Here is a 121,041-nt window from a genome sequence, read left to right on the forward strand (position 1 = left end):
TAACAGGTGGATTAATAAAATACCCAGCCGCTAAAAAAGCCAAACTGCAGCTGATTGCAGTTAATTTAAGGCGAAGAAAAGAGCCACGCCCCATAATCTTCTTTGAAAAAACCCTGACACCCCCTCCACACACACACACACACACACACACACACACACACACACACACACTTTGATGTGGACCAGGTACCGTAGGGCAGACTTCAGTTGGACTGATTGGAGCTGGCCAGGACTACAATAATCATTTTCCATTTCCTCTCCCTTTTTCATGAGTCAGTCAGAATTAATTCAGCTGCCCTTTACAAGATTAGAATTCCACAAGGCGATGACGTACCCACTTATCTCCATATAATATGCATGCCATCAGAGTTACACAGCCACCCCGAAATCTCGGTTCATGTTCTTGGAGCGTTAAAGGACAGGTTCACTTTTTTTTGTGTCTTCAGGCAACACTCACATTATGTACATTGGAATAATTATTGGCCGCTGCAATTGTTCATATACAGGCCATGTCTCCCAATCAGCCGAAAGCCAATTTCAGTATCCGGATTCAGCAGTTTGAGTCCGAATCAAACGTGGATCTATAAAGTTAGTCTTTTCAGACGTACGTTTGTGACTCGGGGGTGGATTGCGATGAAATTTGCAACAGATATTCAAGGATGACTTCTATTGACAAAATACTTCATTAAATCAAATACATAATAAATAACATTTCCCAGCAGCCTCGGTTGTACTTTGTGTTTCATGCTAATTAGCAAAATGTTAGAATGCTGACACGCTGAGATGGTGAAGCAAGTCGTTAACACCTGCTGAACAGCAGCATGTCTCTGTGTTAGCATGCTGATGTGAGCACCGCAGGGCCGAAGCACAGACTCGTACATCGCTGCTTTGGCTGTAGAGGACAAAACTCCCTCGTCACTGTCACACTGCAGCTCAGCGAGGAAGCGTTGTCGGGGGCAACAAAAAGAAGGAGTACCCCCCGAAAGGAATGGATGGGACAGGTTCCCTTTCAACACACACACACACACACACACACGTCTTCACGTGGAAAGCCTGCAAACGGCCTCACTCTGCTCTCAGCGAGCTCCACAACAATTAAGACCACAAAGGCACAGAAAAGAAACCTGAAAGCTCTCTATCAGGAGCGGTGTCCAATTAACAGAATAATTAACTGAACTAACGTCTCTCTTAAACGACTGTTGCAGGCCACTGTGACAGCGACGAGTGCATTTTAATTAAAGTGCCCTCCAGTTAGCGTGTGCGTTCATAAAGCCCACCAGGGACTCTTTCCCAGCAAAGAGAGACATTCAATGAGCTGCTGTACGCATTGTGATGGCTTTGTCGACGTGGGCTAACAAACCACAAATAAAACCCAATAAAACTATTATTCTCCCTCGCACACACCAAAAAGCTAATCTCCGCTACCAGCGATGTGGCTTTCCTTATGGGCGCCCAATGAAGCGTGCAGATCAGTGTCGAAATTAAAGAGGGATCTGTAATGAAACTCCCAGAGCCCCGTCAGTGAGAAAGTAACAAGACAGCCCGTAAATAAGACACAACAGATCATAAATGATTCAGACGTGCAGGAAGTGGGACACTAGACGAGAACAGGAAGTCTACGGTTGCGTTTCTGGCTCCAAGGGGAGAAATGTTTGGTATTTGGGGCATAAATGTCATGTAGCTGTCACAAGGAATATTTAAATGACGGACGGTAACGTCTCCGTTGAAGGTACTGATCACGGTCTTCAGTTTGAAATGTTCATCAAAGGCAGATTAAAGAGTGTTTTTTGCTCTGTAACGATTCGGAAATGGATTCGCACTCTCGCTGAATGATTTATAAAACAAACTAGCGAAAGGTAGGAACGTAGCTCTAATCCGAGGATGCCAGAAATGATTTCAGAGACGGGGTCCTCCTTTTTCATGGAGATATCAAAAGAAGAACTTCAGGTAATGACTTTTTACACTTCAAAAAAAATAGTTGGATACCCTTCAGGAAATGAACTCTTTAAATATATATTAAAAAAGAGAGAGCCTTGATTCCCAGTTTAGAATGTGTGTAAAGTGGCTGACGCGTGTTCAGCCTGATTGAACGAGCAGGTGTCGCCGGTTTAAGAGATGGAGGAGCAGATGGTGAACAGAATCAGACGAAAAGGGAGGAGGAGGGGGGAGGAGGAGAAAAAAATGCAGTGCTGGTTTCTCAAGTTTATTCGATCTGTGGTTATCAAAGACAATGCCCAAGAACATAAGTTATGAAAAACAAAAATAGCCTTCATGATGGGGACTCTGAGTTTGATATGACATAGCATTATCATTTTTGAGCATATTTTTCTCATTTATTTTAAAACAGCAATGTTAAAAGTAAAAAACAAAACAAAAAAACAACAACAAAACAAAACAAGATGGACAGAAGAGACAGCAGAGATGCCGAAAAAAAGGACATTATCTCAGTGGAGTGCTTCTTTTGGTGAGCCTCGGGACGGCTCCTGTGTCTGTGTGTGTGTGTGCACCATGAGTTCACCATACTCCACATAATCTTACCATTGTTCACTAGAGGTCACCAGCGGATTGACTGGAGTTCACCATTGTTCCAAGTGCTGGGGGGGGGGGGGGAGGATTGCTGAGGACAGTCCCCCAGCGTCACTGCCAGTCTCCTGCCGGCCGCACAAACACTATTCAGTCGGGAGGAAAAAGCCAGAAATAAAACACACACTGCTCACCATTAACCAGGCACCAGGTCGCGAGTTGGCCCCGGAGACTTAAACAGCACACACAGGCACGCTTGATCACGCACACCGCCATCCACACACCCACACACACACACACACTGTACAGTATACAATGCACAAGCCCCATACGCTCCAAATTAAGACCGTTAAAAACACTTGATAAAAGCACAATATGGTATTTTTTAAAATTAATTGCACATGTAGAGACAAGATGGAGGAAGCAGAGTGAGTGGAGAAGGAAGGAGGAGGGGGGGGATTCAGTGGCAAGAAGAGGATACAGTACATTCAGTAAACAAACAAAAGAAAACAGGAGAAAAAGGAAGAAAAGGCAAGAATAGAACCAAAACCACTGAAAAAGATTTAAATAAAAATCAAAACACTTTTTTTTCCAGTTTGTCATCTTTTTTTTTTCTCTTTTTCTTCTTCAGTCATTGATTCGAAGCTCACTCGGGGGGTGTGCGAGTCTTACAGTAGTCCCAGTCTTGTCTCGGGAGAGCGAGCTCGGTCAGTTGTGTAGATTTTAATTGTTTTCTTGCTTTAGTTAAAATCAATGTTCATGTCTACATCTCTACAGACCCGACGTCGGAGCGTCGGGCAGGGGGAGTAGTGGTAGGGTGCAAGTCTTCCTGACATATGCACAGGCATTTACACAAGTGCACACACACGTTCGCTCACACACACACACACACACACACACACACACACACACACACACACACACACACTTGCACGCAAGCACGCGCGCTCTCATAAACACGCAAGAGTGCATTCTCATTCCTATCACCCCTGGGTACAGGCTTTTTCTTTTCTTCCCAGCTTAGCGCACTAAGTACGCCCCTCTCTTCTGTACAAAAGCAGCCTCCTTCCCTGGAATCGGAGTCGGCGTGTTCCTCCTCACTCCTTCTCCTCTTTTATTTTTTTTTTCATTTCTTCTTCTACTTCTTTTGAGAGTTGAGCAGTTTGTCTGCCTCGGGGTACGTCGGGTACTTCACAGTCTCGATTTTCTCTTTGACCTTGTAGGAAGGGTAGAGGCCAGTGCGGCCCAGTTTGCGGTTGATGCCTTTGGAGTATCCGTCCCAGTGGTTGCCGGCCACGCCGATCACGTCCCCGGGCTCCAGGGGAATGTCCTCGCTGTTGCGCGGCTGGTGGGGGTAGATGGCGATCTGGTTGTGGGCGTTCTGACCTCCAAAGTAGTAGATGTCATCCAGGGAATAGAAGAAGGAGGAAGCGTCCGGATGCAGCGTCTGCATAATCTCGTAGGCCACACGGCAGACCTGGGACCGAAAAAGAAGCGGGGATTATTTTCTTACATCTATAAATGTGCATGTACTCGGCTTCATAACAAAGCTGTAGAGGCAAGGGAACATGCTGGTATGGGAACAAAAGGACCTCTCACTCGAAGACATACAGTTTTTTTTATTTCTGCCGTGGTAAAAGAGGGATAAAATGTAACAAGTGACTCATTTCAGTCAGATCCTTGCTATGGACTATTAAACAAGTGTGAATGGGGAAGATGAGGCTCACGCTTTATTTTTAGGTCTGGAAGGAAGCCCGTCCACTCTCTATAAAACAACACTTTAGCAGCCGAGATGATCAGAATAATGGATGAGAAATGCGATTGTAATGTCAAAGTCATACTAAATGGGCTTTGAATGGCACGAGTGGAAATGGGAAGATGAGGCTGTTGACAATCACATGAATGTGAACATCGGAGAGGTTCTGGTTCCTCGTGACAAACTGGACATGTCATGTGAGACGACTGCATTTCCTGCAGCTCTAACTGGTCATTTTAACACAAAACCGTGTAGTTTGACATAATTCTGTTTGTCCAAAGCCCCGTTCATAATCAATAATGTAATCAAGATATTTTTGTTTTTAAGTGAGCTATTAATTAAGGATTATCTCTGTTACTTGGTTCTTCTTCTTCTTCATGAACGGCTTTGATTTATTCTGATTCTTCATGTTTAATGCAACAACAAAAACATTAGGAGCTTGAAAGTAAATTATTTATCTTAACAGCAGTTTGACTAACACAATTTATGAATAAGGTCCACTCACGAGAAAAATTCTAGAGATTTCATGTACATCTTGTGGCTTTCATCAGCTCTGTTTTCATGGCAACGCTTGAATTGCTATCACCTGACCAAGCAGGGAGGTTCGAATATGTGACAACAGATTGTCGCACTTCGGTCATGTGATAACCAATAAACCATCTCCATGACAATTGATCTCTATCCACTGATGACAAAGGTCATGAGATGTGTGTGAAAGATCCATCTACAGTAAACTGGACCTTGTGTTTTATTTATTTTTACATGTAATTTACATCCACACAGAAACATGTTATGGATGTCTTTGGGGAATCATTCTTCTATGTATCCAAACATTAATTTATTCCACTTCCATGCTTCCGTGTCTACTAGCAAGCGCTCTCTTACCTGTCTAGTCCTGAACCTTATACTCCAATCAGGACTCTCTGCTCTCTCAATACAGGGCCTTTTCCTATCCCACCCCCATCCTCTGGACAGTCTGATTCTGTGGACGCCTTTAAATCCCAATTCAAAACTCATCTTTTTGCCATTCACTTTCACTTAATTGCTTATTCTTTCAATATATGGCTGGGGGGGAGTCTGGTCTCAGACTCAATGAATTATTTAAGCCTAGCAGTCCTGCTGACAAGGATAATGACATTAAGCTTCTCAATAACCCGGTTGTTTGTGTCCCACAAGCACCGCTTTCTGTCTCTCTCCGTCTCTGTCTGTTTGTTTGTTCGCATGTCGGTGTGATGGATGCGTTTGAGATTGCTCCTCGTGTGTTTGGGTAGCTTTCTAGGTTACATGGCGGAGAGGGCGCCATGTGGTTTTTGTGGGTGTTGCATGCTGTGCAGATGTGATTTGGGGCTATATACAAATCAAATTGACTAAAAAAAAAAGTGGACTGACCTGCGAAGAGAAGGTGCAGACCAGGAAGTCGGTCTGGGACAGGAAGTGGATGTCCAGGATGACTCCTCTGAGCGAGTTCTCCGTGTAGCGGTTGTGAAGGCCTGCAGACCACGAGATGGAGTTATCACTGATGAACTCGTACTCTGGATACCTGGAAGGGACAAAAAAGTCAGACGGAGACAAGGGAAGGTACAATAAATATGATGAGACACAGAGAAAAAACATACTCTCACATTCCCGTTGGTCACCATGGGCACCAACACACACACACACACACACACACACACACACACACACACACACACACACACACACACACACACACACACACACACACACACACACACACACACACACACACACACACACACACACACACACACACACACACACACTAACTTGGTCTTGGCTTCCTGCAGCAGGGAGGGGTCATCAGTGGCCAGGTAAACTCGTTTCTTGTCGATGTGGACACGTCTGGCCAGATGTTGGAACTGCTCCTCCACATGCAGCATGTACTCCTCTATGGGGTGGAAAGCCGCCTCCGTCCCCACTTTATCTGTCCTCCTCACATGGACACTACAGACAGACAGGCACACAGACAGGCTTACAGACAACTGCTGCCAATGATACACTCCCTTTCTTTTTCACTGCTTTTTTTGCTCGGTTTTATATCATTTTTGTGGTTTTGAGTTTTGTCCATCCGAGCTCTTAAGCTGGCAGAGTGTATGAATACAGTTATCGTGGAGACTATGTGTGTAATGGAATGCAGCTGTGCACTTAGTCTTACAAACTGAGACACAATTGGTAATGAAAGGTAATGAAAATTCATGAGGTGCAAGACTTTGCAGCGCATCAAACTTCAAGAATCTTTCAACAATTTCTTCCAGGAGAACAGCAGGGCGAGAGGGGAGAGGAGTTAAAAGAGCGGGATATATTTAGCATCATTTATCAGAATGATACATTTCATTTATAATTTGCATGCACGTAGAGAAAAAGAGACTGAAACTATCACTGAAGATCACCAGCTGGCTGTGAACCTGCACTCCACGTCCTGTGGGAACAGTCCAACTGGTTTGCATGGGCCCTGAACCCGGCATTAGATCCATCCATGTACCTTTAAGTATAATCAGGTTTAATGCTGAGCCATGCAAATTAAACGCACCCATCTAAACCCATCTTACAAAGTGAGATATCGAGAAAAAGTTGCATCTTATCTGCATTCAAACAAATTTTTCGTAACAGTATCTTTGACTCCTCTGTTAAATCTTCAATTATTGCCACTCGTCCATAGTTTGTCCAACGGAAGCATAGATAGGAAAATAGCAGGGGACCAAACGGCTTCCTTGTGCAACACCAAAACGCAAAATGCTTGCTTGGAACTTCTCTAAAATACACTTCTTCTTTCTTGAGAGTTTTAAAAGAGTTGGTTGAAGACCGCTTTCTCAAGAACTTTGCTCTTAAAGAAGTCTGTTGCCTTTTGGATATAGACCTTTAATTACTAAGGATGTTTTCATCTTCATTTTAATAGAGGCTTCACTACCGCAGTCTTAAAGGCAACAGGCAAGATATAATAAGTGATTTCTAGTGAAGTGTTAATTATTTTTTAGGATAGAGGGAGACAAGCTCTCATATACATTCTTGAGGAAATTGCTATGGATTGGATCAAGAGCTGCAATCTCACAGAGGTCGGTATGTAAAATACTGGTGAAACATTTAAAAGTTGGGCCGCGTCACCAAGCTTATTAGCTGTTCTACTAACGCCTTCTACTCAAGGCCTTTTTTAAAAAAGGCAGCAAACACCTCACAAAAGAGAAAGACAACCTGATTCAACTATTCTCAATTGTGATCTTAGAATAATGGATCGCTCAGTATGATCATCAATATTTGCGGGAATTCCTTTTTTCAGAATACTCACGAACTTAGTTTGACCCACATGTTCTATCAGCTTTCCTACAAGGCCGATCTATTTGCATGAATATATTTGTTGCATCCAAGGCCTTGCTTCAAAGCCAGACCTCTTTTTTTGGTTATAATTGGAGCTACTTAATCGAGAAGCACGTCAGCACCTACTGGAAAGATATTTTCATATAAGGAATTTGTGAGCTCAGCAAATTTTCTTTATCCTTATTGAGAGTCCTAGTTTTAACCCAGTCAGTTTTTCTTGTGTTGTAAAAATTAACTTGAATGACATACCTCGGAAATCTTTCCATTGTCGGTATAAACGCACACAACAAATGATGGGGCAAAAAAGTGACAGAGAGAAAGGAAGTTTCAAGAACAGAGTGAGACAGAAAACTTGACAGATGAGAAATACCCAACATAACTGTATTTTTTGGGCGTCATCGCTCGCAGTATGCGAGGACAGCGACAGACTGCTGTCACTGACATGTGAGGAAAAGGAGCACAGCTGGTAAACGGAACAAAAGATGGGCAGCAATGGAAACATCTCCTCCCCCGACACAGGAGCATCCCTCAAACTGATGGATGCCGAAACACTATTTTATTCAGTCCACAACTATTCAATTACAAAACCACCCAGCCACATGTGCATTGTGTGACTTCTGGCCTTGAGGAGCAAATTCCATTTTAAAAATCTAAGAGAGAGAGAAAAAAAAGCAGACATTTCTTTCACAAATTGAGTGAACATTTTTCCTGCACATTCACGTTGTTCCACCTGGGAGCTGCTCGCTCAGCTGTGTACTGCTGACCACGGAGCATCTGGGGTCAAGAGCCTTTTTAAGAATATTACTCTTTTACTTCCAACATTCAGGGTTTTCCCAGTTGCTTTAGGGAGCCAGACAGCTTCTCTAACCACAAGCCTCTAACTCTTTCTTGACACAGAGGAAGGAGAAGAGAAAGTAAGAGATGTTCAGAGAAAGAGAACAAACCGGCTGTACCTAATTTCTACCATCAGCCAGTGATCAATCAGATCGTTGGGGATGGTCGCCACAGAAATAGATCCTTTATTCACGTGTCGAATAAAACCCAGAAAGAGGTACTGCAGGGGTGTTAGAGCCTTTTATTCTGTGTCTCACTGATGGGACAGAGGTCTTGACTCCGAGCTTCCTTTGTCAGGGTCCATCTCTCCCTCACGTCTTTCATGTTGAGTGTTTTTTGTTCCTGTGAACTTTCTTTTCATCTTGCCCTTTTCTCTCCCCATCAGAGCAGCAGAGGCCACGCTGAGGCATTGCCTGGCTCTTACGCATCTCCTCCCTCCCTTCCCCAGAACGTTCCCACACTGCCGCCACAATACTCCTATTTATTTCTCTCTTTATAAAGTACTGGCACAGCAGGGCAACAATGCCTCATGGTGGGCGAAGAAGCATTAAAGTCCCCAGAACATCTGCAGCAAAAAGCATATATTGTACATTTGGATTATAAATATCTGGAGTTTTTCCTTCAAACATAACCGTTTTGGTTCACTCTGACAACCCGCGAAAGGAAGCTTATTTCAACAAAGATGCTAAAAAAGTAAATAAATAAAACTGTAGTTTACTTTATTTACAGCTTGTTTCCACAGTTGATTAATTTTCATATCAACAGAAGCATAACTATAGTAATCAAACCCATATTTGTTCTGAAACTGTAAAAAAGTTGAGCTTATTGACGCTCTCTTGCAAAGAGCGACAACTCAGAAATGGTTATAACATTGATTGTATTCTCTATTGTTATTATTTTCTTATTATTGTTTTTTAAAGGTATTTTATCTGTCTTATCTTAGAGAGATGCTGTGATAAAATATATATATATATATATATATATATATATATATATAACTACACACACACACACACACACAATATATTATGATAGAACCGAACCAAGATATGACAAAAGATATATGGAGTAAATCCATCTCTTGGTGGCCACATTGCCATGGCGATAAGCCTACTCTGGTATCTGCAATAGAAGTGGTAACTCTACTTTACTCCCTCTCTCTCTGACGGGCTCTACTACCATTAGGAAGCATTAAATGGTGTCAGGATTGAGCTCTGTTGATAGCTGCTGTTAGTCGGAGGCTTCCAGCCTTCCTGCAGCTCACGTCCTAAGGGAGCGGCGGGGAGAGAGAGTGGGGTTGGTGACAGAGCTGGTGGGGGTCGACTGGCGGTTGTTGGGTGCTCTGGGGACAAGCTGCCTTTCCTCTTGGTACTCCCTCCATCAACCCCTGCATCTCCCACTGCTGCCTCCCATCTTGCCTTTTTCTCGCATTGACACTACGGATCTCTTTCCGCCCCACTTTTACATCTCACATTCAATTCCTCGCACTTTTCCCACACCCACACACACACACACACACACACACACACACACATCCCCCACAGTGCTGATAGAAGTGCACAGGCACTTTGTTGCAACATCAGTGCAGAGTGGAGTGGATGTATCAAGAGCTGAGAAGGGACGGGGGAAAAATAAGGATGAAAACTTTGTTCTACCCAGCACATCATTTCAATAAGCCTATCCCCAGTGATACGGAGGGAGAAAGGGGTGGGGTATATACGACTCTATGGAGGAGTGGGAAACTCAAAGAACAGTGATAGAGATGTGTGTAAAACCATGAGAGCAAGAGAATTGTGGGTAGGGATGGGCGCCCAGGGAAAGTGAGGGAGAGGTGAGTGTGCAATATAAAAATGTGAAAAATCTCGAAGCACGATGAACAAACGAAGACGAAGCAACGATCACAAATCAGAGGATGAGAGAGAACGTGGAGATTGAAAAAGTTGGGATGAGCCACAGAATTCTTTTTCTATATATATAAAATGGAGGGAAAAACAGGGAGGAGAGTCAAAGAGCGGGGAGAAAGAGACGGAAGTTGCCTGGGTGATGAAAGGCGGAGAGGTAAAAACCAAAGACATGAGCATCTGACAAGGGAGAGGGAGAGAGAGAGAGAGAGAGAGAATATGAGTGTTACAAGAGGGAGTGAGAACGAAGCAGAGCAGGACAGAAAGAGTGAAGAACAGCGACGATCGCTTGCAGCAAGACGTAAAGAAGAAGGTGGAAACAAGAAGAGTTATGAAGGGCGGGAAGCTAGCACAGAGTGTATGAAAATATGGATGTGAGAGTGATGTTGTTAGATGACAGCACTAAACCAGGCTGACTTCACAAACCATTACGATATAACTCGTTTGTTTCAAACTACTTCCATTACCAGACAGGTGGAATCAGTCTCGCGGGATGGTGCAGAAACTTTAAACAATCTCAGCAAAGTATCTTAAAGTCATTTCATACACTTTCCCACGACTGACAGCTCCCCAGTCATTACGTGCATTGTCCTAATATGGTCATTCCCAATCATGCTGGGCCAAGTAGGTTGAAACATAGGGCATAGGGATATTTCTGTCTGATTTGATCCAGGTGTGAAGTGCTGCTCAAAGACTGGTGGAGTTATTTAAGAGGCTGGCAGATATAAAAAAATATAAATAAACGAGTAAATAAATAGCTCAACACATCCGACCCATTTCTTAGAAGCAATCAAAAGTGGCATAAAGTGTTGTGACTGCATACATTCCCACAAGGAGCGGCCCTCGTGGGAACTGAGCACTTCACACTGATAAATACTTTACAATAATGGATATATCGGATCATAACAAGTCCCAAGTCAGCCTCAAGCTGTGAGAGCAGAATCCCTGGAGGCAGAATACTAAGTAGACACAATCAAAGGCAAGGCGATATCAAAGACTGAAATCAACCGTGATAATGGCACATTTGGAATGGGTTGGCACTTATGCCAAGTTTTCATGAAAAGTAATATCTAGACGTGGTGTACTGAGATACCAGAGCACTGAGGTGCATTGTGTTGGAATGTGGAGACCGTCCTCTCCTACTGATTTTGGTGTTACCGTAACCTTAAATGTCGAACTGCCAAAAGGTCAAATTGTGTTATTGTTCAGTACTTTCGTTAATACCTGCAAAACAAATGACATTTCATCTGCAGCTGTGTTTTGTTTTGAGTGCTAACTGGCAAATGTTAGTATGCTAACACACCAGACTAAGATGGTGAACATAGCAAACATTACACCTGCTAACGATCAGCATGTGGGCATTGTCATTGTGACCATGTTAGCATGCTGATGTTAGCATGTAGCTCAAAGCAACGCTGTGTCCAAGTACAGCCTCGTAGCTCTGCTAGCATGGCTGCTAGCATGGCTGCTAGCATGGCTGTAGTCTTGTTCTTATTGACTGAAACCAGCAATGTGTCAGTACAGCCATAGTGCTTTTTCACTTTCCCTGTCGGTGGGACTCCAGCCTGTCTCAAATATATAGTTTAATTTTGAAATAAAGGCTAAATTATGTCCTAAAATAGCTAGGCATTGTAGTTTTTAGAAAACATTATTCAAACAGGAGTAAACATAGCATTTGGGACTATTTTCGTCTGAAGATTAATGCTAATGAGTATTTATGGCACCAGCAGGTGTTTGTGGGGTCAACTCAAAATAAACTACAGTGCCCACGTTCCTTGTAATAAAGGAACATGTTATCCAGTGTAACAGTTTGGCTCCTTGATGTGTTTTAATAGTTTTGGACGCCAATAGAGCTCTATGGAAAAGAAGAATAAGATATATCAGTCAACACTTGTTAGTGGGTTATATAGATTTGTTTGTTTTTTGGCCCTTTCATGGGATTTGTTGACAATAAGAAAAATGTAGAATATAGCTAGTCTTATCCTTTGATCAACAAATACTACTGAGCATAAAAGAAGAGTTGCCAGGCTTTTAATTTTTAATGCAGGCGTTAACTGTGGTATGTGCTTCTCTTTCCTTGTTTTAATTGGTATGACTGATTCTAAAATCCGTCAGAGATGCGTTTACCTTTCAACTATTTAATTGCTTCAGCAATAATATCCGATCAGGAGGTCTTCAGTATTAAATTACTTGGATGGCACTAGACACCAGAAACCCTTATGGGGATATTAATACATGAAACAAAGCAGAATCAGACACAGCATACAGCCACTATTAGAAAGAACAGACTGAGGAAATGACTTTGATCAAGTTGATTTGCATGAAAGTATATAATACATCTGCATTAGTGTAAATCCGAAACCATACAATTGAGTTACATTTAATACTATTGTATTCACCTCATGTTAACCTCACCCGAAGCATTGTTTGTATTCCAACACGGCCCTTATGGCTATGTCTTTGTTTTCTTTCTATGCCTTCTGTTTGCTTTGATTGTGAAGCCCTTTGTAAACATTAGTGTAGAGATGTTATAGAAAAAGTCATTATTATTGAAGTGTTTGTGAGGGAAGACAACACACACACACACACACACACACACACACACACACACACACACTCAGAAGAGATAGCGGCGTTTCCTTACCCGATGATGGGGTGTTTGAAGCCCAGCTTGGCGGTGGTCTGCTGGATCTCCTTCTCCAGCCACGTCTGTGGTCGCACCAGGTACTTGACGAACTGGGACACCCACCAGACGGAGGGGTCACCGTGGAGACGATGAAGGCGCGGGGCCAGATCCTCGGGGATGGCCAGTGGCAGGTAAGGGGGCCGAGGGTGAAGACTGTCCACTATTGGCAACTCTACGACCTGGACGTCCTTGTCATGGGCCTCTCCTGGATGGTCCAACGAGAAGCATGTTTCGTATTTGACACTTGATATTAAAACACACACTCAACATTTTTAACAGCACAGTTCAGGGCTGTTACAAATGGTTTTGTTCATCATTTTGGTCAATGAATCAATTGTTTAATCTGTAATAAACACAAGCAAAATGCTCCTTTTTTGTCAGTCCAACAGTCTTAAACCCAAAGATGTTCCATTCACAATAATACAATAGAGAGAAAAGCAGCAAATGCTCACACTTGAGAGCTGAAACCATTTTTGGTTGATAAACAATGACTTATTCATTATTGAAATTATTGGTGCTTTATTTTCTTTAGATGTACTTCATGTTTCCGAGGTTCTAACGATATAGGGTGCCACAGATTTGACTTGACTGACTGATGGGGCTTCAAAGCTTGTATCAGCAACAGGTTGTCTGTAGGCTTAAGAAAGCCACAGACTGATTTGACTCGTTTTCAGTTCTGATATGACACCTGTTTCCATGAGACAACTTGCACCTTTTATCCGTTTCCGTTTTTAAGTATATGGAGTTTGGAGACATCAGTAGGTTGTCAGCGTAGCTTTCTATCAAATAACTGACAAAACTGACTAACTTCTGAGGGTTCACTGAGCCTTTCAGTGTCTTTTTTTATTGAACTAAATACTACACAATATGTTACTCTGTCAAAATAAATTATTACGTTGGGATGCATTGAGATATTTCAGCATTATTCTTTTGCCCTATTATATTCATTCCTGTTCTGTTAGCGGCATGAATACAAATCCCCACACTGTGAGTCCAGCGTTTGTGATTGACAGCTGCTCTTTGCCTGTCCTTGCTTAAAGGCCAAGGTAAGCTCCTTTCTATCAAGGCTGTGTATGGCCAGAGGCTGGTGCAAGACCTCAGATTGGAGGGGTTGCAGGTGGACTGGCATTGGCCCCTCCAGGCCCAGTCCTGCTTGGCAGAAGCTCTGGGCAGAGGGTTGAGCAGAGCTGATCACGAAGGTCACCTCTCTGGACAGATCAAAGTCTCGCACTGCTAGACCTCCATGCACATCAAGGCCAAATGTCCATACGCAAAGACACGTGGATGTGCGTGAACCGAGGTGCATGCAAACACGCATGTAGATGCCAACAGAAATGTACATGACAATACACACACCTGAACATGAGTCTTGTGATCTGAAGGAAAAAAAGGTCATCCAACACCAAACAACGATAAAAAGAAATATGCATTCACACACTCTCTCTCACACACACACACACACACACACACACACACACACACACACACACACACACACACACACACACACACACACACACACACACACACACACACACACACACACACACACACACACACAAAGAGCCCCAGCTAATCTCATTGCGCCAGAAGGGATATGCCTGGCAGACAAAACCTTCACTCTCTTTCAGTCTTAAAACCCGAGGAGGGTTTTATTTTGTCCGTGCGTGTGTGTGTGTGTGTGTGTGTGTGTGTGTGTGTAAACCCCCGATTTACACAAAAACAAGTTTGGGGCCCGTGTTCTGTCAGACTAAAGTAGCTTCTCTAACTGTCACAGAAAGGCCCCTAATACAGCTGCAAACACACATCCAAATAGATGGCATAATGAGTCATTAAAAATGGCCTTTCACAGAGAGGGTACATAAAAAAAACAAACAAAAAAACGTGAAAAACAAGGACAGAAACAGAGGCTTCAATTTATGTGTGTGTGTATGCCTGAGCATGAACTGAATATAAATTGGTAGAAGCATTAAATATTGAACAGGAAAAATATTCCCAGGCTTGTCTTTGCTTATATAACAGCATTGGCATGATTCACATAAGGGGGAACGGGCATATTTTGAGGCCTGCACTTCCTGGCACAAATGTACAGAGATGCAGCAAGTCTGCCTCCCACGGCTACTTAATTAGATCACAAAGCTCTTTTAAATTTCATCTCGACTCCAAAGCATCCGCGTATATATGCGGCTTAAAAGCATATATAGGGCTACACTGACACAGAATCCCGACACTGTATTTTAAGCCTATGATGCATACTGAGCCTAATAAATATTGCACAAGGTTAACATAGCCATGGAACTGGAGAACTAAAAATGACACCATCCAGACACGTAATATGCAGCCCTTCCATTCATAATAGATTTGAGACAGAGTTTATGAACTTAGACAACTCTTGTTCCAGTCTTTACATGGCAGGGAACATTATGTTTCCCCCGCTGCTCTCAGACTCACTCATAAGGCAGTAATATCTCTACAGAGAAGCTCAAAGGAATACACTCTCTTTGGCAAATTAGCTCTTTGATCAACGGACCATTGTTCCAAAAGAAGACTAGTTCCCCCTTTATGTGCTCAGAATTTAGTCTCCTATACCCGGCCTGTGAGATGGAGCTTCAAGTCCTCTCATGCTGTCCACTGGAAGTAAAAGTTGTAGTAAAACAGCCGCATGCACCAGTGGGTTAATAGACAGAAGGGCTGGGTTTGGAACTAATCACCCTCTTTTGGTAACGACAGAAATCTGTAGCACCAAGAATATAAAATTGTCAAGTACAAAACACTGCTATTGCATGTCTGTTCAGATTTGTAGTAGTAGTTTCATACTAAAACACAGTATTAAAAGGAAAAGTATTGTAAAATAGGTGTACACTATCGGCACTGGTATCCAGTATCCATTGCCAAGAGACAAGGTGGTTGATCCACCTTGTCTCTTTATCAATATTCCATTAGATCATAATAATACAATAAAATAGATATTTTAAGTTCCAAATTAAAACCAAAATGCTAATAATCATTTTCTAATAAAACAGAACTTTGAGAACTTTGGCTTCTTTGGTTGAATTAGGAAAATGTTTTGTAGAAAACCTTTTTGGGGGACACAAAGCAAATCATAGATGGGTAACCTGTATGTTATTACTACTGTATTTATATAATGAATTCCTTGCATTGTTTTTGTTTTTCCCACTTTCCCTTTGAGGGAAGAAAATCAGCAGGTCCCATAATGACTTCATGACTATCGTTGAATTTCGTATACTATGCATTCTCTCGCCTTCTATAAATGACTCGCGTCCTGGGGGAAACACTTAAAAGAAACTGGGCTAACCATGTAAAGATAAATGAGGAAAGGTGGAAACTGGTAGAGCTGCTTCATTACATAATAATAAAAGGTAAGGCAAACAAAAGACAAACAGAGTTAAGCATAGAACACCTGCGGCAGTATCCTCATACAGATACACAGACCGGATGTGGAACAAAATTATTTTAGTCCTGAAGGTGCAACCCTCCCTGCCATCCAGGCACTATGCAAAAACCCCTTATCATCCCAAGTCATTTGCAAAGTAGGTAACAAAGACTGTTTGACCACAGACTGAAAGGCAAATGATAACCAACACTTGCAAATTCAGGGGCCATTGTTAGTTGTCAAGAGATCAGAATTCTGTGGAATTCAAACGCTGTAATCGTACTGGCATCACTTAATTAGTGAGATATTCAATGCATATCTACGTATCAATCCAAGGATTTAGCATCCCGTTGTGGGCCAGAGCCCAAAGGAATCTTCTTACCTGCACTGTTAACAAAACAGGGATGACCACAGAACACATACATTCGCTATTCCTAGCTTGTTAGCTGGCTTGGTCAACAGGAAATATTGCCTCTACAATTTACAAGACTTATCAGGATGAGGATTCAGAAAGCTAACAGGCCTGGGGAGTGGTGCTTGCAGCGAGCTGATTGTTGGCTGTGAGCAGCAAGATGGCATGTATGGACCTATAGGAGGCTGTTTGTGAGACAGACACCAGAGAAAGACATTAGATAGTGCAAAAGGACACATGAAAGGCAGGAGAATAAGAAAGGGGAAGGCGCCAAGAGAGCAGGAGATAAGAAGGGAGAGCCCAGGAGAGCACAAGTCAAATGAAGCGATACGAGAAAAAATATAGAGCTGAAAGGATGCAGTGATGAGAACAAAAAAGCACTGACAAAGAGAGGGAGAGAGAGAGAGGCGGGCATAGTCTTGTAATAAAACCACCAAATCATCACTGATCTTCATTTACAAATGCTTTGGTTTTGGCAGCTTAACAGAGGCGAACACATCGATACTGAATGATTATCCACTAATCATATCAAAATCACGCCCACCCATGTGCAATCTCATTCATGAAGGATTCTGCTGCCCGGGCGTTAGTTAGGAGAGGCATTTCCCCCCTAAACAAGCACACCGATCGTCGGCCGTCGTATGTAGTTAGCTTCCATAAATGCACATCATGTGTTGAAGAAGACTTGAAACATAGTGATTGAGAGCATAAACTCACGTTTACTTGTTCTTACTGAGATAATAAAAGTGAGAAGAACTGGGGTAATTTTCTCATAGACTTCCATGAAATTAGACTTCTTTTTGCAACCAGATGAGTCGCCCCCCGATGGCCACGGGTGAGAATGCATTAAAAAAAAATCACCTACAGCCATATCAGTGAATCCAGTCATTCCACAGCTAACATATTGGTTGAAAATAGACTGAGAACAAACAAGTGACCAATAATGCAAATATCTTTGCGAGAGAGTAATGGCTGACCATGTTTGACATGTCTCTTTTATAATCACACATCCATGGTAGGAATATATTGCTTTACTGTACGATCATCACTCTCACGTCAATTACAGAAGCAGAGAACGGAAGATGAAATTTGGGAATAATCACCGAAACCAAGACGTGTTAATATTGTGGTCTGGTTAATTGGTGAGGGAGGACGTCCTCTGTTGGAGAACCATTTTTGTAGAAGAACAAATGGGCATGAATTGTAATGAAATGCATTGAATTGATATTAGATCCGACCCTTAGTGTCAGCAGGGGCCCGTCCTCCTCTGCCCCCCATCACCACTTCACACGGACTGCCCTTCCCCCTCTTGCCTGCCCTGCAGGGGTCACCATTGAAGCATTAAAATCAGAATTTCAATAAAATAATGGAGAGAGAGGAGAGAGAAATTATTTCATAAATTATACCGAGATTTGGTCATTGATTGTTTCATGAATCTCTGAAACACTTTGATCTCCCTCTTGCCTCTCAAACACAGAGGAGGAGTGACCTCCTCTGCCTGACCATGACCAGCCGGAAACCGGATTTCTTGGCACTGAAACCTTTGAACATTAACCTGCTGCTGCTACGCTGAGCTGCCAAAGTGCTCTAACAGGAATTGCACAGTCTTGCTTAGCCAGGGAATTCGCACTTTGTTTTCGCTGTGGCAGCACAAAAAAAGCGCTCAGGCACACTCTATCTTTTAGCAGATATAGACCAAAAGAAGAAGCGTGGGTTATTTGATCATTAAGCAACTAATCACAGCGGTTTGACGAGCAGCACTGAGGCTATGGGCTTGTGTGGCCCGTGATGGTGCGTGTGCTTACCCGACCAGTGTCCAGTGGTGGCCCCGGAGCGGTCGGTGCAGGTGTTACTGACGGGCAGGAAGACGGTCTCCCAGCCGCCGGGGGCGTAGCGCCAGTTGTGGGACTCCAGGATGAGCGTGCGCTGGGTGCCATAAGCGATCATGAAGCAGTAGACGACGTGGTGGAGCTGGCAGCCGTACCCGCAGCCCTTATTGATGTTGCACACCAGCTTTCTCGCCTTACTGCAGTCTGGGGGGTTCTGGAGAGGAGAGAAAGGCATTTTATTTTTCAACTTTTTTTTTTTTTTATTGCTTGACCTTATTCTTGTATCTCTCAAAGCCCTGCTCTCTGACTTGTAATAACACATGGCTGATATTGTTTTCTTTGTTCCCTTTGCCTGTCCAACTCCTCTTCGCTCTAATTTTACACCCGTTCACTCCTTTTCTCCGTTTGCCTCTCTCTTTAACAGCCAGTTTGCTTTCCTCTCCCCCTCTGTGACAGCCACTCCTTACCATCTTTTTTCCAACTCGTTCTTCTCCTGTCCTGATGATGTTCTATATATTTTTTTATATGTTATGATAACATCAGTATTGTCTGTGTAGTCAAAGACTGATTTCCCCATTGTTGTTTAAACACTTTAAAAACATAAAAATGAGCCACACCGTTGTGCTGGTTAGTTTCTCCAACGTAATGTAGTTCATGCAGTGTATCTATTTCACTTCACGTTGTTTACAATAGTCTAAAAATAAAAATAAAAAAACATGAAAAAACTGAGAACACTCAGAAATACACAACCTTTCATAAATAATCAACAATATTCATGAAAAAAAGGATAAAATATGCTAGAAATTAAAACCATATCATAAATGCAATATCAACACGCCTTGCGATGTTATGGATCATTTGTAATAACATTGCTATAGATCACATCACGCTGTGTGCCTGTGTGTAGCTCAGTCCCTCAGGTTGTGGCTTGTTGATACATATTGAGCCGCAAGTTATGTCTGGTCTCCTTCGTGTAAATAAAAGTGGGAAAATAAATAATCAACGCAGACTGGAACAACTCCATTATTGTGTTCTTTATTATTTTTTAGTGAATGGTTTATCTGAGACTGTTTGCTCGGGTTTTTTTGTTTTTTTTCCCTGAGAAGCCGTGAGGTCGTGGACGTGGATGTCTCAGGTCTAAATGTCTCAGGTCTGGATGTCTCGGGTCTGGATGTCTCGGGTCTGGATGTCTCGGGTCTAAATGTCTCAGGTCTGGATGGAGCGTCGGAGGTCCCCTGCAGAATACCGACCATGCCTGCAGCGATGGTCGTTCGTCTCTTGCTGGTGGACATCATTTTTTTCCGATTCTATTGATTACACAAACCTGTTATTTAATCTGCCCACTATTTATCCTCACCTGTGCCCTGTTGTACGCTACCCTTTCCTTGGTTCGCCACTTTGTGCTTTTTATCTTTTTTGTCGCTTCAAGATCCGTGTTAGATACATGCGGTCCCATTCATTGCTCTTTTAGAGGTGTGCTAATTAACTCTGGAGGGCGGAGTATGTCCTGTTTGCCCGGTGGCTGTCAGGTTTGATAAATATGCCGAGAAAATAAGGAAATGCTGTTTGCGAACTCGCAATAACAAACGCAGCGTAAACTGCGCCAGTCTTAGTAAATCTACCCCTGAGTGTGTAGTTGGTAACGATCTGTCTGTGCTTTCCATCTGTGGCAGTAGAAAGACATACTGCCAAATCATAATCTGTTCTTTGGACTGGATACCGCTCTAATCTACTCTGGCTTTTAGTTTCTCCTCTCCAATGTTCCCCATAGTGTCTTCAGCATAATCATTTGGTATCCTCTGATTGGGGACCAGAGTTGTGTCCCTAAGAGGGGTCAGTGAGTCGGTCTCTCTCCCCTCCCATGTTCTACCACTCTATTCTCTCGGATTCTCCTTTCCCCACTCTCACCAATTCCGTCTCACTCTCATTCCTCACCTCATAAATAGCTTCAATATCATACATAGTCTGAAGGGAAGAATACTAAATGAGATGCGCTGGAAAAGAGCATTTTTTTGGTTTGGCGTATTAAAATAAAGAAGAAAAAAGGTGGAAACCAACAGAGTGACACATGCTGTGTTGTCGACGGGTCGCGGGGCGGTTTGCGATTCGCTCAGCAGCCGGTCTGAGCGAATCCGCGACGCTCGTGCCAACCGGCTTTCTAAACAGCAATTACTGGCTGATGGGAGTGTTTTCCTCATTAGGCTGCTGCAGCTGTGGATGGTTCACAGTAATCAGGCCGTGCAGCACCCACCGGCTAGCACTGCCTATCACACACTAGCAGGCGAGGAAGAGGGAGACGGGGAGGAGGAGAGGGGAAGAGATGAGAAAGATCAAAATAAACCGTGGAGAAGAAATGAGAAAGAGGAGAGAGGGAAAAGTAGGGGAGGAGCTGAAAACCGATTACCACCGCTGCTGTTCAATAACATCGTGAACAGAGTGCAGCAGCCGCTGCGCTGACAGAACACGGCGCACAGGTATTTCCCTCGAGTTACAGGCTGCTGGTACTCTACAAGCCCCATAGGCGGAAGCTAACTGGCTAATAATCTACAGTCGCGTCCTGACAAAACAACTCACCTAAAGCGTCTCGTGACAGAGCTTGGCATCTGAGCCCCAATGTCTGCACGTGACCAACGTGGACGCCGCCATTGGATCCCTGGTTGATAATGATGAGGCTGGAATGACTCCGCAGCGCCGAGAGACTCGGTTCAAGGATAATGACAGCAGATGCATGCACAAAGGCGGCCTCTGAGTACCGCTCTGCGCCGTAGGTTAAGTGCCCTTATAAATGGTGTGCTTTTTTTTTTTGAGTGCGAAACACAGAGGCAGTCGCGGAGTGGTTCAGTTCAGAGAGACCACGGCGACATTATTTCTGCGGGGAATATGGCTGAGGACGGCTGGATGAGAGAAATGGTATGTCAAGCTCAGGTAATTACCCACTGTGATGCCCGCGTTCACAAACAGAGTGGACGGGGAAAGGAGGCTGCGCCACACTTTAAGGTGTCTGAAGTGAAAGTCCACTACATTGTGATAAATGTGTCTGCAGATTTACATCATATCCAGCTCATAAAAGCCTTTGCATTTTTCTCCTTTGGAGGAAAACCACCTGTAGAGCACCAGGTTGTTAGACCTGTCCTTCCCAAAGAAGAAACACTGCGTCATTAAGAACGACTGCGTACATCCACAAGACTGAACTGTCAAACAGCTCCACAGAGAGACTCAAATATTATTAGCAGAAAAATCCAAGCAAGAAGAGGTTATTGTTTTTATTATTTCATCAAGATCTTTATTATATCAACCCCCTCCCCCCCCCCTCATTTGGTACTATTTACTGCTGGCAATATTTTCACAGCAAGAGCAATTTAACGTTTTTGCATTCTGTAATTGCCTCTTTGTATCGTATATTTCATTGTTATTAATTCTTGCTGAGCTCGCCTTTCCCCCACTACTGGATTGCAGATTGTGCACCTACACATAAGGGATTTACAGAAATGGATTCATGTGTTCAAGATGTGGAAAATAAAAGCCAGTGCAGCGCACACATTTCACATAATGCAGAGGACAACAATTGACTATAGCTTTACTATTATTGTGTCACGATGTTGCCTGTTTAAGTTTTCAGTATCACAACAACGTGATGTGCTGATTGCTCTCTCTCTCTCTCTCTCTCTCTCTCTCTCTCCACATATCTCTGGCTCTTCTGTAAACAGATGCACCACTTCCTCTCCTTACTTTTGACAGACTGTCAGCTTTGAACGCTACTATGTATTAGTCGCCACGGGGGTCCTCACATCTGTCATGTCAACCAGGACTAACATCTTAAACCTGCAATAACTGATGTTTTTCAATAAGCTGAAGCAACATCAGCAGTAATTTGATTTTCATTGCGGTGGGCTGATCGCTGCTGGAGGACCCGCTGAGCTAAAGGAGTTTTGCCGGTGAACCTGCGTGTCCTAAATCATTTTATCTGATGATCGTGGGGGAATCTGACCCAGAGGGAAGCAGCGAGGATAACTATATACAAATAACAAATAATACAGGCAAGAATAGCAAAAGGTCAGTTCTAGTAGAAAAATGGTTGTATAGAAGTCTGAGTCATTTGACACCTTACTCACAGCATGAGGCTCATTTAGTATATTATGGACCCATTTAGACTCAAATAGACAATTAAGCAGGGTATGCTTTTGGGCGTGGCTACCTTGTGAGTGACAGATTGCTACCATGGCGTTGTCCAGTCTGAGTGTTTTCATTTTAACCCTTTCACAGTGTGTTTTCAGTTCATCAAACTTAAATCGAACCTTTTAGGATGCCTCGTCTTAATCAGCGTCCGATTGTACTGTGACGAGGTTCATATGTAGGCATCAGAAATCATTTCAAACTATTTGATAACCAGTTAAAACTTCTTCATAATAACTTCATCATGTAAAGAAACTGATTATAGCTACTTTGAGGATTATAACTTCCAAGGTACTGAACTCGTGGGAAATGCAGTGCAAAAATGCCAAAGATCAAAAACACAATCTTTTTTTCACTACCAATTAATACCTCCACGTAAAAAAAATAAAATAAAAAAAAATAGATGAAAAGTGTGTCCAACAGGAATCCATCTGTAGAAGCCGGAACGTTGCGAGTGGACAGATGGAGCAGACGCAGAGATGGAGTTAGTCAAACCAGGAATGAAGGGAGAGGCTGGTGCGGGTGGCAGAGGCAGCAGGAGAGGAGGGTGGAGTCTGTCAGTGTGTGTGTGTCTGTGTATATGTACATAAAGATGTGTGTGTGAGAGTGACAGCACACACACACACACATGCAGGGCATCTCTTTGCATACAAACACGGTGCGTCAGTCTCGTGGCTGCGGCTGGCTCTATGTGTGAGCGCGCGCAATTGCTTTCGTAGGTGTGGGTGAATCCATCTGTGCACAACTCGATGTGTGTGTGTGTGTGTGTGTGTGATGAATTAGTGACGGCAGCTGGTGGAGCGGCGTGATCCCTCAGCGGTGGTGACAGCAGCTGTTAGTGGTGCTGTCTCCGCCCAGCCAGACTGACTGGGTCCTCTTCATCAAACACACCGGCTCATTAATGCTGCAGGGCCCGATGTCGCGGCGCACCGCCCCACCCGGGGAACCCGGCAGCACCGCGGCGGGGGGGGAGAGGAGCGGGGCGAACCGGGGGTGAACGGATGTGTCACGGGTCTCAGGTTCAGTGTGGTGCTGGAAGCATATGTGCATTCATCGAAGCCTGAGTAAATACGTGCTCCTTTCTGTACTCAGCCTAGACAGTTCTGAATGTCTGCCGGTCTGGCTTCTTTTTTTTTTTTTTGCAAGTCTGCTATGTGTTTTGCTGCTGCATGTGTATTTATGTGTGTGTGTGTCACTAAACCGCTGACAAGCAACACGGATGCAGCTTGTCAGATCCAACTGCTGAGACAGTCTGCGATCACACTCCTCACCTGCTATCCGTGGAAACCGGTGCTGACAGTTACGGATGGTGCAAATGAGACAAGCAGGCGCGAAAGACGTCCTCAAAAGCGCATATGCACAGTTGTAAACATACGACATATGAATGCTTACCATGTGTTTTGTCTTCCGTGTGTGTGTGTGTGAGTGTGTGAGAGAGAGCGTACGAGGACGGGTGGCTGAGCAGCAGGTGCGTCTGTAGATACCTGTAGGTAGGTGATTCGGTTCTGGACCAGATCCGACAGGTCTTTAGCCTCCTTCGTTCTCCATTCGCCCACGCCGTCCGCCTGGCTGAGGTAGTACAAATCTGTCATGATGGATCTGTAGAAACACATTTCACAACTTGAATTATTTATATATTCTAACAAGCTGAATAGAGATTGATTGCTACAAACTGGGTTTTTTGTTTGTTTTGGATTTGTCTAACACAATGGGCATCATTGTTATCTTGTTAATCCACTCCTCATCCAATCTATGATCATTGACCGTACAGCAAAATCTCTGAGAGCGTGCTACTTAACATCCCCGCTGTTTTTTTCTCTCTATCTCATCAACAATGACAATATCTGGCCATGTCACATCAAAATTGAACCAAACAGCAGAGGTTAACAGAGGTTGCATTAACTGTATAGTTTTTTTTCCGTCGTTGACTGATGATTTTTTTTTTGAACAATGACAGAAACATCTGAAGAACCATCCGTCATTTTGACAGATTACAACCTTGAGGGTGATCTACCGTGACTTTAAGTAATTCACAGTCTCGCGTTGAAGAGCTACGGACCGGAGGCCTCGGAGCACGTCTGTGACCACCGTGGGTCACAGCAACACATTCTCTGGGCGTCCAATAATGACACAGTGGGTTAGGACATTAGAGTTAGATGAAAGCATGGTGTGTCTCATACAGACAGAAAGATTGTCTGTCGGCTTCAGGCGCTGATGGGCCCTGACTGAGTGTTGGTATTTGACGAAGTTGGCATGGGAACGGGTTAGTCAGAGAGGGATGCAGCTGCAACACCGTGGCATTTCCTTCCTGGCGTGTTAAATTGAACATACGGCTGGGAGATAGAAATATAGATATGTGATATGACAGACATTTTTCAACCATTAGAGTTATTCTTTATACAATTTGAGCAGGTCTTCACAAATCCAGTTGGTTTCCTGGTAACCAGAACCTGACCAGGGACCTGAATCAGGCATAATCATCATTGTAGAAGAATACAATGATGTTTGATGGACTCACTAGACTGAAGATGTTCACGGCTGGATCCCACTGCTCCCTGCTCTCTTTCAGACAGGGTCTATTTTTTGTTGGGATCAGGTAGGTTTTTCATGTCAGATTACACAATCTTTCAAATTGCAAATCCATCCGCGGGACTCTTTTATGGTAATTTTTGGATTTATAGGATTTTTTTGCATCAATGCGATCATGCTCAGTACTTTAATTTCACAGTCGGCTAATTGACTGGATCAGCCAAAAACAGCATTCTCACCTGTTCCTACGCAGTCTCTAAATTATTTCTAGGAATTAAATGTACAATATTATGATATATCAATGGCAAAATACATAAGGACTCATCCACATCAATATTTTCCTACCATACTTGAATATGCAAATGAGTTATGTCAACATGATCTTCTCTAAGTGAACTTTCATATTTTATTCATCTCGCATTACATGCATGTCTCTGACCTTATTTTTCAAATCAGGGTGGAAGTGCAGACGTTTCTCACATAGAATAAGAGTCTACCTCTATGATTTCTTGCACAGCCACATGACAGTTGTGATCTGTGCACCACAGCAACCTCGTCAGCATATGTCAACAGAATACAGTCGGTTTAACATTACCAAGGCTCATCAATGCTTTTGGGGTGTTTCTAGCAAAAAAAAGTGTCGTTTTCGTCAAGCGGACTGCTCACAACGGCATCTTTCTGGTTGTTTAGCTCTGTTTAGGATTAAGTCTGCCATCGGCACGCCTCTGACAGCGAATTTGAGTCATGTCACACCCTGCCAAATATCGTGACCATCCACTTACAAGAGCCCAAGAGCTCTAATACTAGCAGCTAAGGGCAGATGCAAACACATCTCTCTCTCTCACACACACACACACACATGTCGCACACACACACACACACACACTTATGCAAGCTTAATTTATTACTCACTTCTTTGACCCAAATCAGTCACATCCTGTGTGACTGAGAGTTCTTATGCAGATATTCAGTAGTGCATGCACAGACACATACACATAAAAAGCAGAGAAATTAAACATGTCCCAGTGCAGGAGGGTGAATGGAGCCTTTCCCTACAAATGAGACGGTATCATTACTCATTGTCCAACTTTGAAGCTGGAGCCACAATTTGTGTGCGGATGTCAAATTCTCCCCAGAAGCATGCGTCCCTCTGTGGGATGGAAACGCTTACCTGGCTGGCCACGAAACAAAAAAGAATCAAACTACAAGGTGCTCAGGATTTGGCATCCAGACAGGATATATAGCCGCGGTGTCCAATATGTATGAGGCGTGTGTGAGCTCATGTGTGAATTTAAAGGTGTGGGGTCCTGGGCATACAGTTTGTGAAGCTCGGGGGCTTCCCCGGTGCTTCTCATTGGCTCAGACTGCAGACGCTGAGGCTGCAGCCGCCGGGCTTGGCAGCAGAGCACAGCTTTTCTGAGTACTGATGCTGCACCAATGGGAGAGCATGTACAAGGTGAGAGAATGTACAAGATTTCAGGCCCACAGCTTAAATATCACCACGCCAGGTAAGGCAAACGAGAGAAAGAGAGCTAGGTTTTCATTTGCCAATAGGCTTATAGTGTGGCTTCTGTGACATGATGTGAGCTATTTTCAGAAAAATAATAATAATTTATCCTAATCTTAATCTCTTTACTGTCTATGACACACCATCAGCCATACTGCCCTGTGCATCCTGTTGCAGGAGTGCACAGTGTTATACAGCATCCTGTACACTAAGACTATTGTTACACAGTGAAGAATCCCTTGCAACATTTTAGGGATAATTCTTCTTAATATTAGTTTTCTTCATCTTCTTTGTATTAAGTATAACAATTACTACAAATATGATTTATTTCTTTTGTTAGTTTATTTATTTCAGTTATATTAATTTGTGTTTGAGGATTCTAGCTTTACTTTGTTTCATAAGTAGATAAGAGCAGTAATAATTGTGGATCTAATTGACAAACGGATTAGTCTTTTAACTCATTTAGAAGTAAAAATGGTAAAAATCCTCTGTATGCATACATACTTTTGCACTGTTAGATCAAACTATATATTAAGATATTGAAAACTGTCAATGTCACCATGAGCTCTGGGGACGTGATTTTCACAATTCACTGACATTTCATGGACTTAATGATTATTCCCCCAAAAATTATTAGCATACTAATCAATAACAAAAAATGTATATTTGCAGATCTAAAGTAGATAAAGATCAATACATTTATTTTAGTTGAAATAATAATTATGACTTTTTGAAATACTTTCTAGCAGATCTTTCACACTGTTTGACTTCAGCCGTCTCCACAACGCAGTGATCTAGACCTGGGCCCAAAGAAAGCTGGGGGGCTTAGATGAGAGCGAATGGTGGTGGTGTATGTGTGTGTGTACATGTGTGTACATGTGTGCCTGTGTGTACGGGTTGAGGTATCAGTCTTTGGAAAGCTGCTTAGGCAGCAAAGACTAAGACAATGGGCCATGTAAGCCACTTCAGCAGGATTACAGAGAACCACTTGGCTAAGTGACATCAGGCCTGTCTTCATTCAGCAGCGTGGAAGCCATCCAGGTGACAGAAAGTGTATCTATGACCTTTGCCCTTTGTTTCTCAGCAACCGCCACCCAGTGCCGCCCTTCAACTTCTCCTGTCAAATGTGTCAACGTTTGCCATCATCAGTAGGCAGATTTGGTAAACAGCCGCCAGTCACTTTAACGCTATTTCTTATACAGAAGACCATTCGCACTATCAACAACTATCCACCACCAAGTGTGTCAGCTAATGACTTCATCAGCAATGATTCTGTTGATTATTTTGTTTAAAAACTGATACATTCTTTAGTCTTTCAGATGACACAACAAATCTAAATTTGAGAAGGTACAAACAGAATCTCAAGTTCTTAAATTTGCTAAATGCAAGAACTCGAGTTTTGGTAGTTGACACTTCAACAATCTGTGCTAGGATTACTTTGAGGTCAACAGTATTGAGATTAAATGCCTGCATATACCAGGTGGGCCAGCAGATTGCTTGGTAGAAACAGTTACAACAATAACAGAACTAGATATTAGTGATTTGTGAAATCATCATTATCAATGCAGTCTTGTGATAAAAAGAGTCGCCCAGAAGCTTTCCAACTACTACACCAGAAGGGTTTCTATTAACTGATAGAAGATGCATCCTTAAATAATGACTTGCTGGTGTGTTCAATAGAAGAAACAACACGCAGGGATGAAAAACACACAATCACGCTCACAACGTTGGGACATCTGGAGGTGTCTGCCATGGATTTAATGATTTTTCTTCAAATCCTGACATTACCTCTTCAAAGCATCTCCGTGCTCACCTCTCCTGGTGTCCCATGTCCTGCAAGAGCGCGTCAACGTACTTCTGCCTTTCGCTGAGCTCGGCGGTGGCCAATTTCTTCACCTCGCTGCGAACAAAGTACCAGAACTCCTTCACGCCGTTCTCCACCCTCCTCCGCAGCTCCTCCTGAGTGGGTCCAGGGCCTGCAGGTGGGTTAGAGGGGAACGGTTCACAACAACACATAACAGAAGACAGCTGGCATGACATGCGAACCACGGGAATGATCTAACACAACGAACTGGCGAATTCAAAGCAGCTCCGCGGGAATCCGGCGGGGAGGAACAAGGTAGAAAGGATGCCGCGAGGTCTTCAGGGAAGGTTGAGCATTCGATTATGTGAGTCTAAATAGGCTAATGGCGCCAAACAAGGTTTTGGAATGTAACCATTAAAAATATTCCTCTTTTATTCTTTGTCTCTGGGTGTTGCTTTGACCTCAAAAGGGAGCATTTGATCACTGCTTTTTGTGCTTCGTGTCTCTCTCATGTCTTTTCTCACACGGTTCAAACAACAGAAAGGAACTCGATACCCCACCGAGGCAAACGATGTGGAGTAACCCACATGGATAACACAGCTGACTGCTCTGGTTTCTGTGGAGAGAAACAAACAAACAAAACAAAACAAAAAATCGAGGGACCGCCTCAAGCAGGGGAAGGAGGAGGTGGTGGTGGTGGTGGTGGAGACGGAAAATCTCTTTTTTTTTTTTTAACCTTCCCATCTTGCACTCTCTCTTCTCTCCTCACTCCCTCCCTAGGTGGAAAAAAAAGCTTGAGGGTATTTTTAGCCTTTTCTTCCCCTGCGGCAAGATGGAAAGGCTGACCCGGTGCTGCCCTCCACACTCACATGTTCTTCTTTATTTTCTCTCCGTCAGTCTCTTTCCTCTCCTCCATTCTGCCGCCGGGGCGTTCGCGCTGCTTCTCCTTCATTCACACATTTCCCCCCCACTCACCTGACAGCTTTTCTGCTCCTCTGACCAACTGCTTAGTGTGGCAAATGCACACATAACCCTGCCCATCCGACATCATCGCTGCTGAGCTACGGCAGGTTTAACCGGACTAGAGCGAGATTCTCGCTGCAGGCAAAAAAAAGCTCACGAGAGCCGTTGACTGGTTTACACCGTCTGTAGTCGAACCCCGCAATTCCAAAATCAATCCCTTCATATTTCCAAGCTCTGTGTCAAATCCGTCCCCTGCCACCTCTCACACGGCCCTGCCCCGCTTACCATCTCCAGTGAGTTTCTGGAAGCTGTGGATCTTCTGTTTGGCTCGGGTTAGCTGGTCCTCCAGGGAGCGCAGTCTCCCTGCAGCGAGGGACCCGGCTTCTGCCTGACCCTCCGGTATCCTGGGGAAGAAAGACACACGGAGAGGATGTGGTGGGTGAGCGTGGTACACCAGTAGGAGGAAGAGAGCCCAAAAATGACTTACTCTGCAGAAGTACTCAAGTTGTAAAACTGTATCCCTCTAAACAAAAACATCTCACGTAAGAATCATTTGGTAAAATTGTATTGTATTTACTCATTACTCATTGTAGTGATGTAAAAATTACTTTCATGATCAAAGACGCTATCGATCTTTATTTGATTACTCAATCAAGTTAAAAAAATAGCAAATTCAGCTGTTCAACCGCCCGAGCCAATCAGAAGACAAGGAATGCTGCAGCTTGTATGCATGAGAGCCACTTAGCTGCTATGTCAGCACCATCATAGATGTTGGCTATAATGACACAACAACTAACCATAATATCGCTATAAATACATTTAGTATCAAATGTGTGCGTCTTCTATTACACAGATTTGTAATTCATGTTTTCACAATGTCACTATGATGGAGTCACAGCTGTAAAGATGCAGTCACAAAAACGGAAGGAAGGAAGGGAGGAAGGAAGGAAGAACAACTTAATCATCCCACACCAGACTACTTAGTCTGCATTCTCTTTTGGACGTTTCTGGACTTGAAAGTGGCAGTGAAAAGTGAGCTGTGAGGGCTGACATCTTTGCAAGTGCACCAGTGAAAATGCTATTTAATATGCTAAGACACAACAGTGGAGCCTCCTGGAGCCCTGTCCAAGTTTATTTTATTTGAAGCTCAAGCTTATGTACAAAGTACCGAATCACTTCCCATATTTTAAGGTCTAGCCTTAAAGTACTCCATCCACTTTGTCTTTCCAATGACTCATTTGTGTTATAAAAAAAAAAAAAAGTCAAATTACACGAGTGACATTTTAATCCAATTTCTTCGATTCAAAAACGACAAAAACACTATTGTAGACTTCTCGGTTCTGAGAATGTCTGCCTGTTGTAATGCAAAAGACCAACTTTTAACTCTATAATGGATACAAATTCAACATAATACATGAACAAAGCAGACTTAGATAAAAGTTTATGTAACTAATTCGAAAGAAAAAACACAGCAACATCAAAGCTATTCAAGTGCACTAAATAGATTAAACATAAGCAGTTGCTGTACTTTGAACATTACCAGCAGCTGGGCTGGAAATCCCTTTTCATTATTGTTCGTATTGTATGCTGACTGGTGCTGCGGTGGCCATGGCGACCTGGTCTCTCTTATCTGTGTGAAGTAGGTCTAAAAAGATAACTTCATGTGCATAGGATAAAAACAACCAATCATTCCCTTACACTGGTTTTTCTCTTAGAGGCACAACTCGGCTAAACGCCATCTGGTTTCTTTTAATACAATGTGAGCATGTATGACAGAAATATGTCCTCAGAAGAATCATATCTAAAGGGCATGGCAAATTAACAGCTGATAATCTTGCAAATTGCTCATTATAGCTGACGTTTGTGCCGCATTTCACTTCATTTAACGTATTCCACATTCGGGAACACACATTTCTCAAAGCTCTGTGTTGATGAACCATGGATAGCTACTGCATGGATGTAACGAAAACACAAATGAGCACTCTGACATGCTCAGAAGACAGACTTCAAATAAACCGGGGGGGGGAGCTGCCACTGACATTATACCAAATCAATTCCTCTACATAGGACTATTAAAAATGGAGTATGTTTCAAATGCACGGGGGCATGCACTGCGCAAAGCTGCAAAGGCCATGTTAATGAGTCATCAAGGCATGCAAACTCAATTTGCTCCATGAGTGAGGAACATCAGTTGCTGGCAGGCATAAAGATGAGACTTTAAAGTTGCAACAGCCCGTTGCACAATCCACCCACCCCCCACTGTTCGAGCGTTGGTCCCTGAGAAGCCCTGGCCTCCAACTTCACTAGGCACTAACTGAGCATTGTGCTTCAAAGCCATGGAAATAATGGAAAAGGGAGGATATGTGATCCCCTGCATTATGTAACAGTGTGAATTACGAAGAAAATTCGTATGGAAAGGTTTTTTTTACGAGGAAAAACCTTTCCATACCTTTGCATCATGGATATATATATATATATATATATATATATATATGCCCATTCCAGCTGCCTGACACAGATCTCTTGAAATAAGACCCAGGTGCATTTCTTTTCCAGGTATCACCTCTACTGTGCGTTCTCACAGCTAGGTCTGTTCAAACAATATTCACCAGGATCTTCCAAAGGCCACACCCTAACCTGGTTGTTACACCATTGTGCAGGAAGTAGGACTATTTCCTCAGTGACATCATTTCCCAGGGGTTTTAAGTGCAGCTAAAACTGTAACACGAAGCAACATGATACCTCCTTGATAAAGGCAGAAGAAATAGGCCCCGCCAGCACCGGGGCTAATGAGCAGAGACGTGATATAGAGGTTGGCTAACACGCACCGAAGAACGGAGACACAATGCTGGTGCAGGCAAAAACCACAAGCATCTAACAAAAAGATATGCAGATATGAAATACAGTCAGTGCTATCAAAACCCAGAGACACACACACATGCACACGAGAAGGAGGCAAATACACAAATGATCACTGACGGTATCTCTAGAGGACTTGAAGTAGAGACTAGACAAGGCAGCTGGATTTCAATGGCGTCTTAATCAAACGATACAGGAGAGGTAGCAGATGAGAAAGACTGACTGGAGGGAGGCGGGGGGGAAAGGTGATGGGAAATATTGTGGAGTAAAAGACGAGCCCCGCTGGCACAGAGCCATGAAGCAGGTGAGGTTCAGCATGCCCCTCTGAAATGCAGCCCCAGCTGTCACTCTATTGGCTCCTGCCCCTGCTCCCGGTAACCATGGCGTTCACAGGGCGGTGGAGGCGCTGGGAGCCGTTTGAATGGCGGAGGACTGGTTGGCACTGAAGCATAGATTTAATATAATCCGCTTGACTTCAAAAGAACCCCTATGTGCTGACCCAGAGAAGCCATACGAGATGTAAGTATTCTGGGAGGTTGCTGCATGAACGCCGTTTGCCTTTCACATTAAGAGCATCATCTGATTTTGTTCACACACGCTCTGCACTTCCACACGCGTACGTATGCGTGAGTCACCACACCGTCCTGCATCAAAGACGGAACTGCCGCGTTCCAGCCTTTCCTGGAAACTCAACGATGTGAGAAACCAAGCTGCTTGACTCCAATGAGTCAGGCTAATAAACGACTGGAATGTGTCAGTGGTCAAGCAAACACTATAAATAGGCGTAAAAAATATGGTCATCAGAGCAACCGCCGCGCCGAATCAGTTTGCGCGACCTTTTGAAGAGACAATGAAAGGAACAGTGTTATCTCCGCATTTATTGCACGGCCGTAGAATACCGCATTGTATATGCACTACAGTGCGTCTGTTGTGTCGGTGCAAATACTTCTGCATTGTGTCGAATCAGTTAATGCTGCCTTCCTTTGCTATATCCACGTTGAGTCCACTGACTCAAACGGCATGAGTCCAAGTAAACCGATTCTGAATGGTGCATTCTTGCCTTTCCATGCTTCAACGCCTCGGCGCACCAGCCAGCTCCGTTCTGAGCCCGCCTTGACAGAGATGTCCTGACCACGGACAGCTCCCACAATGGGGCTAGTGTGAGGGGTGGTAGACCTCCCCATCGCTGGGCCTGAGCCACGGCCCCGGGTCGATGGAATACGAGGTCTGGACGCGGCAGCGGCATCTGTTTGGCTGAACTGGGACAGTTCCTTGGACACGAGTGGACAGTGGCCTCACCACACCAAACTACATGTCTGTTTTTTGCAGTTTAAATTTGCATTTTTATGTTACTTGAAATGAGGCAGACATGTAAAAATAAAGTGCCTTATTTTTTGGTAAATGGCTGCAGGGGCCACAACTCTTCTCATCCCCTCACTCCTCATTTTCCATTTCCTCCTTGCTGCTCTTAACGTAGTGGAGTCCTCACGCCATCCATCATGCTTCCCTCCTCTTCGCCTCCTCAGCATCGCCCCCTCCCTCCCTCTGTTGGCATGCCTGGGGGAATCGATCAGGTCCTCATCGCTCAGCCCAGCTGTCACTCTCAGCCTCGCTCCCTCCGATGTCACACCATCGGGCCGGCTCGTGTCATTGTCTTTCGTGCCCGAGGTGACTGACAGCTGCGGAGGGGGCGGAGCCAGACAGGCTGAGCAACAAGACCTCGTGTTCACCTCTCATTAATGCTGCTGGGTGATTGGTAGGTTGGCACGTTGCCCCGTCACTCAAATCACTCAGGAGAGGCCCGAACAACCAAATCGCTGGACTAAATCTACAGAGCAGCCGGGTGATACTAATTTCGGCAGTGATTGATAGGCCGATAGATTTCACGTGACAATTCCACTGTAAAAAGTTATGGTGAATTCAGGGAAAATCGGTAAACCCTGATCGTGACTGTGTGAAGGATCCATTTATCAGGTTGAATAACTAAGTATCTTCATCCTCTCAGCGATGCTACGCAAATTTGCAATCTGTGATCAGGAAAATCAATATCCCTCGCAAACGGCTTCGGTGTGACTATTACTCTCTATCACAAAGTGAATGAGAAAATGTAAACAAGATCCCTTCAAGTATATGATGAATGCGCAACACTTCCCAAATATTGCATTACACATCCATCCAACGCTGCTGCGGCGTGACGACGCTAACCAAGTTAAATCCCGCTCCGAACCATAAATCAACCTCAACGCAGTGGGTTTCTAGTGCACAACAACTCAACACAAAGGTGTAATAATGTCAGTTTTATGGGTTTGAATCTCTCGGAGGCCACTCATAAAAAATGAATGCAGCGCTGTGAAGGTTAGGTGCCTTGGATGAAACCTTTAGTGTCTAATGTCAGCGGGATGCTTGCAAAGAAACCGCTTCTGCTTCTCGCGCAACAATTCGGAGATTCATGTTCTCGGCAAAATCTGCAGAAAGTGCAAGTAGTGAGTTCGGGGGGGGGGGGGGGGGGGGGTTGGGCCGTGCGTTCAGCTAGTCGATCAGAGAGCTAGTGAGTTGTTACATAGTCAGTCAGTCTGTGACAACCTGCAGGCTGGAGTCTGGCTCGGTGCCATGCCTCTGTCAGCAGTTTGAAAGTGGAATGAGGAGGGAGGGAGGAAGGGAGGCGAGGAAGGAGGCAGTGAAGTGAGAAGGGAGGGGCTGTGGCAGGAATGATGGGCAGCTCGCTAACAGCCTTTTTGCGTCTATTAGGATTCTAATAGAAGGATAAGAGACACTACAGGGTGGCGGGTACTCTCCTGGGCCTGTATCTGACCACTGCACACACACACTCTCACACACACACATGCAGAAAGACACACAATTGAACAGAGGACAAACCGAGGCGTCTCTGTCGATAGTTCATAAAGCTTAACCTCAACAAGCCAGATGCCTGCTTTTGGCTTTCTGCGCCGGATACTTAGCTGGAGCCGGAGCTTAGAGGGACTCGAGAAGGCACTGTAGCGCTACCCCCCCAGTAAACTGTGGAAGGCCTCGGTCCCAGATCAACAACCGGACTAAATAACAAGCAGCGAGCATGCAGTGTGTCGGGGACCCATCTGGACGCCGGTCGGCTGAAAACCGCGCTTGTTTTTTTCGACGCCACAAATTCCACCTTTGTTTCCGAGCCAATTCTAAATAATTACAAAAGCAAGGGGGATTTAATCGTGGGACCAGCTGTCTGAAGCAGCGTCGCACGCGTGCATCTTTATGTTTGCGAGTTGCACGATATGGGCCCCGCATCAAAGTGAATATCACAGAGGAGCAGCGATGGCAACATCTGAAGCTTCGAGTTCGCCGTTAATACGGCAAACGCTGGGACACTCAGACCCGGTTTTCATGTGCAAAAGGAAACACTGTCAGCCCTGCAGTGACGAGAGCACAACCATTTGCCTCTCCATTACACATAGCTTGAATGTGTGAATGATGATGTGTGGCTAATGCTATTGTCTGCCAAAATAACGCAATGAAATCTGGTGAGATGTGTGTGGCAGTCCGTCCATCCGTCTGTTACGCGTGGCATTTCTGGCCCCAACGATCAGCTTCTGATGAAACGTCGCATTTAACCGTTCAACGGCACGAGATGCTGATTTAATCATATGCTGATTTGATTTTTTTTTTTTACAAAAACTCAAGAAGCAATCATCACATTGCCACATTCTCGGACTTGTAAAAGTGGTCTGATTGGACTACCGCTGAGCTGGAGGCTGCACTTAATTGCTGGACTTTGGAGAAAAACTGAACGGAATTTTTGCAATTTTATATTTGTTAATTTAATGATCTGCTTCCAAAGAATGAGAGCTGCTCAGCAGACAGAGAAAAAGAGAGAGACAGCAAGGAAAAGACAGCGTCTAGGGTCGGCATATTTTCACATCTAACTCAGTGAATGAGGCTATTTTGGCCAAACTGAGAGTTGGTGCTTGTTGGAACACTGGAATATCTAACCAAGATGGTTTTGGTGGGTTTTAATTTGTTTCTGTAAGTAAGAGTGAAGCCTGTTTTACGAGAAGTTAACAAGACGATAAAAGCCCGTCTTAGTTGGGTGAGGAGAGGAAGTTGCATAGTGTTGCTGTTACATAAGGAGACACGGTATGATAATATTTACATCACAGAGCCAGAGCGCAGCACACTCTGCTCTACTTGGTAGATATATTTATTCTGGAGATTTTTACTAAGCTTCAACGCGGGTATTCTCAGGAAAAACAGCGAAGCATAAATAAATGTTTGAGGTCGCGTTTACACCCATGCGATGCAGCTGGGACTCGAGTCTGCACGGAGCCGTAGGGGACGAGAGACGAGAGCGTATCTGTTGTGCGAGACGTGCGAGGAAAAAACACGTGTGCGGTCATTCAAACATTAGAAGGGGTCGTTGTAGACACACCTTACGTAGGTCTGCACTTTACCCATTCTAGTTAGTGATTATATTGTTTAAGTTACTGACTCACTACTACATAAAACCTGGATATGGCGTTCACATGCCATTTACTAACAGCAGTTTGTGAAATAGTTCCAAAACAGTCAGTCAGCATGAAAACAATGCTGATGGAATGACAACTAGGATGCTTTTTTATGGTGGACACACAAATGAAACACATCCACGTGACTATGCAATGGTCAGACCTGGTGACAGTGTTAAATATTGTGAAATAGATGGTGGGTGGGTTTGTGATCCGGTGTCCCAACCCATTGTTGTTAAGTGATGTGTCCGTGATGGTTTTCCTAAACCTAACCAACTGTTTTTTTTGCTTATACCTAAAGGTTTTTTTTTTGTTGTGTCATGTCTTCTCAACTAACAGGAAAAAACACAGTGCAGGCCCAAAAGAGGATCCAAATTAGTATGGAAGTCATGCTGAGCAACATGAAAAAAAAAAAAAAATGATGTCCATGTAAACAAATCACTGAACTAAAATCCAGCTGGCATATTTAGGTTTCTCAAAGCCACAACATGATTTATGCAACCAAATAAACACACACCTCTATGCATTTAAACAACGCTCATTTCAGGAAAAGAAATGTGGTTACAGTCAAGCAATTCAATTGTGGTTACCGGAGCGATTCTGCCATCCGCCGCAGGTCTTCATTCTGCTGCTTGAGCCGCTCCAGCTTGGCCAGAATCTTGGAGAGCTCTCGGCTGGATCGCTCCGGGTGTTCGCTGTCCCTCACCAAGTGGCCGCCGATGTAGAAGAGAAGCGTGCCCCAGGCCAACAGCACCAGGGTAATCCAACGCCATGAACCCGCCCAGGGCCGCATGGTGCAGCCTCGCCCACCCAAAAACGCCTCTCGGTGTGCCTGTACACCCACCAATCCACCGGCCTGCCTGCCGGATGTGCGCGCACGCTCTGTGCCCCCTGTCACCACAAGTGCCACAGCGCCAGCCTTGGCATCGGCATCTGCGCAGGGATGGTGTGCAGTAAGCGGCAGATGGGAGGGAGACGTGTACGTCTGTGGCTCCGAAGTGTTGTCAAAAAGGGCAGCAAGTGTTTCTCCAGCGATCAAGCCTTCCCTGCGTGTGCTAAAGCATGGTTAGCATGCTCTGTGTCTCGGTGGCCCGATCGGTATCGCCGCCCCTCCACCCAGCTCTGCGCTGACCAGGTCGTCCCACACCGCGTTGTTTGTTCCTCCCAGTCCCAGAGGATTCTTTTTTGGAGCCGTGTCCTGTAGAAACAAAGGAAAGACACGGGGGAGTTAGTCGAGCTTATTGCACAACGCCTCGTCTTGCAAACGCTTCTCGTGCTTGAAGAATATATTACAATCATGGCAGACAAGCCCAGCAGACCAGCTTGAAGAGGAGAGCCAAGCACGAGACACGCCTCATATAGCGTTACACAGAAGCGGAGCACAGAGCAGGGCCGACAGACGGACGGATGAAGCCAAGATGCTGCAGACCGGTCCTGACGTAACCCTGTCTCAGCAGCCTACAGGATTGATCAGCATGACACTGCAATTTGCATTTACATAGTGATGTGCAATCCCTGAGCCATGCTGCATTGCTGTCGAGGCAGGACAAGGATGACACACACACACACGAACACACACAGAGTCCCACATGAGGATGCCACCATACAACCAAGAATACAATCTTTTATTTTCCACCAACACCCCCAAACCACATCCTCAACTGCAGCCTACCGCAACCCACTTCTAACTCCCTTTCTCCCTCGATATACAAGTTGAAGCACGACTAAGCCCAAGAAAGTTAATGGATTTGTTTGGCGACGGCGAAATCCCACAGAGTTCTCCCCGAGCGTTTGACTCCTCCGCGAATGCCCGCTGCCATCCACCGTAGCCTCCGTGACAGAATGCAACATTGTCAAGGTGATACGGTGAGCTCAGCGGAGCAGAGGGAAACGGGGGGAAAAATCCCCTAGATCATCACTTCCCCTTCATCCCAAAGCGGCGGGGGAGACGGGATGGACGCGTGCCGGGTTTATGAAGCAACCTTCGCTGTCAACTCCCAAACAAAGCCCTGCCACACAGCTGAGACTCGTCGTGTGATGGGATGAAGACTGGCAGGTGTGTCTGTGCTCACGACATCTAAGCGTCTGTGTGTGTGTGTGTGCGCCGTCATCTCATGAGTGTGTGCCACAGCGTGCTGGAATCAGCGCCGTAGACTTTGTGTGATTGGTGGTGGTGCGGTGGCGCTTGATTGACGGGCATCTCTGGTGCCTCTGAAAGTGTTCCTGCTGGGGTGTGCCTGGCAGAACGGAAGTAGGTTAACGGTGGCCCATCTCGTTTACCATGGCAGCATAGTTGATATGTAGGACATAAATGGTGCCATGCTGTAATACCATAGAGACTGTTCATGCTTCACTGACGCAAACTGCCCAGAAAGCAGCAGCTGAGATCACTGAAACACAAGCGGTGGAAACTATTCTCCTTCATTTTTTATTGAATGATGTGGGATTATTGAAATCTGTGCCGACGTCCCTTGCCTGCCGGTGCCCCTGTTGTGACTAACCTGGGCCGACACCGGGATGGCTCCTCTTTATGCATGCGGCACAAAGCATGTGCTGAGCTGTGTTTTATTATGGAGAATAAGAGCTGTGAGAGGGTAGCACTCCACCGGCTAATGCACGGCCGGGACTTTACTAAAAGGCAGGCAGCAAAAAACCCCTTGTCACTGTGTTTGAGGAGCCATAATGAGGTTTGTGCTCAGTAGACTAAAACTGATAAATATAAAACTGTTGGATGAGGGAGGCAACTGCTGCCAAATAGGATACGGGACATTCTTTTGAGATAACACTTCCAGCCAGTTGTTTGGCTTATATTTGAAAGTCGAGCTGAGCTAGCAATATATTTATGGAATAATATCAGAACTTTGGGGAAATTAACATGACATGTATTAATTAATAGCATTTAATAGGCAGCTGTGGTCTAATGCAAAAACCTATGGAGTTGCATTATGGGTATTGTAGGTTCTAGCTTTTATGAAGCTTCACTCATACTGATGACTAAAATTCACAATATCTCACCATTTTTGCTTTGATTTTTTTTCTATTTTAAATATCTCTTTTGCATGTCCCCCAACTTAATAGCTTGAATACCTCTTTAATAGCCTTAAAACAAAACGCATTTTACAAGGTCAAAATGAAACGAATCTGCATAATCAGAACAACCACACTGGAAAACACATCAGCCACACTTAAGATCTTAACTGTTGATTTTTGATAGTTGAAAATGGAGATCAACCGCTTATAATATAATACTGGAAGCACCAGATAATTATTATTCAAGAGATGTACTCTAAGAGGGTAAAAATTCTGTCTGAAACTGTCAGAAAGAAGGTTTATAACGTTTTTTCGTGCCTCTAAGCTTAGCCTTGGCTGCCGTGAAGTGGCAAAGAAGAGAAGAAACACATTGGTCCCTGTGTTTTATAACTACAAAGAATGTGGAGACATCTACTGAGTCCTTTGTCAGCAGAATGCGGCCTGATTAAAGAGAAAATAATAATTCATTCCAATTTTTTCCACTGATGAAGATCTGTCAGTGTAATATTCTGCCAGAGATATAACTGAGTGCTACAGATTTGTGCATTTTCTTAAACCTCTCAGATTTGCCCTCGAGTCCTCATGAACAGGGGGCATAAATAATGGAAATTATAATAATGTCAGTTTAATAAATAAATAAAAGTCCCCTACTGTGGCACAATCTAATTCTAAGTTGGACGGTGACGGATATGCTGACAGTGGCATTTTAGAGAAATTGGCCACATACTGCCTCTTTTCTTATTCCACTTTCTTCCAGCAAGCCCCTCCTCCCTCATCTTCCAAGTAAAATGGAAACATGATTGCGAGGTCGTCGCCATTCTGGACAAAATGAAATATGTCACTGCTTCCTCTTGAATGTGCAGTCCTCCTACTTTAGAAGTGGCAGGAATAAGTGAGCCTGTACTGTTCATAAATTGTCCGCTCCACCTACACACTCCCCCAAAATCTCCCTCTCGACCTTGCATTTCAAACATCATCACTCTCCCGCGATGCACTTCGCCTCGCTGTCACGGCAACCGAGGTGGCTGCTCGGGCCGGTAAAGGCTGCCGCGGTACATGTAGCACCGCGGGGCTGGACTTTCACCGCTGTCACAAAAACGCCCCGTGTGCTGCGGCAACATGCAGGAGGGCTGAGGGGTAAGCCGGGGTGACCTGTTTTCAGTCCTGCTGGTTAATCTTCAACGTGACTCGGGCCGCAGCAGAGGTCGTCCATCAGCCCGCTCCGGTCTCCAGGCAATAAGCACCGTGATGAGGTCCACCGCTGAATTATGCATGGAGTTTCGATGGTTGGGTGGCTTCCACTTCACCAACATGGTCCCCAAGCTAGCTCGGAGACAAGCTCGGGGACACATTTTATATATATAGATAGAGATATGCTGCGTGAGTCTGGAAATACAGTTTGCAGTAAACGCATAATAGCACTGGAAGGATGCCAATCAAGGGGGGGGAACAATCTATACCTGGATGATTGGACTGCAGCTGTATTTTTGTGCTGATACTGTCAAAGTGTTTGAAATTAATGTTCCTTCCCAGCATTTGACTGGGATTTCTCCGTTTGTTTTTCTCAATATCCGCTCACAAGCACAACGGAGGGGGGCATCTTGCAGGCGTGTGGACGACACAAATGCAGCAAGAGAAACATCAACTCCAACTCTGGCAGCGATTTTTTACCATTATTTACCCCGGATTGGTTTGCTGAGCAAGCTGTTCTTGAGAAGCAGCCTTCTTTATAGCCATAAAGCTACACTCGTTTCAACCTGATAGCTGCCTGGCGCAGCCACAGCTTCCTGCAAACGACCGTCCAACAGCTTTTCTGGCTATTTTCTCAGCTGGTGTGGAGGTCCGATCCGGCGACCTTTCAGCCTCCACCCCAGTTCCCAAGTAATGGATTGATTGCACTAGTGTCGGGCACACATTTCAAACGCCAGGACCACAACCAGAGACACGACATAATGGTGGATCCAACAAAGACAGGGAACGGCACAACGGATCAGAATGTATTCATTCCAAAAAAAAAGCTGCAGCAACGGAGAGAAAAACAACATGTTTCAGGCGGGGTTGCAACCTGAAATGCTTGCTCCCTTGTTCCCTGCCGTTTGCAACAAAAACATTCCGATTACATTTTGAGTGTGACTCTGTGATTTTTCTCTTTTTTTTTCCCTATTCCCCATCAATACGAATATCAGCAAACGTCTGAGTCATTCAGCAGCAGAGTGCTCTCACTCCCAGTGTTCGTTTTCTCTTCTCGGTTGAGAGATGTGGAAAAACCACCAGCTTTTTCTACATTTCACATGCGTGTGTGAGTGTGTGTGTGTGTGTGAGTGTGTGTGTGCGTCAGCGGGTGGGCGTGCGGGGGTCACCGGGCTCGGGTCGGGTATACCTGACTGCACACAAATGCGTACAGTCTTGCTCACAGCCTACAGGAGAGCGGTGAATATTTCATGACATGCTGTTTACTTCACAACATTTCTAAGCCGAACGTGGAGGAGTCCATTACCGGAGACCAAATGGCAGAGAGAAAGCCCGGCGTGGAGGAAAGAGACCGACGCAGATGGATGGCGAGCTGGGAGAGTACGGACGCTCAAAGTAACTGTACTGGGTTTTATTACAGAAGGCCCAACGCTAACACCGAGGTCATGTCCTCAGAATTGTTTACGGGAATTTGGCATTTTTTAACACCATGCAGAGGAAACTAAAAAAAAAAAAAAAAAACATGTAATATCTCAAAGGCTGATTCTGATATTTTTTTTTTTAAGAACTGAAGAATTACTTCAGCATTTTGACCATCCGGTAGAAGATGACATTTACAAAAACAGAATTCAAGAAAAAATCTATAAAATAAATACCAAGGGCTATATATTTTTTATCATAGTTTAATTAATTTATTTGTTTTATCAACACCTTTTTTCTAAAATCATGGCCACAGTCATACATACTCCACATTTGTGGAAGAAAAAAAGAGGATTATCTGCATTCATCAGTGTATGTGTAACTAATGAGTACTTATTGATGATAGATCCTGATACTTATACATGCAACGGTTTTGTCAAACCTAGACAGACCTGCACTATTAGCCCACCTTGATGCCAAATCTTGTACAGGGTGTCAGTTTTAAGATTATTATTAGTTTAATCTATATTATGCTCACATGATGCCTCAGTCTAAAAACACTAATTAGAATCCCACCATAGATACACTGGTAGCGCTTCACTTAATGGGAACTTGGAGGCCTCAGTGTACAAACAGTCTGCTCAGCAGATGGTAAGTAAGTAGGGGGGGTCTGCAGGGGCAAACAGTCTTAACAGGTTCATTCTACAAAGCAAGTATATCAAATACCTTACCCGAGAAGGTAACGCTCAGACTCTAATGGATTCATGGTATCATTTGGATAGCGTTAACAGAGAGTAGAAAACTCAAATATTTGTCTGCTCTTTTCAAAGAGGGTTGTGTATTCAGAGTGACATACTTTCATCGTTGAGCACCAACCATGTGAAGCGGGTCTTCCACACGAAGCCGCTGAAGGCAGCCCACCTCCTCGTCGCCACTTTGAGATTAAGTCTCGCGGACGTGGCTAAAGGTCTCAGAGAAGTTCTGGCCGTGAAGCCGCTGAGCCCGCTGCAGCTTGGCATTCAGTATCAGAGCTAAGCACACAGCCTCTCCTTCAAGGTTATCTCTGTGGAGAATTCGCTGACAGCATGATACACGTGCACGCGCATCTCCAACGCGCACGTGTGACACAAAGATAGGTACCCGCACGCACAAACACAGCAGCACACACACACACACAACACAACACATTGGCCGGTGGGGGTGAAGATGCGGCATGTTTGTGCTGGCGGTATTTATGCAAAGACGTTTTTAATTGGGATGGAGGGCCATATGATTAACAGTAAAGAAAAAAAAAAGTACCAATCATTCCTCTGTTTTATGACTTTTTATGTCCAAATAAAAAAGGGGACATGGAGCCCCACCTGCCAACCCAATCTGTCTCCTGACGGGTGAAGGTGGATCTCAGACATGGTCAAGGACAGCATTGTAAATTCACCGTGTCAGTGAGGGTGATGAACTGGCTCTCCAATGTGTGTGTGTGTGTGTGAGATAGAGCAACAGAGAGAGACAGAGAGAGAGAGAGAGAGAGAGAGAGAGAGAGAGAGAGAGAGAGAGAGAGTCACTGTCACTCAAGCAGCTGCATTTATCATGCCCGGAGCAGAGAGGACATCAATAAGTGGGAGCATTGCCGAGAAATTGTGGGAATAAGCATTCATTACATAAAAAAATATATATGTATTAATAATTTACTATATATTCACACTACAGCACTGTTGAAAAATACAATCCTCTGTGAAAGCCGGAGAGCATACTACAAAGAACCTTGACCGCCATTACTTGTGAGAAACAGAAAGCGGGACGCTCAAGGTCCGTATAATCCGTCTACCTTGAGCTACATCGCTGACTGGCTCCACACAGACACACACACACACACACAGACACACACTTCCTGTCCGTTCCACTTTCCGTTCCTCGTAATGAGTCCCGATGACGGCTGACCTTTCGCGGCCTGGGGGTGCCAGGGACGAGCGAGAGGAGTGGGGGGCAGTGAGGGAGGGTGGATGGGCCAGTGATGACCCCATACAGAGGGTGCCAACCTTCATTCAGATTCTTTAAAGTGGACTAATGAGTGACCAAAATACACAAGAGAGAAGAGGGAGCGATAAGAAGGGAATAATAGAAGAAAATCAGCAGCCAGAGAGGGAGGGAGAGGAGGAGGAAGGACGAGGAGAAGCAGAGAGTACAGCTACTGTTACGCCGTGCAAAATTGTGTGATTTTATCATCTGAATATGGTGACGCATAATGTGATACGCCTGGATCCACTGAATATGGATTTTGCCCAGATTACAATCAGACCTTTGAAACAAGACTTGGAAGTGGTCAGGCTCACATTGTGATTACAAGTCTATGTAATTTGGCTGCGATCCAGAATGAGAGCCACATAAAAAAAAAAAAGATGGGCTCAAAGGTGTCCTAGGCATAGCATGTGTCAGTTAATAAACCCACGGGGAGGTATAATAGGCATTTCCAGGTAACACCTCTTGTGATCCATGTAACACTTCCCCTTGTGATCGGGTATAAACACAAATGACACTAAAAGGGCCTTGAGTGTAACTGCAGCCGAGGGACGGGGCCAAGCAGGAAAGCAAAAGGGAGAAAATCAGAAATGGCACCGCAGTGAGAACAGACGGGGACGGAACGTGTCTGAGGTTGAAGCCGGCGGTTAGTGGATGCAGCCACAGAGGAAGACAGCGGGAAAAACTGTCCCGATGTGCCATCGCAATCTCCCAATAAAAGCCAGGATGGACTAGAGCAGTGGGCTCGGCGGTCTCTTGTGCAATAAGGAGTGCACTCCACCCCTGAACACTCCCCGCCTCACTCATCTTCTGTAACACAATTTACGGTCAGCAGTTAACTTCAATTATAGCAGGCTCAGGGCAAGTTGGTGCCCCCTCCGAGGCCGAGGCTTGGATGACAAAGCAATGAGAGGGGGGGGGAGCTGTGGCAGAAGAGATCCAGACAGCAGCAGTAGAGGAGGAGGTCTGAGAATAAGAAAGAGCAAAAAAAGTGACGAGCACAGGAATGTCCAGACAGTAGGAACAGCAAGTCACGGATAAAGACGGAAAGAGAAGAAAGAAAAAGAAAGGAGTTTGGTAGGACAAGTGGGAGTCGGGGAAGGTGGTAATCAGAAGAAAAATGGCGGCTGTAGACACAGAGACAGAGGGGAAGATGAAGAGTGTTCCCTGAGGGCTCAGAGTCCTGACTAATACAGAGAAGGAGTTCTATAAACAGCAGCAACACACGGCTCCCACGGATTCATCGCTCTCTGCTACATTACCTCCATTCTCGTCTCCCAGCCTTAGCTCCTTTGCTCTGTGACCTTAAAATCCCCCACGCCGCGAAAACACGTCAGCGATGACAAGTGACCTATCTATTTATCCGCCGCTCCGCCTTCCACTCTTTGCTTTTTTCCAAGAAAAGAGAGATAACACATAATTGGTAACTGCGGGAGACCGTTGATTACAAGATTAAACATTAGTTCAAAATATATGCGTTGGAATAACACACCATGCTATACATTTTGGAAATGTCACTGATTGAAATAAAGTCCTCTTGCAAAGGAAATAGTTGTCCTCGCATTAATTTATTTAAAGACATCTCTGGAGATTTTTTAAAAATGACCTTCAAGAAGTATCCAACTCACAACTCTGGTCTTTTATGCATGGACCCCCCCCCCCATCCCTCCCATCCCTCCCACGTTTGCTCTTCCCTTTTCAGTATCCTCCAGGTGCTCTGGTTTCCTCCCACACTCCAAAGACGTGCACGCGAGATGAAATGAAAAAGTCAAAAGTGCCCACAGCTGCATGCATTGGTCCGTCTGTATTGGCCCCCGTGATGGACTGCCGACTGCCATGAATAAATGTTAAAGCAGACTCCGAAATTAATAATTTACAAGTTGAGATGGGTGTTTTGTGCCGTGCTCCTGCCTGCCTGCTGTCCTCCTCTCAACTCTCTCTCTGCTCCACTCCCCATTGCTTTCGTCTGGGCGCTGGCTAATTCTTAACTCCATTTCCTCTTCCTCGTCTTTGCAGATTTCTTAGAGCTCGACACTAAAACCCAAAACCAAACTTGTATCATCCCTAAACCGACTGTACATTTAAGCAGTGAGTGAATTTTGGTTTTAATTGCTTTGTTTGGAAAATGTTAAAATACTCACTTAATGATGAGAAATTAATTAAAAAACGCTGGGATTTGGGGAGCGTGTATATGACAGTTTGGTTGGAGATTAGAAAGGCGTTAAGGAGAGTTTGGGTACGCTTTGACATAAATCCAACTTTTGGACCTCCTAACCTACGATCGCCACGCCTTCCTTTTCCTCCATCTTCCATTAAAGAGCCTCGCTTCAACCCGTCCCTCCACCACGGCAGCCTGCATGCGTCACAACACGAGCCATATTGACAGAACTCCTCGTTCCCGTCAGGTTGCGTTTTCTGCTTGGGGTCCGCGCCCGCTCGCTCTCCTCCGTCTCTTCCACTCCGGCTTGACGTTTGACACCGCGCGTGTGTGTGTGTGTGTGTGTGTGTCTGCTCAGCCCATCAACTTCCGCTTGGATGCTCCTTCCACTCCATGTGACCCTGTTTGTAAGTCTTTTCTAGTTAAGGTATAGATCGTGCTACATGTGAAACCCTCATGTGGAAGGAAGGGTTGTCATGATTTAATCCGACCAGTTCAACAAGAGTTTATTCTAGTGTTGTTGGGGGGGGGGGGAAACAATCCTGTCATCAGGCGGAAGGTTTCTGCTGTCGGGAGACGCTCACATTCGCTACGCTCGGTCTCGGCTTGCTTGGCTTGGATTTAACCGTTGGTTGTTAGTGTAATGAAACTGACAATTACAGCCTACAGTGCAAACATTCTGTCTGTGGCTTTTCATAACCGGAGGGCTTTTTTTTTATAGTGTAGCCACTCGGGCTTGGCCCTAAATGGTTCGACTCTGCATTCCTCCAGAGGACAATAACAAAGACACAAGGCTCATTGCAAAAAAAAAAAAACGAAATAAAAACCCTGCCTCACCTCGAGGGAATGAAGTCTCCTAAATGTGATTAAGGAAAAATACTGGCACACTGTCTTCCTTGACCCCTATTAACGGAGCCTGAGAAAAAAAAACATCCACCACATCTCTCACACACACACACACAGACACACACACACACAGCCACTAAGCAACCTGTTGCTAAAATCACATTAACTAACAGCAGATGGGAAAGAAACTCGATATACAGCATGGTGGCGCTGATACAATCACACCTACAGACACTATCCCTCCTTTTACTACTGGAAAAAAAAAATGAAGAAATAAAATCACTCGTTGCTGCAAAGGGAGTATTTCTTCCATCCAGCGCAGGTACCGCTGAGGCCTTGTTAAAACTTGGTGAAGCCAGAGCAGGAGTTTACACAACATGACTTTGTAAAGGCTGAAAGTGAGGCGAGACTAAACACTTCAGCTGCTGGCGGGACATTGTGATCCATCTGGGAGCAGCTGCACCCCTGTTTCAATAATACAACAACACGACGTCCAGCTTCCTGTTTGCGAGGATTCGTGTTGCTCTCGGACAGTCCCCCCAATTGCACATCCGACATGACACATATATGTAACGTTACATGTGCCTCTTGTCCGTTGTCTTCGAGATCGGCCCTGACACGCGTCTAGACAGCAGAGCAAAGTCCATCAATCTTCCCCCCGGCCAGGGTACCACTTTGTTGCTTTATTCGGTCCCCTGGTGCAAAGATTGGGCTTTCACCCCCTCGCTCCCTCGCAGCTCCTATTCTCCGAATGTAACCAGCCACTATGCACAGCTGTCATGTGTCCGTTGAAAGCGGTGTGACTGACATTCATTGTTCACGATTGGAAAATGCATTTCTCCCTCCAGGACTGACGCATGCCAAATGAAGGACATTTGCCTGATTGATGGCATCTATTTATAATGGGTCTCTCTCTCTCTCTCTGTTCGCTTTTCAACAGACTCTCTCTCACTCTCTCTTTATTTCTCTCGATCTGCCGTGCTGTCCTTTTGACAGGCCCGGCACTGTAAACAGAGGCGAGCAGAGCATGAAAGGTGAATCCAGAATCCAAAATCTCTTACAGTTCACACAACTTCCATAAATGGGGCAAACATACATGGGCAGAGGGAAGGAGAAGGAGAAGAAGGAGAGGGGTAGTCCTGAGCAACAAGGTTAGAGCACAAACTTAATCAATAATGCACTGCCTATTGTGTTTCGGCCCTGCAGTCAGCTCCGTTTCGGATCGGCCCGCGCTAAGTCAACAGTCCGGATGAGCGGTGGATCTTGGCGAGTTCAGGCTGCAGGAACAGCAAAGGAAGGGGAAGAAGGGATGATGGCCTGAGCAGATGAGAGGGAACGTGGGCGGACTTGGCAGGAGAACGAGGCACAGAGGGAGTGCCTGGTTGCCGCTGCTGCAGATGTTGTTTGTGAGACTTCACACAACGTTGCACTCGATCCGCAGTCCACCAAAAGGGATGGGAACTACAGCCCTGGGCTCAGGCACTTTATAGTGAAATAAGAGCAATAATGCAGATTTAAAACGCAACCATGTTCACTAGAATACAGTGTGATAATAAATAAATGGTACCAGTTTGATACAATCACTTAAATGTAAAATGCAAAAATAAGTCTTGTGTGTTCACCGTCTTTGCACTCCCCCCCTCAGGAAACATCGATGGTCTCATCTTTTATTCTGCAAACCAAAACACTGGCAGGCAAAACTGCAGTCGAATGCATTCGCGTCTTTGGGATTCTGCCCCTCAGACTGATCATAGTTTATGGGCCCTTGGAGTGCATTAAAGCGTATATTACTATCATACAACATCTGTATCCACACATATATTTCCACATGACTTACAAATTGAGTTATTCCCTTTGCGTGTCTTGGTGACCATTCAGTGGGGCATGGTGACAAGCAGGAAGTTCGGCATTATTGCTGCTTTATTACCTTGTAATGTGGATGGCCCCGTGTGTTCTCCCACTGAATTATTGATCCGCCCATGTGTAACGCAAACACAATAAACTGACATGACAATACCTCTCTGTCGCCACACACAGGATACGGGTGTGTGCATAGATCGCTAATCATAGATAAACATAGACCATCTGGAAACCACTAAACACGAGATCATAGAAACAACTCGACCGTGAAATGCATTCGACAATTTATTTTATGCAGTAAAACACCACGGGCTGGGCCTGTTCTGATTCCATTCTGTTTCTTGAGATAAAAGGGGAGTCTTATTTGATTGTGTCGGGAGATCTTCTGCTGAGACGAGGCCCATTACAAAGTTCTGCAAATACAACAGCTGCTTGGCTTACAAAACCTAATCACATCCCTACGAGTACATGATCCTGCAGAACCTACGAATTACATTTTGTTAGCGCTGCTCAGCTAGCATTGATCTAATGCCAGGGCTTTGAGCAGACGGGTTGCTAGCTGGATCCTGTGTGCTTGTTTCTGAGTCAGTGATGGTCTAGTTTGGTCTTGGTCTGACTGGAGGAAGAAATCTCCTCCCTCTGCGCTCCCTTCCTGCCTCCTCAGTCTGTCGGATCTGATCCTCCCGGTGTGTTCTCCGTGGTGTCGGCTTCTGTTCCCCTTCCTGTCTGCGAGCCGAGGCCCAGCAAAGGGGAACGGGGCTTCCAGCGTCTTGGCCTGGTGGCCTGGCTCCTCATAGCCCGGTCATTACTGCTGGCTAACAAGCAGAGAGCGAGGGGACGTCTGCGGCTGCTCTTTCCCTTAACTAACAAAGAGGAAGACCGCACGAGTAACCGTGGTAGCAGCAGCAGCAGCCAGAGGCACGGGCTCCTGCTGGACCCATAATGGTGCTTTCTCATTATACGCTGTCTCCTGGGGGAAGAAAAGATGTACACGCTGGGCCACCAGTCCTTTCAACTAGGCATTGTGGAACTACAGGACTAGAGGAATGAGCATCATGTGCACAACCTGTCACATGCCACTGCTTTGAATTATCTTTAGTGATGCTTTTGTGTGTGTGTGTGTGTTTTCTCTGGGTCGTCCTCATGTGCGATCAGATCTTTACACACTTCCTTAATGTCATCTTATATTTTTGTTGGTGCCAGTATTGCCTTGGAGGGAGGAGGGGGGGCATGAAATTGATTTGATTCCTGCTCCATTAGAGCCGGGGGGACAACACGTGGGAGGTAGAGATCATGCATACTAAAACGTGCGTGGCTCACACCTAAGCACATGCTAACAAATAAATATATCACCCCAAACACAGAGGCAGATTGGTGATTTGTTTAGGCCCAAAGCATGTGGTCTGTGCAGCGTTTCCTGATAGTCAATTTCCGTGTTTGGGGACGGCGGCAGGCGTGACTTATGTTTATTAATGACTTCTAAAATACTCTTAAATTCTCGGCCCACCACTTGGCTGACAGTTTTTATCTTTATTCCCCCCCGCCGTGTGTCCATATGGAAGTAGGCTGTACTTTGGCAGCATTCTTTGTTGACATTTCATTTAGTCAGCTCAATATCTCATCTTTGCTCAGGCATCGAAGTCTCACACTCTAGAAGCTAATGACAAAAGGCGTTATCAAACTTGCTCATGCAAATTTACTGGACTATGATATACTATAGTTGATCATTGCCAACAGGCGATGAAACAAATACATTGATCATATCACAGCACGTGTTGCAGGCTATGGTTCAAATGTCTGTCTCCATACAGGACGTGGACAAAATATAAGATCTGTAAATGACTGTACAACCCAATGCAGTAGCCCTGGAATATATTCAATTTTTGCGATTGTTATAATACATTTTGTTTTGCTGGCAGTGGCTCAAGAGAGGTGTCGACTCAACTCTAAAGTTTGTGGTGGTGCTGCACTGGATTACATTTAGTCCTCAGTTTTTTCGAATATAACAGAAATGTCTCAGTATTGTTTTAACAAGATGTTATTATTCCATTTGGCTACATAACACCGCATATTATAATCAAATGTGACCTCAAAACTGACTGCAGAGACGGACTCAAAAGAATCAAGCACTAGAAGCTTCACACGGGTACAGTAGTACTTATTGCAAGGCTATTGCACTGGATTGCATTCAAGTTTACGAGTGGCAATGTAATGGTGTCCACCTGCTGCATCTTGCGTCATAAATGCAATATATTATGATCACTGTGGTTCGACAGCTACTTTTACTGCTTCTCTGCTTTGAATCGGCACAGATTTACATGAGGGCAAAAAAAAAACAATTGCTGCTGCCTAAAATCACAAAAGCAGCATGAAAGGCAGTTCCAATTCCCCGTACTTGAGATGGATCAGGTTTTGTCTGTTCGTTCAAATACAATTTTGAAGTCGAGATTTGGTTATTGATGCTGAAAAAGTGACGATTAAGAGCATACAAATAGACAAAAGCTATTACTACACAGTAGTAGTAGTTAGTAAAAATTCTTTTGAGACATAATATGATGCAAAAAAATGACTGAACCTTCGCTTATCATCTAGACAAAGGCAACGGCTTGGAAGCATTTTACTTCACATTGTGTTCACTATAACTACAAAAAAAATTCAGCCACAGAGCAATCAATGCTTAACGTTGTCAAATAAAGCTTGAATTCTTTGCTTGGGAAAAAAAACAACAGTGATAAATACCAGCTTACTGCATCGAGGAAGCCAAATTAAATATACAACCGAAATTTACTTGAGGGGCCATTCATTCACCTCGACCAGCTGCACAGCTCAAATCAATATGTGGAGAAATGCAGAATTTGCAAACAGCTGTTGTTAGCCCTGTTCTCTCAGTAGCTCATACACCAGCGATACACAGAGGACACCAGTCACCTCCTCACCATCCAGGCATGTCCCCCATAGATACTCAGGTCACGCAGCTGATCTTTGGCAGGTTGCACACCGAGGCCTGCACAGGGCCGCCCCGAGACCAGAGCTCTGACCCCTGGTAATGGGTCTCTGGGGGTGGGAGAAGCCGAGCCTATTCTGCTCTGTACAGTTGTAAAGCGGCTGGACCCTCCCCGGGGACTGACTCCCACATGCTGCAACCTCCCATCACCTTCCCTCCCTCCTCCACTCTCCACTGCAATGAAGCAAAATGACGCTGTTGCCAAGGTTACTTGGGGATAGGAGGCAGGCGGCGGTTAGGTGGTACAGATGAGGCGGTTTGTTATCTGCCTACATGGTTGATGAAATATGATCGTGTCCTGGTGGTATAGATTGTGATGGATGGTGGAGGTATAGGAATGTTGTGGGGGGGGGGATCAGAAAGAGTAAATATGTACCGTTCTGTAAAATTGCAAAAATATCAGCATATATGTATGTGTGCATGTCTAAGCAGAGCAGAGGTTGGTGAAGCTTAGCAGACTCTGTGGAATGTAAACTAGCCACTGCAGCACTCCTGGCTGGCCTCAGCCAGGCGCTGCCCCACCGGGGATCGGGTCTGTTGTTCGAGGCTCCCCCCCTCCCTTCCCCCCTCAAAGAGACGAGCATCCAGCACACTAGGACCCACCTTACGATCCAGTTGATGCAATGATTCGCTCGCCTTCTCCTCTATTTTCAAACACGCGCAGATAAGTAGAGTCTGAACCAAAAAGCGAGCAGTCACTTACCATACATAATCATTCCACAGATATTTTGATACCTGCACCTCGCTCTAGCCGCAGCTATCTCCGCAAATGGGTTGCCCAAGGGAAGGTTCAATGCTTAAATCTAATCTGACGACAACTGATTCGATTAGCTTTAACCTCTTCCTCTGCGTTTCATGCCCCTGTAGCTGAACAAGTCTCATTTTATCCCTCCTCCCTCCTCCCTCCCTCGATGTGGCTCTACAAACGTCAGTGTCTGCCGCATGTGTCACTGACTTGATGCATTGTGTTGCGCTGTGCGTCTAACGGCGGCTCCGCTGCACCCATGGCTCACCAGCCATCTGCAGTCCACCGAGCGGCACGCGATGATGACGGCTGAGTCACCCATTAGCCCAAATTAGAGCCATCCTTCCACCATTCAAGGCAGGGCCGCTGGCAGTGCCACGCAGTCAAAGCCATTACGGGGAACACGCGCTGAACTGATTTTTTGCTCTGCAAATACCATTAGCTGGTGCCCCAAGATTATAAATATCCAAACTCCCAATCTGACGAAGAAATGGGCTCGGATGGGAAACCGTGTTAAGAAAATTCTGCATCAATGTCATGGGCTTCTTCACTGGTTGCCAGAGGGCAGAGGGAGGCGGGTAATGGCTACAACAAGCCAAAGATGAAGGAACAAAGAAAAACAGCGGTGAGAGAGGCTCTACATGGACAGCTACAGTTGCTGCTGGGGGGAGTTTTGTGAGGAAGCTGTTTTAAAGACACAGTGAGAAGATCATTTTAGCAATCAAAATTATAGGCAAAAACCTCACTGTAACACATCTAAGAAAAACAATGACTTGACAGTTTAACGCTTTGAGTAAGTGCCGTCTAAAATGGCAGGGCCACGCTGTTCAAATGGTTGGTTTGGTTGTTTGGAACAACTGTCCTGCATGTGGGCCAATTTGTCAAAACAACACCACTTCAAGCCCGGGGAAATTGCCATTTTGTCCATACAACCTATTTTGATCCGCTCATGTTTCCGTTTTGCCACGAACGCACCCCAACCTCCAATCCGCCCTCGTTTGCCTCTTTCCTTGACTTGAGGGTTTCCTGTCGAATGCCAACAACGGTTGCCTAGAAACTTTATATTCACCCTACCTAAACCCGGTACATTATTATTTCTTTTGCAATTTACACGTCGGAGAGAGAAAGGGAAAAGAAAATATCTCTTTGTGATTTCAAGTTTAAAACTTCCAGTGGTGCATAAGCATTTGCGAGCTCTTCAAATGAAATCCACAACCCTCCACTGGATCTACGGAGGGAAACCGTCACCGGGGACACAGCGGGTATTTCAGGATAGATTCAGGGCAATTTTAGATCAGTGGAAAAAAAACCTGAAACCCAATCGAATGTCTTGGTCCAAACACCACCTTGCAGATGATCAATTACAAATTAGACAGAGGACCTGAACTTGCAGGCACTTTTTTCTTTATTGATCACTTTCCTCAACACTTTTAAACACTACTTGGGTGTCTTAATATGTTAATTTCCAAACGATAGATCAAAAGTACACTTACTTGATTTAACTCCTTGTTATCCTTTTGTATAAATACATATCTCAGTCATTTCGACTGTGTTTTCCATGCTGTCATATTTCAAATGACTCGTGGTGTTCCTGTCCAAATTCCCCCAACAGTGGACATATTTTTCCCTTGAAGACTGAGCGTGTGCTTGTAACAAGCAGGCAGTGTGGGCTGAACTCTGGACTCCCAGTAATATGTCTATTTATTCAAGACAACAAAGGGCCTCTGTGATAAATACCATTGGGTGGGGACTCACAATGCACACAGTCAACACTGTGGTAATGTATCATTTCCAGTCGGACTGTGTATCTGACCGCTGCAGGAGGCGCCTCATGCCGCAGACGGCAATGTGACCAATTTATTTGTGAAACTACGTTTTTATGTTGATTGGTAACTCAGAGCTTTTTATTTATTTATTTTTTAAAGAAAATGAGCGAAGCTTTGATGGCTCTTTTTTCTCTCTCTTCCAAACAGCATGTGTCTTTCTCCCTATATTGTGTGTATCTCTTAATAACAGCTGCGGGGGCATGATTTACTTTAATCGTAGGTAACAGCAGCAAAAAATTATTCAAATTTGAGAGTACAAATCAAGGGAATTAACAACAGTGGTATGTTGATGAATGATGTTGATGATGAATTTCAATTTGAGTGGTGTCCTGATGAGGGTCAACTGGTAAAAGGCCAAAGCGCAGCAGTTTTACCTACAAACTTGTTGTCGATGCTACAAAAGTCGCGAAAGGTGTTAAATCGCTAATATTTTAGAGCAACAGCCTCTCCCGACGCACCAGCTGAGAGCTACTTCAATCAAACTTTACCAGCAAAATTGATTGGGCAACTTCTGTAAAAGGATTGAATGATACTGTGGCTCGCAGGAGATACGTTTGCAAACTCACCATCGTGACGTTGCACTCTGGGAAGTCAGGGATCAAGTGTACCAACACAGACAACTACGGCGGCCATTCTTTTGTTCTTATATAATTAATGCTGTTCTTCTGAGACCTAAATTAGTGTGCTTATCTGATGTAGGCTCAATGCTTGGCTTCTTATTAGGATCATGCCATATCATGCAAAAAATGACCTATAAGAGCAAGTTTAGAGCTAGAAAGTAGACTAGCATGAAAGGAATGGTATCACAACTTCCCTCTAGGTCTCTCAGAGACATCGTTTAATGCTCCTACGCTAGATATTATGTAGATATCGTCAAACGTAGGGTGTGAGGGGGGGTCCAAAAGGGCCACACCAATCTCAGGCTGTCGCAGAAGGCCCACCTTGTGCATTTGAGCTTATGCAAATATTTATCTGAATTCACACTTGGGTTCATTTGACAAGACCAAGCCGGTCGTGAATGGCTTTGGATGCAAAACGGTAATTACTCCTAAACGCTGGAATAATGAACTCGTTAGCATGCTCAGCCTCTTGGAATTCATTACTCTGCTCGGCGCTGCACTCCTGATGGAGCAAAACCTGATCTGTTTTCATTCCCAACCGCTCAAACGGTGGGGGGGGGGGGGGCTCTGGATCAAACAGCCACGACGGTCGCAACTCGTCCAACACACTCAAAAACCAGGTACGGTAGAAACACACATGTATGAACCGATGGAATTACAATGGTCGGTCTTGTCCCCGTTTCCTACTGTGTCTCATGTGATCGCACGCGGTCACTTCACAGATGATCCGTGAAAATCAGAGGATGGCGGAGCAAGAGAATCTCAACTTTCGTTGAGAGAATGTGAGTGCATGACAGTTTCAAAGCACCAAACAGGACACGATGAAGGCAGTTAATGTCGGTGTCGCCAATTAGTAAACGATATTCTTCAATTTTCTTCAGTTTTATTAAACGGAGAGAGGGACGCAATCTGACTGGTCTCTCTAGCGAATATAACACTTACATTTTCTGTTCAAATTAAGATTATAAAAATGATATTCTTCGCAAATTCTAGCGACACTCGAGACTTCAAGTTTCACTAATCCATTTAGGAAAATAACATCAGGGTACATTTCTAGACAGGCTTCTGTTTCATATTAAGGCTCACATTTGAGAAAAATAGAGGAGCTGAAATGAGACAGGAAGAAGCTTTTCTTCCTCTTTCTGCTTCTTTTTTTTGTAAAAAAAACTTTTTGTGGTTATCTCTGAATCCATCTTCCGTTAAGGGCAACAGACGAACCAAACAGACACACTCGCACGGACTCGTTTTTAAAAGTAACGCTTACATTTACATAATTATGGCATTAAAAAAGCCACCCGCAGTGGCACTCCACTGTGATATAAACACAGAATTTGATGCAAGCAGCAAACATCTCATTACATGATACAAAATGCGAGGGAATTATGTGATTTAAAGCAGTACAGGAATGCCGAGATTAATAAAGACGACTGAACTGAACGCTGCTGGTGAATGAACCCAACCTGCTCTGAAATCACCCCGTGCACTCATTTTCTGTTTTGCCGAGTCTTATTTTCTCGCTGTCTTCCCTCCCGGCCGGGTCAAGGACGGATCAGGGGCGTCGCGCCTCCAGTCAGCGTTTGTCCCTTTTTATCTAAGGAAAATGCTTGCAGGCACTCTGCCTGTTTGTCCTGCGTTTGAGTCAATCGCACCATCAAACAGGCTTACAATCAATGCACACACTGCTGATTACATTTCTGATGGGTATTTGGGAGGTAAACATTTGAATGACAGTACAAACGGACACAGTACTGCTCTGTGCCTTTGCTACGTCTGTCACACGGCAGCAACTGTAGATTCACAAATGAATTCTGCCACAAACCGCAGCTATGCCAATTCCTTGTAGATATTTATGCATTATTGGTTCCCTCTAATGTTGGACATTTAGAACTATAACTGATTCCATCCTTTGCCTCCCCGTGACTCACTCTGGATACAAGCATTGCCTAAACGCCCAATATTTGCAAAATATAGCTTTTTAGCAGAGGAACTCGGCACCTGGGAGTGAGGAAGCATTATTAGCGTTGTAGTGTGGCGACAGCTAAAGAGATTTTCAGGACTTCGGCGTTTAATGGAAACAGCTGGGCGGCATGTGGGTTAATGGAATGGTTTTGCATGTTGAGCAGAAGTGGCGCTCAGCTCAGGCTATCAGAGCCATCGACAGAGCCGACCCGTCTCTCCATCTCTCTCTCACGCTCGGTCTCGCTCGCCCCGTATCGCCGGCTCTCCTCTCTCACTCCCCTCTAAGCACCCATCAATTGAGGCACTGAAGCCATCAGTGCCCACGCTCAGCCCGCCTGTCTCATTGCTTGGATAGCTCTGTGTGTGTGTGTGTGTGTGTGTGTGTGTGTGTGAGAGAGAGAGAGAGAGAGAGAGAGCGAGAGAGGGTGCTTATGTGTGGAGCCCCTTGATTGGACTCTACAGCAGAGGTTGGAACATTAATGAACACTGCCCGTCACAGTCACAGTCCTCTTTTCTGATCCCTCGCCCATCACTCTGGGCGATGGATCAGCGTAGCCTGATCTAAATGGGCTCTCTTTTACTTTACTCTTCCCCCAGCCGCTGCATGCTCTGCCTGCCGGGGATCACCGAGATCAGTGGAGGCATCTAATCCTGGCCTCTCCGCCCGCCTCCCTCAAGTGTTTGTTACAACCACACTGGTCATGCTCAAAATCAGCACCAAAGTGGAGTTTTTCAAACTATTTCCTGGAGAGAGTGAAATGATTCCTGTGCAGAAGGACGACGGAAATTAAGTTCTCAGTTTTTGTTTCTTGAATAACATCAACACAGAGTCTTCAGTGCCCTAATATATACCAACCTCTATGATAAGTATATTTTAAGAAATGGTAGCTGAGATACTTCTTGCATTTACATGCATCTGCTCAGGCTGAAAAACAGTAACACACCACAGCGAGTTTATGGATGCTTCCAGATTCTATGCTGGAGTTACTGAAAAAGTCAATAATCCATTGTAGTTCGTCAAGATGCTCGTTTTCTTACTTAGATCAAAAGATCAACACTTTGCAAAACCTCAGCTCACGGCATAACAGTCATCCACCCTCGTCTAACGAATCTGAAAACCTCGTCCTGCAGCCCGGCTTCGGAGTCTGCACGGCACACGACCAAGAAGCACCCAGCCACATGATGTCAACCTGCATAACATCCTTCCAATCCACATTAGGGAAGAGTGCTCATTATGAATATGCAAGATTGCAGTAGGAGCAGGCTTTTGTCCTTACGCCCATGTTTTATTTAATGAGCCTGGGGTTGGTTTGACTTGATTTGCATGTGCTTGTTATAGGATCACACAGTAACACTGCTCATGCCCACGCACTACCCGATATAGGGACATTTTGATTTCATTTTTCGCTTGGCTTGTCTGTCAGTTTATGCGAGCAGAAGGACCATGACTCAATTTTCCACCAAGGAGGACGCACAGGCTTTTCATTTGCGTGCACTTTTGCATCAAGGATGGAGGCTCTGCTGTCTGGATGTCTGCGTGTGCGTGTGAGCATATATATATATGTTGCGTGTGATCTGAGGTGTGTCCTTTGAAGCGGAGTGCGTGGGGGAAGAAGTGTGTCCCCAGTGAGGGAAAGCTGTGAAGAGAATAGTGCTGATGCGGTCCCTCTCTCCGATAGTACCAAGTGAGGAGACAGCAGGATACGAACTACATGAAACGGCCTAAAAACCTGCAGCCAGCTACAAACCATCCTTGATAACAGACAAAAGAAAAGGAAAAAGACAAAGATGTAAAACCTTCTCGTCTCCTTCCCCCGTTCTAATCTGGATGAAAATGTGGCTCATACCATACTTAGCAAATGAACAGACCCCGGGACAGATATGTGTCCCACTTTGATGATGTCAGTGCTTTGAGGAGTGAGGGACAGGTCAGCATTAGCGTCACGGACATCAGAGGCCCACAGCACTGTGGCGAGATGTCAGCCCGGCTCGCGCCATCGTCGCGTGATGGGGCCCGGACAGACGCGTAGGGGGGGCCCAAACGTGACAAGGCAAGCAGAAACGGGGATGATTCAACCCTGCAGTGAGGACGGAGGCAAGGCGGGGAGTGACAGAAATGCGAGGAGAGGGGGAGGAAAGACACAGAGAGCACATGGCGACGAGAAGAAAGACTGAAAGGGAGAGGAATGGAAAGGAGAGGAAGGGGAGGGCAGCGGGAGAGATGATCATGATAGGGACAACACATGGGGATTTATATATACAGTAAACAGGAATTCACCGCGGGGGTGAGAGGAGGAATGTATTAATAGAGAACAGCATGGAGTGAATGAAGCATGGTAATGAAAAGGGGTGCTGCTGGGCGGATGGGAATACGACTTTTGAATAGCTGGACGTCACGGCGGTGATAACGGAAAGGCACAACGACGGGGGCGGAATTAAAAAAAGACGAACAAGTGGACTGAATCAAAGCTGAAGAATAAAATTCAGCAACAAGTCCAAGATTGACCAGAAATGACCCCGATGGGAGCATAAACAAGCCTCCCTCGAGACCCACATGTACCCATAAGCAAAGCACACACTGTCCAATCTGCTGCTCCGTAGCACAAGAAGAAAGCCAACGTGTGGTTCTCCTGCAGAAATCCCCAAGCGAAGGGGAGCCGCTGCATGAATGTGAAACAGGGCATCGCAGAACAAGAGTGCACATCCTCTGCAAACTTTCGCTGAATAATTTAATGATCTGTGTTTTAAGAAATAAAAGCCTGTTTTTCCATTGTCTATTGCCGACTGATGCGACGCCATGGCAATTCAATCTATAAGCAGTTTGTGAAAGCTTTTTCATTTTCTCTTGCAGAAGCAAGTTAAGTGTCTGGTAGCTCCTTCACAGGAAAAGAAATCCTCCTGCATACAGATACTTCCTTTATTTTGGTCCACTTTGTAAATATGGCTATGGAATAAAAAACACAATTTGATTAAAAAAAAACTTGATGCTTTGTTCAAACTTAGGCTTGACTAACATGCTTTTAAGTTCACAATTAAATAAAGTTTTAAATTGGTCAGCCAGACGTCTCGGTTTTTGCAATGTGTATAATGTATTTGGGTATATTTGAGTTTCTTTGTATTTTTGCACTGATTATTCTTATTTCCAGTTAAAGTTCTGACCTCTTTGGACTATTTGCCTTCTCCACGCACTCTGGACGTGGCTGATCCATAATTAATGCTAATGAGGAATTTTGTAAAAAGACGTCTTTGGCTTGATTTGTAATTACGTGCTTTGCAGCGGGTGGGGGTGGGGAGGATGTAGGGAGTGTCGTATGGGCAAAAAGGTGCGGTACTGACACCATGGCCATCTGGCAGGCTGGTAGGAGCTGAGGACCAAACAGTGACAGCAGACTGCCAGCACACACACACTCACACCTGATCTCAGGCCAGTGTCTGGGGGGGGGGGGGGGGATCGTATGGCCATTTAATACAACTCTACATATCTGACAGCCGCCTGGAAAATAGAGTGAGCAACAGAGAAAGCCTGAGGAACAAATGACAGATGGAGACAAAATGAGATATCAGAAGTGTGTCAGATCATATTGACAGTTGTGCCCCTAAACCGAACCACTGTTCCTTTAATATGTATCACATGACCTGTTTGTGTTCACATGCCACAGGAGCTCTGGAACGACACCGACAGTGACTACAATGTTTTCCCAAAGGATTGAATTAGAGCAGTGGAGATTATTTCTTTGCCTGCTTGTGCAAATGTGCGGTAAAAAAGCTTGTGCACGCTGGCGAAGTGCGCCCTGCTGGGAGAAATCTGCATGTCTGCCGGCACCAGAAGGGCTCTTAAGGTACACGAGTACATACAGTACATTTGTGCACCGTAATGAGCAGGGGAGATGTCTGCCTAGCTTACAGATGAGGTATCTCAAGATTTTACACTGTTGTATTATTTCCAAAATGTAATTAAAGGGAAGCCTATGTGTCTTGTCGATAAAAATATTAATTTCTTGGCAACATTTAAAATGCTAACAGTGCGTTTTAGTGCCATTTTAAGAGATTCAAGCATATTTTGATGATAACCGGGATTATATCATGAATCACATTTACTTAGGCCAGGATAATTGTGACCAAAAATCTTCATATTGTCCCATGTCTATCTTTAGTCCTCTCCTGACCAAATCATAGTGGAGCAGGAAAGGGGAAATTTAATGAGAAAACAACAATGGAAGGTGAACTTTTGCTCATCATGCACATTTACCTGACCCTTCAATAACGACGGTGTGGAAAAACGAAAAGGCAGTGTAAAAGAGGCTACAGTCTGCCATCAGAAAATTATTCTCTTTAAGATACCAGAGCTGCTTTTTATTTAATGTCCTTCAATATGTCTTTTCCATGCTCATTTTTCCACTATATCATCACAATGGTGTGAACATTTTTAATGGTCAATGTAGAGAATGATAAAAAAAAAAAAAACACACACATACATAGTATGTTTAGACTTCTTTGATTCACACTTTCATTCAGGGCGGTTGGCCCATTGAATGAAATACTCAGATTGTTTGTATAGTTTATTTGCACCTCGATTAAACATTAAATGTTGCTTTGCTTTACAGAGACACACTTTCTCCTTTTCTTTTCCAGGTCCAGGATTTTTTTAGTCTCTTTGCCAACATCTTGGAGTCAGCTTTTTCTAAATTAATCCATCTGAGGCACTATTTGCTTAGATTATTAAAAGGATATCTTCATCCTTATGGCCAGTATTCCCTCAACTGCCCATGATGCTATATTTCATCAGAGCTGCTCTTTTTCTTAAGTCTTTGTGTAACTGTGTGGCTGGTTGTTAAAGAGACTGAAACCTGGGCTGCAACTTATTAAAACCATCAGTTATGTTCTCCAACAGTTAATTGATTTCTCTAAGAAAAAGAAAGCTTAAAAAAAGGTCAAATGCCCACATTTCAGAATGATGTCTTCAAATGGCTTGTATACTACCTACCAAAACCCAACGATATTAAATTCTGGGCTGCAACAATCATTTTCATTACTGATTTCTGATGATAACTGTACTCCATGAATTGTTTAGTCAATAAAATGTCAGAAAATAATTTCAAAAAAAGAAAAAGAAAAGAAAAATGCCCAACAGAATTTCCAAATATCCAATTTACCATCACATACGACAAAGAAAAGCATCTTCAAATTCAAGAAACTGGACCCACAGAATAGAAAAGTCTATTTGCTACAATTAAAAATGAATTTTCTGTCAATTGCTTTATTATAAACTATTTCAGTGTCATCTCCTGGTTTCCACGCATGGTGGTTTATTCCTGCCCCACCGTCACCATGGAAGCACGTCAACAAACAAAAGCACAATGGTGCAGTAAGTGTGCACAAATGTGCCGCCTTTGACCGTTTCTTCTTCTGGCAAGTTCGACTTTGCTGTTATTACACCACTGCCTTCAGCGTGGTTAGAGCAGGTCTGACACAGGCCGGGTCTGCTGCTTCTCGCAGTGCTGCCTGCATTGTAGGTCAATGCGCACGCTAACGCAATCGTACAAAAACACAGCAAAATGCATACAAACAAGTACACAGCGAGGCCCCCTTGGCTATAGAACCACACGCCTTGCCTTGGATGTAATATATGTTGTTTGTTTGCTGGATCCGAGCTGGCCGGCAGCATTACCCCGATGCAGCCATGCGTAGCGTGCACTGGACACACACTCTGTCAACAGCAGTAAGCAAGAGTACTGCAGCGCCAGAGATATGGAGCAACAAATCTATACCTCTCACAGAACGGGAGCGTGTACGGGGGGGGCATCTAGCTACAGCATATGATAGAATTTGATAAACAGCGGGGGGTCAGGAGGCAGGTCAGTACACCATTAAGTCATTCTGACAATTTTGATCCATTGCACACAGCAGTGGGACGAGGCACTGGGCGTCACCTAAGATGTGTGAGACAGAGAAAAAAACGAAAATGGAAAGCGGAAAAACTGGCAGGAAGCATAAAACAAACAGAGAGTGTCTTTACCGCAGGAGATGAGAGGAGATAAGAGACATCAGAGAGAGAGTCTGCTTTATCAGAATGCAACGAGAAACCAGAAGGAGAAACGCACTCCCTCTGGGGAGAGGGGAGGAGACGGGAAGGGCAACATGGAGGGGGAAAGCTGATGTAAAGCTTAAATCATGTCCATTAAAGGAAAACAAAACAATAGACACTGACTTATTTGCGATTAATAGTTGTAATATCTGTCTTAAAGTGCAGTTTATTGGACAATCCTTGTGAATGGAAATGGGCCGGTGGATTGTTAATACTGTATATAATGGTCTTCAGCTCAGTGAGGGGAGTTTGGCACTTAATGGGGGAAACTAAGGCCTTTGTTTTAATTAACAGTTCAATTATCAGGCAGCTAATGGCTTGGTAAATGTAATGGGTTAATAACTCAGCAAGAAAGATCAATCATCTGATTCATTATGTGAAGTTGGAGAAAGTCGCAAATTTAGCGTGTATGTATCGTGTGGGTGTGTATGTATGTGCGCGCTGTTGCATCAGTGAAGAACACGAGGTGTTTTTTGTTTTTTTTTACCACCAGATATTTGTGTGAAAAAGAAAAACTGACCTAGTATCAGCGCTTAGCTGCACATATTGGGCGGTCATTTTCCGTAAGCCGATGATCCTGATGTTTGGCAGTCTGACATGTTCACAAAGTAGCCGTTAGCAGCTTGTGGAGTGTAGGTCAACCGTCTTAAATAAAAGAGAAACATCTCTCCAGCCACTGTAAAAAAAGACTACGCAAGGGGAATTTTTTATAGCCTTTATATCCCAAAGGTGGGTTGAGTCATGGTAGTTTCAAGATAACCTATGTACAGTGGATTCATTCAGATGAAGCACTTAAAATGCGCGTGTGTTTGGGGGGCATGCGTGTGGGCATGAGCCCAACGAGGCAGAAAGGGTGCCAGTAGCCTTTGAGGAAGGAGCATGTGTCCGGCATCCACTGCTGTTGTGCTGGGTCACAGATGTCACCTGCTCCAGCAGCCTGCCTCACACCACTCGCCCTCCCCGACCACTTGCCCACTTGTAAACAGCACCAAACTGGGGGTGAATACAAGTCGTACACAGTGTAATTATTTGGATATTATCGGATTGTTTTTTTTTCAGATTGAAACACGGGTCACCGAATGATCGCAAATGTCACTCCGATGAAATGAGAGAAATGCTATCTAGAGCTGCTGGCTATGGTATGGCCTTGCCAAGTACTGACACTGCAAAGTTAAACTGAATTAAACACTGCTGCCTGGTGGGTTAGTGGCCTTAAACACAGCAAATTAGCCTGGAAAGGAGCCCGGCAATGGGAAACATACTTAGATAATGTCAGCCACAAGGAAACGTGTGAAACCACCATCCCACAAAATAAATCAACTGTGAGACAAAGAAGTGTGTGTACGTGTTTGTGTGTGTGTCAGTGTGTGTGTGTGTGTGTGGCAAGTGCATATAGACTGCAAATCTTTTAAAGGAGCCCCCTTGCATATTTGTGTGGTCATCTTTTAGAGGGCCTGAAATTCCTTTTGCACGCCTCACCACTTGTTTGCTTGTGAAGCCGAGAATGCTTTACCACAGGAATCCTCCGTGGAGATTGTTGATGTGTGCATGTCCCACCCTCTCTCTCTCTCTCTCTCTCACACAGACACACTAGCACACACACTAAATGTTCCCTCCCACACATCATGGACATTTCTTTCCTGAGCCTGAGGGCCTGTCCACACAAAAACGTTTTCAGTGCGTAAACGCATAAGTCTTGTGCGTTTCGCCCTGTCGTCCATACGAATCCGGCGTTTTCGCGGTGTGAACTTTTTTGAAACCAGCTCTCAGGGTGGAAAAGAAAAAAATGGCACCCCTCCGCTTCGTGATCATTTTCGTGTAGACGGCGAAAACAAATACGCTGACGTCATCGCCCCGCTCCTCGACCCTCGAGCCTGACTGCTTCCCCCGCAACGTCCCATAACAACAACAACAACGGCGGCCTCCGTGCTCGTAGCAGATATTCTGCTCGTCTGTACGACGGCGTATCAGGGCCACTGTATGAAAAAAAAAAGAGCCGAGAGAGGGGGGCGATATTCCGGGAAAAAAGTCGCGGATATGCTACTTTATTACGATGCTAACAAACAACCGCTAGCTAACTTCCCATGAATGTAGGCATTTATTTGTCTAATTAATCCAACCTAACGTGTGACAACGCCTCGTCAAGGTCCTTAGGGTGACGGCTATTGATGCTTATTGTTGGTTTTATTTATACGGGCCAAATTGTCCTCTTATGGGTGTTTATTGATCGGGTGGTCGGGTGGATATTTAGCCGTAGCTCTCACGTGTTGCCACAGCAACGGCAAACATCCGGTCACGCTCCGTCTCTTCTTCTGCATTTTTGTAGCAGAAACAGCACCACATATAGGCCTGGAATATGTACTACAGCGCGCTGAGTCGTTTTCAGTGGATTCGTCTGGACGCAGATGTTCTTGAAACGATGCCAAGGCAAAACGGAGAAAAAAAGTTTGTTTTGCTTCGTGTGTACGGGTCCTAAATAACAAGGCATATTAGGGAAGCACTGCCAAGACCCCTTTTTATTATTCCTCTTAATCTCGGGTGCTTATGGGTCAATGGCTACCATCACTCCACCCTACGCCTCCACTCTCCTCTTCAGACCTCCCCTCTCTCCAACTATCCAGCAGAAACAGACAAGTGGTTATACCCTGTCCCCTATGGATCCCCTACTGCTCTGCACTAATAGATCAGGATAGGACGGCATGGCACGCTCCTGCTACACAACCGCTGCGTCCTGCCGAGAGTAGCAGGACTCCCGGTGTGACTGTCGACGGGGACACACTGTCCTCGTTGTGAGGGGTCCGCAGCAATGTCGGCAACCCACCCAACCCTGTTTAGTTTACAATGCTTGTGGCGGGGGGGGCCTGTCATCATCATTCATAGCTATTAGTGTTATGGATTAAATTGTTTACTACAACATACATCTACCTTCTTTTTCTCTTAAACTTAAATTTAACTTTAAAAAGGGTGAATATTGTGGTATTTTCTTTAGATTGCAATGTATAGCAGGGGAAAAAATGGAGTACCAGTTTTTTTTCCAACATTGCATAAGCTTACAGGCGACTTCCAGCTGTTATTTGCAACATCCATATCCATAATTTGGACTCTCTCAAGCTCTCTTATATCATTCTTCACACTACTATTCCTGAAACCTTTTTGTATGTCCAACTGAATGCAAAATCATGAATGCTTTGAGGAGAAACCATGAATGAGTGTACCATTACCGCCGTACCGCACCCTCACCCCCACTCTCACACAGCCTGTTCAAGGCGAAAATGTTGAGCCGTTAGTCCACCTCGCTGTTCTGTATGAAAGGTATGGTGGCAAAATATGGAGCCAGAGTCCTTCGCCGCTGAGTCGACGATGGTCGCAGGGTCGAGCCGAATGGACAGCCGATGGGGCGATCGGGAACAGGTGAAAATACCTTTGACTTACACTTTGTATGATTTATTTTATTTAAAGCAATGCAAAAAAATCAGTACTTAGACACGCACATCACTTATCCTTTAGTAAGGCACCTTGTAAACTAGGTTTTGAAGGTGCTTTGTAAAATTTAAGCTACTTAAAAGGGTCATGTGTCATCTGCACACATTCAAGGACAAAATAAGATTTGTTTCTGGTAAAGAAACCAATCGGGTAGAAAATCAACTTGGAACGGTTTGGACTTGGAACAGACCAAGAGATTTGGACAAAGCTGTCAAGATTTATTTCTTTAGTTATGAAAGGATAGCCTTGTTAACTTCAGTTCTGTGAGAGAAGGCCAGGGTGGCACCTAGGGGGTAACTTGCTTTTGTGTTTATTGACATGAGTAGGTGAACTACAACAAAGTGCGAAAGTTTACCATTCATATGATACAATGGCACCGTAAAAATTGGTTTTGCTTGGGAGAAACATCCAAGGACATGAAGAGGGTTCATTCACGTACGACGTCAGGGCACTAGGTGCATGATGTACGGGCCTGGTGGGTGCTTGCAGCCAATGCGTCTAATCCCAGTTAAGACAAGCCCGGCAGGCGAGCCGACACAAAGGAGCTTGGTCCAGCGTTAGTGGAATTATAGCAAAGCCTCTCCTCTGTTGTTATGCTAATCCACAAGACAATGATTATCTGCAGGGGCAACGTTGCCACGGTGATAAACATGGCTCAAGAGTGCCTCAATTAGGGCGCCAATTGCCAGCGGAAAGCAAAGACGGAGTGAGGTTGATGATGCTCCTATGAATGGGGAAAAAGCGTGAAAGGCGTTTTATTATTCCAGCCGAGTGGACGGGTCAGCTTTCAAATAGAAAGGTAAGCTTACAGATGAAGCTCGACCCTCACAGCTCGACCTTTGCTAGGCTAGACCCACTCCGTGCTGTACAGACTTCCCCACTCACTGGGACAAGTACAAGTGTATATAATTAACTCTCAAAGGCAGACAGGATACGTTATTCTGCAGCAACTATATGGTGCTTTTATGGCTCTCAAAAACTTGTTCTCTATTCTGTGAATGTGCCGATGATAATGATGAAAAAACATGCCATACGGGGAGGTGATTTGCCTCATTCATCCTCTAATGTGACAGGAAGGCAGTTCAGGTGGTTGCACTCTTTTAGTTTTTGTTTAAACATCAAGAGTTGGAGGACAACCATAACACTGGAATCATCTATAATAATCCTGCATTTACTCCATAAATCAAAGTGAGGAGGCAAAGCCCTCGCCGGGTGTTTAAAGCTCCTCGCAGAGTTGATGTGCCAACTTTAATTCTTTGCTGTTGTCACAAGATCAAAGAAAGTAAAAACCGGGCTAGAGGAGGTTGTTTTCTGTTTCTGGAGCGGCTTGTCACACTATTTTACAGATGCATATTTGAAGACCTGGTACTGCGGCTGGCATCACACGAGTATCTCCCCCATCCTTGTCAAAACTAGCTCTGGGTCACAGACAGACAGTATACATTAGGGATGCAACGGTTCTCAATATAATATTGAACCGTACGGTACGCCATGCTCAGTTCAATACGCACTTGTGCAGTGAGGTATTTTTGGGTTTTGCAATAAAAAAAATTGCACGTCATTTCACGTTTCCGTGTATTTGTCTCTGAATTGGCTATGTTGGAGCTTTAGAGGAGCACTTGAACTCAGCATGTGTTCACGTGCTGCGATGGGGAAACGCCACCCTGCCGAGTAACTATCCAATGTCCTGGAAGCAGGACAGCTGAGCAGGTAACACCGTCAGTTAAAAACAGTTGTATCTCGTTGATGCCTTCCAACAAGCCGATTCTACCGGTGCAGAAAACACAAGAACAGAACAAGTGCAGTGGGACGTTTATTGCTAAAGTTTTGCAGCCCTTTTCCGTACTTCCATCACCTTATCAAAACGCTCAATCTTTACACTGCCATCGCGTACACTTTTCAGTAATGTAATGTCGAAGTGGGAGATGAAGAGTGCATACTCTAAACCTGCATGAAAGTCATATATAGGCTACTGAAGTATAGGTTTTTTTTTTTTTAAAACAGTGACTTTATGTTTTAAATATGTACATATTTCAAATATGTACATTTACTTTTTAAATTGTTTTACCCCCTTTTATCCTATACCAGTCGTCAAGACTAAGAAGCCCTTGCATTTTAAAGTGTTGTGTTTTTTTACATATTTATCTATTTTATTACACAATAAACTTGAATGCGCACAAAATGTGTACCGAAGCCGAAACAAAATCATAACCCAAGAACCGAGGTACATATTGAACTGTGGGCTAAGTGTATTGTTGCATCCCTAGCATACATCCCAATATTTCAGCCAACCTACATCCTGTCCATCTAGTCTTCTCTCACAGATCTATGCTGATCCGTTAGAAACGGTTCATGATTTTTTGGCATGCGGTCAGTCACTTGCTCTTGCTCTCTTCCTTCCCTGTCCCAAAGCTACAACATCATAATAAGCTTGGACTGCTGTGTCATCTCATTGAGTCCTATTAGGGACTCTTATATCTGACTGGCATGTTGCTAATGCTCTCCCAGACCACAGCTAAAACTGAGGAATGGGTCTGCCAAGCGGGCCCTTTAAAGTCTCCTCTACATTGATGGCCCTGGTAATAAAGAGCAGCGGGGTTCTGTTGGAGGGTGCTACCACGACAACATGAAAAGAGAGGAAGGCGGGGTGGTGACACCAGGTGATGCAACACCCCTGGGGCTGCATGACAGGCATGTTAGATGCAAATGGTCTCATGCCAATTTGCCGTGGGTTTTGCCATAGGTGAATGCCTGTGCTGCCCAGTCACATCTTTATTAGATGCTCAGAGCAACTGACATAGTATAGAGTGTGTGACTGTCTGGTTAGGTTGGGTGTGAGGGGTGGTGGTTAGAAAAATAGAAAACCACATGGTGTGACTTGGTGTGAACAGTGAGTCAGGGTCGCTGTTTGTACTAGATTTGATGAAAAAAAAATGCTACTGAACCCCAACCCTAAAGCTGACGTGGTAAAGCAATGATTGCCTGTGAATCTAATTGGGAGCTAAGTGCAGGTGTTGGTTTTGGACAAGAGGTCCTACAGGGTTAACTTTATAGTCCAGCTAATGTAGCAGAGTAAATGTAATGTCTTTTATTTAACCCAATGATCTGCTCAAAAACACCAGTTGAAAAGAAATTAAGAAAACAGCAATGACGGACCGGGATAGGGACAAAGTCAAAGAGGAAGGGATGGGGAAACGAAACATTAAGTACTAGAGAGCGTTTTATTCTTGGAGCCTCCAGAACATCAATAAAGCAGCAGCAACGGTACCTCCCAAATCCCAAACTGATAAAAGACCACACTACTCAAGACACACTAATAATCGGTATTGGCTCTGAAAATGCCATATCATCCGACCCCCGTTTCTTAAACATTATTTATGCAGGAATTGTTCTGCAAAGTGTGACATTACAGGAAAGATGGCAGAGGCCAGGGGGTGGCATGTGACAAACGTAACGAGTCAAACTAACACACAGCTTTCTAGTAAATGTGCAGCTCAATTTACCCTCAATGCCATGGTAACCACTGTTAAACAAAACAAACAATTATAGTAATTATTTAATTTAGAAGTAATGTGGAACTGAACAATGAATTAGCCCCCATTTTGCTGAAAACCCCCTGGCAGCCAATGAGGATCTGTGTTTTCTGGAGAGTAATAATGCCACAGGAAGGAAGTTCAGGTGGTTGCACAGTCACAATACATGCACATAACTTACGTGAACTGCATCTGCAAACACCTGCCGTCTGCACTGTACAGGGGCTGAAAATACGTATTGATATTGCAGTATAAAAGAGTGCAATATCTATAATGCAAAGTCTGCGACATGAGAATTATTAACTTGTTTTATAACTCAATCAATAACTGAAATATGGGAAATGAGACTTTTCCGGCACACAGGACTCCTTAATACCCAGAAATATCATTAAGCAACAAGAGATTGGACATCACTCAGTGGTGTGATGGCTGACATTCCCACAGTCGTGCAAAGGGCAAGCTCTTGGAATTGTTTCAAGTCACATTCATTAAGTTAATATATCCTTAAAATCTATTCTTCAAATGCACTGCAACTGCAAGATAGCCAAAATAAAGCTGCTGTGATGTTTTGTCCACATTTTGCAGATCTCGCGCTCTGTGATATTCTCCTCCATCTTTGGATGAGCAAATTGCAGGGGTATGAATTAATGTCAAAACCATTAAAATGCTCCTAAACACATTTGTGATCCCTTCAGTTTGTAAAAACATGCAGATATTCCAGTTGTTCTCCATTATTTGAGGGAATAAAACTATAAACACCAGAATTGCCAATAGAAATATACAAATATGTTACATCCTGATGACAGTCTGTAACACAAAACCTAATATGTTGGGTTATGGCATTTCATTCGATCACGTTTTATCTAGCTCGAATTCTAGTCCCCTTCTTTTCCACCCCTATCCCTTGCTCAGTTGAATCCACCTCAACCCTAAAGGAGTTGTGAAAGGAACTGAAAATAATAAGCCACCCTCAGATACTGTGTTGAAAATCGTCAATATGGGATGAACAATGCATTCCAGGAGTCGTTCTGCGATTGTTTACGGTTTTGTTCTAGCCACATTCTTTCAGCCTTCCTTGTCTAATTTGACTTCAGTTAGTGATTTCCTATGTTTACCAGAGTGATTTTCAACAATCCCCAGAGAAAAGGCCTGACAAGACAATGGAACAAACCGTTTTATTTAGCTGTCGGTTATAGACCTATATGTATGGATCACAAAGAATGAAAGTATATTAGAGCTTTTCCCCCTTTTTTTAAGCCATAAGCAACATTTCATGAGAACACGACTTGCTGCTGCTTTGCATTCTGGTCTATTGAGACTGCTTATTGGATCAATTAGCATAATAGCCTGGTTAACAACGGATTCCTGTCGGTGTAATCATTGATGATTGATCATTTAAGGTGAATGACCATGCCCCTTCATACCTGTCTGATCTCCTTAAACCCTATCTATCATGTTGTGCTCTCCAGTCTCAGAGTACAGGACAGTACTGTCTGTCCCCAGAGTTACACATAAGTCAGCAGACTGGAATGCTCTCCACACTCACATCAGACAGGCTAACTCTGTCCTGGCCTTCAAATCCATTCGCCTCAACTTCCTGTTCCTTGTTTATTGTTTGATGACTTCACGCCTTGTATGCATATTGTCTTTGTCTCTCCCCCAGTGCGTTTGTTTCCTTTTTCTCGTGAATGTCATGCCTGGGATTTGCCTCTTATGCGTTTGTGTGTTCCCTTTCCAGGTCTCCATAGTGAGGAGGAGGTTATGTGGTTCAGGTCCAGATCTGTCAGTGGCACCTGAAATTTGCTCGATATCTCTGCAGATCCATCTGTCAAGTTTTCTTGATCTTGGTCTATTCTGTACACATGCCGTACAACATTCACTCAAAATGTCCTTGTTAAATGGTATTTATAGGGGTGTTTTTCCTCATCAGAAATTGAGGGAGTGTTATATGCTGTACAAGATGTCAATCCCCTTGAGGAAAAAAGTCTGATTTGTGATACTGGAGTATATGAATAAAATTGACTTCACTTTCGGGACGTTTATCTTCATATTCTGTAAAGTGGATGTTTGTATCTGCAGTGCATGAATGCAGATTTTGCTGTATATTCACAGTGTGGCTGCTGTCTGATTGCTACCTTGCTGTCTGCCTGAGCGCCATGCTGAGCCAGGTGACAGTACTCCTGCAACGGAAATCCAATCAGGCCAATCCTCTACGATCCCCTTTCCATCCTCTCAGCCACCGCCGTACACCGCCAACCATCGGTAACACACACTGCACATGCCACACACACACACACACACACACCACACACACACACACACACACACACACACACACACACACACACACACACACACACACACACACACACACACACACACACACACACACACACACACACACACACACACACACACACACACACACACACACACACACACACACACACACACACACACACACACACACACACACACACACACAATGAACTCATTCATACCTACAGAATTGGACACATGCACAATAACCACCTCATCTCCACTGAACTTGCCACAGCCGCCGGGGAGGTTAGTGTTACGCAAAAGTCTGAATCCCCTCCAGCTAGAAAACTACATAGTGTAGCTGACCTTACAGTTTGACCTCACAATGGAGGTCACAGAAATGAGTTTATCCCTTGGGGATCAATAGTGTAGCAGCAAAAATCCACAGACACTCCACCCACCATGGCAAACAAACCCTCCAGGAAGCAGGACTGGCACCACTGACATAAATAGCCCATCGCCTGCGAGAAAGATAATGAAGGCCATTCATCGTAATCCAGGTCCTACTTTCCAGGGGCCTGGGGTTGAACCCTCTCTGGACCTGCGTGGAGGTCACACACAGGCCACCCAGTACTGGCCGGTACTGGATCAGATACCAGTGTCTAAATGGAGTCCATTCAATAGTCCTTGTGTGTGTGTGGGTAGAGGTGGAGTGGCTGCTGGGAATTTGGGCTTCCTGTTGAAAACAGAATAATATCCACAAACCCCATGCGGAGGCAAGCCTGTCACACAACCTTTCTACCCATGTGTGGGATATGCACCCATTCTGTCAGATGAGCTCATAGTCTTATTCTTTTCCATCCCCATGTGTGTGTCTTTGTGGGCTTGTGTATTCTGTGTTCTGGCTGCAGAATGAATTTAGGCTATTGTCACTGTGATCCTAATGGCCAGCATCTGGCTCTCTGGCGCTCTTCTTCTTCTTCTTTTTTTTTTTTTTTTTTGGTGGGGAGAGTGGGGGGTGGGAGTGAGGTGGGGAATCTGACTGCTTACGCCTCAAGCCGCGCAGCTGTCCCAATTACTACCTCTCTCTTCTCTCCTAATTTCCCCCTCCGTACCCATCTGCCTCTTCTACATTCCAAATCTCTGTCCCTTCCATCCAAAGTCACCAGTGTGGGTCTGCACATCCAGGATGCCCCCCATCCTAGACAGAGCCCTTTAGAGACCAAAGTAGGTTTAGATCCTGTTTTAAGTTTGATGCTATGAGGTGCATAAGACTCAGACAGTGCGGTATCTTGTCATGCAGTTAAGAATTTTTAGCAGCATCCCTGAATCCCTCCAGCCCTCCATGCCTGCTCTGATCCTGGCCTGAGCTGGGGACTCAGAGGGGCTGACAAGGCTGTTTGATGGGCCATAGGCACAGAGCATCAGGGGATTTGTGGGTAGGTGGGTGGGTGGTTGGTTGGCAGGAAGAGGGGGGCTGTTTGTGTCCCACAGTGAGTCCCTCAGCAACTTCTGATGAGCTAAAAATGCTCAGTGTGTGTCATACCCTTGTCAATATAGTTCATCGTGCAGAGGAGGCACTGCAAACTTCACTGCATTCTTCTGATGATGAGCATTCACAATAAAGCCATACATCATATATATGCACACTTGCATACAATACACAGACAGCAAAATTAATGCAAAGGCACATCGGCAGCTGTGCAACAAGGGGTAGTTAAGTGCTTTCGACTGAAAATGAGCAAGAAAAAAAGGGGAAGGAGAGAATTTCAGCTCTGCATGTGGATGGGTACATGCATATTTCTGGACGGCTCAGATGAGCTGAGAGGAAAATGTCGTAAGACCCACTTCCCAGCTAAAGCTGCAGCAGGAATAGCTCCCCGAGATACAGCAAAAGCAAGCACACATAAGTGCGCACACACACAAATACACATCTTTTCTGAGTGCTCTGCAGGCTGGCCAGCCTCCCTGCAGGGCCAAACAGAGCTGGGGCAGCACACTCTTTGAGTGGGAGTCCAGGTCAGGATCTCTGACTGGTCTACCCCTCAACCCAACACACATCCACGCATCCTGCAAGCCCACCCAAAACAGCTGTGGCTAAGGCATTATGTGGTCTAGATCCAGTCCCTATACAAATCCAATCTGATGCCACATGGCTACCGGGCCAAGTTACTATTGTGCCTGTCTGACCGAATTTCGATCCAGAACTCCCCTTCTTTCACTCTGTCTGTAGACATTCAGCTGAGTAAGACAGGTAGACAAGAAGCGAGACATTTAGACAGGCAGACAGTAGGGCAGGCCTGCTGGGGCCTTTTCTTTTTCTGCTGCCAGAGAATGCTATCAGCCTGGATCAGGCTAGGCTGCTGCACATGCTGAGCTTCAGCAACCTCACGGCCCAGCTCGTTTTTCTCCATGGAAACCTGCCCCACACTCGCCCTGTGATTGGCTCGTACAATTACTAGACAGACACTCTGTCTTACAATACAGATAATAGTGGCCCTCTGGTAGGATGAGAGCAGGAGAAGAGTGATGGCAGAAATTAATTTTTCCTACAGATTTTGTCCATTTAAAGAGGTTTGCATCCTGTAAGATTACGAGAAATCAGAAATTACAGGTATGTTTCTGCACATGGCATAATTACAGTTATCTCTACAGCGTCTACTCTGATGCACAAGACGTCACGGAAATTCTCCACATTAATATCTTAAGAGGTTAATGACTATTTTCCCCATCTCTTTCCTGTTGCCTTCAAAAACCTAGAGCTTAGATGATACAGAAAATGGACATTGAGCACCACTCTCACATGACAAATGCCAGCCAAATGCTTACACAGGACATTGTTCACTGAACCGTATGGATGAACAAGCTAACTCTGTATCTTTCTTGTCTTGGCAGACCAAGTGCTTAATAATAAGACTCAGAAATAGGTGTGTGCCCATGTATCCATATATAATAATTTCAGTCTTTCCCTTCCTCAAAGCAGAGACAACAAAGGCAAAAGCTTCTTTTCAATGGCTTCTGCTCTATTTACACGACATTGTCTGGAATTCGTGAGGAGAAATACCCTGCACAGAGATTAACAATACCAACAAAACAATGCTTCCAGATGAGCCTTCCACTTTTGGTGGGATTGTTACTTGCTGCAGCTGGCTACAAGCATTGCTGTGTCTTGCATTGCCTCTCCATTTCAATGTGCTTTGTGCTTGTAAGCATGAAGCCCCCAAACATGTCTTCAAAATGTGTTGTTTTTTTCTTCCTCCATAACTCGATTCAGCCTTCTCTTCTCAGCCACCTGACGTTTTTCAGGGGAGAAAAAAAAGGATATATCTGGGACAACATGGTGCAAAAAGGGGATGTATGAACAGCACAGTGAAGCCAATATCAAGCATTATACACACACTGTACAGTGAGCCAAAATACTGTGATGCTTGAAATTAGAATAGCTTTTCATGCAAACAGAGGCACTTGCTGTGCAGGTGACAAGCTGCTACTGCAGACAGAATTGAAATGAAAAACAAATCCAACTGCCTTTTTTTAAATAAAAGTCCACTTGGCAGTGGCTCGCTACGCTAAACCAAACAGAGAAATTGAGCTTGCCATGTGGCAAATGTGCACAGTGTTAAATACAGATAAAACTACGAAATGAGTCACCGCCCATTTTTGCTCACTACACCGCACCTAACCTCTTTGGCAGAGCAACACTAATATGTTTAATGAACTCATTAGTCAAAAATGAAGACAGGCAGTGGCATGAGGCATGGAAGGAGGAAGCACAAAGGGCACAGAGGGAGGGAAACGAAGGAAGGGGAAAGACAGAAAATAGCTGAAGTGAGGCAGGGGGGGCCTACCTCTCTAGAAAGCACATTCCCCTGTATTATAGATGCAGTATCATGTGTTACAAGCCAACTGGTAGCAAATGCAACATTTGTCCCATGCAATTAATTCAACAAGCAGAAACAACACAACCTGGGAGGCATTCTGCAAAAAAAGCGTCAAACCTGCCAAGTAAATTTCAAGGGTTAGCTTGAGTGTTAGCGCTACTATTTAATTTAAGTGCTTCATCAAAATTACACAGCCTGGAATGAACTGCTCTAATGTAATTATTTGCTCTTGGCTGATATAAAATGGGTCCACCCATGGCGACACCTATTCATTCCCAAAAATGAAACGATCCAAGCAAAATCGCAGCCAAAGCATGAGTCACTTTTCTTTATGTCGAAAAATTGGCCTGACAGTTTAAAACACTTCAGATTTAAATAGAGGTCTAGCTGAAGCCGCAGTTAACTTGCTATGGCATGGACTGCTGTCACCACAATATATGACTGTTTACTTATTCATGAATGGGTTAGCACTACTAACTCAATCAATCTGCCTCCAGTTACGCAAGCTGACGTTATTAGATAACATTAATGATGCATTAGTCGTCCATGGGTGTTGGGTTTCTCCCTTGTCAGCAACTACGCTTCACACGAGAACACAATGGATATTGGCCGCAAATGGATCGAAACTTGGGGGGATAATTGTGGCATTATACAACGCTATGAGCTAATAATTCATCACCAGACAATATGCTGTCAAAGGATATTTAAAAGAAACACTGCGCTTCAGAGTTGAAATATGTCTTATAATATCACCTTCAGACATTAAGGGATATGAAATACTACGGTTAATGGGACAAAAAAAAATAGGCAGTACGTCATCCATATCGCAAATCGATTCCATGCCACGAAAGTGATAAGATATTGCACTTATTTTCCATTGAATCTGTCATATATAGGACTTTTTTTAAAGATTGTCTTGCAACACATTGTTTCTTGGCAGGCTGCAGTTCTGAAAAGTGTGGCAATATTACACCCATCTATATGATAAGAATTCAAGACATTTGTTGTCGCTTTTGACAGGCATACATCCTCAAATGGGGCCCTCAAATGGGATTTTAACCTCTATCAGTTGAGCCCCACTGAACCATACGTACATACATGCTGCCATCTACATTATCATCGAAGTGTGTGGGGAAGGGATGGGAGGCTGAAATCACCCACTCCCCCTTGACTGTCCCGGTGTGATGAAAGAATGAAGCTCGAAATGAGCCGAGCCCAGCCCCGTCGTTACACCACAATCACACAATCACAAGGCCTTATTACACATTAACCACATCTCGAGATATACCAAACAACAAACGCCTCCCTGACACTACGGCTGAAACACAGACGGCCGCTTTGTCTTGCTCGCCACACGTATAAAAACACGTTAACGGACACACACGCTTGTCAAGGAACCTCCCCGTGTCATACGTCTGTAGGTTTCACGCCGTGGGTGTGCGAGGCTGGACGGGGGTTTCAAACGCGTTTCGCTGTCATATAACGGCGAGAAGTCCTATATGCCGACGACAAACCGAAAACAAACGCACACACACGGAGACAGCTAGCTTATATGCTACACGCTTCTAGCACTGTTGATGCCTTTAGCCTCAACTATCACTATCATGCTACGCGGTCCACATAATGCTGCGGTGACGGCGACGCGGATATACACTGCACGTTGTTTTGAAGATGCCCACTTTGCTTTTTTTGCAACCCCGCTAATGCGAATAAGCAACAAATGAGAACGCGGGGGCAGTTTATTTTGAATGTAACTTACCGGAGTATCAACGGAACATCCTCCCGAAGCGGAGCAAAACATCCGAGTAACGGCGCCGATATAACGGGACCAGAAATTCCTACCCACCGTGACCGCTATTTGGTCACCGTGATCTCAGCGGCGACGCAGTCAACAGGCCGGGATGTAGCGGGAGGGAATCTATGAGCCGAGCCTCTGTAGCGACTACAGTTCCGCCATGCAGCAGCTTTATTGTCGCCTACCTTGGTATGATACACCGGCTTCCAGCGGCATCCGACCGTTGCTGCGGAGGCTGGGTCTGACGCAGCGGCAGCCGAGAGTTGTTGCTCCAGGAAAAAAATGAGTAAAAAAGGCTGCGGCGGAAACAGGAACTGGGAGAGCCGGGATCTATGAATACGGCAGTCGAGGCTGCTCTGTGGGGATCTGCTGGATGGCCGGCGTTAACACAGACCAGAGGGGGGAAACTTCATATCCGGTCATGGTTTTTCAAATTAAAAGGCCGTGTGGTCACCAAGTTACTCACAACATTTCTGCTATAACTTTTAATTTTTGTTGCACTTGTATGTGGCAGCTGTGAGAGAATTGTAATAAGTTTATTCCATGAAAATTGAATCATTAGCACTACCGTTAAACACAAATGGCTGTGCTTGAATATGAAGATTATCAAAAAAAAGTGTGAAGTATACTTAACTACTTCAATCCAATGGAAATAAACTTGAGTTTGGTAACGGTCCTAATTTATTTAACCTAAGCAGTTGGCCACCTTTATACGACACTGAATAATAAATAATAAGTCACCTATACCTCCTCTGGACTAATGCCCATATAAGTTTTTTTCTTTCTTTTGTTGAATCATGGGCTATTTCTTCTGCACCGATATTGTATCAGAACCTGTTTTAGTACAAAAAAAATCCTTCAATTATTTAAAAAATATACATTTTATTGAAAATGTTATTATAGTTATTTGCGTCCACATATAAAGCACGGTACCCACCCTTTACCTAGTTTACGCTTTTAGGAATGTTTATTTTGAAGTTTATTTTGAAGGCACGGTGGGTTTGATTTCCTGAATTTCCTGGCGCTCTCACTGGCTGACTTGACTACTCATGAGAGTCGGATGGAGTGGAAGCTGCAGTGCGCACACCAGTGTCAGGTTGTTGTACTGCAGTCGGGCTCGGAGACAGACAGACCTGGTGCCACCGGTGGATGGAAGGCCGACTCTGCCCCCCCACCCACCACCTCGTCGTTGACACTTTACTCGACCTTCAGACTGTCACAGCATCGGTGCAGGGCAGAGCCTCACATCTTATACAGTGAAGGGTTGTAGCCTTCACATCGAAAGTGATCATGTGGCCTTTTCTTCTCCAAGGCCATCTAGTCTGCTCCATCACTCATCTGTTACAACCTCAGTCCGCAGTTACAGAACATCATGGATTATTTCTCGTTTTTGGGTGATAAGAGAAACCAAACAGCTTGGATATCCAATGTTTTTTTTAATTTATCTTTCTTAATATGTCTGCAGCGATAAAGCAAACTTTTCCATTTTTTCCCCTCACCACCTGGGGATTCACAATGGGCGATGTCATTGCTCAAGTGTTCAGCTGAGACAGACCTTACAAATTGTGATGTCAACATTTTACATTAATCTGTCTACCAGAAAGGAGTGGTTTCAACATCTAGGCTACGTGGCACGCAGAACAAGATTTCCGGAAAAAAACAAACAAACAAGTAAAACCAAAACTAGATACTTCTTGTATGAGTACTGTAATGTTTGAAACAAAATAGCTGAAGAAATATTTGACATCTTGGTTTCACTGAGAATTAAAAAGTAATCTAAGTAATTTTCCATTTGCAGCATGAGTGAAGTGTAACTTACAGGATGAGCACTGAATGCCTGTCTTCTTGTCTTGTGTAATTTACAGCTCTGCCTGTGTCAGCTCTTTGAGGGGTTAATTACCTCTATACTGGACTTTCTGGTGCAGGCTTTTACGTTTTAAACAGCACACCTGAGTGGTCAGTAGGTGCTTCTGGACGAGCCATCAGTTACACAGCTATAAACCAGCGCCATAAAGGCGGGACATAACCCAGCTCAGCAGTCTTCCTGTGGACGCCTGCTCGTTCAGTAATTCACAGTCATGGTTCACGTCACATGACATTCATTTTTAATTTGATCAACGTAATACAGCAAAAGTGTCCATCAACTCTAAACCGGCTCAACAGAGACATTTCTCATTTATATTCTCAGAATTCATGAGGAAGCTTCCGTTTAATAAGAATAAACAACCATTTAAAGTAAAGAGAAGCTCAGCAGATGGGTGCAGTGAAAACAGAAGCCTTTTAAAGTTGTCATTTGTTGCCCTTGAACGTGTAACTTACTGTACCCACTCTCTGTGAACTGCTGCATATGGATGTTTTTCTATCTCCCGTTTTCAGTCTCACTTGAGAATTAAGCAACTAAATCAAATTCATAACACCCGAAGGCTTTTCATTTGCTGTGGTTTTTTTTTTTTTCGCTATCCATCTTTGAAAAATATCCTGCACGCCTCTGAGAGGTCTCACTCCAGCCGCGAGGAGCTGAATCAACAATAACAACAATAACCCACATTTGGTACACACATTCCAGCTAAGTGAACAGACTCCCACAGCTGATGCAGTAGCGCCCTCGTGTGACGCGAAGGCCACAGTGCGCCGGCTCTGAGGCATTTTCTTGGTAGTTTAAAGAAGAGACGTGACGGAGAAGACTTTGGTTTCACCAACCAGGTTTGATCTCATGACTCAGGGGTACACCTATGATTGTCTCCACACACGTGATGGTCAGCTGTGATATCATCATCATCATCATCATCATCATCATCATCATTATCATCATCATCATCATCAGTGTTGATCTCTACGTAGGCGGAGGCAGGTCGATCCCTACTGACCTTTTTCGTCTCGCTGACCTTTTCAGATTGAGCTGCTGCTGAGGAAGAGTTTCTAAAAGGAGCTCTATTCACCTGAAGGAAAAGCCGGGGTGGAATGCAGAACCAGCGTGGAGGACGTGGAGCACCGACTGTCTCGTGCTGCATTATGTATGCAGCATGATAATCATCACTCAAAAATCTGAGATACGGACAGCGATTCTGTCAACAGGCTCGCACAAACGCATTTATAACGCGAGTGTCACTTTCCATGCATCACATACCGCAATTACGAAACGAAATGGAACCGAATGATTATAATCTCATCAGAGCATCATTAGGATATCATTACCATATTAATTTGTATCACTTGGGAAGGAATGCATCACTCCGGGACTTATTCAGACGTATTCTTGCGCTACAAAATATTCCATGAAACGCGTGACACTTAAAACACTTTTATTGAATAGATATATTAAACTGCTACTGGCCCTGACATGAGTTATCACATAAGAAAAATGTGATATTATTTTTAATATCTACATGGCATTTGTAATGTATCAAAATGAGGATGATGTACTGGCTTCTACGAATAATTTCATGGAGGCCATGACACGACCCATGTTTATGTCTTCAGACAAGAATGTCTATTCAGTAGTATTGTTACCTGTCAACAGTTTACATGATAAAGAGGCTCAGGGTGACTATCGTTATTTACAGTAATACAGGATGCCTAGAAACCATCTGACTCTTGCAATGACAGGTAATGGTGATCTGCGTTATTTACTGAACAACAGCAATGGTGTAAAGCTGTCTGCCAGCTTAGCAGGGGCCGAGTTGTGGCGGTGTGCAGCAGTGGGTGTACCTTACACTGTCAGCTGCAATAAAAGCAATAAAAGTGAGCTGCAAAGCAGCAGCCGAGAGCTACTCAGCACTGTGTCTATTGGTGGCTTCATTAGCCGTGGCATCGGCCGAGCTATCGCTAGCAGCCTCTCTACCAGCTACGCCGGTTAAGAGTAGTGAGTGAGGAGTCAGCGGGCGGTTAATGGCAGGCGATAAAAGGGGTTTTGAGAAAGTATGAGTCACCGAAAACCACGAGAGGCCCTTGAGCATGCAGCCATAACTGACCACCCGGAATATATGTTTGCTGCAGTAGTGGAGGACAGACACAGAGGTGCACACACACACACACACACACACACACACACACACACGCCCAATCACATGATCCTCTAGGCCAGGCTTCAGGTCACCCCAAAAACTGAGCTCTTGAATAGCATGCTGTTAAGTGAGCTGGGATAAATGTACAAATAATACATGTGGTATTACACTTGATTGGTATACACATTTAAAAGATATTTGAGAAATTCATGAGAATGCTATTATTGATGCCTGAGTTGCTCAGATGATATGTTTCATCTATGACAGAAGCATAATTATGACAGATAATGATGTTAATGACATCCACTCAGTGGACATCAGGGGGGGTGATAAACAGATAGAGATAGAGTGGCTAAAACTCCATTCTAAAGTAGCGGGCATTCAGGTGAATGCTTGTTCTACATCTCCATGCATTTCCTCTGGCCGCCACAGGGTGACACTGCTGTATATATATATATATATATATATACAGAGAGAGAGAGAGAGAGAGAGAATGGAGGCATTGGGAGGAACATGGACATTCGGCTTCAAAAAGAGTGAATGACACCAAGATAATACGCCTCTGAATTTGATGGCTGCAGAACAAACACCTGCTATGTTTGTTATTATCACACCTATAATGTTTATTGCTGGTTAAATGCATTGCTAATCAGTTTACAAGTCTCGGTTTAGTTCCGGTGTGTGAATCGCAGCTGCCAAGTGATTCAGGCTTTATAAAGGTGTGAAGCTGATGGGTCTGGATGGTGATCGATTCATTTGTATGCACATTGAGCGAGGCTGTTTTTTTCTTTTCTTTTTTTGGGGGGTGTTTGATGTTTCCCTGCAGTTGATTAAATCCTGTATTGACATTCAGGTCGTCATGAGTGAAGCTTTGCCTGTTTAAATCAGCCATCTAAGACAGGGAAACAACTCAATGATACTGCTTATTAACTTTGTATTATGATGACATGATTATAGCATTTTGCAAAATCCTGTCAGTTTAATGATTCCGAGTAAATTGGAATGAAAAGAAAATATGGAAATTAGCCGTGAAGGTGTTTGTTTTGTACGTGTGAAGAGATTGTCTGGTGTATTGCTTGCAATTGTATAAATAACCACTCATACGTAAACCTGTGTACCTCTCAGTTATGGAGTGGGTATCATAATTAATAAAAGAGACGTATGCACACCTTCTATGTTTGTTTTTGATGTTTATGACTAAATGTGTGTGAGGTCTGGATTTACATCTGTATATATGGTGACGCCACTATATAAAATGACACATTGCGATGAAGGAATTTGCACCATCGAATGCATTTTGCACACAGTACATTCCCCAGTGTCTCAAAAGAAGATTTTCCCAGGCAATTACTCCGGTATTGACACAGCAATTATGTTATGTCATTATTCCATGGTGTTTTGGACCCCGAGGTACATTTTGTTCATGTCAAGAACGTCATGCCCCATTTCACGGTGTAAATGCATTTAAATGCAGCATGTGATCCTTGAGGGGGCTACAGTTTAGTAAGACAACTTGTTTGCTAACGCGTAATGCTACTTAGAGAGATATTTAATCATTATAATAATTATTTGAATTTGTTTCTTATGCCAGTTTCTTTTTAATTATGTCATGTCTTTTTTTGAATGAAGACATCTCTCTGGTATCAAATTATTGCAAATGTTTAGTCCTGCTGCACCGATGCAACAGAAGAGGGTGTTTAGTTTTGAAAGCCTAAGTGCTCAAAATTCAGGTTGAGAAAAAGCAATAAAAACATAAATAAACATAAATAAATAAAACACACAGTAAGAGTATTATCCAGTAAAGGGTACATTCCGGTAAGGCAGAGGATAAAAATACATTTAAAACGATGTGTATGATATATATTCAACACATTTAAAAAAATGTAAATGCTCAGTAAGATGGTTTGTCCCGGCAATTCCCCACATCTTAGTGTCACATGAGAGTTGTCACGCGGCCGTCAGTTGAGTCACTGGGGTCGTATGAATTGAAAGCCTGTGTCGATGATGTCAGGACGGCCCTGTAAGTGGCTAATATTCATTCCGTTCAGGGATGGTCGCTTTAGAGTGACACAGATAGCCTTTCTACTTTTTCTGAAATGTAATATCGCTGAGTCCACTGCCCTCTACTGGTAGACTGCTGAATCTTAACCTGAGGAGGTCACCATGACGATTTCTTACATTGAGACTATACATTTTTTTGTATTACAACTTTTCTGGAAGCTTGTGTTTTGAATATGCAAATGAGACATTATCTAATGCGAACCTTCATGCAAAATCTACACATGCAAATAGACAAAATAAACACCTAAATGTGTACGTTATGTCCAGGTCTATAATGACCTTGTATACCCGCAAGCCAATCTACTTAATCGTGATCAAAGTAGAGCTTCTCATATTGGTCTGGTGTAATAACACAAACTCAATCTAAGTTATGTTGTGGGGGGCCCTGTCCAGTCCTGAATCATTCACAGCCACCTCGCATTCCCGAGCAATTACATTAGCTCCCAGTCCTGATTTATTCCTACTACAGCTAAACAATCACACAAACGATCAGGATTGGCACCAAAATTCAACATCCGTCTTTTAGATGTGGCCGCAATCTCCGGAAAGTCAACACTGTGACATTTACCATTCATTTACTATTGCCTTTTAAACAGTAGATGGCAGTGTTACTTCACAGTGTCATATGCAATCCCATAGCACGCTGTAAATCCAGCTGCGTCTCTACATGTTAGTCTGCACACGTACGGCATGTGCAACGCAGGCCTGTGTGCATGAATTAGACTCTGTGAAATCATGGGTTTTTCTCCGTGACCGAGGTTCACTTCGCCGTCTCACCTCACATGCAACTCCAGGGATGCTGCCGGGGATGGTGCACATGTGACGAGTGGGTAAATTAAGAAAGTGACACCTTGGATGAAACATTGCTGTGACCGGAGGCTCACTTGTGCTCGTCGTGCCGCCAGCAGGTGTCACTGAAGCCTCTACATAGCTCTCTGCAGTCTCCACCACGTCTCTGTGCCTTCATCTTCATCCACCGCTCCCCTCCGACGTCACTGTCATCACCGTGCTCCTTCCGACCACGCAGGGAAGCGTCGCGATGCTATCCTTACGACACACAAATGACGTAGGAGAAAGAAGATTGAAGGGTTAAACTCTTTCTCTAACATTTCATGATCACAACCCACTGATTTTGGTTCACAAACATGCTCCAAGGTGACATCTTCAAATTCCTTGTTTCATCCGCCTAACAGTCCAAAACCGAAAGAAATTCAGTTTATTCTTGTACAAATTTCCACATTTGAGAAGCTGGAACTCACTGCCTTTTCTCGGGTTTCTGTCGTTGCATCATTGGCTTTTGGACTGTTGGTTAAAGAAAACAAGCAATTAGAAGAAACCCCTCGGGCTCGGGGAGACTGCGATATTTGCTGACAAAAAGTTATAAAATAATCAATATGACACATGGGCTGACAGGGGCGGACTGGCCATCGGGAAATCTCCAGAACGGCAGGTCCACCCCAGGCCGAACCAGCAGGTGGTCATTTTAATTTCACATGTCAGTTACAATCATGGACGTATTAAAACAGGTGACGGAATTTGTGGATACATAGGGCCCCCGTAGCCACTAGGGGGCCCCCAGGCTGCAATTTTTTTCCCCATCTGCCGACAGGTATGATGGGATGACTGACAGCTGCACATCACGGCATGATAGTGATATAGCGGAAGATATGTCACCAAAACGGGCACCGATCTGGTACAGACAAGAGAAAAAAGAAGAAAAGTGAGGATGAAAAACACTCAGAGCATAAAGGTAAGGAAGGCATTTGTTCATGACACTAATTGACTGAGGGGGTAGCTGTAACATTAGCCAATTGTATAGATTCACAGAATTATGGTTTAATTTTATTTTAAATTTTGGGCAATGGTCCAATTTATTTATATTTATACGTAGTGTTTCATGTTTAAGTACGTCTTTGAACAAAAATTTAAAAATAAGTTGTTTTTTTATGAAAATGCTGCATCTGCTGCATTTATTGACACAAATGTGCCTCATTGTTTACACCTTTTATTCTTATTTTCTGAGGTTTAACTTGTTTAGGTCAACTCGAGTTTAGCCGGCCGCTGCCTCCCCATTCCCGCCCCCTGTAGAGGGGGCCAGTCAGGAACAAATTCCCGGGCCACTTTTTTGCACCAGTCCGCCCCTGTCGACTGATAATGTTAGCTGCAGCCTTAATTGGAAACACTGGCAATCCCTCCTGTGTCATAGTAAGTAAGCGAAAAGCTGCACACACTTGCTGTGAAGCTTGTCAGACATTTGGCCATTCATTAATGAGGGGTTCATTAATTTTACCGAGTTCCCAGCATCTGTTTGTTTTCCAATCCACACTCAGCATCTCTGCCGCTTCCTTCTCATCGGAGCCGCTGCGTCGCACGGCTGTTTATGGTCCGCCGAGCGAATGACCGCGTCGCATCACTGCTCCACGTTACCTGGAGGCCAACAAGTATTTTGAACTAAGTTGAGAGATTTTGAAGGTTTATGATATGTGATTTCAAGAGCTCGCCGTCGGCGGTGGAGCTGACATCTGCTCCCGAATGGTTCCGCCTGCACACCTCCCTGGTTGATGGCCGTACCTGTGTCGGCTGTCATGAGCTCGGTTAGATGTTCCATCTGTGGCCACATGCAGACGTAATGAGGAAGCAAAGCTGTACAACTATGAAACTCATCATGTCATCCATTGTGGAAACCAACGTCAAGGTCAAGCTCCGTACATGCTAAAGAGGTCCTCGGTGCGTCGGTTTCTCGCCGATATGGGGAGAAAAATCCTTGTCTTGGGCTTAAGCGCCATCACATACTCAGCATGTCAAGTGGGGATTTAAATTGAATCCCGGTCGTTGCGACTGTCACAGACCTGCAGCGGTTAAAGAATGTGCTGAAGAGGAGCCGGCTGAGTGACTATTCTAATTTGTGAGATAGTGGGTTATCTGGGAGATCTCCTCCTGTAAATGGGAGAAGCAGAGGCAGTGAATAGTTGGAGAGATACCGTTTATATTGTGCACGCCCCGCATGTGTGGCAGGTATCACTTTTTACTGCGTGCCTGTGCAGGTTGTGGACTATACGAGCAAACAGAGAGGACTGCGAGTTCAACAGCTTCGAAATGCTCTGTGTTTCGCAAAGAGGGTGTGGAAGAATTAAGGGGAGTGACTTTACTTCACTTGCTTCTCACGGGATTTGAAACATCCTGTAGTAACATGGAGAGAAGCAACGTGAGAAGCAAGAGAGTTCAACACACAAAGGGAAGACAAGCAAATAACACAAGACCAATGTGTTTGGTGTGTTTGTACGGTCAGTTCGGGCTGGTGTGAAAGCTGTCGATCAAACACCGGTGGAGATCAAACAGCTGGACCTGAAGAAACTTGGGAAAGAGGGTCGATGTTCGCTTTCAAGACTCCGGTGACTTGTGGTATGAAAGGAAAGGGATCTTTTTGATATGCAATTTTAGCATGATTTCAAAATCTACCCGAATAAATCCACCTGTTAGTGTAATAGTAGTAAATCATTCGGTAACCACAGCGATATTTAAACAGTTAAAACTGCAGACTGTTTCAAGTGATTCCTACTTAACTCTAAATCCATTATCTCTGTATCCTGTTAGTCATTATTCATAACGTCACCTCACCAGACTTTCTTAGCTCCTATTTCAAAAGCAAGAACACGTTCCCACCCCTTGGCGTCACCTTGTAACACGTGTAATAAGTGTACATTGGCAGGGCGAACATATTGTAAACAGGAATATATACAGTACAGATTTCATGTGAAAAAGAACACATTCGCTATGATCCACACTAGGAATATTGATGAGAAACACTAAATTCATACAACTGTTTGCTCACAAGAAATCTTCACAGGGGTAAATGTAAAGGTACCATCTGCTCCCACAGGTTAACAACTATTAAAACCCCATGTTTTTACTCAGGTAATATCATTATTTATCGTCTAGTATATAGACGAGAGCAGAAAACGTTCCTTTAAACCTGGCCCCGGCATGACAATGGGCAGCTGAGCCTCAACAAATAGAAAAAGTAACTGAACTGCATTTGATTTTCTTCTCACAGAGACTCAGGGATTAACCCACTTGCCAATAAATCCTTATTGTCCCCAAGACCATTCAGCAACCTTAGAACGAAGTCCACAACACTAAAGACAAACACGCCTAACCGTTTCAGACAGCGAGAGCCAGAGAGAGAGAGAGAGAGGCGGCTGTCAGACGGACGGCCGAGTGGCTTCGTGTTTCCTCGCTGCTCTCTGCCTTCCGTTAATGATAACGCACCCGGAGTGACAAGCGTGGATGCGACGCTCAGGCCACGCTGGCTCCAGTCTGCTAACCGGCAGGATCGAAGACACGGCTCCCTCTCCCACTGATAGCAACGCTAAAGAAGACGCAGAGCAGAGTAATGACAAGCCACCCATAGGAACAGGAAAAAACAGGGAGGGGTACGATTGTGTGTCTGAACTTTGATTTCGGTGCCGGGAAAAGCAATTAGCAGCACAATATCAGAAATGATCAAAGCAGCTGTCATTTCCTTGGGATTTCAGTGGCAAACCCTCCATAACTACACACGATGAATGACAAAACAAAGACACATTTACACCTCCTCCCCCCATAACAAAACAAATTCCCAGTGCCTAATCGTCCTGACTCAGCACAATGCGAGGGGGGGTGTGGTGTAAGCGTATGCAACGTCAGTGGAGGGTGAAGCTGTAAAAATGTCAATGGCGGCCATCACCGCAGCCAGCCTTCCCTTTTGGCAAGGGCGTCTCCTCCCTCCGCCGGAGTGAGATCGCTCAATAAAGCAGGATGGCAATCTGGAGCAGGAAATTGAGCCACGTCCAGGCCTCCGACAAGATGAATTCACTTAATGATGAGAGCGTTCGGGATTTATGGGTAAACGGGGAGGTGAGCCCCCCATCTCTCAACAGGCACGGGCTCTTAATTCTGGCCAAAGCCACTGACTCACGCCCTCTCCGTGGATGTTCCCAGTCATACATACATCCCCCCTTTTTCTTTTCACTCCACCTGTCCTGCTCAGCACCAATAATGGCAGACGAAGCCTGAAGTGATGTGTATTCGGAGATTACAGCGAGGGGGGGGCCGTGCTGCCAAGAAGACAAGGGCGTGAAAGAAATACGGCTCTGGCAGAGAAATCACATCTGCTTTCACTTGCTAACTTTACAACACTTGAAATGTGGGATAGGTGGAACACACATTTGCATAATATATTCAAATATTGATTATTCCCTTAGGAGACGCTTTCGGCCTGGATAATGCAGTGGCCCAAAAATAAATCCTTTCAGGAGTTGTTTTTCATGATGGCAAAACAATTTAAGAGCAGATACCTGACACGCAGGGCAATATTGCTTTACACGCCCTAAAGCATACCCTGCTTTATTGTCTGTTTGACTCGAAATGTGACCATTAATTCACGAAATGAACATCATGACGCATTGAAGGAGACTTGAAACTAGCGATAGAGACCATAAACTCATCTTAACAATGTTTATTGAGACAATAAATCAAGTGAGTTATTTTTTTTCATAAATTTCAATGTAATTGAACTTCTTTTTGCAACAAGAGGAGTCGCCCCCTGATGGCCAGTAGCGAGAATGGTATTTTAACGCACTTCCATCTTGGTTTCACATTGCCGCCTGATACAGCCGTGGACATCAGCATCACTCATACCAGAGATACCATGTGGAGACTACAAGACCCATGATTGGCTGCTTGTGTTTTCTCCAGTTCAAACAAAACCAAAAATACAGATTTTTCTTGTAACCTGTACTGCTATTCATCAATCTAGATAGTTGCGAGTTGCTAGTTTTGAAGATATTTGCCATAAAGAGGGAGAGAGAAACCTGGGGAGGTTTCCAGAGAGCTTGTGGTTTGTGTTAAAATAAGTATGGCAGTGGCGTTACTCAAGTACGGAATTAGGTGAGGAATAAGTCAACATTGACTTCTAGGTTCAGCGTTTCCACCTCAGTATCTGTTTCCCTCTTTAAACTACGTCACCTGTCCTTCTTGTAGGTATAGCTAGAACCAGTGGATGAGAACTGGCAGGTATAGAACATAAACATGCTAATTTCCCAGAAAAGAAACCAAGAACCCCCTCACACACACACACACACACACACACTCCCGCCGAAAACTCAATAACCGATGCATTTCCCGTCTCCGCTTGACTTTGAGAAAGGATGTTAATAATGAAGGTGGAGGAGAGTGGGCAGGGAGGCCACAGCAGGATTCCCCAGTCATTACTGCACATTGGTGTTTACTCATATCATTTCCCAGCAAGCTCATTTCCTCTACATCTCCACCCCATGCAGCTCACAGAGGCAGAGCTCTGCAAGCTGCATGTTACCCACGCATACGTAGAGTTGGAAAAGGATGCCTATATTCATATTGCAGCGACCTGATGCATAATTGCATATTGTTCAGTGTTTCATTACGTGACGGCTTGAAGTCCGGTAGCAGATGAAAGCTGCAGTTCTGTTTTGGCCCGACTAAGTGCGGCTCACCCTGCCTTAACCCTTGTAAATTAGTTCTCCCACAAAGAGGAACGCTGCCCTGCCATTCGGCCTCAGCGGGCCCCGCCTCGCTCCACTGGCCCCCGGGCTCGCCACTCAAAGCCTCCCTCCTCCGTTTTTCCATTTTCCAATGCGGCCGGGAGCCAGCTGGCTTTATTGGAGTTTTTAAAAAGCTGTAGCCTCAAACATTCATCCTCTGTCTCAACACGTTCTAGACTGCTTCCCTTCTTCTCCCTGCCTCACTTCATCTTCATTTCTCGCTCACCTCCTCCGTACGGTGTAGACTCTCTTTCTTTGCAAAACTTCTTGCCACCTACCCCCCCCTCACTAGTTCTCCCTTTTTCCCTTAATCCTTCATCTTATCCCCAGAGCTCACTCCAGTGGTTCAGTTTGGCCTAGCTTCTTCTAAGCCCCTCTCATGCAGACAACCAAGACAGCCAACACCAATGCAACTTTCAGCCATATTAAATTCTCCTCCTTCCTTTTCCTTTCGCAACAGAAAACGGAGTCCTTCGAGTACCGGCCGCCCGCTCTCATCTGCTCACATTTAATTTAGGTTTTGCAAAATGATAGACATTCCGCTGTCTGACTCATGTCGAATGAAAGACCTAAGACTTGAGAGGCTGGCCTCAATTTTCCTTCCCGTGCTTTATTGTTATTCTGCTGGCAGCGCGTCCCAGAGCAAGGTTGTGGTCAGCGGCTCTCCGACGGAATAATTGCGACGGACAAACAGAGCAACTACAATCAACGGCAGATGAGGTGCATTAGACACGGTTATTCTTTCAATTCGACTCCCTTCTGTGCTTTAATGTTCATGTGTGTGCTCACACGAATAATGCCCTCTAAAGGGCAGTATTCTATGGAAGGCACAACGCTGGGATGGGATTCCTACCTAATTAGCTCTTTGAACTTGAAAGTGACACACGGACACAGTGTGAGTCATCCGGCTGTGCACATACAAACAACATTCTTGCGAAATGAGACAAGATCTGTCCCCGGCAGAATTGCTTAGTGGTGTTTTTCTATATCGTTAATGGGGGGATATGTCCAAATTCTGCACACAGGCATGCCATTTCCCCTTTGCCTGGGGAAATGAGCACATCTGTTGGGGGGGGGGGGGGGTTTGAGGCTCTCGGCGAGGCAGACAACGCAGCATCTGTGTTCTTGGAGATGCATATCCGCAACGAATAAGGCCTGCTTCAAAAGCCCAAATGAATCCCCTAAAAAGGGAGACAAATTGGAATGCTATTTAAATCGGGATGTTAAGTCAGTGGGAAATTAGCTAAATAGAAGCACGAATTGAAGCTTTGTAACTAATTTGGACCCTTATGCCATCAGTCATATTAAACTGAGAGAAATGGTTGCTATGGTTGCTTTTCAGCTTCCTATATTGTTTGTTTCATCATGATGGAGCAGTTGTTTAGTGCTGCTGTTGCTCTGACATGGAAATGAGCTACTGCTGCCTAGAAAGGGTTATTTACACGCTAAACTGGTACATTCGCTTCAGCAGGCCGCGCGTTTTTCTGTTCCATCTGATTTAGATATTAGTGGTGGTATTATTCCTTATCGCTTCATTCATGTATCATCATCACCATCATCATCATCATCATATTCCCCATTACATCATCCACTCGCAAACATCCTCCCATTCATCGACTGCAACCAATTTGTAATCATTATCATAGAGAATCAGTATAGATGATATCATCAAGTATCACAATATTTTGGGCCAAATATCCAAATTAATTATGCAATGACGTTTGGAGACTTTTCAGAAGATATTCATAAAAGAGAGACAATCCGAAGTAATGTGGCTTTATATTATATATGTCATATTCTCTGGGTTATAGGCCTAGAAAACCAACTGCAGAGGTCACTTGTCACTTGCATTAAAATGCTTTCACCTTTACAGAAATGTCGTCGTTGAAACGCCGCAGAAACAAAGGGTGTTCGTCGTCTAGACTTCTAACAATAATTTCATAGAACAGACGCCTAAAAATATTTTCACCAACAACTTATCACCAGCTTCCTGTCCGTTGCTTAATAAAAAACTTAAACTTCAGAAAAGAATAGAAAGATAAATCCATAAACCCCTTTCAGTCATTTCCATTAAAATAATATCATAATGAAATCAAATGATAGCCATGAAATCCTTATGATGCATCTATAAGTATGCACTCAATCGTTTGTTGGATTATAACTGTAAGCAAGTAAGTTTTATGTAACGCTGCACAGCAATTTAACAACCCTCCTGAAGCAGTTTGACAAAAGTGGTACATTGATTTATTTTTTCTTCACTTTTTTTTTTAGTTTTCATGACTGAAAAACATGCAAATTCCCATCCTGTAGGTTTTCTGGATCTGACAGAGGGAGTGATTGCCAAGTGGATCGATATTTAAATGATTTATTAAATCATATATAGACATATTTCTGGATATTATAGCCCCAGACATAACCTAGTGTCATATAGCACTTTGATAATATTATAGCGCCGACTAAAAGCATGAGAAATAGCTCAGAAGAAAACCGCCTCCTCTCTATCCGCTGCTCGTGTCAAATCCCTGAAATACCAAACCGGCGGAGGTGAGGAATAAAGCTGTCGGGCAAACATTTGACTCCTCAAAATAACTCTTCTATGGGCCTGTTATTATTAAAAACCTTATTACCGCCTTCATTTGTCTTCAAAAAACTTCCACCGTTATTACAGAGAGTGTATCATCATCTTCATCCATCTCATAACGCTCATCACCATTATCATTATCATCATCATCATCATCATCATAAATGTGAGGTGTGGGTTGACGACGGAGGGGCTGCTGGCATAAGCTCTTCTGCAGAGACGGGTGACATGCGCGCGCTTAAAAATGGCCGCACGCCGTACACCTGCTGGAACGCGATTGGCCGCCGGATGATTGTACTCAGCTGGCAGCCGAGCAGCTGATGAATGAGGCCGTGATTGTGAGAACTAGAAACGGCTAATGCAATCAGCTGATGCGAGTGCTCTGCGTGAACTAACGCCACGCTGCAAGCACTGTTAACACAATACAATCAGCCTTTTCATCATCATCATCAGCTCAGAACCTTATTGTTTTGCAAATGCTAACAAAATTAACCCTTGAAATAAACCTACCCAGAAATACACACTTGTGGTATTGAGATGGATACGGGCCAAATCTCAGACACAGATATGTCAAAATAAAAACCAAAGATATCTGCGAGAAAATGTGTTTCTGATTTTTTTATTTTATTTGAGTGAACCGACTCTTTAACGAGCAAAAGAACAAGGTATTAAAAAATCCCCCTCCGTTCACATGGTGAGGATCATTGAACCTATTCTTATTAACTTCATCATGATCATCACTATGTGCTCAGCAGCAGCTTTTCCTCCTCTATGTTTCATTGTGTCCTCGGGGCCATCATCATCAACATCATCCTCATCAACAACATCATCATCATCGTCGTCTTCGTCGGTATTGCCTCCGATGAAGTCTGCAGAGGTGCAGGAAGGGAAGGAGAAAAAAAAATGAAATGATTTCCTGCACCATGTAACAAGGATAGCGGTGGAAATGTCAGAGTAAATAGCCCGCGGGAGAAAGAGAACAAAACAAACAGGGGCGATAGCGAGTTTGATCTGCTATTTATGAGAGAGCGGAAAAACAAAGCAGAACTATGAAATCGATAGCTTCCTAAATCACCTAAGAGAGGGTTAGCAGAGGCTCCTGGGCAGCCCTCCAGCTCAGGGCCTGGCAGTTTATGGATCCTCCGTCACACACACACACACACACACACACACACACACACACACACACACACACACACACACACACACACACACACACACACACACACACACATATTCATGAGCACACACACACAACAACCAAATCCTGAAAACACACACACACATCTTCATGTGTCTCTCAAGTAAACACACACCTACGTGAAAAACTAGAACGCATATCCCCCCCCCCCCTCACAAAATCACACACACACAGAATAATGTACCCCCCCCCCCCCACACACACACACAGCAATCCCCCTTTCTGTCACACTATGACATCCACAGTGACAATCCCGAAACCAAATCTTGAAAGCGCACACACACACACACACACACACACTGAAATACTCCACCCACTTTCACACCGAAAATCATAGAAATAAACAACCTCTCTCTATCTTTCCCCCTCTGTCACGCGCCCACAGACTCGCACATGAATGCCACGCAATCTCACGCGCACCGTCCTGCTCACTTTCACGCTCAGAATCATGAATGCACAACTTTTCTTCCACACACACACACACACACACACACACACACACACACACACACACACACACACACACACACACACACACACACAATCGTAAACACCTCACAAGCATCCATCCAACACTAGCACAAACACAAAACCCTGCTGAGATTGAGTCAGTGCAGTAAAAAAAGTAGTAGAAAAAAAAGAAAAAAAATTCCGCCTGCAAACAATATTGTGCTTGTATTTTAGGGGGAAAGCTGTATGTTGAAATATGAACTGGGGGGAGGGGTGGGGGTGTAAGTAAACACAGTAAACTGCAGCATGGAGAATTACTCGGCAAATAAAAATGATGTATTCAAGTTTTGATTGTAACTTGCACTTGTGTACCGTCTCCTCACGAGCTGCAATCCCCCCCTAAATGGCCTTCATGGCCACGCTTTGACACCACATACTTTACTGTGTGAGTCGGTGAGTTTCTGGGTAGAATGAGCACAAATGTGATGCGTTATTTTAATCAGGGAGCAATGCACTAATCATGTCAAGGTGATCCTTTGTTGTCTGTGTTTGAAGTGCTATTTCCTGCGTTTCTATGTGTTACAACGGCGACTCCCGGGCTCCACAGAGGCTTGCGTGTTGTTTACACCGGCGCTGCCCGCTCAGCACTTTTGCAACTGGTGTCATGGAGCGGTCGAGGTGAACGCCTGGTCAGCTAAGTTTAGGCTTTCCACCAAGGAGGGGGGGCTTCATTTGTATTTTGTGGGCTCATCTGCATACATTATCATGATCAGGGATGACACGCACCCGGAGCGGGGCCCTCGGTGGGTGGTAATCACAGCCGCGGCACTCGTTTACGGCCCTGAGAGGCCAGGCGTGAGTGACAGGTTAGAAGAGGGAGAGAGGGGTGAAATGAGGGAGAGAAAATGACAGACAAGAGAGGAAGCGAAAGAGACGGCAGTGTCAGGATGCGCCACAGTGCCAGATAAACAAAAGGGGGGGGGGGTGAAGGGATGGTGAGAAAAAAATAAAGTGAGAAGCTGTGCCTGCATCCTGCATAATATACTGTGTGCTGTCATATCTGTGCGAGGGCCCGCTGGTAGGAGTGGAACTGTGAATAGGGAGAGCAGGATGATGAGGGAGGGAGGGAGGGAGTCGAGGCCAGGCGTTGTTTTCTCCTGGGCAGGAGGCAGGATGTGAATACCTAATCAATAGCCATCAGGACTCGGGAGGATTTGCTGCCTTGTGCTGCAGGACCCAGACACCCCCAAGGCAAGCCGAGCACTCAGACCAGAGCAGCGGAGCGTGATCGCTCCGGCGCAGAGAGGTCGCCTTGGCACAAACAGGGTCGACGGGGGACAGGAGGGATCAATCAATCTGGTTTTGTTTTTTAAAGTGCAGATAGTAGAAGTAGACCGTATGGTCCCTTTTTTGGATCACGACCACTGTCCTTCAACTTTTTGAATGTGAACTCTTCTGAATACAAATCATCTTGTCACGCAGCCGACCTACCAAGGAGCTCACCGCTCCTCACCTCACTGCCAAGTTCTCAAAGAAAGTTTGGTTACAAGAAAACGCCACGGGACAACTTTTAGCCCAGTAGAGATATATTACATCAGCGTAATGTATATGCTGCTGGGTGAGTAACAAGAAATAACTGTACTTTAAAGCCAAATATATGCGTAAGGAAAGTGAATTCATTGTTTAACTGTCCCACACAGTATAAGTGAAATACTATATCATAAATATTGATATTTGAACATAAGAAAACTTTTTTTTGCTATAATTTGTTTTATAAATGACACAAAAATGTGTATAATATGCAGGATGCGTGGGTAAATGGTAGTTTTAGATTACGTGTGATCAGAAGTATAATCCGACTGCCAAACATCGGTAGCATTAAAGTCGGCAGGTAGGTTGTCAGGCACTGTGGTACTGCCTGAAGGCAAAGATTTGAGCTGCTAAAACAATACCACCACACATCACACTGTGAGATGTTGAGCGGGGCTTAAATTCTTCACACGAAATCGTCTGAAAACACCTCTTTATGGGATACACGGAGCTTAATTTTTTATGTGCAGCACTTCGAACAACCAACGGTGCGATCATAAAAACGTCTCCAGTTTGACAGATAATGTAAAGATTAGATTGGCAGGATTTAATTTGAAAAAGTCCATCTTTGTGATAGAATGTGTGCTGCAATATCCCGTGCGGAGTGATTTATAGATTCATAAAGTTAAGGACAGATGGGGTTTTTTTTCATTGTGAATTTCATCATCAGGTCTTTTTTTTGGGGGGGTTCTTCATGTCAGCGTGCTGTGAGTTCAGAGAAGCTGCTGCTAGTAATGAAGATCAGCAAGGAAATTGCCAATAAGTTATTGCCGCTTTTCCCTCAAAAAACAATAATTGCTTTAGTGATTATGCAATCTGCATAATTATAGATGCAAACCGATACCATCACTCGGCAGTAATGATTGATAATGACTGTAGATGATATATTGGCAGGAGACTGGCAGTTGTGAAGGCTTTCATTTTGGAAGCAAAGTGAAGGAAAGCAAGAAAAACACCAGGTAACTAGTAATCTATTTAAATTGAAATCCACCCACCACTGAGCGGTGACGATGCGCTCGAGGGATAAAATGGTAATACAGAACTTGAGGAATCGTAATGTCTGGCACCAGCTCTTGGATTAGTTCCATTGTGAAACCGCAAACGCCGTTTAAAAAAAAAAAAAAGTGCCATCGAGGGTGTTATGGCACGGCTAGCACATACATGAGAAATAATGACAGGTGATACTGTTTGTGTTGGGGTTTTCAGAAACTGGCTGTTAATTACTTCCTTCAGTGTATCAATCTTGCATGTTAGTGTGTGTGTGTGTGTGTGTGTGTATACCCTGAAAACCAATCAAACCATATGGGTTGAGTTAATTAAGTTTACACATTGGTAAATATCGACACCCTAAGCACTGACGACACCCACCTACAGGCACACACACCCATGTGTGCAGCTCTCCCCAGAAGACCCCTCGGGCCACGCCAGAGTGGCCTTGACGTTTATGCTGATCTAGCATGGCAACAGCAGATATTGCTCTGCACTCCCTCTTCATATTGTCTGTGCTCGGCCCGGCACGGTTCACTTACTCACCGCTCCACGGGCTGGCGGCAAATAGACTGTGAACGTTCCCACTGTCCATCATGGAGGGGAGTTTGACAGTCCTCTGACAGGCACACTGAATTGATTCTTCAGACCCGCTGTTTATTTTCGCCTGCCTCGCCTGCCTCGCCAGCCCCCGATGCTCAGCTGGGTCCGGTCTCTCGCTCGGCTGGAATTCAAGGTCCAACCGCCTCCCCCTCTTCGTCTAACCCAGCCAACCTATCCTTGTCACAGCGCTGAAACAACTGACAGTGACAAAATAACAGGGGTACGCGCTCCCCCCTCCCCCCCCCCCCTATGTTTTCCCAAGTTATTTTCAAAGGAATGCAACGTGACAGTGAGTTATGAAAGGCAGCAGCTGGTAAAATGGAATGTAACACAAACCGGGGTCCCCGCACTCAAACACATATTTTCCAATTTACACACATCAGCCCGACAACACGCTCACATCGACACAAGAAGAATGCCCCAGGACCAAACCATCTATCCACGATAGATGCACATGACTAATGAATCTACACACAAACCACCAACACCAAAGTTATATTGATGCTATAGAAACCAATTTGCAATTGCAAGTATGTTTTATACGATTCCCGTTCAGCCTGTATCACATTTTTTACAGTGTGTGTATATAATGAGGACATGCTTAGAGCAAATTCATCTGCAGACTGTTCACGCATCAATTTGTTCTGCTGTTGTTCACTCCTTCCACCTTCTCCTTCCATTTTTCCATATATCATTTTTTTTCTTCTTTTAAGCACTCGGTTTTCCCCAGGTATGAATTGTCCAATGCAAAGAAAATTTTTGTTCTCATCAGTACATAAAAGATTAATAACTTATCAAAATGGTTGCAAATGAATGTCCAACTGATCAACTATGTGATACATATTTTCAGCTGTTTATAAAAGTATGCCTTGGTGAAAACTCAAATCTTCTTAGTTTTGGCCAGAGTGGTCTGACACCCCTTCTGCTATCTGCACAGTCAATTTAGCATGGGCACCATCACTGTATCCTGTGCTTAGCGCCGCCCAAAATGATAAACCAATCACTAACAACCCCCCGCCCCCACCCACACCATAGCAGAATGATAATGTCTTTAGCGCTGACACAGAGGAGATTAGGTCCAGCGATGCACAAACTAAGGCCAAGCAAAGATTGCGGTTGAGATCTTGGTTAAATAATGTAAAAGTCTATACTCACCTGAAGCATAATATATATAATGCAGAATCTTTCTTGTATCAAAAACATTCTGCGCAAAACTTCCAAAAAGATCACACTTTCTGGAGTGGTAAAAAAGAGTGAACAAAGTCCAGGGAGCAATAACATCCATCCATAGAGAAATAAACTGCCCATACATACTGTAATGTTCTCACACACACACACACAGTCTCACAGAGATACATTTACATAAAGTCGAGACAATTTACAGAACAATCTGTCTCTGGCCTTTCTCACAGCATCAGGAATGCATGAACGAAGGATGGTCATAAATATCTAAGATAGCCTATTCACATTCTCAGTCAATACACTCTCCAGCCATTCAGGCCAATGGTAATCAAACTAAAAAGTCAGTGCTATGACAATGTCGTGACCTCGGCCCCGTCTCTTGTAGCCACGGGCATTTAATCATACTTCTTCGTTAGCTGCCCCGCCGTGTACAACCTTGATATCTGAGCTGTCTCTCCACGAAAGAAAAAAATTATGACAGGCTCTTTTATGTTTTACATTACTGACATGAGACTAGAACAAAGAGGAATTTCCAGTGGTCGTCTTTCATCTTGTTAGTTTTGATTCAACCACTGTAACCTTTATTTATTCAGGTGGTCACGTAATTCCTTTCCAGCTAAAGTCTGGCTTTAGACTTGTTGCCTGTAGCATCTTAGATTACAGATGGAGAATAAATTAAAAGCATTTTCTTATGAACTACAACAAGCTTATATTTACAATTATACTATATTCCCTATTAAATATATTATATATACTTTAGACCAGAGTTCTTTTACTTTTTTAGGCCAAGGACCCTTTGGCTTATAGTGACACGTTGGAGGGACCCCTATTACCTATCGTATAAAACTGTAATGCTTATTAAACCGAGCCAAAAATAATGTGTTGTGCAGCATATAGTGCCATGTATTAAAGTAAATTGTAATGATGTATGTATACAATGCCAAGCCATTAAAATAATAATTGTTGACAGATACATATATATTATAAATTGGCACAACATAACATTCAACAAATAGGAAGATTTATGATCGCTACCTAAGGGTTGTATTCATTTTAATGTGTATTTTTAGACATTTAAAAGTTTGGGATTATCCCCTGCAGTAACTCTGCGGACCCCCTAGGGAACCAGAAGACAGCCGAAGGTTTTTTCAAAGGTATAAGGTCAAAAAGTAGAAGACAAATACAAATATTGACCTGACACTGATGCAAAATGGAAAGTAAGGAGACTACGACTGTGATGTCTGCCCCAAATGTCCCGAACCACAAATGTCAACGTGCATATGGCGCTCAGCAAAAAGTCAGGGGAGCACCAAAGAGCTTAGGATTCATCTTCTGGGGAACATGAATGTCTGTACACAAAAGGTCACCGTGTAGATGATGAAATATTTCAATGGATGAGTGAAAATGTCAATCTACTGACGGTGTGTAAGCAAAGGTCAAGGGATCACCAAAGGCAGTGGGATTCATCCCCTGGGTGCAATAAACGTCTCGACGAGATTTCATGACAATCCTCCCGATAGCTGGCAATGTCACGCCGGGTGGATTCTGGTGACACGGGGAGGAGGATTCCACCGGGCTGGGCTTGTATAAATGCTGTGGGGGGGGGGGGTGCTCGGGAAACGAGGAAGAGGTGAGCAAAACGGCAATGAAAAGCCTGGGGATGTGGCTGAGAGGAGGGACGGTCAAAAATACACAACACTGAGGCATTAAAACTCCTGTTGATGGAAGCGGAAAGCTTCATGAATATCTATGCAGAATTGAATGGAAATCCACCTTATAGTTCAGTTAAGACTTAAGCGGCGGATCAATAGAACAGCTAGAGAAACTGTAGGGTGGCACATTTCTGAACCGCACACTTAATTAAAGCATCGAACAAACACGTCGCAAAAAAAAAACAACCTTTTTCCGCGTTGATCGCGACGCCAAGGTGCTGTTCACTCACGGGAAGCGAGGCAGTGTCGGCAGCCGTGCCAGTTTCCCCGTTTCCCTCCAATGCAAGCTGATATTGGCAGCTCGGAGGGGGCTCTGTTTCGTGCCATTACTATTTTTAACCTCCATCCTCTCCTAAAGCTTCTTCTCACTCCAGCGGTTTCTGGGGATAAGGGCTTCTATCCCCACGCTGCAGCTGGTAGCATCAGCATACAAAACCTCTGTAGTAACAGCCTACCTGTTCCCCTGCCAAAGTACACACACACACACACACACACACACACACGTTGACATAGCAATAGTTTGCTCGCTCGGCTGTGATTTAATATATGTTCTGCTGAATAAATCATTGCAACTTGTTTCCCCAGTGATGAGATTTTGGAGCTTTTTCGAAGCCTCTGTCTTTGTCCCACTGGTCTGATTCTTTGTATTGTCTGGAACAATATTCTTTGATCCGCCATAATCTTCACTATATTTTGCCGTTCAAGACTCTGGCTCCTCCATTCATCCCTCCCCCACCTCGTTCTCCTTCCCATCCACCTTCCTTTCCCTCCATCCCTCCAGCCGCCTCCATTCATGCTCCGCCTGCTCTCTCCCGCTCGCTTCCCTCCCAGCGTTGTAAGTTAAAAGCAAAGTTGGGTTAACACTGAACTCAACTTGGTGAATTGGAGGCAAACACACATGCATTTTCTTTTTACTTGTACAGTCAATCATAAATGTTTAAAGTAGTGTATATTTTGGTCTTTGCACTCTAACTTTTCATCCTCAAGTTTAGTAACCGTAATTCTTTGAAACGATGTAACACGGCTGTGGACCACGCATTTCTTCAAGCTCTTCTTGTAGCAGCGGTGGTAATGATAATGATTATGGGAATAATCCATTTGTTTGTTTAGCGCCTTTCAAGCTGGGAGCATTTGCTTTCCATATAGGTTTAATAAGAGAAAAACAATCACACATATAAAAGAGTTGTTGGGGGACAGCAAAAACAAAAGCACACAGTTATAATACTGACATTTTCTTGCATGCCTCCATAATAATTGTATGATACGAAGAAAGAATGAAAGAAAACAGAGTAAATCATTGATGAATTGAAGTAAATGGACTCCAGGAAACACATGCATTTTTGCAATAATCATCATAATCATCCTATTGAGGACACTTCTGCCATCACTCTCTCATGCTTGCGGTTTCCTTCGAGAACTAAAGGTAACACGAGGTGAGTTATTGCCACACAAATGGTTATTTTAAGGGTGAAGTATTCCTCTGAGACTTAAAAGCAGACACAGTTTCACCAACCAGACGACCGTTCTCATACAACACATGCTCAATCACGCCTTGACCTTAACCTGCACCCTGGAGCCGCTAGCAGGCCTCTCACCCAGCAGATCTGAGAACTTAGTAACGATTTGACTCACGGTTCCCGGTGAATAGTCCTGATACAGAAAGCTATGGCAGTCTTCGGATGCGTCAGTTGTAATGGCTGCAGGGAGATCTCCTGAAAGCTTCCTGCCTGCTGCTGGCTAAACCGTCTGTCATCTCCAATAAATATCACGGCGTAAAAACGTGCGTTTTCTGTTTGAAAAGTACTAATGTCGGAAGGCAGCGAGTCCCACTCCCCCGTCTTTTAATTGGTTACGTCTCCAGCTCCAGCGCACAGCTGACAGGCACGTGGTTTGTTTACATGTCGCAACGTAGTGCCTGCTGTGAGGAGAGGGTGTCACTCGCTCTGTTCTTTGCCATCATTACTGTTCAGGGATCCTTTATCCTATTTCTTGTCGAGCAACGGCAGAATGCCAGATGACCTCGCCTTGTGCAGCTTTACACGTCTGCTTCTGAAATGATAACACACCAGCGTGATACTGATGCTTCTTTCTCACCTGCTTTTTTCCCCTCTGGACACAGTATTAGGAGCCCAAATATGCCAAATTCACAACACTCACGCATATGTTTACATCTTATATCTGTGAACTCTGACCTCTGAATCTCTGGCTAATCCATAGCTCCCATATGCTATGTGAGGAATACAAACAGACATGTCCACAAGCCTGGGCACCTCCACATCCTGCTGCCATCTGTTACAGTAGCAGTAGTACCCCCCCCTCATACTGGCCATGTACTCATGAATATTAATCAAAGCTGCAGCCAGCACCCGGAGGGAAGACACATTCTGGACTGCAGGGATTGGCCACTTCATCTTCAGGAACAACACTCGGTTTGTTTAGGTGCTTTGTTTTTCTCTCCCCGCGGTGATGAGCGTCATAAGAACGGCTCCCTGCAGTGTGTGGGTGCGCATGTTTGTTGACAGTTAGGGTGGATCTGTTTATATGGCGTGTCTCTAATGTGTGCATTGAACTAAGCTGTACATGTGTGTGCATACGTATACGGCGGTTACCACTGTGGTGACATACGTTTCCCATAAAGTAACATTTTCACCCACGTGCACTCCCACAGCACAGCTGACACTCTGTCAGACAGATGCTGCTGTACAAGTGAATGGAAGGGCAAGACGATGCAAAAGCAATGGAGACAGACTCAGACTCATGCAGACTCTAATTTGATTTTTAAATATGAAAACCGGAGGTGTAATATGCAGGCACGGCAGCGCTGGATGGGCCTGGTGATAAAGGAACAACATAATTAACATCTCAGTGCTATACTGTAGGTGTATGGTTCATATTTTACAAGTATTTCCATAAAGCTTCTGCAAGACAAAAAAACCCCACTGTGATGCACTGATTAACACATATTTTAGCCTGGTTAGCAGCCATCTATTTAAACTTTGTGGCAGTTTGTAAAAGAATAGAGAGCTCAGGAGGATCCATGTTCAAGGTCACGAATGAGAAATACACTGGAGGGAGCAGAGCAGAGTGTGGGCAGTTTTATAGAACGCCATTATATCCTGGTAATAAATGTAAAACAACGTTAAGGAAGCTACTAGTGAATAAGCATTAGGATTTTTAGGATTAGGATTTATTTTGCCCTACCACCTTCTAAATATTTCAACTACATTCATACTAATATGGAAATGGAAATTCAGTGGGAGCATAAAGCATGCTTCTTTGCTCCTATTTTCGCCTGTATATCTGTGGATTCTATGAGTTTGACTCCGGCTTGTGATCCCTGTTGGTGTTTGTTTATCTTTTTCCTCCTTTCTAGCAGATTTCTGACTCAACAGCACCAGTACAAACGTCTTCTCTCTGTCTCCCTCCCTCCCTCTCTCTCTCGGCATCCCCTCTGTCTGAACTGTGGTATGTCAAACCTTGTAGTCTGAATTGCCTCCAAATGTGATACAAGGCCTGACAGTCAATTGCCAGTGCGGTTAACACTATACTTCTTGTAATGTGGCGTTATCTGACTGTAAGTGTTGCAGCAGTAAAAAGAAAAAAAGGCGCTTAACACATTTTTGCATGAAGCGACAGTGAAAAGTATGGAGCTAAATGGAGAATTTATGGCAGCACTTGTATAAATTCCACCGTAGCAGAATGACTGTTTGAACAATGTCAACTTCTTTGAATTCTCCCACCGTCATCGTTACCTGAAGTCAGCAATGGGTCTAATTGCCGGGCCATTCTGAGCTTCTTTCCTTTATGATTCCCTCCTTCTGCTCCTCTGCAGCAACACACAATGGACCCAAAACTTTACTTTTCAGTGCTTAGCAACAACATCTTGTTTGGAAGTGGTTTTCCACCTTCTGCTGCCCTTTTTACTCCTTTAGTCGTTCATCTTTGCTTTTTTTTTTTTGGCCAGACTCCCATTGTCTCCCCAATCTCGCCACAAATTGGATGGCAGGCAATTAAGCGAGTTGTCGGAGGGCTCGCCATGACTGCAATTACAAGGCGCGGAGGAATTCACGTTGGAGACGTGGCGCCCTGCACTTTTGATTCCTAGATGAATCTCTCCCTCTGTCTCTCTCCCATTCACCGAGAATAAGTTAAAAAAGGGGGGAGTCAAAGAAAAGTGAGGAATCAAAAAGGTTCAGGAGAGGCAGGTAGAGACGAAGCAGGGGGAGAGAGAAAGAGGAAGGAGACAAGATGGAGACAGAGAGGGGAGGAAGTCGGCAAAAAAAATAAAACAAAGGAAAGAGAGGATGGCGGGGAGCAGGATGAGGAGACGAGAGCGAGGAAAGTGATCAAAGCCCAGTCAGGGTATTGTCAAAGACTGTAGGGCAAACTCAAAGGAAGCTGGAGATAACCTCCGCAAACCCTGCACTCGACAGAGTGCACACACTGGAAAAACACAAACAATGGATGCTATAGAAAAGTGTGGGCATACACACGGGGGGTACTTAAGCAAACTAAAAAACATTCGGACACCCCCTCACATTGCTCAGGCATTGTCAAGGCTCATGGAAGCACAGCTCTCCACAGGGCTTTTAGAAATACCAAGGTCCAAAAACTGAGTTTGAGTTGTTGGTTTTTTTTTTATTCGCCCACAATTTGGATAACACAAGCTTTAAAACCATGTTAGTGGGCAAAAGCTTGGGCATCAGGTTAAATGTTTCAATGCATGAGCCAAACTACAATCTGGAAATACAGAAAAGCCAAAAATGGTCACTAGACACCGTCAACTTGGATTGATCAAGTGTTTTAGTAAATAGATGTTCATCACACTACAGACAACATTGAAATCAAATCAAACTATGGAAGCAATAGGGTGAATTTGTAAAATGAAGGCAAAATTATATAAACCTGACCTGTATTTCACCAAAGGTAAGCCTCGACCTAACTGTCCCATCTTAATGATGCTCCTTCATGTGAATGCCCCCCTGGCAGCTTGCCATACATTGGGAACGATCTCCTGTTGTCTTGCTATCATTTATCATTTGCAGCAACATTTTTATGGAGGACGAGAGAAAAATAAAGAAATGATCAAGGACATCAAGATATGAAAATGAACGTGTGGAATAGTGTTAAAGAACAGATTACCAATTATGTTCAATAATACCTTCTAATACCATCCCTTTTTATTTGATTGTCGTGATTCAGGAGTTTCATATAAGTTTGGCCCCAGCACGACTCCAAGGCTGGGAAATAAAAACATGGAAGAGTTGGTTGCTGAGGAGGAGCTCCTCTATGTAGAATTCATGCGGGTTGTTGATTGTTGCTGTTGTAACAGATAATTAAGGTAATTAACTTCTTCATTTGGATGCCCCTTCATAATTAGCACGGGTTTAAACAGGGTAGGTTACATACATAAAATGTAAAGGTTTTCAATCAAATGAGAAATAAATTGTTCCAAAATAAGGACGGGGTATGAGGGAAACACATTACACACCTGCGTTAACCAATCCTCCAGTAACCTGGTTACACCATCGGTTTTACGAATCAAAGTCTGTTTACAGGCCATGTGGAGTACTACTGCAGGTGTGAAAAGGGCTGCATCAAGCCTTTTGTGGCTCCAGTGGGATAAGCCAGATGGGGCTGAAGACTGAAGCAAAATTTCAGAAGTAGCAGTTTTGACAAGAAATTCACGGAATTTAAGGTGATACCGCAGGTTCTGTTGCTTGATTTTGATCCTTTAAAAAACTGGCCATTGAGTCCAACAATGTTATGCCAGTGAAATCCTGAATTGGTAGAATACTAATACTAGTATTAGCTGCATGCACACTGTGTGTGTAGATGAAGGACACCAGCACACAGAACGTTGTCTGCCCTTTGTTTGAACATGCATCATCAATAAAGGACCACTCGACAGATAGAAGCACATTTGGCCATTAGTGCGTCATTAGAAGGCACACTCGACTCCCAACAACAGGTTGGTCGGGCCAAGGTGGAAAAAAAAAACAACCTCCTTACCTCCCATCCCAAGTGCTTTAGAATAGGAGGGGCTAATTGATATTTGTTTTCTGTCCTTTTGGAGCCGTTTCAAAGACCGCTTAATACTTTCATTACCATGTAAATCACACCACCTTTTCATTTAGATAATAATAGCAAAGTTCCTCCTACATTAACGGTGCCCTTGTGGCCGCGGTCCACGATTGACAAACTCAAGGCTGACTTTTTGGGCAGTGAATAATAACACACACACACACACACTCACACACATTCATGCAGGGACACGCATATGAAAAGCTTTCTTTGAGTCCGCAGGGGAATAATACATCCTGACGCACGAAAGCATTCATGCACCCACACAGATTTTTAAATGCTTGACTTGAATTGACCAGGGAATGTTACTTCAAAATCCTGAAATAAAGAAGCAAAAAGAAAATTCACCTGCTCACATAAACCTAAACTTAGTCCAATGCAGCCGTATTGTTCTGTAAACTCCACACACTAGGAGCAAAACACACCCCGGAGCACAGCGACGGCGTAAACACACAGTTTACAATTATGTGAGCTTTCAGTCACAATCATGCCCCCGGACGTCACACACTGGTTGATGAAGGGTTGAATCAACCCAGCAGAGAGCGCCTGTTCCGTGGGTTTGTTTTTATCTGCAGACTCGTGGAGGTCAATCACATTTTAAATGCATTCCACCAGATAATAACAGGGCTTCCTCTGTAATTTAGTTAGCAACTGTAAACAAACCCCGTTTCTAAAGGAGGTGGGTTTCCATTTTTGTATGCTTGGAGTTAAATCTACATACTGATTTTAGTGAAGTGACCTTGATTGACCCTTATGAATGCTGATGACAAAGAGGTAAACTCAACATTTCCTGATGTGTCTGCCAAGCCAACAACTTTTTAATGCAATGCAGCAACAGCAATATCCCTTCTGGACACTATATGACCATCTGAATCTGTAGCCTGATAATCAGACCAAATCCCCATTTTGTTTGACATAATCCATTCATCACGACCCTGTGTTCATGTTGGCCTATTTCTGTTTGGTGTGATTTGGAATAGATAGAGACGAATGGATTGGAGAGGAGAGATGTATCAAAAGTGAGAGGAGAAAAAAAAAAAAAAAAAAGGTGAGAGGCATCAAGGATGATTTCAACCTCGGCACCAACCGGGAAAAGTTTAGCATTTTGGAGAGACTGTTACACAACCCACCTGATGAGGGCAACATGTCTGTGTTTATTCTGCATGCCGGAGTGGATGGACACAGCTCGGGTGATGGATTAACTGTACCGAGCCTAATGTGAGCTGACGGTGACCTTAACCAGGAAGCAAAGCTCTGGGCTATGAGCTCGAACAGAGAGAGAGAGAGAGAGAGAGAGAGCAGGTGATAATGGCGGCAAAAAGAGAGAGAAGAAGACAGGAAGGGGAGAGATATGCAAAAAGGGTGGGAGGAGGGAGGAAAAGGAAGGGATGGAGGGAGGAGCAAGGAAGAAAGGTAATAAACAACATGGCCGAAAGTTGTCTGTCTTTTATGTATTTCTAGTCCCTATGGACCTCTGATTGTGTCCTTAATAAAGTCTTATTATTATTATTATTATTATTATTATTATTATTATTATTATTATTATTATTATTATTATATGGACATATCTGTACTGCTCTGCTAGCCACTGTTATTCCTGTCTGGTCGTTCCAGAGATAACACATCCACGATAACGGACTGGAGAGACGGGCAGACGACCCAAAAATATAATGGCTTTATATAAAAAATATTGACAATATTGGCATTTAACAAGAGGTACCTGAATGATTAACATGGGGGCACGTATCATAGGAGATTTGTGTTTGGATGTAAAGCAAAAAATTCCAAAAGACAAAGACGCTCTAACTTCTGTTTCACTGTGACTTTAATGCCAAAACCATATAATATTATAGAGAATTTAAGGTTGCTGCTTTGCTCGAGCCCATTCAACATTCAGAGCCAGAGATTAAAACGACATCCCATCAATTAAAGGCCCACTTGCACCGCCGACTGAGCTCAATCCTCCCTTTTAAGGAACAGGAAGGTCTTATCGCCAAACAGCCAAATCGGTGTGCAACCTCAATAGTGTTCTTGTGGCTGAATGGGAGCAAAGCTGTGCATCCAAGTGCCAACAATATTGTGGGAAACCTTTAGAGAGGGCTCTATTGGAAGCAGATGTCAAACAATCAACACATGGGTGTTGTGTGTGGGTACCGTTGACGAGTAGAGGAGTGGGAGGCGGGAAACGGAGAGATGGTATGATGCTAGAGGGGTCTAGGAGGAATAGTAGGGAGGGAAGAGTAGCTGGGGAGGAAAAGGAGAGAGAGGAAGAAGAGAAGGAAGGAGCTACAATCGGATGTTTGAGGTAGAGGAACACAGAGAGGGAGGGGTGGGGCTAAGTGGAGGGGACTGAAAGCAGTGTAGTGCAGGCAGTCAGCCAGCCATGGGGGGGAGAACCAATCCAATCAGCTGTAATGGAGTCAAAGGTCACTGTTCTCTCCTGCAAAATTGCTCTGGCCGACTGCCTGAGCAAGAGACAGCAAGCTAAAAAGCACAGACACACACACACACACACACACACACACACACACACACACACACACACCTATCACTCACTCTCCCAGCAGTGCTGCACTGTATATCTTGATAACAAGAAGGGTGCGTACACTTCTGTCCTTGTACGTCCTCACCAAATAGAAACGCTGAGCGAGATGGCAGAGGAAGAGGCGGATGTTTTATGACTTCGGTCTTGGGGCGCGTCCATCGGTGTCAAACGTACAATCCCAAATTATTGATGACACCGGTAGTTAAGTAGAGGGGTTATTGAACTTTCCGCCACTGTAAAAGCTGCAAACCCATCAGGCGCAAGTATTTACTATGTTTGAGTTACGTTACGTGATCCGTGTGCCAAAACAGTACAGTGCCAATGCGCAGCTGCTTTTGGAAATGATCTTGCTTTTTATTAAAGTTTATTAAAAGTATTAAATTACAGCAGTACACTGGTTGAACATCTTTGGAAACCCCTTCCAGAAATATCTTTACGTTTGACACTCTTAACGCAACTATTTCTGTCACTTTTTCGTATGAACAACAGAGTGCAACATCATGAATAACTTCCGAGAGAGACTGTATGATTACTGCATCCCGCCTCTCTCTAACAGCCGGCTTTTCGGCGCACTTACAAGTGTGGCTTTTTAGAACGGCTATAAATACTTTACTGTTGACGGTTTGAAGACAGTTGATGCCGTTTAAATGCCAAGAAACGCAGCAATGCAGCAGGAAAAGTGCAAAGACAACTCACGTAAACACGCACGGGCTGTAAGCGATGTAGGTTTTGAAATACCTCGACTCGGCTCTTCAAATGTGTTTAAAGTGAGGGCACTTTCATATAACTTGGAAACGGTCTTGCAAGCAGTTTTGATCCACACCAGAGTTCAATTAGCCCTGAACGATTCACAGTGAGAAACACTGAAACATGATTGGGTTTATTTACAACAAAACCCCACAGGGTATCTTTAACTCTCTGCCAATGCCACAGAAATTAAAATTCCATTTGTGCATTAGTTGATTGTTGGAGGACACCTACAGCTCCCAATATGTGCAACATTGGCTTATAGTGGCTCGGGGGAACCATTCCGTGCTGTAATCAACTATTTGATATTGTTAATGGACAGGAAGGGGAATGAGGGGATGAGGGAGCATATTACTGCTCTTGCTTCATGTGTCCTGTAATTGAATTTGTTTGGCAGCCCACTTTAAAACAGCTTATGGGGATTCCCTCCTTGATTGGAGAGAAAACAATGACCAGAAAAAAAACATTTTTAACGGAACCAAATGCTGTGAGAATGTCACTTCTTCCTGCTACACCTTGTTTTTTTTTTTTACATTACATACTGGGACCTCTGCTCTCTGACATGTAGTTAGTTATATAGGCCTATCTATCATGACAAATAATAAAAGCTGTTTTGTGCAGGGAAAACTACGCCGGAGAATTAGGGCCACTGTAGGAAAAAATAACTAAATAACGGAGCCGAGAGAGGGGGCAATGTTCAGAGAAAAAAACTGGCAAATTTTCAAGTTTAAAAAGTGGCAAATGAACAAGTTTATAAATATATATTTACGATGCTAACAAGCGGCATTTATGCTAGCTAACGTCCCATGAATAAACACGTTTATTTTTCTAATTCTATACATCACAACGTGTGACAACGCCTCATTAAGGGTGATGGCTGTTGATGGTTATAGTTAATTTTATTTATATGGACCAAATTGTCATCTTATGGGTCTTTATTGATCGGGCAGTTCGGCTAAGATGCTAGCAGTAGATTTTACTTATTGCCATAGCAACGGCAAACATCTGGTGTTAGCGGAACCAAGCAACTTGTTTATATTGGCTATATGTACACGATCAACATTAGAAGTCATTTTCTTGTAGGCCTATATCAAAATAAACAAGTCTCATTGCACACAACTTCACACACATGTCAAAAGAAAATGGAGGTGAGAGAGGGGAACAATATTCAGAGAAAAAAATCTAAAATTTGCCAGTTTATACAGCGGCCCTTAAACGGCGTCATAGAAAATTGTAACAGTGAAACAATTCTTTAATTTAAAATGGCATATTCAAGTTGTGAAGTCAACATTTAAACTAATTGTCTATTGCGGTGAAAACGTGTCTTTGAGTGATTGGGTAAATTGGACAGCCTATACAACAACCTCGGATCCACTGTGTGCAGGGCAGAGGGCGACAAAAGCCTTTCAGAATTATATATGGGTTCTAATTATTATTGTTTCCCTCAGGCCGAACCGCACAGTAAAATAATGTCAACAGTCCCTGGCCGGGCCGCAGTATCTGCTCCCATTCTGAGTAATGATCACTGAGCTGCAGCGCAACCAGAAACAAATCACAGCATTCAAAACGCCGAGCCCAGAGGCGCCCGGCAGCGGGGCGGCGGCGCTCCTGCCGCTCTCATCCACTTTGCCTCGCGGGGTCCGAGACTCGAGGGGTCGTCAAGTAATTAGATGCTACACACTGTCATGATGCGGACCACTTGACAACCTGATTAATGTCTCCCACTCCCCTTTTGTTTTCCACTTTATCTGTGACTTTGTTGACTCTCCCCGGTCTCGATTACATCTCGGGTTAATCTCGGAGTGTATTGCAGTCATGGGCTATTGCTGCTTTATTGTTTTTTAATTAAAAACACATTTTGCTCAATTTCCCCCTCATTACCACATGCAAGGAAGGGAAACGGGCGAGGCATCGTCTTCAAAAGAGCTACTCGGACCGTTCTGCTCAAGGGTGTCAATTTGCGGTGATTTAAAACTACTTTTGGATTAATTGGGAGAAAACAACATTAGAGGCTTTTTATGAGGTGCTTAAGGGACCAATGGTCTGTTATTTCCAAACTGTCCTATCACTTAGTGGGGAGCCAGTCTTTGAAGCACATCAGCAGGGGCGCTGATACGAGACCTCCTAACAAAACCCCTGCCGGATGCTGTGGCAGCTTTCAATGTCACCTCTTAAATTCAATTTTTAAAAATTAAAATACAATAGGTAGCGTAATTGATCTTCCTTCGCCGACCTGAGAAAAAAAAAAACGTTTGTGCTGCTCACTAAGTGAGGGAGACGGACAGATGCTTGGTGAGAAGTATCCAGGCTAAAATAAATCAATAGGTCTCAGCATCTGTTACAGAAAAGGAGATGAAGTGAGGTGAGAGAAAGACAGATGAGAGGGACAGACAGCTCAACAAGGCAGCGAGACCCGGGGCGATGAGGTGGTGGTGACCATAATGAACACATGCGTGACGAGACAGGATGTTGCGAAGCCAAAGGAAATGGACTTCCGTCGTTTAGTTACTGGACTAAAAGTAAAAGTTGATTTTAATCAGAAACATGTTCTGTTGTATTACTTGAAATCCCCGCAACATACTGATAGCCATCGATACATTAAATACCCTGACATAACTTTGGCAGGACTGTAAAAACCCCATCCAATCAAAATAGTCGGGCCGGAGAAAATAATTGGACGGCCTGCCTGTCTGTCAATATTGACTTCCTGATTAAGGAACAAAGGTCTGAGCGTTCAGCGATGCGTTTAAAGTCTTTGTGGTTTTTCCAAATGACCTACTCTACCTTTAATTTATAAAGCTAAAAAACATTAGTTATAAAATGCCTCAAGAGTTAATATTAAAAAAATGCAGAACAGTACACAGCATGAAAACACATTTTAATTTATTTTATAAAACAGAAAGAGATAAAACAAGAATAAAAGCAATATAGAGAAATAAAACCGAAAGGAATCACAAGTAACTGCTGACGTGACAGGAGAGGCAATCCTGTAGTGTCAAGTAAGCTGTTCCCTCTTTGTTCTGAGCCTGCGTGTAGCTACTGTGAGATATTTAAGAGCAATTGTTCAGAAGTCCTGACCTGATCTCGGTGCGGATTACCGGGTTCTAAGTTCAGAAATACAAGTTCGTTTTAGTTGTGAGACCTTGAGCCGAGGTGAATCTCATCAGGGGATATTATTGATTTTACAATCTCTCTTGCGTCTCCACAAAGTAGCTGGTAACATCTCTGAGCCGAGATCGTTATTAGAATCATTTCCACGTACGGGAGTGTGAATTTTTGCCCCTTGAAACAGACGTTGCAATTAGCAGATTTGGTTCCTGTGAATTTATGGACTGTTTGTGATTTCCCTGGAGGCGTACGAGGCTTAAAGAAAGGTGAAGAAAACACTAAACAATCATTGTTATTGTCTCTTTTCTATCTACCTTGTGAGTCCAATGATGAGGGTTGTTAAAGTGAGTTTCAGCCCAAAATCAGCATCTACCCTCTCTCAGTAGTCAGACAATATCAATGTCCTTACCATCTGTCTTGAACTCAAATAGCCATATTTGGGATATAAAATCATGAAACATTTCAACCCTGCTGAACATTATTATTTATTATCTATTATTATTTTCCCATTCGTGAAAGCTGGGAAAATCTGATTATTATGCTGCGAAAGTAGAATATTCTGCATTCGCTCGTTCCAATTATGGAAGCTACACAATGTCCACTCTGAGTGAAATATCCAAGATGTGTTATTAACTCTTAACTTATTACATGTTTATTTCAAATACTGAATATATAAATAACCCCAAAGAATGAATGGAAAACAGTAAATATGGTCAGTGATGTATTTTTGTTAACTTGTCCCAATGGAGGATGAACTTTTCCCTAAAATCCTGCTGATCATGTGAACTATTGTTTACCTGAGTTCCATCATTCTTCTGAATTCAGTATTTCAAAGAACACTTCATGTTCTTTCAAATAAGCTCATTGCACAAACAGGACAAGCCGATGAGTAGTAGGCGCAAAAACGACTACGGTTTAGGGAAACGTCAGGGTTTCATCCTGAAAGTGACCTCAGGGTGCATGTCCTACAGTAGAGTGGGTGTGTTGTAGTCTGCAAGACTGCAGATAAAAACCTCCTCTTGTGTCGGCTGCCTGAGCAAGAAGCAAGAAGAGAGGGAGCAACCCTGCGCTGTTGGCAGAAGAGCTGTGGACTCTGATTATTCTGAGCGGCATGCATGGGAATGAATAACTACATATATTTCTTTCTTCTTCCTTTATGGTTGGAATAGGTTGCTAGATTTGTTGCTAGTCGCTTTTAATAAATAGCCTGAAGTCGCTAAGGAAGTCTGAAAAGTTGTTTAATCGAAGGGAGAAAGATTGATGCGGTATATGAACTATATGCATATCAAATCTCCACTAGAATTTTACAGGAAAACTTCTGGGAGTTTCAATATTATCTAGCATGTCTTTGGAATGACTGACATCTCATGGGGGTTGGCAGGTTAAACATATTGAATATGTGAACTGAGCTATTGATTCAGCGTGAGGTATGCCTGGGATTCTTCTTTATTAGCTGCACACGGTCCACATACCGCATTAGCAATGTGCCGTGTTCTTTCTGTGGGCTAAGAATGGTCTGTGAGCGATTTCGGAGAGCAAAATATTCCCCCGGGGATGGAGCTGAGCCGAACAGGTGATCCGCAAAAGGTCGAAGGTGCAGCAACAAAGGTCGGCTCCCTCAGTAGCGCTGTCTGCTCGGCTGCTCTCAGAATCGGTGACAGCCCTGTTCGCAGCTCCTGGAGCCTCAGAGGTCAGACTGAGGCTACTGCATGCATGAGCATACATATATGTGTGGATTTTATCTCCTGCACTGAGATTTATACTACTACTACTACTACATACAGCTGTCTGTGCCTCCTTTGCCTCTGGGGGCAAGTGTATATATGTGCAGTAAGTCTTTCCGTTTTGCTGCTACCAGCGTCCTCATCAGAATTCTGTTCTGATCCCCCCCCTCCTCCTCGCCGTGACCACCACTGTGCGTTGCTGACATTTCTGGCACTCCGAGGACAAATAACACCCGTCGCCTGGTTGGGAAAAAAGGTGAATAGCTTCACTTGAACTAGATTTTAAGTCGCATTCATACATGAGAATTGATCTCTCTGTATTTAATCCATCCAAAGCATTTAGGTGCCGTGGGCTGCTGGAAAGCAAACGGGGATCGAACTGCCATTGTGATTAAAAAACGACGCTACTTTTTTCTTCAATGCACAAACACTGAGCCACGACATCACCAAAACTCTGACGGAAATGTTCCCGTGGCAATGAAAAACATGGCGCAATGACATTTAAATCAAGGCCACGCTTTATTAGCCTCCCGTACGTTTTAATTCTAGGAGACAATAGATAAATTGAAAAGTCTGCAGGCCTTCAGTCTCTCCACAGGGTTTCTTACTACGGCACCGAGTCTATCAGCTCTCTATATTAAGTCCACCAGAAATTTGTCAGCAGCATAAAGCTCATCAGGAACGCGGGGTCCGCTCATTACTTTTCTCTCGGCTGTTTCATTTCCGATTTGCACCTCATTTGTCTCTCAAATTCCCGGATGCTCCCTTGGGGTTTGTCTTTTAAAACAGGGAAGCAGACTGATTGCTTTTTAAACAAGACGATATTGAGGGAGTGGGGTGTTTAACCAGTCCATTTGTCATGACGCAACATTCCCTTCACCTCAGCTCAAATATTGAAAGACCGCTTCCTTGTATTTGTAACCAGCCAGACAGCGTCGGCAATATGATTCGCCTCTAATACTCACAACATGAGGAAGTTAATACAGAGCAGAGCCAAACACCGCAGCTATTTCTTTCCCCGCACGTCTCCTCATTTACTTTTCTTCTCATCTCAACCCTTCTCTTTACCCCCCCCCCCCCCCCCCTTTTCTATTTCTCGCAACTCGTTCCCACTAAATCTATGAAACTGCCTCTGAAGCCACTGAAATCAACTTCTTTCATTTCTATTTCTGGGCACTTCCTTCTTTTCACTGAAGGTGCACGCGGGGAGCGATGAATGGGAAGGTTATCGGGAGTGAGCTGAAATGGAACCGTCTCTTCAGATTAAGACGCGTGCTACAGAGGATCGTGCATTGAATGGGAAAATATTTTAACGCTGAGTCGGACTGGGGGGGGGGGGGGGGGGCAAGTGGTGTCTAGGCGAGGTGGATAGATGGCAACGCTGTGAAACATCAACAGTGATTTAGCTGCAGTTTGTGCTACCTTATCCATTTGAAACCCTTTTGTTTGCGCTGACTTTCAGAGTTGAGTGAACTGCAAAATGTCAGGAGCTGGAATTGAAAAGCAGTAAAACACACCAAGCTGGACTGTTTGTTGATGACTGTCGGGAGAGGTGGGATTTCATAAAATCCATCCCCTAACTCACAGCTTGTATCCAACTTTCTGCACTGCTCCTTTATACCGCCGTTGACTTTTTAATGACACCAGATGAGTTACACGAATCCCGGGACAAGCGCAGCTGTTCCGAGGTCTGCATCCTGCTCCGGACCAATCACAGCCATAAACACTTGCTTTGCTCACAGGCAAACGAGTTAACAGACTCCAGCCTTCAAAACTGCCGACGTGGGCCATATGCTCCATCAGGTTGCTCCCCCACGGCTTCCTCCAGGTAAAACCACACAGGCCCCCGTGAAAAGCCTGATTCAAAGCACCACCTGGTTAATGAGCAAATACTAGAGGAATGATTCATGGCAGCTGGATGCAGGCGATCACTCTTTGACTTTCTGTGACACTTCGGGGCTCGGGGGCTGACTGACTGATGGATGCGGTGACACGGCACAGAGAAAAAAACAACAACAGAATTCGCACCTCTGCTAGTAAATTGTTTGTTAATGGATATAGACAAGGTGCCATGGGAATTTATGACATTTGGGGCCGTCGTTTGTTGGAGCAGCGGGATATCGCAGAGGACATTAAAAGCGTCCGGCTGCAGCTGCAGCTCACATTCATCATACTCTCGGAGTCAGGACCTGTCAGACCACATTAGTAAGGAAGCGGAGCGGGCTTCATTACGCCGCTCTCTCTCACTCCCGGGTCAAGTAAGATCATGGAAAGTAAAGTGTGGGCCACGGACTTCAATAAAGTGCTACGATCTCGTCCAAAGGCAGCACAGGAGCGCCTGCACTCCAACGGGCGATGCTACATTTACGTGTGCTTGTTCCTGTGTCTTCTGGTAATAAACCGTGAGATAGGCAACTGTGCGGGTCAAGGCTTCGATTGGTTGCGCCTGGCGAGGCACCGAGGAAGGCGATTGACTCCAGGAGTTAGCCACAGCCCATCAGCAGGGTGACCTATACGCCGCTCTGTAAATTTCACGGCTGTTTTTTCGGGTGTCATAAAGATTACACTAAAACATCACATAGCAGCTGATAAACAGTGATGCCTCATAAACGTCTGATAAAACATTTTGCTTCGGGACATATTTGGTACAAAAAAAAATACTGTATCCCTTATCATCAAGCTCTGCTTTAAAAAAGAAACTGAGTTGAACTTCAGCATAATTGACTCTGTCGGGGCTTGCAGCTGTATTCTCGATTCTAGCAGTATGGTGCCTCAGCCGCAAAATGTTACCTCAAATTCCGGGATAAGAATTTCTATTGCAGTTATGACAGATATGGTGCTGTAGATAGCATTGAAGTGGCTGCTCTGAGGCACCAGGGCACATACGCATGGAAGAAATTATAGACATTATAGAAAGAGGATTACGAAACGGAACCATTTTGGGAGAAGACAAAAGGGAAAAGCATAAGAAAAAAAAATATGCAAAGTGTCATGAGGAGACTATCATTCCGAGGCGCGGCGCTTCACCCGTACTCACATGAAGTCTCATGCATATCAATGCGCGGTGTTTAAATTTACGATCACAATCAATGAGCCGTTCCTCGTCCTCAAACCTCAGGAACGACTGGTGAAGCATCGGGACGCTTGGGCGCCCTCCTTCCGTGTCGCCGCGATGATTCAGCAGTGGGAGTTGACAGATCGGCGGAATAATGAACAGCGGCGTGCTGGGGGAAACGCGTGCACTCGCACATGCCGTCTTCTGCTCTTCAAACTTGCAAGCCACAGCAGTGGCAGTCCCCCCCCCCCCCCCCCCTCTGCTCCTGCTGTTCCTGGAGTGGTAGATGCTCATGCATAGAAACTCTTTGAGCGAGTGCAACAAAACAAACAGGTTGGGAAACTTCTTCTTCTTCTTCGCGAGGGCCCCCAGGTGACGTTACAGCCTTTGTGTGATCTGGGAGCCTTTGTTCCTGTCACACTTTGCTTTACTTATTTATCCATCTCCGTCTCGCTGCCGCTTTGATGCCGCTGACGGCAGAGCTGTCCCGATTCTGTCACCAAAGACGTTGTAACGGTGGGGGTACAGTCGCGGTGATGAGGACTACAAGGGCTCCGGAGATCCCCAGTGGTGACATGAGAGTCCACATCTGAAGGCATCTGAAGAAGGTATCCCCCCATCAAAGACAAGATACATTAACTGACAAATTGTCAGGTAAAGTACAGTAGAGCTCTGCTGGGCTATTTGGAGCAACAGGGAGATTTCTGAAATGCCACACAGACTTGATGCCAGAGCAAGGTGCATTGCTGCATTAGGCATTTTACCTCTGCACAAAACCCCATGAGCAGAACAAGCTTCACATTGTGAGTAATTTGGAAGAATGCAAGCTGGAAGGCTGGCAGGATGAAGGACATTTGAGAAATGTTTGAGCAGGAGAAGACAGAGAAAATACGCTCCCAGGAACGTGCGAGACACAACACCTTCATGTCGGTGCACGTTATTTGACAAGAGCATAGAAATAATTGGTGAGAATAAGTTGTAAGTGATTGATAGAGATTATTTGTTTTGTCTTTGCTCACAGTTGACGGACAACCGTCCTCTGGCTGCGGCTCTGTATGCCGTTTCTCTTCCAAACAAACCAAGAGGCTGTTTCAGAGATGGCGGCCATCCCAGTTGGAAATTACTTTGGAGTGGAGTCAAGGGTGAATTTGTATTTGTGGGTCTTTGTCTACATGTGCGAATGGGAAAGTAGACTGGGGACAATGTCTATCCATCATTTCAGCTCTCACATGGGGTTCAAATGACGTTTTTAAAAAAGTGTGGAAATGACAAATGATGACATTGGAAGAACTTTTGAGAATGTAGGTGAATTCATTTGCAGAGCGCATGAACAGCTGTTTGTCTCTATTTACCCTAAGATTTGCGACAGAATACAAACGAGTAATTTGATATGATAAGTGAGGCGTGCCGCTTTTTGATTTCCCTGTTCTGAGCCGCCACCATCCTCGCACAGAGGTATGTGGTTTATAGGGCTCCCAGGGGGACTATCTGCGAATTAGAGATTCAAAACCCTTAAACACAAGCTGTCTGTGACTTGATGAGAATCTCAACACTTCTCTCAAGGCAGGAATTTACTTTTGCTAACTACGTTTATTATGGAAATGGCGTCGAAGAAGGAACTAGACAGATTGTCAAGTCATCTAATATTGATGCGGGGACGTAAACGTTATCCAGAGAAGGAAATTGCCTCAACTAATTAGAGATCACACATATAGCCTACCAAGGGACAGCAGGTGCTCAAGATCCATGTCAGGTGTTAGTGTGCTTGTACTGTCACGACCAAGAGTTCAATCACTTAACTGCTCTCTCTCCCTCTCTCTCGCTCTCTAGGAAGGAGGAACTTCAAAATAAAGGCATATCTTGAAGATGACAATGTTTTCAGTTTGCATTGATACTGGGTCGCGGATTATGGAATTGATACATCAAGATGAAGATCTTAAGACTCCTATTGAGAGGCAACACACAAAAGCAACAAATATACATTATAATCCACATGTACAACGTGAAGGCAGGGACTTACCAAACCATAGCAGAGAAACACAAAAGACTCAACGGGGGTCTGATCAAAACAATGAACGACAAAGAAAGAAAAACTAAATCCAAAACAAAGGCTTGAAATGAAAGGGAATAAAAGGTAT

General features: G+C 44.3%; 1 protein-coding gene across 2 annotated transcripts; it reads right to left on the bottom strand.

Moving 5' to 3' along the window:
• Positions 1–2,190: 2,190 nt before the first annotated feature.
• fut8b (fucosyltransferase 8b (alpha (1,6) fucosyltransferase)) lies at positions 2,191–79,055 on the bottom strand. 2 transcript variants are annotated; one of them, XM_084030030.1, is made up of 10 exons: positions 78,895–79,055; positions 37,587–38,194; positions 29,930–30,048; positions 28,691–28,853; positions 24,326–24,440; positions 18,645–18,882; positions 12,992–13,238; positions 6,068–6,244; positions 5,669–5,819; positions 2,191–4,000 (listed from the first exon to the last, which is right to left on the bottom strand). In XM_084030030.1, the coding sequence occupies exons 2-10, from the start codon at positions 37,787–37,789 to the stop codon at positions 3,662–3,664; spliced, it is 1,752 nt and encodes a 583-aa protein (XP_083886156.1). In that variant the 5' UTR covers positions 37,790–38,194; positions 78,895–79,055; the 3' UTR covers positions 2,191–3,661. The 2 variants fall into 2 exon arrangements, with proteins under 2 accessions (XP_083886156.1, XP_083886157.1); XM_084030031.1 differs by lacking the exon at positions 78,895–79,055 and adding an exon at positions 78,674–78,689.
• Positions 79,056–121,041: the final 41,986 nt, after the last annotated feature.

This window comes from Eutrigla gurnardus, assembly GCF_963514095.1.
Source record: "Eutrigla gurnardus genome assembly, chromosome: 16".
NCBI classification, from domain to species: Eukaryota; Metazoa; Chordata; class Actinopteri; order Perciformes; family Triglidae; genus Eutrigla; species Eutrigla gurnardus.

Coding starts and splice junctions, on each gene's coding strand:
- fut8b (XM_084030030.1), bottom strand. CDS start 37,789: ATGCGGCCCTGGGCGGGTTCATGGCGTTGGATTACCCTGGTGCTGTTG. Junction 24,441..28,690: donor GACATGGGACACCAGGAGAG/GTGAGCACGGAG, acceptor GTGTTTCTACAG/ATCCATCATGACAGATTTGT. Junction 4,001..5,668: donor TCTGCACCTTCTCTTCGCAG/GTCAGTCCACTT, acceptor TTTCGGTCCCAG/GTCTGCCGTGTGGCCTACGA.